Consider the following 144,179-nt stretch of genomic DNA (forward strand, 5'->3'; position numbering starts at 1 on the left):
TATAACATAGAATTATGGAGGATCTTATCAAGAATATTTAGGCTAACATACAAAGGAGGAACACCCCTTCCTGTTGTTTTCCTTCAACTTTTGGACCAAATAAGATTTTTGGCTGGTCATCATTCCAATTAATAGAATCTGTGTTGTCCCATATGTTTAGAGCTTTCATCACTTGGGGACTATACACTTGAAGTAGACAAGAAAGTGTAAAAGTGGAAGATATCCATCAACTGAGCCCTAGTTAAGGGATTCACCTATAAATGGTTGTTAAACATATTTGAACAATTGAAGAGAATAATGTTTTAAATCTATCCTTGGAGATAAGAAAAATATTAACAAATAACCCAAATAATTCTTCATTGAAACATAAAATAAATTGTTAAGGGGTATCCATGTCACATGGCTACATGAGGGGAATAGAGATAAGACATTATTAACAATAGAAATGTCAGTGCATTAACGAAGAGGGTGTTCCATGGACCAAAATCAAAATTAATCAACATCTTTTAAATGAAAGACCAATCAATTTAATATTAACCCTTATCAAGATCTATCTTCAGGAAAAGTGATCGTTGGCTAGTCTATCGGCCCACTTGAAATGTTCCCATGTAGAAAACATAGTGCTCAGAATAGGTCCATGTTAAAAAAACCCTATTTTCTCTTTTCACGCTACATACCACGTAAAACGCGACCAATTAGAAATATAGGGAGATCCACTTGACACTCTTTTTTTATAGCGAGCAACTTCTAATAATTCAAAATAGGTTGAATTTAGGTTTAATGTATTGCAAGTAGAACATGAACAAACATATTAACTTTGCACATTTTCAGGTCCTAAAAATATTCCATATGCTCATCGTCCAAATTTGAATTGGTCCTATTCAGTTTGGATGTTTGATTAGTCTAGGATAGTGGAGCATGTTCTTTGATCTTTGTCTCTTTTGACTCTTGACAACTGCTTGTAGGTACATAATCAAGATCAAGGGAATCAATATGGTGTATTTCAGATCAAGGTAATACTCACTACAATTCTTATTATTTTCATGTTGGTATATCTTTATTTTAAGCATGTAAGATAACTTTATGACTGACGAAGCATGGTAGCATCACTAACGTGGTATAATGGTCAAGGTGGTCTTTTAGAGAGTTTAACGAACTAAGCCATCCTTTCAACACAAGTTGATTGCTAACATCAACATGCTATTTGTTATGGCAAGTAGTTTTTCCTCTAATTTTATCTATGACAACGAAGTCCATTTCATTTTGATGGGTTGTTTTGTAGCCATGCTTATCATTATTTCTTTCTTGGATAAAAATATTCTTGAGTCACATCAAATTGGCCACAATTTTTTATTTGAAATCACAAAAACAATCATTATAAAAGTTTTCATAATCGCAATAATTTAGTCAGGAATTATTTTGACAGCTAAGCAATATGATATCTTTAAACTAAACAAGATTGGACCTCGGTCTACTAAGAAGGAAAACTATAAAGTAAACACGGTCCCTGAAAAACATATGGAGCAGGAAGTTGTGCAGGAGAAATCTATAAATGCTCATCTATGCCCTTGTAGCCCAGGGATTTCCATGGTAACTACAATCAGTCCCTCAATGACTATGTTGCGGCCTGTGATACATATAATTTGTTAACTTAAGGGTTTGACTACAACATGTAGGATTTTTTTAGTATATATATATATATATATATATATATATATATATATATATATATATATATATATCAAGCTATTTGTCATAGCATTAGGCAAGGATCCAATTATGCAAACATCTACAATCAAATCAATAGCCTAAGTATAATCATAACATGAGCAATTCCAATTCCATGAGAAGGCATCTTTTACACAATGAATATAACACATAAACCATTCCAACAATATAAACATGAAACTCATTGATCACTTCAATTATGATAGATGCTTATCATAAAATAAGACAGGGAAATTGAGTCAACGATTGCAACTCTCTTCCCAACTATAGATTTGGTTGCACTGTTGTTTTTCTTGCAGCCCCATAACCCCTAAGCCAGATTCCAGAATTGAAGAGGTATGCTCAATGGATGAGACCAACATTTCCAGTTGAATATATTTTAGTCAATCTTCAGTTGAGGAATCTAGAGGTCTACCACCTCCACCCTCAATAAATATAAGGGAATCTAGATACTTATGTCTCCACCCTCAATTAGGCATAAGAGACTCTAGAGACCTCGGTCTCCACCATCAACCAAACACAAGGGAGTCTAGAGGATTCACCTCTACCCTTTCATCATATAGACCTAGTAGTTCCACCCAATGAAGGGAGTCCAAAACTCATTTTAGAAACCCAAAAAATAAGCAAGGAGACTTCATGATTTTCATTATCGTGAATTCAAGGAACAATCTCCACCTTGGTTGTGAAGGGAATCTAGAGAAGGCCATCTCCAACCTCCAACCCACAAGGAATCTAAATATTATGGTCCTCACATGAAGGAAATTCTTTCAATACTCCTATTGCTAAACCATATTATTTTTCTACTATGTGTGTTATAGATGTTACGGTTCTATAATTTATAGGATCTCAAGGTGATTGAGTATTTTATCTAAGGAATCCTATATTGTAAACAATTGTCAATCTGCAAATTATTTCCAAGTTAAAGAAAAAATAGAATAAAAAATGAAAAGATAGTATAAATAAAAAAAAGAGAGAAAAAACAAAAATATTGAAAAAGAAGAAAAGATTGAACCCCACCAAAAGAAAGAAAAATAAAAAAGAAATAAAACTTAAAGTTTTGCAAGTCTAAATGCCACTACTGATAGATAGTTTTCTTCATCATTGATAAATAAAGATTGTGTGCAACTTGTTTAAAATGCCACAATGACTAGTTAGTTGTTTAATCATACAGTACAATCATGGTTAAACTTGTTTAAATTTACGTAAATTAGGTTAGAGAATAAAGATTTGCCAAACAGTATAATCTTGGTAAATCAGTGCTTAGGTAGAAAATGACATTGATTCAATTGTTTAATTTGAATCAATAGGAGAATAAGGGATATGTTAGATAGTTTTTTATAAAAGAAAATAATGTGGGTTTCGCTAGTCTAAGTGCACCCCTTAGAAAAATAAAATGTTAGCTTAGTTAAGGGTATGTAAATTAGATGGTTTTATAAATATTTGCCTATGCCATTTTATCCTAAGTTTAAAGACATTGTAAAAAAGGAAAAATATGCATGATACGATAAAGTGTTTTTTGTTTATCTTTCACCTTCCACCTTTATCCTAAGTCAAAAAGGAAAAATCATAAGGCGTATATGGACAAATCTCTTTGTCGTATTCGATTAAAGGATAACGTCGTCAGAGCATTAGGGTCCTCTCCCCCTCGTGATGCACGATCCGTATTGTTCTTCACCCTCCCTCTCCATCCTGCCTTTATCATCGGGAGGGGGGTCCGAAAATGCGGTTTCTTCCGCGAGGCCCCATCCTAACATGGCACCCTTTCCCAATTTCGCACCCCCCCATTACAGTCCAATTTACCACCCGCTACCCCCTCCGAAACCACTTTCCCCTCGCCTACTTCACCGTGTCCCCACCACGATACCCGCGCCTCTCACCTTCCGCCACGTCACCTAACCGTTAACCAATTGAATGCTCTCCCGGTGAAAATGATTGTTCCACATTAAATTCACACTTCCTAGGTAACCATTCAAACTTAACGGTCCTACACAACCTCCAACGGATTTCACCATGCTCTGCCTTTTAAAAGCTTTCAGGAACCATCAATTTCCTCCTTTTACTGCTCATCCTCTCACTTTCCTCATTTTTACTATTAATTCTCTGTTATTCACAACTTGACACAACGATCACTTTCAAAGCATTCTCTCGATTTGAACCTCATCTGAATTGTTAGTATTTTGTTTAACAATTCATTCAACTTGAGCTATTTCCCTGTAAGCCATCTTTTCTCTTACTGTTACTTTCATTAATACAGTCATGCCTCCCAAGAGAAAAACCTGAGAGAAGACTGTTAATCCATTAATCCCTTGCTCCATAGATTTAGATCACATCCCTTTAACTGACATGGATTATCGGATTAGTGAAACCCAATGCGACTCTGATTTTTTAGAGTTGTATTGTTGGCTGGAAGACAAGCATGCAGACCAAACTGATGAAATTGGACTCTCGCAATCAAAACTTCCTAATTATATCTTCCCTCTCACCTTCTAAGCCCCTGAATTCACCAAAAAATGTCAGGCTTGTTATGTCCTTGCCCAAAGAGCTATCATGGCCCCATCTAGTGACATTCTCTTTATCATTATTGCTCATTATATAAATCAAATCATCCTAGCTTCCTATTTGGAAAATAGTGCCCCTTTCTCCTTAGAATCCCTCACTTAGCTCTATTAGAAGCTATATTTTGCTACCAGAGCCAAAATTTTCGAGATATTCTTGCCTGAAAATGCCTAGCTACCTAAGAAGAATCCTCCATACCCTTCCTCCATCTTCCCTGATCAAGCTAAAGAAATTGTATCTATAATTTCCTATATTTTGGGTTATTATTCTGATTAGTGGGTAGATGAGCCCATTTTAGGATTCCTCTCCATATTTTCCACAGATAGTAAACCATCCATTGTATTTAATTTCAGTCAATTCTTGGTTAATAAAATTCATGAATAATTTATAAAATTCCTCAGAGAGTAGATGTTTAATTACACTTCCATTTTAATCTACATGTTCCTTTATTATCAAGTAGATAAGTTCAATTTTTCAATGCAGAAGCTTGATGATGTAGGAAACTAGCAGCCCATGATTTTTTGGACCTCATTGGTCATGAAAGAGCAGCAGGAATTTTCTTACAAGCAGTTTATTGAGAAGTTTTTTCACCGAGTCATGAACATTCTTAAAAACTCAATACAACCCATTATTAGTGAAGGTATTAAAAGAATTCTACATCTAACAGATCAAGCTAAGACTAGGGATTGGTATTTATACCCAAACTATACAGAAATTAGGGTTTATGGTTGCGAATTGGCACCATACAAACTCCCTAAATACCTCCCCATGAGGATTTTTTTCCCTAGAATACATCACACAGATGTTAAATTCTGATGATATTCATTTTGTGGTGGCTAAAAAGAAATCACAGTTTCGTATAAAGACATAGGTGGGCTCATTTGTATGCAATTCCAGGACAACATGTGAAGAAGAAGAAAAAATTCTTAAAGAAATGAAGTCCAGCCTAAGTTTTACATGGTCTTATGACCCTTGTGGTATTATTTCAAAGCTCAGAGTAGAAAATAAAAGTACTCTCTACATCCATACCTCAAGGCCAGAGATAGAAAGGTATGCTAATCAGTTAGAATCGATGGAGAACATCTTGTAGGAAGCTGAAGAACAAGTCTTTTCTACTTCCAGTTTGCAGACTTCCACTCCTCAGGAGAAAACAAGTAAGAGACAAAGGGAGGAGGGATCTTCATCAACAATAGGTAGTGAAGCTAAGTATTTTAGGATAAGCTACAGGGAAAGACCAAAATTGACTCCTAGGATAGAAATAGACAAAGAGATAGAAGAACATGCTGCAATCATATTTACAAACTCACCACCTACATGCATCAAAATTGTAACATCCTCTACTGCACCTTCATCCTTACAGGGTCAAAAGGAATCAGAGTTGGATTCTCAGAATGTCCAAGGAGAGAAGGAAAAGAATTCTTTTGATAGGTACAGATAAATTAAGCTGAAGAATGAGATTCTTAAAAACAATACTTATAATCAGTTTTGGAAGTAGACCTCCACCTCACAGAGTAGATTGTTATCAATGTTTGACACGGAGCATGTAAAGATGAAAATGGCCTTCCTTGAGGCCCAAATTCCACAGCCAAAACAAAAGAAGACTACAAGAGCACTACATTTGAGTTTAACACCAAAGACATTCATCCCATTGATCAAATGGAGATGCATAAGCAAACTGGTGAAATCATATCTTCTACATTGACTAATACTGCTATGTGATTGTCCAAGTTGCAAGTTTCATTTGCCAATGTTCAGTCACAGTTAAAAATGGAAAATGTATACTCCTTAGCAAATGATACTAGGATCAAGTCTTTGGATGATTTTGTGGTAAATATAGGATATGATCCTAAAGATGTTAATGCTATAGAAGAGATTATCAAGAAGAAGAATTTGGATATTGCAACATTAAGAAAGCAGCTTAAGCTCACAGCCACAAAGGATCCATTAACCAAGGACACTGAAGAAAATGAGGCACATAAGGCTAACATGATGAAGCTGATTATAGAGCAAAACATACAGATTAGACAGATGGAGGCAGAGATGGAGAAGATGATAAAGGAGAAAGAAGTAATCAAAAGATGGCCATTGTTCCCTTGGATGCCATAGCCATTTCCCAAATTCCAGTAACAGGGACAACCACTCCAGATACTTCTTCCACTCAAACCGTAAGTGTTGAACATGTCACAAAGACACTGGAGAACATGTCCATCCAATCAAAAGAGAACAAGACTTTGTAGGGGCAGCTCAAAGCCCTAGAAGCACAGAAAGCCAAAGCTGAAGCTTCGCATCTTGCTGAAGTACAAAAATTATCATAGAGATTATTGGAGAAATTGTAGAAGGTAGAAAAGGATACCTCCATTGGTCAGACCTTGGCCCAAGCCAAGGAAACCATTTGGATGGGTATTTTGCACTCTATGAATGATATTTGGCCATCTATCCAAATCATCTTTGAACAAAAGGAGTTAATGGAAAAAGTCACAGAAACCATTGTTCAAGAGAAAAGCTTGGAGAGATGCCCACAGAAGCTTCCAACATTATCAGATTTCTAAATTCCAAATCAAAATATGAGCTTGAAGAATTATGAGTTAGTGACAGGACTGCCACTATTTTAGAAGTCAAGAAAGTATTGACTAAAATGAACCTCATTGATCAATTAGAGGAAAGATGTGAAACGTTAGAGATGCAAGTAAACATGTTTTCTAACAGAATTGAAGCATTAATCTAGAAAGGGCTGCCTAACATTGATGTAATTGATGATAAATTGATCACTCAAGAAGAATATGTCTTGAAAATGAAAGAAATGGCTAGAAGCAGTGCCAAGTTGAGTGGGATAAAGGGCAATATGAAAGCAAAAAGCATTTTTAGAAATCATGGAAAATGATTTCTACATCCAGAATGAGGTAAAAGATGTTTTTACAGCGAAGCCAACTTTTGCAAAATAGGCAGAGGTTGATGAGATTTACCGGAGAGTGATTAAATTAACCATGCCCGATGAAAAGATATGGGAAGAACTTTGTGATTTACTGGACTAAAAAAGTAATTTGGTTGCAGTAAGAAAACGACCAGCACATCAGCCAACACAACAATTAGCACATCAACGCAACACAGTTTCAAGTTAACTCAGCAACCAAATCCACCAAAACAAAGCCACCTTTCCTTCTAGCTATCTACATGGCCTATTTTTCTACCAGAGATAAATATTATTGTTTTTAATTAGGCTAATAATACATTGTCTATTGAGACAACGATTTTGTAATTATTAGTATAAATACTTCACAGTTTGAAGTATTAAGGGTTGATTTCTAAATGTAATTTCCTCTGCATATTGTAATTTTTAAAAGTACTGGAGCATCAATAATACAGAGACCTTTCACAAGATTCATGTGGTGTGCCAAATGGTGATGTGTTTCTACTGTTTATTTGTTTAAACATTGATTTTCTTTCTTTGTTATTGTAAAAATCTCAATTATTTAACATAAACTGTGAGGAATAGGATTTTTTATTTAGAGCACCCTATTCTTGCTGTTGGTGATTTTAATGTTTTCTACTGAAGTCAAATTAAGGAATTCTTAATTGCTCCTTAATTTTTACTGAACCTTACATTATCTTCTATTTCACAATCCATCTAATATTCTGAAAGATCCAAATAGGACAACCTAGCTTGCCTTGTGAAACTCCTCTAAAATTTGATGCCAAATCTAGTTTAATCTATAGACTCCATAGCCCAATGGAATCATGATAGTTTAATCAACCAAACAATTCAAATCAAAACAATGAGTACAGTCATAACTAGCCTAAAATTTACACTAAAAAAAAAGCTAAATTTTACAGAGAGATCCCTCTTTGAAGCTGGCAGGGCTAGATCCCAACTTCCAAAGTGGTTTTGATGTTGTCCTATGTGTTTACTCCCTCAACCTCAAAAATATAGAACGACAACAATAGAAAGTAGGATTCCTTCTTAAATGTTGTTGCCTTCAGCTTTCTTCAGTCCAAGGATGTGCACAAAAATTCCTCTCTATAATTTTCCAAGCTTTCCCTCAACGACTTTACTATTGACACATGTCAATTGTCCAGTGTAGCTTTATAAGAGGTTTCGTGACTGCTTCTTCCCAGAACTTGAGCAAGTGCATGTGAAAAAATCCTCAGTTGTGAATTATAGTGTCACATCCAAAAAGAAAATATCCCCAACAACAATATGATGATCACCTTCTGGGAAGTTATCACAACCTCTTTAGCATTTGCATGAAGGATCCTCAATGTAATATGATGATCACCTTCTGTGTAGATTCCCACGTCTCTTGTGTGACAATGTGATGGGTCCTCAACAACAATGTGATTATCACCTTCAGCTTAAATGTCCCTGTCTTGTCTACTCCAATTTCTTTCTTCTCCAGTGTTTTTCCTCTATGTACTTTATTAGTTCATTCTCTACCTATGTATCCTCGTAATTGTTCATTCCCCCCTTTATTTTTACCTATTATGCCTCCCTTATAGTTGCTCGAATCCCATCTCCAGGTTGTTATTTTCTAGTTTGGCCATAACTTTTCATTTTGTTTGTGTTTTTCTGGCTAGGTTATTGCCGGCCAATCACATTGGTGTCATGTAATTCTATGTCCCCCCATATTTTTTGTCTATTAGTGTCTTTTTTGTTGTTGCAGTGGGTGGCCAACTCACTCCTGCATGTATCCAGTCACCAATGGATGCCCTATGATTGGTGATGTGGCCATTGAACCTCTTTTGTGCACCTGCCATCCTCACTGGTTGAGAAAAAACTATAAAAATTAGGAATAGTCCCCATCAACTCTGGAATTTGTGTCCCTAAACTTGGCCCCATTTTTTTTAATCAAATAATTACATTATTTACAATGGTGGAGAAATGACTAGGGCTATCATAGTCAATAATTTCCCCTTGAACATATCACATGAAAATTGTTGAGGAGTATGCCATACATGACCTTCGTAGATATGTTGAGAAAGAAATGGGAATGAGGTTCCCATTAGAGTAAACTATTGGACTCATATAAGTGAAATGGATGGTAAATTCCAATAAACATCAATACATAAAAATCATCAATAAACTTCTTTAATAATACATCTCACATTATTGAAATTTAAAAAATAATAAAAAAAACTAAATTACAACATTATTTTAAATTATTATTTTTATAAAAAGAATTAATATATAAGTTAAACGTGTATACATTTGAAAATACATGGAACAAGAAAATACATGGAACAAAATTCTTATCCATTAAGGTTTACCTCCGGTTTGCAATGAAGATTCTTCATCTCTAAATAGGATTTGTTACAATACCATGACCTATCAATACCACATGTCACAAAAACTATAACTCATTTCATATGACATTTACTACTATTAATATTTTAGAATATTCCAAGAAGGTTAAATCTCTACCATCCACCTAATAATTATTGATAATTAAATTAAAATCTTAAGAGCATCATTCCAAAATAAAAATACTTATATGGATGATTAAGATTAACCAAAAATAATGAAAATGGGGTAGCAAGCTAAGTGGGCTTGATTGTGGAGAAAACTCTTTGAGCCAAAGGTGATCTGGGATGGGTGACCTCCCGAAAAGTCATAGTTAAGAAGGGCAAGCCCCGGAAGTGATGAATCCCAAAATGATATCTATTAAAATCCGATATTATTCATTCACAAAAATAAAATAAAATAAATTATTTGTTCACTAAAAAACAAGAGCAAAAATTTATTTTCAACTTATTTTAAATTAATCATTTGCTGAGTTTTATTTGTCTTCTATTTAATTATACAAATTTCTAAATGGAGGTTGCAGTATCGAGCCATAAATCTCTTTCCTAAAGCAGATGCATTGAAACAATGTCAGGGGAGATCAACTTTGAAAGAAGCAAAGCCATTAAAAGATAATTTCGATCGGATTTATTTGTAAGAAATAAGGTCTTGTTTAAGGCCGATTTTATGTGGATGGCAGATTTCAAGAGAAAAAGAGATTCTGAACGGTTAAATAATCGACTTTCTTTCTTGACCATCATATTTTAGGATATCCCTGAATCTGTAATAGATGTAAGTTTAATAATTATCTAAACATTATACATTTTGGAATTTTTTTTTTTTGGAATTTGATTTGGTTAGTGAAATCTTAATTTTGGTCGTTCAAAATTAATTTTTAAATACCAAGTTAAAATAGAATAATCATTTGTTATCTTCTCTTTAATTATTCAAATTTCTAAATGGAGGTTGCAGTATTGAGCATAAATCTCTTTCCTAAAGCAGGTGCATTGAAACAATATGAGGAGAGATCAACTCTTTAATTATACAAATTTCTAAATGAAGGTTGCAGTATTGAGCCATAAATCTCTTTCCTAAAGCAGGTGCATTGAAACAATATTAGGAGAAATCAACTTTGAAAGAAGCAATGCCACTAAAAGATAATTTTGATGAGATGTATTTTTAAGAATTAAAGCTTTGTTTAAGGGTATTTTTATGTGGATGATAGGATTAAATTATTGTTTTTTCTCTTGATTATCAAATTTCAAGATATTTCTGAATTTGTAATGGATAGAAATTCAATAGTGTTCTAAACATTATACCTATTGGATATTTTTTTTTTTGGAAATTTGAGTTTTTGAGTGAAATCTTTATTTTTTTTCAAAAATTAATTTTTTGACTCTATATGAATTCAGTACCTAAAAAAGCTTTGAAACGAATTGGGAAGATTTCACCACTTCAACTTGTGATTTCAACGGTATACTACCGACAATTAAACCTGAAAACCTCCCCAATATATAACAAATAACGTGCAGTGAGAATTAGACCAGGACATGTGGGGCGTATGAGGACCAAAGAAGAGAGCGGCCACAGGTGAAGGTGAATCGTTCTACTTTCGTCTGAATCTCTCTATATGTAGTAATGTGAATGGCAGCAACAGCGTCTGCCACGGCTTCCTCCGACTCCTTCCCCTGCGGTATTCAAACTCTTTCTTTCCAAATGCATTCCCACCGGCTCGCAAAATCAAATCTAAATCCATGGAGCGTTGACGAAATTCAAAGTTGAAACTCAATTCAGAAAAGATCCATGGGTTCTACAAGCCAGTGAGCATTTATAATTGGCATGCGCAGAGTGACAGACTCATCAACCGACTACATAGTCCATACCATCCGAAGTTTGACTGCCTGCCAATAGCGGAAGGTTTGTTCAGGTGAATCACTCTGGCGTGTCGTGTGACGAAATGGGGTTTGGGAGCTGTGGGACCAAGTGTATAATCCCAAAGACCTAGTGTATAAGTCCAGAGTCCCCGAGATAAAGTTTTGGAGTTGTAGGACCTAGTGTATAAGTCCAGAGTCCCCGAGATAAAGTTTTGGAGTTGTGGCACCAAGTGTATAAGAACTAGTTTTGAACCTGTGGGACCAAGTGTATAAGTCCAAAGCCCAGTTGTAAGTTTTGAACATGTGGGGCGAGTGTATAAGGTTGAAGCTCGAGAAATTTTTTTGGAGCAGTGGGACCATGTCTATAAGCCCAAAGCCCGAGATAAAGTTTTGGAGCTGTGGAGAGATGATAAGCTTCGTTTCTCTGAACAATTTTTTCAAACGATCCATTTTCAGAATGCTATTAAACTGATTACGAATATCTTCATAAGTCCGATAACTTAGGGTTCAGTGCCATTCTTTTTCAACCTCTCATTTCCTATCAAAGATGCAGATTTTTTCTTTTCATTTTTTTTTTGAGTTTCTCATTTTTTTTACATTTGAAATGATGAGACCCGGTCCTCAACTCACTCTTCTTTTGGAGTTGTCCATCTCCTTTTTCACATCTGAGATGATTAGACATGGTCTTCAACTGTGCTATTAATAGTCTAGCATTTCTGGTAATTTTGGCACCAAAATATATCTTCTCATCAAATGTCATGTTGAAATCTTTGACATTTCTGGTAATTTTGGCACCAAAATATATCTTCTCATCACATGTCCTGTTGAAATCTTTGACATATAGAGATTTTTTTGAACCAATCTATTTTTTTCATTCATGCTTTCAACTTTTTTTAAGTAACTTAACAAGCTAGCCACAACCTCCATCAGAAACAAACCAGTCTCAGCCAACAAAATCTCATAAAAAATAATTAATATGATTTTGAAATTATTAATAATTAAATATTTTTAAATTCTTCCTAATTTTCTCTACTTGTAATCTGACATAATACACCCCACATACTACTCCCCAAACTTCACATCTATAATTCACAACGGTCGTAACAGCCATAAAAAAAATTCCTAGTCTTCTCGTCCCATAATCCCATAATTCTGCTTTAAGACCAACGTGAGATCAGGATTCTCAGATTCATGTAACATCAATAAAGTCGTAGGAACAAAAACCTTTGGAGATGTAGGCCAAGGTGTAAGACCAGGATCCTCATCTCCGGTTGTGAAACCACTGAAGTAGTAGCACCATGCGTACCCAGGCTGTAGGACCAAGTGCATGCATCCAAAAGTCAAAAGCAAAGCTTTTGGATTTGTGGGCCAAATGTAACACTAGGATTCTTAGCTCCAGCTGTGAGACCAGTAAAGTCGTCGCGGAGGATATCAGAAGATGAAACTTTATAAATCGAGAAACTCTACGCATTTTGTTGGCATAGATATTGCTTTCCTTCATTAATCTGAAACAGTCATGTTCGGTGAGGGCGTGCTTATTCCCTCTTTCACCCCACTTTCCATCCCCTCCTTTGCCGCTTCAATTGTGATTGCAGTGACCGCCATTCATCTCCTCCTTTACTGCTTCAATTCTAATGGCGGAAGAGAGAGGACGACCTACAGAGGATACGACGTATTTCTCAGCTTCAGAGGCCGTGATGTGAGAAAAGGCTTCGTTGACCATCTGTACTACGCCCTCGACAGCGCAGGTTTCCGAGTATTCCTTGACACATATGATCTCCAGAGGGGGAATGACATCTCCATAGGTTTACACCACGCAATTGAGAACAGCCGCATTCTGATTCCCATATTCTCTACCAATTACGCACAATCTGCATGCTGCCTCAGAGAAGTCTCTCTTATCGCACGCCAAGTACAGGAAAAGGGGAAGAAGGGGTCGGCCATAGCCGTCCCTCTGTTTTACAATGTCAGTCCTTCTCAAGTTCGGCATCCAGATCAATCTCATGGCAGCCCGTTTGCTGAGGCATTCCAGGGGCATGAGAGCCGTGGTGAATACGGCTCGCAAGAAATCCATGAGTGGAAGGCTGTTCTCTTCGCAGTGTCCAATCTCTCTGGGTGGTCACTTCAAGATGACACCAACGGGTTAGTAACTAATTACTCTTCCCTGCTCAGCTTTATTTTTGTTCTTATTTATTTATCGGTTTCTACATCGATTATACGCTTAATATTTCTTCAATTTTAGGTTTGTACATCAATTCTTAATATTCCCAAACTCTCCGCAGGTATGAAGAAGCATGGTTAAACGTGTAGTTGAATACGTGGCTAAAGCATTGAAGAGATAGTCAGCCAGACAGTCATTTTAATACTGCTCGTCCATCGCCGTGCATATAAAGAGGGTGGATCTGATGGGCGTGTGTTTTGTGTTCTCTGTTCTCTCCGTTGCTCAGCAGTGTGAATAATGTCATATCGCTAGTTCAGCTTACTTAGATAAAGAAATGTGATTCACAGTACATGGGTATTAGGTCTATTGATCAGTATGGCATTTAATCGACGTTGTGCATGAGTTACAGATTCAAAATGCATATAAATTCTTTTGGAACGTGTCAACTTCTCAGACTTGTCATTTTGTGAAAAAAGGGAAACATTGGTAAAGGAACGTATTACTTTGCAGATTCAAAATGCATATAAATTCTTTTGGAACATATCAACTTCTCAGACTTGTCATTTTGTGAAAAAGGGGAAACGTTGGTAACGGAACGTATTACTTTGCTAGAATGAATCTATTACTATATTTATAATATATAATTATTATTATGTGGGTTGAATCATAGTAATTTTGCTTAATTTAAGGGAAACATTGGTAAAGGAACGTATTACTTTGCTAGAATGAATCTATTACTATATTTATAACATATAATTATTATTATGTGGGTTGAATCATAGTAATTTTCTTATATTATAAGTGTGGTACATTTTATTGAGTTTTGTATTTTTTATTAATATATTTATGTTAGATAGGAGATTTTTGTAATTTTATATAGTAGAGAAATGTTTTTCAAATTATCACATTTTTATGATTCGGTCAATGAACCAACTAATATGGTTCATCTTTAGGACAAACCAACTAATGTGGGATGAACCAACTAATGTGATTCATCCTGTTCATCTAATATGGTTCATGCTCCGCACGAATCATATTAGTTGGTTCGAAATGTCGACCAAATATATTTATGTTAATTATTTCTGAAAAGTGTTTTTATAATTTTCTTAATTATTAAAAGAACGGTAGGAATTTAAATTTTATTAAATATTCTAAAATTTTTTTAAAAGTGGTAGTAAATCTAAAGTATGTTATGTATTTTGTAATTTTTTATTTAAATTAATTAGTTAAAAAAGATCACAAAATGAGTTGTGATGTTTTTAAACTTGTGGTATTGATAAGTCATATTTTTTTTACAAGTAATACTCCATACATTGATAAGCTATGTTATTGTCACAAAATCTATTTACCATTTAAAAATTCCTATGACTAAAAATCTGGTTACATGTTTCTCTAAATACATTTATGTTTAACTCATATTAAATTTCTTTTATAATAATAATAATTTTATAATTTAATTATTATTTGTAATATTTTAATTTTTATCAATATAATAATTTGATATTTTTAATAATTATAATTTATTATCGATTTAATTTAGAATTATCACTCATTATAATTTATTTGATTTAACTATCACAAATAACTTATATCAAAACCTCAGTTCTGCATTTTACATAAACATATAAATATTTCAATTAAAAACTAATTTAAACCGTCAAATTTGTATTTTATAGCCTTCTCTGAACCGTGACCTCAACCAAGACTGCTTTCTGAACCGTCACCTCATAAGTGCCATTTTGCTCCTGATTAACGTACACTGGTAAATGTCATATTTACATGTTTTGCAATGTATCTTGTTTTCGTGGGCATGATAACGTTCATAATAATCAGTTAACAGTAAGCGATGTTGGTTGAAAGAACAAATTATCTCTTTTTCAAAAATAAGTTGGGAATTAGATTTAAATAACTCATAGGCATTTCTTTTATTGAAAGTTGACATATTAATTTTTTAAATTGATAATGTCAGCTTCATAAAATTTTCACAAATAACTTTGCCGGGCAGGCCCAAGGGCTCTTGCAGGATTCAATAAGCTTTTGTTCTAACAATTGTTTTTCCAGTTTCGAGCTGCTCAGTTATTTAGATTTACATCTGTGAATGTTCCTATTTCCACTAGCCAGTCTGCATTTTAAAATAAATGTTTAAATTCTTTTGCATTTAATCCAATATAATGAGCAGCGGAGGAAGGGTTAAAATACGTGTGATGTTTTAGTATAGTGTTCAAGAGGCCTACGTCAGAGAAGTGCGCAGCAAAATTCACCAACTTTTCACAAATAACTTCATTGCATTTTTAAATACATGGTTAAGTTTTTTTTGCATTTAAACCAATATAATGAGAGGCGGAACCGTTAAAATACGTGTGATGTTTTATTCCGTGTTTAAAATGGATTCGTGGCGAAGGAATTGTTTGTTAAAAGTGGTTGGAATTTGGGTAAAAGATATTTACTTTTTTTTTGTTGACAGTGTTTAAATCATATTTTTGATGGTGGAAATAGATTCAGCATCATCAAAAATTTATGTAACATCTAAAATTTTGAAGTTTGACAATGTTAACTTAGATTTACAAAAATCCCTGCTAGTTTTTTCAAAATATAACTGAAATTTCCATAACTTTCAAACCAGAAAAGCAAACTAAGACTTTCAAAATTTTACACGTCAATGTTTTTCCAGAAGCCTAGTGCTCAACAAAATTCACCAGCAAAAAAAATATAAGGTTTGATTTCTGCACATTCTTTAAAAATTTAAATAATATTATAAAATGTCGTGTGAAACCTTTCTGAAAAATTTAGGTTATATCTGAAAATTTTGGTTATCTATTACTACAACTTGGAGTTATCAACATTAATTTAGCTTGTATGAGAAGTCAAACATGGACAACCCTCAGATGCCACGGCTTGATCAACGGGAGGGAAATTTTCTGTATCATTTGGTGTAACTATCCTCCCAAAATGCTGCCTCGCGAACCTCGTTTTCTCTTTCCCTTCTGGAATGAACCATGTCAGTTTTTAGGCTTCTATTCATGAATATTCTCATTGTAATGGCTTTTTCGTTCGCGGAAGAGATATTGCAACCTATATGGCTATGATGAGAACAATGGTTGGTGTTCTGTTAGTGTATACGTGTCTAAGTTAGGGTTTCTGTTGGTGTACATGTACTTAGACTAGCTATGTTGGTGTACATGCACCTAGATTAGCTCCAGTTAACTTATTGCTTGCATGTGGCACATGTACACATTAACATAAGATAAAACACACTTAGCTTTAGTTAGCTTTAGTTATTGCATGTACAACTAAGCTTAACTTAGTTGCTTTTATGTATTTATTCTAAAACTAATATTGTAGAATTAATTTTTCATTCTTTTCTCAATTCTTGCTCGCTTCCTTCCTTCTCTTGCAAGCTTGTTTATTGTTTTGCAAATCTAGATCTGTGTATCTCAAAAATCTTACATGGTATCAGAGCACAGGGATTTGTAATCAGTGCACAAGCAATTTTATTTGCAAGTTCAGAAGATTGAAGCAACAACGAAGAATGGAGTATAAATTGGAGTTTTCATAATCGGCAATTCTCACTCCATATAATTATTTCGAATGGAAGCCAAAGATTCAACTTCATCTCAGAAGTAGAGGCTTATTTCGAATAACCATGGAAACGGAAGTTGAACCAACATCGGCAATGGAGAAAACAAGATATTTCAATCGCATGGACGAGGCCTTCGGCATCCTATGTTTATCTATTTCTCCGGAACTGTTATTTCATGTTGAATCATGTTCAACTCCAAATGAAGTATGGAAAATTTTGGAAGGATTGTTTGGAAAACATGATGAAATGCAAGGTCACATTCTCGAAAATGAGTTAAACTCATTAGATCCGAGAAACTTTGAGAACATTCAAGATTTTTTCACAAGGTATAAAGCCTTGTTGGTTCAGCTGAAAGGATGCGGGATCGACAAATCCAAGCAAGAAAATCAGTTGATTCTTTCCATTTTATCAAAACTTGGTCCAGAGTATGCAGTATTTGTCTCTACATTCCACACAGTCAGATCTGCAACTGGTGCAGCTTGGAAGATGCCCTCACTGGATTCTTTTATTCAGTCTTTGATGCATGAGCAAGATAAGCTCATCAAAATGGGCACAATTAAAAATTCCAAAGCACATGCACTTACTGTGCATGCAAAAGGAAAGGCAAATTCCAAAGACCATCAGAAAGGAAAAGGGAAGAAGGATCCTGATCCAAGAAAGGGAGGACATCCCAAACCCCCTGATGGATCATCTGGCTCAAAGGAAAGGAAAGGAACGAAAGGGCAATCAATGTGCAATTATTGCCACCGTGATTTTCATCCTGAATCTGCATGCATGAAAAAGACTATAGATCTTATGGCGCAGACACTCCAGTAACACAATCTTGGAGACCACATTCCTGAGAATGTTAAGAAGAAGTCTGGAGAAAAAGCACCAGATCCAAGAGGTAACGGGCATGCTTTGATTGCTCTTCATTCTGCACCACAAGAATGGATCATCGATTCAGGAGCTTCACATCATATGGCTTCTTCAAAGGAATCCTTTTCTTCTCTACATGCATACGCAGGTCTTCCCATTCTCATGGGGGATAATTCTGCAGTTGCAGCAACTGGACAAGGAAGAGTGCAATTCGAAGATGGAAGTTTTGAAAATGTCTTGCATATTCCAAGGCTTTCTGTGAATCTTCTCTCAGTGTATCAGATGACACACACAGGCAGTGGAAGGAAAGTGGAATTTACCCCAGATTCCGTGAGCATTTATGACATGCAAACCAATTTGAAGATTGCATCTGGCAAGGTAAATGATCAATCTCGTCTGTATACATTTTCTGATTTTGTTCCTCAATCAGATTCTATTTTACTACTTACGCATGCAAATGAAGAAAGTAGGATTTGGCACGAGAGATTTGGGCACTTGAATTTCAGATATATGCAACAGCTTAGTAAGCAAGGGATGGTCAAAGGATTGCCAACCATTGAATTTTTAGATGGTGTTTGTAATGGATGTGCTCTTGGAAAGCATCCACAAGAAAAATTCGAGAAGGGGCATGCATGGAGAGCCTCTTCACCTTTGGAACTTGTACACAGTGATCTCATGGGTCCATTTCCGGTGCTTTCAATGAGCAAAGAAAGATATGTGTTGTCATTTATAGATGATTACACGAGATTCACTTGGGTTTACTTCTTGAAACTCAAGTCTAAAGTTTTTCAACATCTAAAGATTTTCAAAGCGCATGCGGAAAATCAGTCTGGAAAATGCATCAAAATACTCTGCACAAATAATGGGACGGAATATGTCAACAAAGATATCAAGAATCTTTGTGATGAAGCAGGCATACAGTTCCTTACACTCCACAGCAAAATGGCGTGGCTGAAAGGAAAAATCGATCTTTGAAAGAGATGGCTAATTGCATGTTGCATGCAAGATCTCTTCCGTCGAAATTGTGGGCCGAAGCTATTAATTGTGCCTCATACATCCAGAATAGATCTCCTCATAAATCTGTTACTGGAAAAACACCTTTTGAGGCTTGGACTGGCATGCAACCTGAAGTTAGTCATTTCCGCATTTTTGGATCTCGAGCATGGGCCCGCATTCCTCTAGAGAAGAGAAAGGCTTTGGAGCCTCAAAGCAAAGCATGCATGTTTGTTGGATATTCTGATGAAGTCAAAGGGTACAGATTGCTTGATATCGACACTGAAGAGCTCTTTATTGAAAGGAGTGTAAAGTTTGACGAAGATATTTCGCATGCACGAGTAGATGAACTTGTTACCAAATTTTCATCACCACTCATTGATGAGTATGCAGATGAAACTTCAGACCAGCATTCTGATGAAGATGAGTCTTTTCCTGTGACCCCTATTAGACCACCAGTTGTTGAACATCGAGATCATACTTCTGCATGTAGTTCGGAAGATTCTCGACCACCTTCAACACAAAAATGGCGCAGCATGAGTGATATCCTTGATGATCCTGCCTCTATCCCTCTGTTTGAGGAAGATCTGCAAGCACTCTTAGCTATGGAGCCATCCATGCCCATGCATGCTTATATGATGCATGGATCTGATCGACAAACTTATGCAGAAGCAAATGGGCATCTTGAATGGGAAGCCGCCATGGATGAGGAATATAACTCTCTCATTGAGAACCAGACTTGGGATTTGGTTCCGCTACCTTCAAATCGCAAACTTGTGAGATGCAAGTGGGTTTACCGGACCAAGAAAGCATCAAATGGCCAAGTTAGTCGATATAAGGCACGATTGGTAGCAAAAGGTTTTCAGCAAGTACATGGTATTGACTATGATGAGACTTTTGCTCCAGTGGCAAAAATGGATTCCATTCGGCTAGCTCTCTCCATTGCAGCAGCAAGAGGATGGGAGGTGCATCATATGGATGTGAAGAATGCCTTTCTTCATGGTGATCTCGAGGAGGAAATCTACATGGAGCAGCCACCGGGATACATGCAGAATTCATCTCTGGTATGCAAACTAAAGAAGTCTCTCTATGGCCTCAAGCAGGCACCTAGAGCATGGTATGCAAAGATGGATTCTTATTTGTTATCTCAAAATTTTGTACGCTGCAAATCTGATTCCAATGTTTATTTTCTGAAGAAAATTGACTCCTTGTTGATCATAGTACTCTACGTAGATGATCTTTTGATAACGGGTAGTTCAGCTTCTGTCATTACTAACATCAAAACTGCATTGCATAAGCGGTTTTCTATGACAGACATGGGCTTGTTAAATTTCTTCCTTGGACTAGAGATCCATCAGCGTGATTCTGGCATTACCATTTTTCAACCAAAATATGCCAGAGATCTTTTGGCACGATTTCACATGAGTGACTGCAAGCCAGCAGTCACACCTTTCTTATCAGGGATAAAGCTTGAGAATGGCAAAGACACACCATTGGTTGATTGCACATTGTATCACCAGCTTGTGGGAAGTCTTCTTTATCTCACTCACTCCCGTCCTAATCTCTCCTATGCTGTCGGAGCAGTTTCCAGATACATGCAGGAGCCACATGAGTTACACTGGAATGCTGCAAAGCGCATCCTTCGATATGTCCAGGGGACAATCACCTATGGGATTCATTATGCAGCCAATTGTTCTTTGAATCTCATCGGGTTCACAGATTCAGACTGGGCTGGCGACACCATTGATCGCAAGTCTACTTCCGGTTATGTACTTAGTTTGGGATCCGGCCCAATTTGTTGGTCAAGTAAGAAGCAGGCTGCCATTGCTTTATCATCAGCAGAGGCTGAGTATAGAGGAGCAGTCAATGCCACTATTCAGGCAATTTGGCTACAACATTTCCTATCTGAGCTTGGGATTAGTTTCCATCATCCAATTGTCATCTGGTGCGATAATCAAAGTACGCTAAAGTTTTGCAGAGATCCAGTGCAGCGGCATCGTACCAAACACATCGAGATCCACATGCACTTCATTAGAGAACTCATTCATGATGCGATCATCGATCTTCAGTACTGTCCTAGTTCCGAGTAGATTGCTGACATCTTCACCAAGACTTTCACTGAGCAGAAGTTTCGATTCCTGCGAGATCGTCTCGGGGTGAAGGACACGACTACCTAGCAGTTGTTTTTTCTCTACTTTTGCATTATATTTTGAGGGGGGGTTTTCTTTCCACTGGGTTTTCCCTCTTTCCTCCTTTTTATGCATTGTATATGGGTACCTAAAATGGCCGTGTTGTCGAGACTCATTCATTTTGCATCACACTCACCTAAGTTATGCTTAAGGGGAGGTGTTGGTGTACATGCACTTAGACTAGCTGTGTTGGTGTACATGCACTTAGACTAGCTGTGTTGGTGTACATGCACCTAGATTAGCTCCAGTTAACTTATTGCTTGCATGTGGCACATGTACACATTAACATAAGATAAAGCACACTTAGCTTTAGTTAGCTTTAGTTATTGCATGTACAACTAAGCTTAACTTAGTTGTTTTTATGTATTTATACTAAAACTAATATTGTAGAATTAATTTTTCATTCTTTTCTCAATTCTTGCTCGCTTCCTTCCTACTCTTGCAAGCTTGTTTATTGTTTTGCAGATCTAGATCTGTGTATCTCAAAAATCTTATAGTTTCCTTTTTTATTTGTTGCAAAACTTTTAATATCGATTCTAAAGATAACTTTAGAATAGCCACGATTTATGTTCATATATATAGAAAGGGTTCAATATGTTATTTTTCCTTTTTCCTCCCTCTTACATTTGTGATAACCTCCCTGGGTATTCCTCACCACGGTTTTTACATAGTACTTTAAGAGATTATTAGATCTAAGTTCCTCCAAACTCGTAGGAACTACATCAATTCACAAATTGTATAAGTTTTTCCGTTACAAGGATTACAGTATCTTTGCATATTTCTAATTAAAGTAAATAAAGCTTGTTCTCGTTTTCTCAATCACGCGACATGCTAACGGCTACAGGTAAAAAAAATAAAATGGCATCACAGGATTTCTATAACCCAAGCAGGGTTTCTCCCGCACATAACCATATTTGACTGTTTCTAGGTTACATTTTTTATAACCATATTTGACTGTTTCTAGGTTACATATTTTTTTTTTCCCTTTGCATCTTGACGGAAGTGTTTCTAACCCTTCTCTTCGTCGACACGCAGGTATTATACCAGTCTGGAGCAATGTTATCGAAGTACCCATTTGGACGTTCTTACCTATGTTTTCTTTTGCTTCCAGGTTCTACAACCACGAGGTCGAATCCCATTAAAATCATTTGTTGTTGGCATAGTTTTTAGTGTACTAAGACCCTAGGAAAGGAAGTTTATTTCCAAATTTAAATTCTTCTGGAATTTTTCGTTTGTATTTCATGTTCATATATAAATAAAATATAATTCTAGCAGTGGCAAGTCTGCAACCATTACCGTCGTGAGAGTTGTAGCGTAAAAGAGAGACGGCTATTATTTATACAGTTTATTCTTCTTCTCCTTTTCCTCGTGTTGCTTAATACTGTTAAAGTTTGTATGTTACTTTTTGCAGTGAAGATATTTCGATTATTTATGTTAAAACTCCACTATGATTGTACAAAGTATGGTATTGGGGTTTTAAGGGTTTCTTTCTGTATTAGAGCTCTATATACAAATGCCTCCACTTTTTTCCTTTCATAGGCTGTAATAAAAAAAATCATGGGTATTAATCCAATACCTAGGCTATTTATTTTTATAATGAAACCTGGAATATATTTATTCAAGCTGCCCCAGGGTTCTTTATAGTTTTCTTTGACATTGAAGGTCATGAAGTTGTACTTCGAATGTCAGTGAACAAGTAGAGCTCTAAAACTCTAGTCTTCTGGAGTTTTGGTGTTTGGAATCGATTTGCAGTATGGGTGTTCTAGAAAAATTTATGCTATATGTAATAGCCTTTTATTAACACAAAGATGGTTGGTTTTTTCTTTGTGAAAATAAAATGTAGAGATAATATACAGTTGTCAATTGAAACACATTCTTTTTTAAGTTGTTCATTATTGAAATTAAGACTTTCACTTCAAATTTGATCGTTGCTCCTCCACACACGTTTCATAATAGAAAGTAAGTATTGAATAAGTAGGTCTAACATAAAATTAATTAGAGGCTTATAATTAAAAAATTATGTTACATGTTTTTTTAAATGTGTATTTTTAATTCACATATTAATTAATTTTATGATTATATTAGTCATAATAATTTAAAATGAAAATTATAATTCAATTATTGCATAAGATAAGCTCTCCAACCCAATATGGAAGAGATGTTATAATGTCCTGTCTTGTCATGTCTTAAACATTTTGACCCATTTACATTACATATTAAAAAAAAGAAGTAAAAGTAATAATCAAAATAAAATTGAGGTAAAATAGTCAATTTACCATTGATAGTTTTGGGGCTGAAAGTTTTTACAATGATGATTTTTCCAATAGTAATTTTGTTTAAAATTTTATAAGCAAGATTTCCTTAGATTATTGAGCAATTACATAGAGTACAAGCATGTAGAATGGTCGACATACCTTGTTTGGATTAAACATGTTCAAGAAACCAAAAACCATGTCTAATGTGAAACTATCTTCCCATAGATGGGAAACGAGATGGTCTCTGTGAGCACCTTGAAGCAAGATTTTAACAACAAAAACAAAGTTAATATATAAAAAAATAGAAGAGGCTGAAAAATAAGTATTACTTTATTCCAGATAACCCTCCTATACATGCTGAGAATTAATTGAAGGGATCATCCTAGCCTTCAACCATGATGGTCTTTCCCACTTCGCTAGTGTTCCTCCAAAGTATCTCTTCCTTTTGCTTGTCCTCTATTACTGCCTTCGCTACTAGTGGCCTACTCCTTCCCATCACTACCCATTAGTATTTATTATTTAGATATATTCTCCTCCCTTCTTGTAAGCACCATCTTCTCAGGACTTGCGATTTTTCACCTTGAGATACCAATTCGAAGGACTTGAAGAAGAGGATTCCTAGCTATCTGAGGGATTAGAAGGCACAGGAAATGGGGGTGGTGGAGGGAACTGAATTCCCAAAGCTCTAGCCAAGACACAAAATGTAGGCCTGCCTGGATAAGAGCAATTTGGCATTCACAAATTTGGTGCTCATAAATTTGACACTCAAAAATTTTTTGTTCACAAATTTGGCGTTCTGAAAGCTAAGACTAGATCTGTTCAAGGGAGATATTTGACAATTGAGTAGGTTCTCCAAAGGCTTGGTGCTCTTCTCCTGATTGAGTTGATTGTCCTTCTCTTCCGGCTGCTTCCTCATTGTGACAATTTTAGCCTCAAGGTTTTCAATTCGGCCCTCCTTCTCTTTTTGTTGGCTTCTGATAGCCTCTTCAATCCTTCTCATCACATGCAACTGGATCTTTAGACTGAGGAATTCTTCTCTCATCACATTCTCCTCCTCATCGGAAACCTTAAAAATATTTTCTTGATATTTGCATGTAGTTGTTAGCCTAGTAACCTCAATAAATAATTTCTCCATTATATCCATAGTTCAGTGATATTCAGCTTGAAGAATCATCAATTTATCACATTCATCAACCTGATTGTTTGATTCAACAAGGCTAACATCAGATCTATCTAAATCATAACTCAAAAATAATTCATCTGTATTTATACCTTCGGATATGTTGCAATAGAGCACACAAGGTTTTGTTAAAGATTCATTTGCACCATTCACACTAAGGGGATGAGGCTATGGCTCAGATACTTTGTTCTATGAGGCCTTCTTCTTATTTCTCTTTCTGATCTTCTTGTCTTTCTCTTCAGTGTTTCTACTGTTTTTGCCTCCATACAACACTTGCAATCTATCCCAAATGTCTTTTGCAGATTTCAAATCTGGTATCTTCTCCATATTTGCATTATAGATATTGTCATTGATAACACACTTTGCTTGTGTATTTTGCTGCATCACCTTTAGTGGGGAAGAATCTATGTGATATCCTTCACAAACTAACTTCCAAACATCATATCCATAATTCAAAATTTCTCATTCAACTTTTTCTATCCATACATTTTAATTTGTAACACTGAGAAGAGGGACTCCTTGATGATCTATCTGGAAAAAACAAAACAAAACAAAACAAAACAAAATAAAATAATTTAAAAATTTCACTCGGATATGCTTTCCAACAGTTAAGCTACTATAAGAATGCCCCTCACCCTCGGGGATGTGATCAATCTGATAACCCAACTTCCCTAGTACAACTAGAGAAATGGAGTAATAATAATATTTTTTTGTCTTTCTTCCGAGTTTCGAAAACCCAAATAGGACACTATTGCAGTAAATTGTACACACAAAGAGTCATTGGTTTGTAATCCTATGCCCTATTAGGATCACTAGATAAAAAAAAGATATGGCTAACCCAAGACAACAAAAATTACCAAGTCAAATGATCATGTAAGCAGTCTCCATGCAGTTCCTAATTCCATAGGGTTTAAGTAAGTACCTTGCCTCCTCGCAGGTTGGTGAAGGGTTTTGGGCTTGACGAAAAATTCCCTTTCTCCAACCCAGAGGACTCTTCCATTCGCTATGGATCCCAATCCTACACATAAACACAAACAAATAGAGACAAAAAATATTTTTCTACAGAAGAACCTTAGCTCAAAACGTCAAGAAATACATGAATATAATTCATTGCAAATATTTATATAAAGGAAGGGAACATGAATCTTAATTAACCATATAACCAAGAATACATCAATACCTTCATCTTTGGTGTTCCTTTCCCAACTCCGATAGAGTCTCCCCACTATAATGAACAACTACTCAAAGAATCATGAAGCTCTCAAAACTGAATCACAGTAGTAGCATATGACTCTCTAGCTCAAGCTCTCTCCCACAAATTCTAACTCCAGAATTCTGACTACAAAATTCTCACTCCATAATTCTAACTAGCCTGACCCTCTAGGATAGCCCAGTATAAATAAGAAGTGTAAGAGTCCCAGGAGGATGAATGTAGATGCCTAGGACTAAGAGAAGTTAGAGAAACTTCTCAATAATGTGTCCTAGCCAGCTTGAACGGATGAGATAAGATCATGAGTCAAACTCATCTCCTATGAATCACAAGTCTCTAGAACAAGTCCCCAAATTGCATGGAAAAAACTATGAAATTTTAGTCATAACCACGCAGAATAAGTATCCTCTGTGAAGTTGGAAGTTTCCAACCAAACTCACAAGTTAGTCTGCATGCAGTTGGGGAGAAAAGCTAGGAAAAAGAGAAGTCAAGTCCACGGAAAAATGGCAACAACATAGTGACTCAAGAGGACTAACCCTAGGGAGAAAAATAGGCTGATAATAGATTCCCCCTAATGCATGAGGTCAAAAGAGTAAATGATGGCCAAAATTCGTTATGATAAAGCTCAAAGGTCAAAATAGCAAGGAGGAGACAAAGCCAAGAACTAGGATCGGAAGGTACCAAATGTTGAAGTTTCATATGTGTTGATAACATCCCTGAGGCGGATATATCCGTGCTCTATCATAAAAGATACTGAACATGGCCACCAAAACATATGGTGAGCCCTGGTGTTGCACCAAGAATGTTGCAACTCCCAAGGGCTCCTCAACTCAAATTATCAACCCGGGGTTCGTACAAACATCAAGGTGACAATGTTAGATGCATAACAAATAGGATTCCACTCATGCCACCCTCAGTTATCACATTATATCAAAAGTTCTCACAGACACTTCCTCCTACGGAATTGGAATGAAATCTTACTGATAAGGGTACATTTGGAAATTGCTTCTAGCTATGAAAATAGAAATACCATTGATTCAACTTGTAAATGCTAACTAATCAATTCATGAAATGAAAAAGGCTAATCTAATTACAGAAAGAAACCTATGTTATCTTGCAAAATTCATTAAATTACCACATCTTCTTGCAGAAAGGAATCTAATTTATCTTGCATAATTCATCAAACTACCAATCAAAATTGCATGTACCATTAACCTAGTTCACACTTGCTTATAAATCAGTAACCTACTTGCATGATAAATAAACTAACTCTACTTTACTTTTGCAGTGAAGAAAAGGAAGGGTTGGAGTGGCCTAGGAGCTTTCCCTGATCATAAAATCACAATTGGGGGTTATTATGCACCTAAACTAAGTCAAAGTTGTAGTGGGGATCAAAAATGTTGAAGGAAAATGATGCTATAGGTTTGCTACAAGTGATTGCTATAGGAGGTTTGTAATGCTATAGGAAGGCCTGTGATGTTACAGGAGGGCATATGAGTGGTTTTTGAAGGTGAATATGATGTCTTGAGAGTATGAAGAGGTGAAAGGAAGTTGAAGAAAATTGAGGGAGGTTGGTTTAGCCCCTAACCAAGCTCAGGACCTCTTGGAGGCATGTCTTGCACTAGGATGGGTGCTCTCAGTGTACTAGGCATAATGACTTATAAAACAGGGTTTTGGGGCAAAATTTGGAAGTGGAAGGAGAAGATGAAGGATCTTAAGATGGAAGTGGTGAAGGTTCTCTTCCCTGCAAATCAACTAGCCATGCAATCAGTCACATAGATGCACCCATTTATCATTGACAAAATGAAAAAACTTATGATGGAAAAGATGAGTTGAATTTAAATAACATATAATTTATGCAATACCACTAACCTAATCACTAAATTAACTTCTAAGCTACATAAAGAAAATGTAAAACAAGACAACTAACACTAATATATTTCCAAGAAATCATAAACATAATCTTTTTGGACTGTGGTTGTGAATCCTTCCACTGATTCTCCCACAAGAGAGGTGATATAGAGGCTGCAACCACAAGATTTTATAGATTAATCTTTACTCAAATGAAAGAAACTATGAACTACTTAGATTTAAGAAGAAACATTACTACAAGAAGATAGACCAAAACCTATGGGTTGGGCCCAAACCTAAGGGTCTCAACCCTCTGAAACTAACTTAGATGAAGCTTAAAATCCAACTTCTCATTATCAAAAAGTGCAGGTCTGATACATCACATAAAAGTTGAAAATAACAATGTCAAGCTTGAAGCTCAATAGCTACACCTAACTGAACAAAAAATTTGAATCCCAATGAGATCTTCTTCTATTTTATTTATATAAAAGGAAAGCTGAAGCAGCTCCCTTGAAAGTAGGATTGGTTCCCTCCTTGATATCGAAAATGGTGGATCTTGTCCGTCTTGATCTTCACTTAGACTAGGAGTCACTTGGCTGCCATTGAACTCGAACTAGTGAGAGAGGATATTTTGATCCCAAGCCAAGTTTAGGGAGTTAAGGAGGTGGAAAAACACCCTAGATTCTCTCCTAGTTATCTCCATGTTGATAGTCCTGGACCCACCAACATTCAAGGGATCTCCCTAATATGAAGTCCCAAGTAGACCTCATACCATTTGTTGTAGGAGTCCCATCCGGTAAAATGGCCCGGTTGCCATTATCTTAAAGATATGCCTTATCTCTTGCTTTTTAGCACGTGAAAGTGGTATGATTTGTCTTCGAAAAGCGAGGTTCGCGTTCCTGGTGAGTGATTGGTGTTACTTGTTTCAAAGTTCTTTCACAATAGAGGGAGAGGGTGGAAGTAGGTCTTAGGTTGAAATGGAATAGTACAAACTCCGCTAGAGACACATAACACAATAGGACATGCGCAACTGCTGGTGGAGTAGTCCACATGGATGCGGCAGTCACAAACACAAGGTGAATAGATAGCACGTACAACACCAAATGGAATAGTCCACATGAGTGTGATGGACATTATAACAAGTTTACATGAATGAATTTGTCGAGTGTTCGGCGGGATAGCCCACATGACCGAGACAACGTTAGCAACTAATACAACACATTTCCAACAACATTTGTACTAAAACACCCAAAATAGTTCAATTGTCTTAATACAAGTTAAAGCAACATGCATTACAAGCACCCAAAGAATATTATTATAAATGAATACAATACATGTGTGAAAACATGCTGGCCTGTTAACAAGATTTTGAATTAAGTGAAAGTTCCAAGACACATCCGTACACCATTACATCAATAACCCCGATAGTGGGGCATTGGAGCCACTGCTCGCTCCTCAAAGAAAATATTACAGACTCTCAAGGCTACATGGGAGCAGCCAAGGTGAAAAGTCTTTTACATGTACAAATAAGGGGTATTTATAGCCAAGGGTAAAACTGGCCCTTGTGACTGCTCGACTTCCATCATGACTGTTTGACTTACATGACTCTTCAACTTTACATGACTCTTCAGATTTACATGTGGGTCTCTTGGACTTCCACGTTACATTAAATTGATTACAACAGTGTGGCCTGCAGTATTGATGTGGCCAAGATGAATCATGACATGAATCGACATGACAGATTTGGTATTTTCATGTTGCTGGTGGTGTGCATGTCGAGCTATAGTGTTGTTGAGTTATGAATGTCCTCTTGGTGTATCATAGCTTCACCTTCGCATGGAAAGGTGTGCGGAGTCTTCGATGGTCTTGGTGTTCTCTTGATGTTGTATGTGCACGTTGCTCCTTCGCTTGTACTCTAGCATGCTTCATGTATTCGTCCATTCGCAAAAAAATATCCTCGCATGCATTCCTCGTTCGTCTATTTGTGAAAAAATCTCCTTTCATGCATTCTTGGTTCATCCGTTCGCGAAACAATATCCTCGCATGCATTCCTCGTTTGTCTGTTTGTAAACGAATCTCCTTGTATGCTCTCCTTGTTCATCCCATTTGTCGTCACGTCATGTCTCATCTATGTACCTGTATCTGCAATAACTCATGACGAGACAACATCAAATATAGAAATCTCCTAGTCTACCATGATGCATTTTCGTTCCCTTTCAAATGCAGGTGACTGGGAGAGAGGACAAGGCTCTGAAATTGCGCAAGGAAGATTTCAGTCCAGGATGCAGGCTTTGGGCACTGCCAATGAAAAATGCGTAGAGGCCACTGGGAGGCTAAGGTGGAAAATCCAGATCAACGGTGACTATCTGTGGGGTTTGGTTCACCTGGAGGGCAGATTTGCACAATTTTTTCAGGGAGGCAATAGAGGAAGTAGAGGGGAACTGGCAGAAAAAACTATGCAATTTCTCCGGGGAGCTAGCAGCGGGCTGTAGGAGTTCTTATGGCACAAGCTGCACAATTTTTCTAGGGAGATGGTAGCGGGATGCGGGAGTGTTGTTGGAAAAAACTATGGAATGATGGGAGGCTAGCTTGATGGACATCCTTGCGAAGTTTCTGAGCTGATGGGGATGCTGGGCAACTGGGGAACTGCTCATGAAAACTACACAAGTTTCTAGGTGACCAACAGACCAACTGATTGGGTGATTGGTTGGAAAAAAATGCGTAATTTTTTTAGGGAGAGAGTGGCAGACATAAGGCATCTCTCCATCATGTCTGCGCATTTTATTCAATCAGTGGAGTGAGCATGCTTTGCAACTTTTGTGCAAATTTTTGGGGGAGTGAGTCCCGGCGTCACTACTTAGTCAAACTCTCTAGTTAACCAGTTGGAGGCTCATTTGATGTGCTTGCGCGCATCACAGATTGAAATGTCTCGATGAGAAACTTCTACACTGTTCTTAGTGACAGTCAGTCGAGTCGATTCCAGGGTTGCGCAGTGCAGACTGCCTGGGAGTCAGCCTCAAGCTCTGTGTAATTTTGGGTAGCAGCACATAATCACTGAGAGCTGAAACTGCAAAATGTAACTCAGCGGATGTCTGGCTGTTAGAGGATGGTCCGGTCGAAAAATCTTCAAAAAAATGATCAAGTGTGTGAATGAGTGACTTTGTACATGCATGACCTCGCAAACACACACTTGACATGACTTGATGACTAGACACATCGAACTAACAAGACAACATACAGTCAGTGTGACTAACCAATGGTGTGAGCGAAAAGCGTGACACTTGTGATAGATCGTTGAGCGACTGCAATGATGCTTGCACGTCAGTTCATACAACTTCGTGTGTGAGTGTGATGGATGTCTGCATAGTGGACACAACCTGTACACATGAAGGCGGACCTTGTGCATGGCCCAAACATGACTGCAAGCATGACATTGTGACCAACATGCAAAAGATGTCTATTGAATGGTCAAGTGAGGAGGGAGAAAAGACTCAACACGAGATTGTAGGGTGAGCCTGAGTGCTTGAAAACATGAAGGAAAAACCCAAGGAAGGCTTTGAAATTAGGTGCAGGCCAAAATTTTGGAGGGTGTTGCAGTCGCTACAACACTTGGAAACACACTGGTCAAACTCCAGCTACTCTGTTTTGGTTTATTGATAGCAGAGGGCCTTTGTCTTTCAAGGAGTATTGAATAGCTATGTGGGTTACTTCGGCTTCCCCACTTACCCCATGGATAGACATGGTTCACCTTTTTCTAGCTCAGTTAAACACAACAACAAGATTTAGCTTGATCACATTGTTTCGAAATCAGGAAGGGTTGTTTTCCTTGTGAGTTAAAATTTTTCAGAGTATAAGTTTTCATCTTTGGTGTTTCTCCACTACCAGAAGGCCTGGACATTACCCCGATAGAGTCACATAGGAACACACACATTTCTCCACTACCAACAATCCTAGTCAGTACCTCGGTGGAGTTGCATGGTTCACCTCTCTATGTAGGAAGCCTTTCTCTTCTTAAACCTTTGTATTTTTTAATAGGAATGTGCATAGGAACTTATTTATTTTTGGGTGGAAGAGGGATCCTGATGTATTGAGAGAAGAAAATCTTGTTACTTCAGAGAAGCATTTAAGATCTCTGACATAGGTTTGATCGTTTAGATTTTCCCCTTCTCCATTTCTACTAGTTGGATGATCTTGATCATGATTTGATGAATCATACAGAGGGGTAGATGAGAGGCAAGAATGAAATACAAATATAAACATAAAAACAGAGATGCAACATAAATAAATCTTCATTTAATTAATATCAAAGAACTAAAATATTCTTACATACAAAATGGAAATAAAATAGCTCGGACGATGGTAGCTTGTCTCTGAGAAGAGATGTGGAAGCTACATGCCTATGAACTATGTTACAATGAGGCTCAGGGGTTTTTTTATTATTTAACAACAAAAAGAAACCCTAAATAACAAAAAACCTAGCCCTAGAAGATGGAACGCCAAGGGTTTGAGGGCCCCGTTTGGGTTAGTTGGACAACCAGCTTCCTGGGGTTGTAACTTGATCATATGATCTTTGTTTGGCGCATACGATACCCTGTTAGAAAGGTCTCCCTGAGTACTACAATATTTGTGGTAGGGCCCTACTTGTGGCTATGGGTCTGCTGCAGACTTCAAAGAAACGTTGTTTAGGGGGTCAAAATAGCTCTTGAAGTTCAGGATGCAAAAAACTGTTAAAAATATTAAATTGTGCTATAATCAAGGAAACTAATGAAACCAACTAGAAGTCCAAGTGGAATCGGCGAGTGGCAACCAATATCCACCTGGATCATTTCTCCCCCTTAGGAAGCAATGGTCCCCATTATGTGCAGAGCCTTCATGAGGTGAAGACATTTCTTTTGAACTTGGTCCCAAGTGAGCCACTTGCCCTGGTGAAGGAGTTGGCTTGCTTTGACAACTCAATATAACTAGATCCTTTGTTGGCGAGCGTTCTTGATCTATGTGTCCATGATCCTATTAGTCGTGTCATATTTGATATAGCTTGGGTTGAGCTCTATTGGTTTCACCCACTCAACAATAGGGGAATGTATGTTCGCAACCAGTCCATATTGAATATTGGGTGCAGGCCAAGGAATGGTGGAATGTTGAGCTTGAAAGAATTCTCTCATATAACCTTAGTGATGGTGTAAGGCCCATATCAGAGCGGGTGAAGCTTGCGGTGGGCCCCAGTGAGGAGCTCCTTCTACAAATGAAAGCAAACTTTGCCGCCCACCTAGAACTTGTGTGGCACTCGATCTTGATCATGGCGCTATTTGTACTTAGCATTTGCTTTGTCCAATATGTCATGGAATTGCTAGAAAATGTGTTAAATGCGTTCAGTGAATCTAGTAGATTTGTCAGCTTTGGATTAGACATGAGTTGAATCTACCTGAGTAGCTACAAGTAGTATGGCAACATCAATGGGACATAGTGGCTTGAATCTCAATCCCACCTGAAAGCGCATGTGGCCAGTTGAGCTATGGAGACCTCTGTTGTAGTTGTGCTTGACATATGGGAGTCTTTCATTCCATGTGTGTGGATGCTTCGAGTTGTCGACATCCTCATGATTTGATGAATCATATAGAGGGGTAGATGAGAGGCAAGAATGTTCACCCTTAGCGCTTCCGGAAAAATTAGATGAAACGTTAAGTGGATTCTCAATGAAAGACTTGTCCTCTCCGCTATCAAATGATGGACTCACATCAGGTGTTTTCTGCGAATGATCCGAAGTAGATGCATTCGTGGATGGATTTATACAAGGACAATCAGAGATAACATAATCACCAACGATGTCAAGAAAAAGCGGAGGAGGCATGGACATAAGGAGGTCATCCTTCACTGCGGGTTCATGCTTAGATGCTCGGTCATAATCTTCGTGAATGACAGCGCAGGTTGGTTTTGTCACATCAACTCCATTGATGGGTTGATCCTTGTTCACAACAGGTGTAGATTTTGGAAGGGAAGAACATAATATAGCGCAATCAAGAGGATTAGTAGAACGTCCAGATGAAGGTTGAGGTAACAAGTGTGTATGACAACCCATGGGCTTCCCAACCAAATCTGCATAGAAATTGAGAGTAGTGAGGGTGGGAGGATGTGACAATTGAACAATTGTGTGTGCATGTTCTCCCACATTACTTTGCAGGGGTGGAGCTGTCTGATGAGGGGAAGGCGGATAGTCACTTGTGACAACGATGACGTCTGCTTGTGATTAAGCATCTCCATCACCGAAGTATGTTGAGCAGGGTTTGAACTTTAGCTTCATCTTGGGACAGAGTGATTTGGTGAGGCAATATTCAAATCTATCCATGAGATATTGGAATTTCATTTGACTTTTCAGAGCTTCAAACATGAATAGACATAAGCACTTCGAAAAATCCATAGGTGATTCATGCGGTGCCTTCCATTGTTTTAACAGTTTTTTATCAAGTGCCTCAGGATCAAAATGGTAAAAAAAAGATTCAATTAGATCACTGAACTACTTGAATGGGTGCACATAGTTATGAGGCAGTATGGTACACCATCGCAATGGGTGGTCGCGAAGTGTGTGTGTGAGTAGTGAAAGGACCTCTGTTTCATTAAAACCTTCCACATTCTCCATGAGTGCATGGAAGTCATCTAAATGCTTAGGCCAGGCCACTACACCTTCCCCATCATACGTGATTTCTGACAAGTCATCCCAGAACTCCATCTCGAAGTGAAAGATGTGTTCGTTGGACAAACATTTCATAGGGTGCATTATAATAAAATCCATGACAAATGTGTGGAGATTCAAAACAGATTGTGAGGGCTTAGCTTGTCATCTAACCCTCCTTCTAGCGCCAGAAATGTTGACGGTGCTAGACTTGCCAACATTCAGGGGATCTCCATGATATGAAGTCCCAACTAGACCTCACATTGTTTGGTGTAGGAGTACCATCCGGTATGATGGCACGGTTTCCATTATCTTAAATATATGCCTTATCTCTTGCTTGTCAACACGTGAGAGTGGTCTTCTTTGTCTTCGAACAATGAGGTTTGTGTGCTTGGTGAGTGCTTGGTGTTACATGTGTCAAAGTTCTTTCACTATAGAGGGTGAGGGTGGAAGTGAGTCTCAGGTTGAAAGGGAATAGTCCCAACTTTGCTAGAGACACACGATAACAGGACATGCACAACTTCCGGTGGAGTACTCCACACTGATGCAGCAGTCACAAACGTAAGGTGAACAAATAGAACATACAACACCTAGCGAAATACTCCACACTAGTTTGACGGACATTATAAAAATTTTACATGAATGAATCTGTTGAGTTTCCGGTAGGATAGCCCACACGACCGAGACAACATTAGCAACTGATACAGCACATTTCCAACAACATATGCACTAAAACACCCTAAATATTTCAACTGTCTTAATATAGGTTAAAGCAACATGCATTACAAGCATCCAAAGAATAGTCTTACAAATGAATACAATACATGTTCGAAAATGTGCTGGCCGATTAGCAGGCTTCTGAATTAAGCGAAAGTTTCAAGACACATAAGTACACCATTACATCATTAACCCTAACAGTAGGGCATTGGAGCCACTGCTCTCTCCTCAAAGAAAAGATTACAAATTCTCAAGGCTATGTGGGAGGAGCCAACGTGAAAAGTCTTTTGCATGTACAAATGAAGGGCATTTATATCCAAGGGTAAAACTTGCCCTTGTGACTGTTTGACTTCCCTCATGACTGATTGACTTACATGACTCTTGACATTTACATGTGGGTCTCTTAGACTTCCACGTTACGTTACATTGATTACAACTGTATGGTCCACTGTAGTGATGTGGCTGAGATGACTCGTGACATGAATCGACATGACAGAGCTGGTATGTTCATGCTGCTGGTGGTGTGCATGTCGAGCTACAATGTTTTTTATTTATGGATGTCCTCTTGGTGTATCATAGCTTCACCTTTGCACGGAAAGGTGTGCAGATTCTTTGATGGTATTTGTGTTCTCTTGATGTTGAATGTGCACGTCGCTCCACTTTTACTTTGGCATGCTTCATGTGTTCATCCGTTCGTGAACAAATCTCCTTGCATGAATTCCTATTTCATTTGTTCATGAAACAATCTCCTCGCATGCATTCCTAGTTCATTTGTTTGTGAACAAATCTCCTCACATGCTCTCCTTGTTCATCATGTTCATCATCGCATCATGTCTCATCCATGTACCTGCATTTGCAATCACTCATGACGAGACGACATCAAATATAGAAATCTCCTAGTCTACCATGATGCATTGTCATTTTCTTTCGAATGTAGGTGACTGGGAGAGAGGACATGGCTCTGAAACTACGCAAGGAATATTTCAAGCCAGGATGTAGGCTCTAGTCATTGCTAGTGAAAGTTGCACATAGGTCACTAGGAGGCTGAGATGGACAATTTAGATCAGTAGTGACTATTCGTGGGATCTAGCTTGGCTGAAAGGCAGATATGCGTAATTTTTTCAGGGAGGCAGTGCAGGTAGCAGAGGGGGACTGATAGCAAAACTTGCGTAATTTATTTAGCGAGCTGGCAGTGGCTGCAGGAGTGCTACTGGGAAAAAATACACAATTTTTCTAGGGATCTCGCATCGGGCTACAGGAGTTCTGCTGGCACAAATTGCGCAATTTTTCTGGGGAGATGCCAACGGGCTATGGGAGTGCTACTGGAAAAAACTGTGCAATGCTGGGAGGCTGGCCTGATGGACATCTTTTCACAATTTCTGGGCTAAGTGGGATGATGGGTAGCTAGGGAACTTCTCATGAAAACTGCGTATATTTCCGGGCAAGCAACTGGCCAGCTAACTACGTGATTTGTTGGAAAAACTATGTAATTGTTTTAGGCAGATAGTGACTGACATAATGTGTCTATCCGGCATGTCTGCGTAGTTTCTTTAGTTAATGGAGCGAGAATGCTTTCCAGGTTTTGTGAAATTCTTTGGGGTAGCTAGTCCTGGGGTTGTTGTTCAGTTCAACTCTCTCGTTAACCAGTTGGAGGCTCGGTTGATGTGCTTGCGGGTAGCGTAGATTGAAATGTCTTGCTGGGAAACTTTTGCGTTATTCTAGGTGACAGTCGGTTGAGTAAATTCTAGGGTTGTGTTATCACAAAATCAAGCACTGAAGGGCTGATGATCAGGTAGACTCTGTGTAACTGTTTCAGACCAATCTTTTGACTAAGGATTAGCCTCCCTAGCCTGAGAGGGCTCTCTCAAAAGGTTATTGATTTTGACTATTGATAAGATGGCTAACTCTTGTAAGGTGAATTTAACAAACATGCTGGCTGGACAGACATTACAAAGACTTCCATTGGGCTTATGGAGTTAATCATACTTCAATAAACTATAACACTACTCATACATAGAAGTCAGGGCATGTGATCTTTAAAAACTCAAAATACATCTCATAGAAAACCTCAGTTTACAAATACACACAGGAAATCAGAGCAGCATAAGTGAATTCTGAGTGATTGTGTATTTATACAACTCTAAAAACATTAAGGATAAAGAAAAACCACATATCTTGAGCATTGAAACACTGTATGAATCCTGAGAAGAAAAGCAGCAAATTATATTACTGAAACTGAGTTTTTACACAAGCCCTAACAATACTCTGTTTTCTCAAATATCCAACCCTCATTACATAGATGATTCAGCTATATATAGAAACATAATTCTAACTACTTGGAGCTTCCTCCTCCAGCATGAGGGGAGCTCGATGACTGCCACTAATGACACCTATCTACTTTGTAACAAACTATTAAATACAATAACTGATAATTGAAATTCTAAAGAGTTCTAATCTGATTATGACTCTAACTCTATCTCCTTCGTAGAATGATTCCTCCTTGCAGCTTTGACACCTGGTTTCCTTTTCGTTTGGCTGAGATGGCTGAGATGAGCAGTTAATGCTCCATGTTGGCTTTGGATACTGAAGGCTTTAACTGCTCAGCGATGTTAGGGAATATCCCTTTCTTTCCGGTTCTGGTCTCCCATCACTTCGAATATGCAGCAGGATGTCCCTTTAGTCCCTTTAACAACCCAAAAATATAGAACACCACCATGTTTCCAGATGAGTCGGATGCTCCATCGATAGCCAAGTGTGCAAGCCAAAATTCCATGTATGCAATTCATTCAATACCCTATGACCGGTAATAAAGTGGCTTTATAACCGAAAATTTTTAAACCTGAGTTAAACATTTCATCTTTTTGAAGGCACACCTGTCTTGATCAGAATGGCTGGGATGTCTTCATTTGATCTTTACATATCCTTTAGGTGTTCCCTTTTGGAAAAAATCCCGCACATATTACCAAACTATTTGTTTGCTTTAAAAACACCACCTACAGCAGTTTCGTAGCGCGCTACGAAACTGCTGAATTTGTTAAAACAGCTTGTATTTGCCCTGAGGTATTTACTGCTTAGACCTTTAATTGCTAAAACACCTTTACATATGGCAGGGATCTACATGTCCTCAAAACAAGAAAACTAAGCAAAATTTAACAAAATTTGGAACAACACCTTTCTTTGAACAGCAACTTCATTTAGCAGCTAACTGACCTAGCTGTGCCTTTAAGTCTGCAACTTTCTTCCTCATGGCTTTATTTTCAGCTCTAAGATGCATATTTATCTTTCTGATGAATTTGGCCTCTTTGAGAGCTGGAACTGTCCATGTGTAAACATCAGCTACTGAATCCACCTGGTTTACTAGGTTTTCACTTCCTTTCAATACAGCTTTACGATAATTTGCATACCTGACTGCAGACTCCCTAGTGGCATTCTTCACCTTAACAATTTCATTTTTAGCTGCTTCTAACTGATTTCTTATAGCTATAATATTACCTCCTTGGGAAATGATGACTGTTCTATTTGTGTCTTTTTGCTTGATTTTCTCTGCCTCCTCTGTTCTGGACAATTCCTCAGCTACCTCTGTTCTAGGCAATTTCTCAGCTTCCTCTGTTCTAGGCAGTTTCTCGGCTTCCCTTACTTGCTTTCTTGTAATAGGTCTTCTTGGTTTGAAGATGAATTCATCACCTGGTTCATCAAACCTCAGTCTTTTTGAAGCCCTAGACTTCTTGGTGCTTTCTGGTGATGACTGTGTCAAATCAATGTGCACTGGTTCAATGTGCACCGGTTCAATTTGCTCAAACTCAATGGCCTCCAACAAATCACTCAGGCTTGCCTTAGATACCGGACTTTCTTCAACAGCTAAGGCTTTCCCCTTTTCTTTACTTATTTGGCTCCTTGTCCTCACCCTTGACACTGTTTCAGATCCACTTGGTCCGGGTACAGTCTTCTTATGCTGAGCTTCTTCTTTTGCTGATGGCTGAGGTGGTTCTTTAATGATCAGTGGCTTCACTGATTTTCTCAACTGTGACTTGGCTTGCTTTTTATCCTTTGCCTCCTTTTGAAGCTCAGCTATCGTGAGTTCTTTGACTGATTGTTCTTTTTCTTTAACTGGTTGTGGAGTAAGACCTGTTTTACTTTAGAAACCAGCCATGAAAATGAACGAGTTCCAGTCTCTACCTATTTTCTGGAGACCATCCAAAACTAACAATTTAACCAAACCATGGTGAAACAAAGATGTTTCACAGTCTTCCTTTCTTAATTGCACTTTGTCACACATTTTGCTCAGACTGCGAAACAAGTAAAAGGGAATGTCTATGGATGCTTTACCAGTAAAATGTAACATCAACTTGAAGTGATAAGAGTAGACCTTATTGTATCTTCCCTCACAGGTCAAGTACTTCTGAATACAGGTGAGAAGAAGGGAATAATGCTCCTTGACATAGTTTCTAGGCACTGCTTTTGTTAGGTCTTCATTCACATATGCCTCTTTTAAAAACTCTTTGCATGGATTCATATTGAACTTAAAATTCTTAAACCATTCTTGCCCCCCTCTTGGGATCTCAGTTACAGCAGCTATTGCCTCCGGAGACACTTGAACTTCCAACATAGCTATTTTAGAATTTAAACCGGTGAAGTTTAAAGCAAAATCTTTTGTTACCTGAGCATGGCCACCTTGCAGCTTCTTACAGAAATTCCAACACCCGACATCTTTGAATGCTTTCTTCACGCCTTCATCTCTTAATGCGAGGTCTAAACCTTCAGGTTCTGTTCTCTGACATCTTCCAGATCTATGTTCTTTCCTCTCCATTTTGCTTTTGAAATCTTCGCACAGACAATGACCAACAACTTCAGTTAAAATGGTGATTCAATTCTCTTTAACTCGGCCTCGCTTGTAATCAGGCTCGCTTGAAAACTCAAATACATCATCACACAAGCTGGTCACTTATGCATCGTTTACGATCATCATAAAGATCCATGCACGGTAAAATCCATTTGAATGATATTTCTGTGCATGTCTACAAATCTATTGGTGGAATTGTGGTTAACGACTGACATGAGAGGACGGAATTGGTGACTCATCAACAGACTTGACACCTTGGGAAAAATTCACTGCAAAACGCACGAATCTACGATTTCGCAGCGCGGTTAGTTTTGAATTCTCATAATGCGCTGCGAAACAGCTTAATGATGACGCGCTGCGGAATGGCTGAACAATGATTACGCTGCGAAACTGACCAATGAGAGACTGAGCTGCGAAATTACGGAAATAACCGGTGACTAGGATATGACAAGACATGGCTTATGAAACTATGATGGTGGAGAACGACCAATAGGATTAGAGTATAATTCAAATTAAACACCTTTAAAACTCCAACCCTAAGTAAGAAACATAGAACAAAAACAATTTGACACCAACTTTTGACATTGAACTTAGGACAAAGGATTACATGCAAATCTTTATAGTTCTAAGTGATAACAGGTTGCACAGTGCAGACTACCTGGAAAGTAGCCTCAAGCTTTGCACAATTCTGGGCAGTAGTACATAATCACTGAGAGCTGAAACTGGGTGATGAAGCTCAGCGGATGTCTGGCTGTTGGAGGATGGTCTGTTTGACAAAGCTTCAAAAAAATGACCAAGTGTGTGAATGAGTGACTTGATACATGCATTACCTCATGAACACACACTCAACATGACTTGGTGACTAAACACGTCGAACTAACAAGAGAACATACACTCAGTGTGACTAACCAATGGTATGAGCGACAAGTGCGAAACTTGTGATAGATTGTTGAATGACAACGATGACGCTTGCCCGACAGTGCATACAACTTCGTGTGTGAGTGCGATGGATGTTTACATAGTAGACACAACTTGTACACACGAAGGTGGACCTTGTGCATGGCCTGAACATGACTGCAAGCATGATATTGTGACCAACATGTAAAATATATTCGTTGAACAGTCAATTGAGGAGGGAGAAAGACTCAACACGAGCGCACGAGATGAGCCTGAGTGCTTGCAAACATCAAGGAAAAACCCAAGGAAGGCTCTGAAATTGGGTGTGGGCCAAAATTTTGGAGGGTGTTGCAGCCACTACAACACTTGGTGACACACTAGTTGAACTCCAACTTCTCTATTTTGGTCTATTGACAGAATAGGGCCTTCGTCTTTCAGGGAATATTGAATCATTGTGCAGGTTACTTTGGCTTTCCCACTTACCCCATGGACAGACATGGTTCAACTTTTTCCAACTCAGTCAAACACAACAACAAGTTTCAGCTTGATCACATTGTTTCGAAATCGGAAAGGGTAGTTTGCTTCGCAAGTTAAAAAATTTTAGAGTATAAGTTTTCATCTTTGTTGTTGCTCTGCTACGAGAAGGCCTGGATAGTACCCCAACGGAGTCATGCAGGAACACATGCATTTCTCCACTACCAGTGAGCCTGGTCAGTACCTTGGTGGAGTTGCATGCTTCACCTCTCTGTGTAGGAATACTTTCTCTTCTTTTACCTTTGTATTTTTTAAGAGGACTGTGCATAGGCACTTATTTATTTTTGGGGTTGTTGGGATGGGGTCCCGTGGGTTAGTTTTGGGGTTAAAAACCCAAGTATCGATGTAAATTTTGGTAAAAGATGTAAAGTATTTGTAATTTGTGGATGCGAAGAGCGTAGATAGTTAGGAGTCAAAAGGGGTTTTAGCCTCTTGTCTATGTAAAGTTGAGTCAGTTTTGAGATCCACCCATTGTCCACGGACCATGGGATTGTATGTAAAAAGTTATAAATAGGTGTGTCTTAGAGAGTCTAAGGCATGTTGATGTCTGAGAGAGAGAAAAGAGCAAGTAAGCAGTGGGTTGATAGAAGGGAAAAGGCTCCATAGTTGAGTGCACGAAGGCCTAGAGTAGTGTCCGTAGCTGAGTGCACGGACCCCTGCAGCTAAGTGCACAGGGCTGTTTTGAGTCTGTAATACCATATTGAAGATCAATAAAGAAGAATATGGAAGAATCTCTATGTTTATCTGTTTACTTTTGTTATTTATGTTTGCGATATATGCTGTGATGGAATAATGTATTTATGAAATATTAAGCTATTGATGCATGACTCTATGGGATAAGTATTATTGACTATACGTAATGCATGTTAAGTACTTTCACGATGATTATAATATGTTTTGTTATGTTTATTAAATTCTTATGTAGATCCGCATGAGCTCAGATCTAGGGTTATTTTGTGATGTGTGTAAGTGGATTATTCATCTATTAAGGGTCCCAAAGACCTATCGTAGACCTTTGCGAAGGTCTAGAGGCTATTAAAGGAGGTTGCAGTACTGAGCTCTAGGGGCTTACAGATCTGTATGAAGGCAGATCTAGGGAAATCAAATACATCACACTAATATATGGATGCAGAAACTTGGTTCCAACATGCCCACATACTGCTTCGGATGAGAATTAAGCCTGTGCTACGTAGGTTGATGCCGAAAGGGCCAGTAGTGTAGGGTTTTGTTTGGTGCAATTAACTTTGAACCTAGGTCAGGACCCACTAAGCCAACAAATGGTTCCATTGCTAGGACTGGGATCTACTTGAAGGAGATGTGTGATGTCGCATCATTGGAATCTGAACAAGAAGGAAATTGAGAAGTGGTTGGATAGGAAGATTCACGAATTCATGGCGCAAGAAAATAGGAATCCACACGTATCGAAGGAATAGTGTTTGGACATAAACTTGTATACAGAAATACACGAAATTTTCTTATGCACCTTCCCAATTGAACTATACGAGTGGATAGCTAAGTTGGAAGATGACTAAGGAAGGTGGAAGCTTGACAGTCCAATAGTGTGGAATCTAGAATGGGTACGACGATTATAGGAGGATTTATTACAGATTTTTCTTTTGATACCTCAGTCAGTTACAACGAAGCAGAGAAACGCTTCTTCAAGGGACTGTGAGGTAAGTATCTGAGATCTCTGAATACCTGGATTAATATTCTCTTGTGTGAGAAACGAGTTATGTCATTGCCTTGATGTTTGGAGCTACGTGAAGTGGAAAACTCTTTAGAAATTGAGAGAAAGCAGGTCTTGAATATAACCCGTTGATTGGACCTCCTTCGAGCGATAATGAGGAAACAGTACATGCCTCACCATGGAGTGATGTCCAGTTGATAAGATAGAGTTTTCTATGGATACATCATCCATCCACTCCACCTCAACCTTCACCTCCATAGCATACACCTTTGCCCACACCTTCACCACCACCACACTGTTCAACATGTCGAACTCAATAAAACTGCCAATTTTCATAAGGTATAGGGAGCGAAGATACAGATCAGTTCTGGTTTGTTTTGAATGCTGTGTGGACCGTGCAATAGATCACTGATGAGAACATAAAGAAGGCGTAGTTAGTTACTACTCTGTAGGATCGCATGCTGACATGGTATATTAAGTACTGTGCAGATCATCCTGTAGCAACGTTAAGAGAGACTAAAGATGCTTGAAACAAATAGTTTAGTAAGTCTCACTTGCAGTCAGTGGTTGGATTTAAGGAAGTCATGATGAAGGTTGATGAAACACCTTGGGAGTTGGATCAAAGGTTGAAATGTGTGATCCATGAAGCTACTATGCAGCTCACAGATGGTCAGTACCACGAGTGGTCTATAGCCTCGCTTCTGCCCCACCTAAAGATTGCTTTGTCACAACAGAATATAGGAACTTAGGTAGGAGCCCTCGAAATTGTCATGAGATTGCATGCGACACATATCTAGGACGCGACTTTGGGAGTCCAACAAATTCACTTGTAGTTGCAGAAAATCTACTTGAAATTGCAGAGCTTGAGAAAAGAGAAGGAGGCTAGGCCAGAGGTGCACGAGGAAGTTTAGTGCCTCAAGTGTAAAATCCAAGGGCATGTTAAAGACCACTTCCTTGTCTTCATAAATTATATTACATGAGGAGGACCAATTCCCTTGAGGCCAGAAGCTCCAGCAGGATTGAGTGCGGGTTCTACGCTACGGTGCGCTATTTTGCTAGGTGGTTGGAAAAAATGTAATAGATAATTTTCATTTGCTAAAAAAGTTAATTCAGACACCACAATAGTTGTTCTATGATTTCTGGAAATCAGTGGGCCACGTTGAGTGCCACTGTTGCAGCTACGAGTTAATGATGGAAAGAATGCCTACCTACCGAATGTAAGCAAAAACTCGGCTTCTGGGTCAGGGTGTTAGAGGAGCGCGCAGAGGATATCAAGGATGAGGACGGGGCTGAGGAGGAGGAGGACCTGGTAGAGGTCATGGAAATGTTAATTTCTATAACTGTGGGACACCAAGGAACTAGGGTTTTGGGTCAACACCCTAGCAGAGCGAGGGGTTATCTACAGTAAAAGACAAGCATTCCACGCAGACATGATACTTAAATGAGAAAACTATGTAAAGAGAGGTGCACCTGGGGGTCCTTCGTTTGGGTAGATCAAGCCAGTTTCTAAACCCTCTAGGAGTTCCTCTCGATCCTTGAACCTGAAAAACAGCCAATTCAAAGAAGCATAGCAATATATGGACAAAGTATCATATAGAAATCAACCTCATAACTTATTGAAAGATGGTTAATTATACATTGAAACAATTATTCATATGTAAACCATAACAATAACATCATATGCATAAAGAATATTGATTTCGGGAACAAGACAAATGTTTCTTTATTATAGATAACTAAAACAAAGGACTGATATCACTTGAATCCTCCTCTTGCTGGCTCCAAGTGGAATCATCCTTCGGGTCCGTCCAATCCCAAGTCTTCAAAAGGCTCCTACCATGACTCACACAAGGATATCTCAACTTGTGAAATGACATCAAAACTCAAGGAAACAAGGGTTTCCTGTGATGGGGGAAGTGCTAGAAGCATAGGGATCTTCAGACTTGATTAGGGATAATCTCAGCAGAGTAATTCTCTCTCTTCTGTTCTCCCTAAGGCCTTTCCATTGAAGCCTTTTTATACTTCTCCCAAAGTAGTTTTTTAGTTGGGAATTCATTGGGAATAGTTGGGGCCATGGGCACTAATAGGTAATCAATAGGTAAAACCCATGATCTCCGCTTGAAATTAAGGAGATTTAATTTTTTAAAGTGTTTTAAGACATATACACAGGTTGGGTATACACTGACCCGTGTACACACGCATTTAGCTCAGGGCAATGTCGCGTACAGGGAATAAAACACTATTTTTTAAGTATTTAGACCAAGTCTAGAAGGAGGGGTTGCCCTAGGCCATAAATGTAGCATCACAAATATCAAGAGTGAGATTTGGAGATATAAAAGGAGTGTCAGAATAAGACATGACCATCCTGTCAATATTGTAGTTAATTTGACCATACTATAGAAGAATTCCTTGTGTTGATAGATAAGATGTAGGAGAAAAAGGCGCAACCTCACCAACCTACACAGAATTTACAAATGATGAGGGATGAGCCATTCGAGAAAGACTCGAATGTGAATAGTGTACTAAGAAGTGGGATAACAACTGGGGACGATAAGGGAAAACAACTTGAAGAGAATGGATTGGTCTGTAAGACCCCAGAAAAGGAAGTTGGGTTTGATCTGGAGCGCGTGAAGGAAACGTTTATGGAAGCAAAGAAAATCTTCACTGAGGCATCTTCCTCAGGAAGTTAGAACAAAGTACCTGAAACCAACGTGCCTACAGAGGTTGATTCCTCTGTACTTACCAAGTTCTTGGAAACCTACATGAAACTACTGTGCGATAGTAAAGCTATGGAGGGCCTGTAGGAGTTAATAAACAAATGAGCTAGCAAAGAAAACTCTCCTAATGGACATCATGTAGTAAGAAATATTGGCAAGCATAAGGCAAGAACAGGGCGCGAGATGTGGCTCACCGCATAGATAGGAGATTATGAGATGGACCAAGTCATTCTGGATCTGGGGTCTGACGCGAATGTTTTGCCTAAATAGACATGGGAGAGAATGGGGAGACCTGTGCTGTAGTGGTCTATGATCTATCTTAGAATGGAAAACCTATAGAATATCATTCCTATGGGATGACTACATGGAGTAACAATGTATATAGAAGTTACAAGTGCGCTGAGTGATTTTGAAGTAATAGAGATCGTCGACGATAACAATCCATACCGCACACTCCTTGGAATTGACTGGGCCATAGATATGAATGGAGTCATCAACTTGAAGAAGAGGAGGATGTCGTTCGAGAGGAAATCACTTCGGGTTGTAGTACCTGTTGGACCCTACAGAATGACCGTTCTATACTTAACCGGTTCGTGACTATGAAGAAAGTGATGATGACTTCGTTCATATCTACAAAATAACTACGCGAGATCAAGATTGGATTAATCCAACAGCTGATGGATGGATTGCATGGGATCGGGAAAGTTCATGTACCTCAGATTTAGATGAAGAGTTAGAGCACTGGAAGAATAGGTTGCATGAAGTATCTACGCTGCACTGCAACATGATGAATAAATCGTTGCATTGTGTGTCATCAGAGGTAAGAAATTTACCCTATTTTGATGGTATAACTGACGTAGATAAGTTTTTGGATGTCTTTGAATGAGAAATCCCCAAGGATCATCGATTCCAAGCACTAGATTTGGCGTTGTGCACTACACCCGCATGATGGTGGGGTATGAACAAGGACAACTTTGATGAATGGAGAGATTACAGAAGGATGATGAGGTTGTGATTTGGTCATCTGAAAGTTCGACTGACTGAGAAATATGATGGGAGAAATGATCTACACGACCATTTAGAAAAGTGAACTAAAGCTTATGGAAAAGAGCCGCAACCGAAGTGGGTGCACTTATTCTGTCATACTTTGGATACAATTCCTATGAATTGGTATCTAGAAACGAAGCTTCGCCATGTTACCGTAGAGTGGGATATATTAAGGGAAGGATTCTTAATGAAATTCAGTTTTGAAGATGGGTTTGAGAGCATTGATGAAGCTATACAGGAGATTAAGGGAGCGATCCTCAGAATTCCACAGGATCCTTTAGAGTTAGTTCAACCAGATTGGAGCACCCAGCAACACCATGCGCTGGAATGCTATAATGTGACCACTGAGAGGGAGGATCAAGATCCAAGGAATATTAATATTCCATAGGTAGAAGGCCATTGCGAAGTTGAAGGTCCACAAATGGAGAACCCGGACATCACCGCGCCATTGAAAACCATGTAAGTGAACATTGGTACTGAAGCAAAGCCAAAATTTGTGAAGATTGGGGATTACTAGGATGATGCCATAGTGGATAAAGTTGCTGAGTTACTTCGCGAATGCCAAAATCTTTTTCCAATCAAGTTTTCAGACTTGAAGGGCATCATAGGCGACTTGGGTGTGATGAAAATCACTTTGAAACCAGACGTGAAGCCTATCAAGTAGAGGCCGGATCGCCTTAATCCCAAATATAAGGAAAAGGTCTGCTTGGAGTTGGATAAGATGTTAGAAGTAGGCATCATCAAACCTGTGGAAGAATATGATTGACTGAGCCCGATGGTGGTTCAGAAGAAGAAATAAAAGGGAGAAATAAGGATTTATGTAGATCTAAGAAAGCTTAATGATGCTTGTTTCCATGATCCTTTTCTGACACTGTTTACTAATGAGGTATTGGACAACGTTGGAGGGCAGGAGGTCTACTCATTCACTGATGGATTTTGGGGGTACCATCAGATCAAGATCGCGCTAGAAGATAGGAGAAAAACAACCTTCATGACAGAATGGGGTTGTTTCCAGTATACTATAATGCCGTTTGGACTCAAGAATGCGCCTGCGATATTCTCTTGCGTAGTGATAACAACATTTAAGGAGTTCATTCATAAGCTCATGAAGGTGTATTTTGATGACTGGACATGTTCGGCCTAGTGAAGCACCATGTAGCCAATCTACGCCTGATGCTGGATACATGCCGTAGATACCATATTGTGCTGAATCTGAAGAAGTGTCTATTATGTGTCCCCTTTGGGATCTTACTGGGTCATGTGGTATGCAAGCAAGGGTTGATAGTGGACCCTTCCAAGATCGTGGTGATAGTGAATTTGGAGGCCCCAAGAAGTTTCAAACAGCTGCATGCAACGCTGAGACATACAGGATATTACATTTTAATTTCATCAAGGCTTATGCTCAGATTATCACGCCAATGGAGAAACTATAGAAAAAGGACACTACATTCTGCTATGATGAAGAATGTCAGCACATTCTACATGTTTTGAAGGAAAATATGGTCACCACGTTGATTTTGGTCTTCCCCAATTGGAATAAGGAATTCCATGTACCTGTTGATGCCTCTTGCATTGCGTTGGGAGCAGTGCTAACACAGGCTAGTGAAGGATAGATGGACTAGCTTATAGCCTTCACGAGAAAGAAATTTATTATAGCACCATTTACCACTCTTGGTAGATCTGATGCTCTAGTTATGGCCTAGGGTAACCCTTCCTTTCCAGACTTTGTCCAAATTCTAAAAAATAGTGTTTTATTTCCCATACGCTACTTTTCCCTATCTTAAAATCATGTACACGTGGGTCATTATATATGCAACCCATGTATATGTGTTAAAACACTTAAAAATAATAAATCTCCTTAAATTCAGGTGGAGTTTACGGGTTTTACCTATTACTCACCTACTACAGCCGGTGGCCCAACTGTTTCCCAACTGAAAAAAACTAATTTGGAGAAGTATAAATAAACCTCCATGGGAAGGCCTAAAAGGAGAAGATATGATATATTGACATTATGGTTGATTGAACCCTGATCGAGTCTGAAGAAATCCCTATGCCTTTTGCACTCCCCAAAGCTTTAGGAAACCCTTGTTTCCTCTTTTGAGATACCCTTCATCCCTCTTGATATATCCTTGTGTATGATGATGGAGGAAGATTGTTGAGGCCTGGAAAGGATGGATCCGAAGGATGGTTCCGCTTGGAGCTGGAGGAAGACTCAGGTTGTAGTTTTCCACCTTTCTTGTAGCTTACATCAATAAAGAAATGTTGTCCTGTTCCTCATATTAATCGTGTTTATGCATTGATCTATATTTTGATTTGTTTATAAATCTTATATTAATGTGTTTAATTGTTCATTTCTTTATATGATCTAACGTATATATCATGAATATGCTTTCTATTTCTACATCTCTATATGCTTTTCTTGAATAATTTATAGGTTTCAAAGACATCAGAGGAAACAAAGGGTTTGCACCTTGCCGGATCTACCCAAACGTAGGACCTCCGGGTAAGGACACTTCTTCCCAGTTCAATACAATAAGCATTTAGATTGTTTGTCTGCACATTTCTTGCTACTATTTTCCCTCCTCTCTGTTGGGTTTTCAACCCAAGACCCTAGGGTGTTCCCACCCACAACATAATTGGCGACTCCACTGGGGATAACATTCTTGTTATTCCTAGTTTGGGTTGTTTGTTTTCAATCAGGGTTTTTTTCTTGATTTCTTGCTTTTACAATGTTATTTGACTTATTAACTTCCCAAGCATCAAGTCTGATCTTTTGGATCAGGCCTTGATTTTTGTTTTTCTTTATTAAATCTTTTATATGATTTTTTCTTGGAATACAGTCACATACACACGCTAGTTTCCTCAAGCAGACTCACGTATACTCAAGTTCCCTGTGCTTGAAACACGTGTGCATGCCTTTGTGGATTTATAGAGTTGCGTATACATTTTTTGAATTGTTTTTTCAAATTTTTTTGCCCAGTTAGGTTTGTTGCCTGGTGAATTCTATTTTTTTCTGGTCATCCATTGTCTGAGGAACTTTGTTCTCTTGCAAGTTTTCTTTTTCAAATCTCCTTCTCAGTGAAAAGTCTAGTTGGCCTAGGATTGATTTTTGAGCAAGATTTTGGCTTGTGTCTTGGGTTCAAGGTTTGTGTTTGAAGTTCTTGGATGTTCCAGTCTTCTAGAACAAGAAATTGATTTTGATTTTGTTTGTAACCTAGATTTCAAGTTGCCTTTCTTTGCTTTCCCTTTTGATTGGTCTTGTTGCTTTTCATGCTTTTTGAGTGTCTCTTTAGCAATTTTGAAAGTTTTTCTTTCTTGAAATTTTTTTGGTTTGCTAAAGTCTTTTACTGCTGTTCGGATCAGTTTGTGTGAGTTTGTAGTCCTTCTTGTTTCAAGTTTCATTTATTAATGAGTTTTATAACTTGCAAGGTATAAGGACTCCTTGTGCTTCTTTTTTGATCTTTCGAATTTAGTAGTGCTTTTTCTGACCTCAAAAGTTTCTTTAGTTTCCTTAAAAGAAAAAAAGACAAAAAGATAGATTTTGCCTTTCTTTTTCTTCTCAAGCTTTTTGTTTTTTGGTTTCTTTTGTTTTGTTTATGAGGAATTGTGATCATTTTCAATTTGTTTTGCTTGGTTTTGAGGGAAATTTGTTATTAAAGTTTTGCCCTCTTTATTATCAAGTTGGCTTATTGATCTTATAAAGAAACACTTTTTCTTCTTATATGAGCATCCATGCATAATCATTATGGTTTTCATTAAGATAGTTTGCATTGCAAATATTTTAGTCTTTTTGTTAGATTTTGAGTGTGTTTTCTGGAAAAGAAAAAAATTTCTTGTACAAGTTTATTCTTAGAACTCTATAGAAATCCCTTTTCATTGAAGAAAATAATTGCATTTGCATGTAGCTAAGTTTCTATTGATTTATTTTGCGTCGAAAACATCATTAGTTTCACTCTCGTTATACCCTTGACTTAAAGAACAACCCTCTAAAATCAAGCGCTTTAATAAAAAGAACTAGAACTTTTTAATTTGTCATTAACAAACACCAGCAAGTTTAAGTTATTTAGGGCCTTGGAATAGATGAGTGGAGAGTTAACTCTCCAAGGCCACTCAAATCGTCAAACATAGTGTAGGTTTTAACCTCGTACAGAAATTACCTGCATACGAATTCTAAAACACAGAAAATAAACAATGCAAGAGAATAACACATAAAACAAACATATACAGATATTTTCCCCTGGATCCAAAAACTGGGACTACCAGCTTGATTTTTCATTATGTTCCTTTCAATGTTACAATACATATTTATACATGCCAAAGCATCCAATACCATGGACCGAAAACCATCGTGTCCAAAACCATGTGCGAAAAATCATGCACATAACCATAGGTAGGTCCGCCCAACCTAATATAGGGTCCAAAAGCAAAAATTTCCAGGGTGGTTCCGCAGACCCCATAGAGTGGGGTTACCTGCACCCCTCAAACCCCCTGTGACTCCCCCCGCTACGCAATTGGCGCAACGAAGGGGGGGCTCCACCCCTCGGTTAACTACGTGGGCTAGTTGTGGAAAGAATATAACACAACCCAACATTCTCCCACATGTTGTTTTCTTTCCACAAGGGGGCCACAAGAGAGCTTAGTCATTTATCTTGCCTTGCAATGTCCATTGTTTCTCTACACCAAGAGAACTTCTTAGAGCTCACAGATTTTATCAATGCATCTGCAGTATTCTTCGAAGTGTCCACCTTTACTAGCAACACCTTTTTGTCTTCTATCATATCCCTCACAAAGTGATACTGAACATTAGTGTGCTTTGTCTTTGAATGATATGCATTGTTCTTTGCCAAGAAAATTGCACTTTGGCTTTCACAGTCTATCCTTATAGCTCCCTGTACTAACCCCATACTTGAAGGCAATCTCTACAACCAAAATGCTTCCTTGCTTGCATGAGTGGCTGCCATGTATTCTGCCTTTGTAGTTGATAGTGCCACTATAGATTGTTTCTTACTCATCAAACTGACTGCACCTCCAAATAGGTTAAACACATACCTGCTTGTAGATCTTCTCTAATCTAGATCTCCATCCCAGTATACATCAACAAAGCCACGAATATCCAACACTCTGTCCAATCCTAGTCTTCCTTGGTAGCACAAACCATAATCACTAGTGCCACGCAAATACCTGAAAACCTGCTTCACCGCTGTCCAGGGCTCCTTCCCTGGTTTTGACATAAACCTGCTCAATACTCCCACTGCATGTGCAATGTCTAGTCTAGTATAGACCATCAAATACACTAGGCTACTGACTGCACTTACATATGGAACACGAGACATGTCCTCTTCCTCTTCTTGTGTCTTGCGACACTGTTCAACAGATAACTTTACACCTACAGGAATAGAAACCTTCACCGGTTTACTATCTGCATATTACACCTCTGCAATATTGTCTCTACATACTTCCTCTGGTTTAAACAGAGCTTCCTCTTTGTCTGGCCTCTTTTAATTTTCATGCCCAAAATATAGTTTGCAGCACCAATATCTTTCATGTCGAATTTGGAGGACAAATGGGTCTTCAAATCCTGGATAATTTCTTTGTCATTTCCAACCAGCAACATATCATCCACATACAAGACTAGATAAATAACACGGTCACCAATTAATTTAAAATACACACAGTGATCTGCTTTGCTTCTAGTGAAGCCAAGTCCCCGTATAAATGTATCAAATTTCTGATACCACATCCTTGGTGACTGTTTTAACCCATATAGAGACTTCTTTAACTTGCATACCATTTCTTTCTTACCCTTCACCACAAAACCTTCAAGTTGCTTCATGTAGATCTCCTCTTCCAGATCCCCGTGAAGAAATGTTGTCTTCACATCCATCTGTTCTACCTCAAAATCAAAAGCAACAACAATAGATAAAAATAATCTAATAGAAGCTACCTTGGCAACAGGAGAAAAAAATATCACCAAAATAAATTCCTGGCACCTGGGAATAACCTTTTGCTACCAACGGAGCTTTGTATTTCTCCACCTTTCCTTCTACATTTGTCTTCTTCTTAAACACCCATTTGCTGCAAATGGGTTTCTTCTAGCCGGCAACTCCACCAGATCCCAAGCCTCATTTTTATGCAAAGATGCCATTTCATCAACTATGGCCTCTTTCTAGAGTTTTCCATCCTTTGAATCTACTACTTCCTTCACAGTTTTGGGATCATCATCAGTAACAGATAAAGAAAAATTTGAACAAAAAGCATATGGGCTATACCTTTCTGGCTGCCTTCTTTCTCGAACTAATCTTCTCACACCCGGATTTTGTGGCTCTTCATCTTCTGATTCCTCCTATGTTGTAGAGTCTGATTCTTCCTTCTTAAGCTTAAACTTTATCTTCTCAGGTTACTTTGGTTGGACTTCATGTTTAATAACATCTTTAACCTCTCTAAACACCACATCTCGGCTATACACAACCTTTCTTGTTACTAGGTTCCAAAGCTTATAACCCTTTAAACCATCCTTATACCCAATAAAGATGTACTTTTCAGATTTACTATCCAACTTGGTTCTTTTCTCCTTTGGAACATGTACATATGCATCACATCCAAATACCTTCAGATGTGAAAGAGAGGGTTTCTTATTAGTCCATACCTCTTGTGGAGTCTTATCCTCCAATGCTGATGAAGGTGATCTGTTGACCAGGTAACATGCTGTCTCCACTACCTCTGCCCAGAATTCTTGTCCTAACCCGACACCATTGAGCATGCCCCTTGCCCTTTCCATCAATGTCTTATTCATTCTTTCTACAACTCCATTTTGCTGAGGTGTGTATGGAATAGTCTTTTGCCGTGCTATACCACACTTCTTACAGAATTCTTCAAATTCCTTGCTGAAAAACTCTCCACCGTTATTTGTCCTCAACACCTTTATCTTATTCTCTGTCTAGTTTTACACCGGAGCCTTAAATTCTTTAAACCTGTCAAAGACTTCAGATCTATTCTTAAGGAAATATATCCATGTATTCCTTGAGAAGTCATCTATAAATGATACATAGTACACAGACTTACCCAGAGATGGAACCTTCACGGGTCCAAGCACATCACTGTGCACAAGCTCTAATATCTGTTTCTCCCTCTTACCACCAGAGGGGAAACTCACCCGATTATGCTTCCCATATACACATTTTTCACACAAATCAAAATACAGAGAGCTATTACTCATACCTTCTACCATACCTTTACCATGAAGTATTCGAAGTCCCTTCTCTACAGTATGTCCAAGCCTTTGATGCCACAGCATGGTCTTCTCTCTAGAGACCACTAGATTTTCTGCTCCACTTTCAGGAATCACAAAATTGTTGTACCCATCAACAACAGTGCTACCTTGCAGCTTGTATATAGTTCCAATTCGAACTCCCCGCACCAATAACAGTGCCCCCGAACCATCTTGAAGGTATTCTTCTGGAACACTATTTTTACACCTGCATCATCCAACTTGCTTACAGAAATCAGATTTATGGCTAATGCAGGAATATGTAGAACAACCGAAAGTGTTCTAACCCTTCCATCTTGCAACTTCAGCTTTACTTTTCCATGACCAACAATTCTAGCCTTCCTGTCATCCCCCAAGAAGGCATCACCACCATCATATTTCTCATACTCGCAGAACCACTCTCTATGGGGAGTGAAGTGAAAGGATGAACTTGACTCAATCAACCATGCGTCATGATCTACATGTGTACTTGAAGAAGCCAAGTACACATCCCCACCTTCATCTAAGGTGGTTTTTTCCTCTGCAGAAGGATCATCATCAAATCCCTTTCCTTTATCAGGAGCTTTAGATTTACAGTCCCTTTTGTAGTGCCCTTCCTTTCCACATTTCCAGCACACCACCTTTAAAGGTTTTCCTGGAGATTTAGATCTCCCTCTAGATTTAGACCTCCCACTCGGTGACTTATTTTCGTTTATGTTATGGGACCATCCTCATACAGACAAGGCATCACCATTCTAGCTCTCCATATTTTTCTGTCTCATTTCCTCCGTCAGCGGGAATGAGACTATTTCATCAAATAGCAAGGCAGTTGCATTGCTACCTATTGCAATAACCAGACTATCCCACGAATCTGGTAGAGAACACAACAAACTGATGCACTTATCTTCATATGAAATTTTAATATCAATAGATAATAACTAACTTATCACAATATTAAATGCGTTCAGATGCTCTATCACCAAGTCTCCATCTTTCATCCTCAGGTTATATAGCTTTTTCCTTAGGAATAGTTTATTCACCAGAGACTTAGATTGGTACAAAGTCCCTAATTTGTCCCATAAAGCCTTTACCATAGCTTCCCCTGATACATTCAACAATACTGAATCTGAGACACACAATTGTATTGTTCTCTTTGCCTTCCGATCTAACTTCTTCCATTCTTCATTGGACACTCCCATTGGTTTAGTACCCGGATCTACCGTGATCAACTGATCTTTATCCACCAGCAGATCCTCCATCTTGAGTTTCAACAACTCAAAACTTTGACCATTATATTTTTCAATCTCTATCTTTCCACTGCTCGCCATCTTCTTTCACCACCAGAATCGATCCCGTAGATCTCACGCTGAACAGGGTCTACCATAGGCCTGAGCGAAACCCCTCAGCAACAAAGGCGTCCCCTTGAATCCAAAACAACTCTGATACCAAATGTAGGTTTTAACCCTGTACAAAAATTACCTGCATATGAATTCTAAAACACAAAAAATAAACAATGCGAGAGCATAACACATAAAACACATATACATAGATATTTTCCACTAGATCCCAAAACTGGGACTACCAGCTTGATTTTTCATTATGTTCCTTTCAATGTCACAATACATATTTATACATGTCGAAGCATCCAATACCATGGACCAAAACCCATCGCGTCCAAAACCATGGATCGAAAACCATCGCGTCCAAAACCATGTGCGAAAATCATGCACAAAACCATAGGTAGGTCTACCCAACCTAATATAGGGTCCAAAATAAAAATTTTCCTGTGCCCCAGACCCCATAGAGTGGGGTTACATGCACCCCTCAAACCCCCTATGATTCCCCCCGCTACGCAATCAGCGCAACGAAGGGGGGACTCCGCCCCCCGGTTAACAATGTGGGCTAGTCGTGGAAAGAATATAACACAACCCAACACATAGAAGTTGAATAACGAGTGAAGTCCAATATCATTAGAAAGACAGGGAAAGCTCTTTGACTTGGAGTCAAGCACGAGGGAGAGTGAAGATAAGGAAGAGAGATACCCCCTCTCCTACTTGTTGGATCCCACCTCACGACTGTTCCGCCTGACTTTTGATATGAACTGGTGCCCATAGTTTCCTTTCCTAAGGATCACATAGGTGGCTGCGTAGGGGAATCCTGTGGCACCTGAAGCAGACGTTGCATCACATTCATTAGTACTTCTGGAGGGCACCCTTGCGAAACTTTAGTGCTTTCACTGGCAAAGGATTTTGTGTAGAGGTTAGTGTAGCTATTTCTGTTACCTTTGCTGGTAGGTTTGGGTCGTTATTATCTCAATCTATCTTTGGAAGGTCCTGTACTTCGATTTACTGTATTTTGGTGTCCGGTCCTCATCACCCAGAGTGGAAATACTTGGAAGTTGCTTGATTTGTTGCATATTTAGGGACTTTATAGTCGAGTTGTCTTTGCTCTTTGTATTTAGTTGGCTTTAGGTGGATTTTTCTTGTCACTTTGGGACCTTAGATTCTGAGTGACTAACCTACCACTCTACTGATATTGAAAGGCTTTTGATCTTTCTTTTGAAATTTGTGGAGTTTCCTCCTTAAGGGCAAAGGTTTTGACTATGCATCTCTCTTCCTTGGAAAGTCATTTGTAAATTCCTACAAGGGAAGGATCTGTGAATAAGTTTGGCATGGCCATTATTCCTATGGAGACCAACCAAGGTACCCTTCCAAAAGGGGATCCTTGTGCTTTTACTTTATTTGGAAATGTTTGTACCCCCTTGATGGCCACTTTGAATATTCCTAGATTGAATATTGGACTACCAGTTTGACTGTGGTCAAATCCGAATATTCCTGATGTTCTTGAAGCTTCTCAGATGAATGCTTTATTTCAAGGGCATCAAATTGGTGTTAATTTTTCATCTTCTTTCAAAGAGAAATATGGGATTCCTCTTTCTCCTCCCTCTTGTAACAAGATATATAAAAAGAGGAGAAAGATGAAGACGAAGAAGAAGAATAATTCTATCCATTCATCATCAACCTTTGTAAGTCATGTTGGAGATGAGCTTTTAACCATTGCAAGTAATGCTGGGGGCATAAGTCTAGTCACTGCAAGTCATACTAGCAATGAATCATCATCAACCTCTTCTAGTCATGTTGGAGATGAGCTTTCAGCAATATCAAGTCATGTTGGGGGCATAAGTCTAGTCACTTCAAATCATACTAGCAATGGGTCGCCTACCTCTATGAGTTGTATTTTTGTCGACTCACCTACTTTTGTAAGTAGGGATAGGGGCACAAGTCCTATCTCTTTTGGGAAAGAGTCACTGACCTCTGCAAGTCATGTTAGGGACTCTCCGAAAACCACTGTTAGTCATGTTATCAGAATGGATGTTGACTAGCAACCTAAGCTTAGAAGTGTTAAACCTAAGTTTCCTTGAAAGATATGCAAGGGAGACCATCTTACTCATTTATGCCCTGGTATTCCAGAGGTACAAAGAATATGGTCCGAGTCTGAAGGTTCTTCTACTCCTGAATCTGATATGGTTTCTAAACAGTCTCATCAACCATTGGTTGATAATGTTGTTGAACTAGTGCAATCTCTGGCCGATTACACTCCTCTTTTGGGGGGTGAAGTGCCTAACAACAGAGTCTGTTTGATTTCTAGTATAGAGTGTTCTAGTATAGGGGGCATTCCAATTTTTTTGAATGTTCCCCCTCCAAGGTCGAGGAGTGTCTCCTTTGATTGGGATAATCTTGTTAAGCCACATCTTCCTTTGGCTGCACCTTTCCAAGTAAAGTTTAGAGTTAATTCCACAAATGTCTATTGATGTATGGTGGATGAAGGATCCTCTGCAAGTATTATATGCTCCTTGACTTGGAAAGCTTCAGGTTCTCCAAAGTTGTTGACAGTTGATAGTCAGTTGTTAGCCTATGATAGAAGACCTGGTGAATCTATGGGTGTTATTCCTCAATTGCCTATTACTTTAGGTGGGAACATTGTTTTTATCTATATGGTGGTGGTTGATTTCTCTTTAGAGTTTAATATTCTACTTGGGCATGATTTTGTCTATAATATGAATGTTGTTGTGTCTTCACTCTTTCGAGTGATGTGTTTTCCTCATAACAGGGATATTGGCACTATTGATTAACTTGTATCTAATAATCACCATCCTAATTCAAATTTACTACAGAATACCCCCTGGTTTGTTCCAAGTGTTCAAGTAGACTCTACCCCGCCACGGGTGAATTATGTGGCGTTGAATCCTCAATGTTCAATTTCTTCTGAGAAGGATCCTTTGAACTATTATTTTCCTTCTTGGGACTTGGTCTCGGTAGTTGACCGAGTGATTCCTCCTATGGGGACATGGGACCCCTCAATTCCCTCTTTTGATCTTTGTAGTTCTCATGATTTCTTGGAGTTTGATTTTCCTTCACAGGAGGAACTTTTTGAAGCCATGAGTTTTAACTACCAAACGAGCCCTTGGCCTAAGCCCTGCAAGAGGTTTTCCCAGAAGACCTATTATGCGTAAGCCACAAGGCTGCATGGTTCCCTGTACCATATTGTATATATAAGGTACGCATTTTCAAGTTTTTGATTCTATAACACAATATTTTATCTGAAGTTTATATATGGGATGTGTTAACGTCTTGTCTAGTGTTCCTATTTATATCTATATAACTTGGAAGATTTCTCCTTTAGACATTTTTATGATTGATCCACTCTGATAGGTATTGGTTCTCGAAACTGGCATATAGGTTAGGTTTTTCACCTGCATTATGCATTTATCAGTTTCCTTCCACATTTTAGCCTTAGGATCGACCCCACCAAGATATGATGCGGAACCTTCTCATTGTTTAGAAGTGTCATGACTTGATCATGGGTGCCTTAGATAGTACCTTGTTTTCACGTGGCAGCCATGCTGAATTTTTTTTCTTAGGCTTGGGAGTTCTCTTTAGTCCCACCATGACTTGTGCATTGAAGATTCATTCTCTTTCTTCTCTGCTATTTTCTGGCTTTATTCCCTAGAGTCTCCTTTGTGTTAAGTTGTATTGCTGCATTGCATGTTGACCATTTGTACCTTTTGACGTTGAGTCAGCTTCACTTGGACTTGTGTTTAAGCAACCCTTTGACCATCTCTTCTGCGAAATCAACCATGCAATCACTTAGCCTCTACAACTTGACACACCTTTATACGCATGGAAAGAACATTCCTTTGAGTGTCACTGACCAGGTTCGTCACCTTGCATTCACCAAAGGAATGTTCCCCTCCCAGGAACTAGAGCATTTTCTTTTTCAACACTCATTCTTTCCATTATACAATATCATTCTTTTATTCTTTTTCAAGCTTAATAAATATGAAAAAAGACAAAAAAAAATTATATATCCTAAAAAAGAGCGGGAATGGGACATTATTTCCATATTTGATGGCAACGAGAGTCAGTTGTGTCACCCTTGAACAAAGAACTAAAAAAAAAATTAAGTCTTTCCTCCATTGGGATGGGCCTTAGTTTGAATTAGGAGAGCCTTAACCTTGTTATTGAGTTAGTACTCCTCTGATTGGTTATCTCTTCCAATCATATGGATAGTTTGATTATGCCTCCTGCATGACAAACTTATACAAAGTTATCATATGTTGCCATGTAGTCACAGTTGAGTGTGCTTTTGTTCAATGGAAGTAAACCTTTGTCGGCCTCTCTGTGGTGTCTCTTGACCTATTTTTTAGTCGACCATCCCTAGTTGTCAGAGTCATGTTCATTATCACATCAACTATTTGGTCCTTTTCTCGTGCTGGTTTGAGAAGGTCATCATTGAATTCTTACTAGGGGGTCTTCCTCTTATTGACTACAACAAATTGCTCTCAGAGTGTATCTAGAGTTGCACCTGGTCATATTTTCATTATTGATAGGTCACCTTGTGCTTAGCATCGATTAGTATCATGGGTCTTTGACTGAGTGGTTTACCTTGTGTTTAGCATCAACTTTCACTATCACACATTGGGATTCATGCAGTACCTTGGTTTCCATTTGATCCTATTGGTGGATTCCTCGCCTCTGTGTCAGCTTTCATTATTGGTTGGTTTAGAGGGTTTTTATCGTGCGCTAGATACATCTTGTGTACGCCAGAAATGTGCTTCGGTTGGGTTACTATATATTTATTTCATCTGATTCCTTCCAAATTATTGGCCTATGGGTTACACTCACGCTAGATTGATGAAGGATGCCTTAATGCCTTCCTTCTAGTGGATCTTTTCCACTTCAGCTCATTGCTCTAGGAATAAGATCTAGAGTCCATTTGGTAGTACCTTAGGGTTTGCAGTCATCCGTGGTAGACTCCTTCACTATCAGCAGTGGGAAAACATCATTGTCTCCTGATTGATAGATTCTTCCAAGTGTTCGACTACAGCTCATTTATTCGCACTTGTTAGATTGTACTGGGTACCTTGGCTCTCATCATCATTATCGGTGAGTAGTCTCATGTTTATTAACAGTATACATCAATGACTAGTAATCAAATGATTTCTCACATGGTTGAATTCAAATCATTTATTCCCATTGTGTAGAAATGTACCACGGCGGTCGGTGAAGACCTCGGGTTTGCATCAGCATTTCTTGGTTCACTTGTCAGTTGCTTCTATTTCTACTAGTTGACACCATCCACCTTATATGTTGCATTTCCTTACAACGACATCCTATATATTGGCACCCGAGTTGCAGTGTAGTACCATTTGTTCCCCCATTTGACTTGGTACTTTTTAGACTAGCTTATGACTTCAGTGATCAGCTTCATACTTCAGCATCATTGATCAGTTCTTTATATGTTATATTAAGACATGTACTTACTCGATATGATCAGACGATCCATTATGTATAATCAGTTCCTTTATACTTTTTTGCATATTAGATCCACTTTTGTACTTGACATGTGGACATGCTTTACTATCTCTGAGCATGGGTATGCCCACCTTAGACAACATTTTCTTTCTGATCTCTTTCACTCGCTTGGCAGGCTGCATTCTGGTGAACTCCTCCCCAGTCTCGGCATGATTCCTTCTATACACTTAATACATTTCAGCCATCATGTACCCCTTCTGACCTCATATATTAAGGGGCATCTTTTATAACACCATTTACCACTATTGGTAGATCTGATGCTTTGGTTATGGCCTAGAGCAATCCTTCCTTTCCAGACTTGGTCCAAATTCTAAAAAATAGTGTTTTATTTCCCTTACGATACTTTTCCTTGTGTTACAAGCATGTACACGTGGGTAAGTATATACCCAACCCATGTATATGTGTTAAAACACTTAAAAATAATAAATATCCTTAAATTTGGGCAGATTTTACAGGTTTTATCTGTTACTCACCTACTGCAGCCCGTGGCCCAACTTTTTTCCAATTGAAAAAACTAATTTGGAGAAGTATACATAAACCTCCATGGGAAGGCCTAAAATGAGAAGATATGAGATATTGATATTATAGTTGATTGATCCCTGATCGAGTCTGAGGAAATCCCTGTCCCTCATTCACTCGCCAAAGCTTTAGGAAACCCTTGTTTCCTCTTTTGAGATATCCTTCATCCCTCTTGAGATATCCTTGTGTATGATGATGGAGGAAGATTGTTGAGGCCGGGAAAGGACAAATCCGGAGGACGGTTTCGCTTGGGCCTGGAGGAAGACTCAGGTTGTAGTTTTCCACCTTTCTTGTAGCTTATATCAATAAAGAAATGTTGTTATGTTCCTCATATTAATCATGTTTATGCATTGATATATATTTTGATTTGTTTATAAAATGTATATTAATGCGTAATTTTTCATTTCTTTATATGATCTAACATATATATCAATAATATTCTTTCCTTTTCTACTATTGTATATGCTTTTATTGAATAATTTATGGGTTTCAAGGGCATTCGAGGAAGCAGAGGGTTTGAACCCTGCAGGATCTACCCAAACGTAGGACCTCGGGGTAAGGGCACTTCTTCCTAGTTCAGTAGAATAAGCATTTAGATTGTTTGTCTGAGCATTTCTTGCTGCTATTTTCCCTCCACTCTGTTGGGGTTTTTAACCCAAGACCCTAGGGTGTTCCCACCCGCAACAAAATTATCGAAGGCTGAGAAGAATTACTCAATGATAGAATGCAAAGGATTGGATATGGTGTACACACTTCAAAATTTCAGGCACTATTTGTTGGGCGGACATTTCAAAATGTACACAGATCATTCTACCTTGAAATACCTGGTCAATAAGCCTGTGTTGGTGGGGAAGATCCACTGATGGTTGTTGCTATTCCAGGAGTATGATTTTGAGGTGATTGTGAATCGAGGAAGGTTGAAGCAGGACCTGACAATATGTCGCAGATTAAAATAGGAGGGGAGGCTACTAATTTTGAGGAAGGCTTTCCCGATGCCCAGCTCTTCGCAGTGCACGTAGTAGATAACTATTTTGCATATATTATTCAATTTTTGACTAAAGGAATGACACCGGAAGGGTATAGAAGCCAACAAAAGAATGAAATCGTAGTGCACATGATGGATTTCTCAGTAATTGCAGGGAATTTTTATAAGATGGGCGCAGACAAGATATTGCGATGATATGTGCTAGATTTTGAGTGGGACAACATCCTCGCTGAAGCTCATGGAGGGGCTATGGGAGGAAATTATGTAGGAAAGTTGATAGCACAAAAGATTTTGTGCATAGGTTTATGGTGGCCTATGCTGCATAAAGATTCTAAATCATATTGTAGGGCATGCACTGCATGTCAATGAACGGGCAGACCATCGCGGAGGGACGAGTTGCCACTGAATCGTCAAGTATCGTTGCAACCATTTGAAAAATGGGCAATTGATTTCATTGGGCCAATTTAGCCCCCTGGAAAGAAGGTAGGTGCACTCTATATCATCACCGTGACGGAGTATCTAACTAGATGGGAAGAGGTACAACTGGTTATAGATTTCATAGGGGCTACGACAGCAAATTTTTGTTTGAATATGTCCTAACTAGATTTGGCTAGCCAAAAATGTTGATGAGTGATCGAGGTATGTACTTCCTAAATGAGACAATCAGCGTCTTGAATGAGGAGTTCCACGTCTATCATCAGAAGAGCACACCATATCATCCTTAGGCTAATGGAACATGTTATCACTCAGGTTGTTCCCAAAAGTTGTAAGAAAGGGAATACAGCCGGGGTAACCACAGACCAATCTTTTAGATACAGATTCTAGCCAATATGTATCCAGAGAGGGCTCTCTCTTTATGATTTAGCTTTGTTTTTAAAGGTATTAGGCTAGTTATGAAATTCAATAGAATAGTGAGGTAAGACAACACAATTCAGTCCATTGGGCATGATGGAGTCAAAGAAGGATGGCTTTCTGGATTTGATTTCTTAACAGAGGATGGCATCATAGAACAAGGTAGTCAAACATGGAACAATTTAAAGGCTGGAATCAGATGGAATGGACTCAAATGGGTGAAGGGCAGTTAAGAATCCTTCAACATATTGAAAGAGGGAAAGCGAATGATTACTGATAAGGAGCAGTTAAGAATTCCTTAGAAACTAATCAACATGAAAGAATCAGGGGAAACAGGAGCAATTAAAAATTCACTGTTTACACTAATTCTGAAGAAAACACAAAGAATAATAAAGACTGAAAACAGAGTGCAGTCAAGCAAATTCTGAATTAATCTTTTTCTTTATCATTCAGATTATGGAACACAGATGACATAATAGACAAGAAAACTGTAAAACATAAGATATAAGGATACTTATTGATCCATAGGTTGATTCAAGAATTCTGTGACAAGTCTTCTGCATCAATCCTTCATCCAGTAGGCCAGACAATAGTTTGATTCCAACAGCTTTTATTCCAAAGTATCTGAGTTACAACAAATTCTAGGAAATCTACACATACCCAACCTCTTCAAAAATCTAATGGAATGGGTATTTATACAACAAAATATGTACAATAGGTATCTCATCAAAGTTCTGAGATCACATCTAGATTTTAACCTAGAGTAATTTATAAGCAAAGTAGAAACAACTAACTTATGCTGTGTTGGAGGCTAGCTCTTTAGGGTTTGGCTTGCAGGTGTCCTTTGTATCTCTGCGCCAACTGTTTGTATTAACTGCTCTTTAAAGTTTTGATCTTCTTCTCCTTGTCGGCTCCGATATTCATTAATTCTGACTTGATTTGCCTTTAATTCTGCATTGATACACTTTGACTTATGATTTGTTACACTTTAATTCTTGAACTGATACTCTTTATCATTGATCTGACCCCTTCTCATCGCTTTTCTGGCAAAAATAAGACTTTACCATGTCTTCTCACTGCCTTTCCTCTGGTAAATCATGTCTCTGACGGCCTACTGGCTGGGGTAGCAAATATCCTTGTAAATCTTTGGTTTTTCTTCTGTGGGCTAGGAAGTCCTTTTGTTTGCTTTAAACTATGCTTGAATAGGAGGAAACTGCAAACAGGAAGTTGGTTGAGGCCGCGAGCTCATTGCTGGAGCTTTTCTAATGAAGAGGCGGTCGCGAAACGGGAGCTGTGAACTCAAAAGATTGTATGCCTGGAGCACTGTTTGCAGTGAAAACATAATAAAAATGACTTTTTTACCTTTTATTGAACAAAAATGAATATTGGTGGGAAATTTTGGTTCGAAGGAGTGATGACGTAAGCGTGACGTCAGCGGGGGGTACGGGACAAATGACATGGCAGTGACGTGGCGGTGACGTCAGCGAAGGGTGATGTAGTAGGATGACGTCAGCGAGGGTCAGCAGGAGGGTGGTAAGTTGTTTTGCCCACACAGCTTTCAGGCTTAGGCGGTTCAGGCAGTGGGCGAGCGATCACAGTGACAGAGTGATGCGTGGCAAGAGTACGGGGGCAATACCGTCAGTTACCTGGGAGTTAAAGTTCGACAGCGGAGGGGGCAGCGAAATGGATAGGGACCGTCGGATGTGAGGGCACCGATCGGACGATAGGCACTCTACAAAGATGATGGAGGTTAAACGCTGCGAGCCCGATCATTTATTTAAAGTTTTTAGTGGTTTTGGGGTGATTTTCATTGGTCGGGGGAATGTTATTAATCAACCCAAATGGTTGATTAATCCATTAATCATGCGGGGACAGGTTCTTAATAAATTCCAAATGAATCTATTAATCCCAGATTAATCAGTGCTATGGTCGTAATTGACTGGGGGCGGGAAATATATTAACAATCGGGGTTTTTTATGTTATATATACATAATATGGGTAGGGCAACATTTACAAGGGAGTGATATAATATAAAGTTAGCTTGTTAATATGAAAGAAATATAAATGAATGCACTAAGTGATAAACTTAGGCTTAGGATGAAAAGGGGCTTTGAGGTGAGAGAATGTATTTTTCCTAAGTAAAAATGGGAATTCACTTAGGCAAATGATGAAATGAAATGAGTGGCTTAGTGATATTAAGCAGATCTTAATATCATTGGGGAAGTTAGTAAATGTTTTGGGGAAAAACATGAAGGAAAGTTAGTCATGCATTGCTTGAGCTGCTCCAAGAATAATGTTTGTCATAACACTTTGTGATAGAAGTGTAAGTTTACACATTTTTAAGAGACAAAACCTATCACAAGTCCCATTCTGCAACACCAATCTGCTTACCCAACCTACTTTGCCTAACATTTTTTCCTTCTTTCTTTGGGTGCATTTAGACTGGGAAAACCTTATCAACTTTTCTTTTCTTTGCATGGTAAGCCTACCTAAGTCTGCACTTATTTCTTCCAAGGGCTCAGATTAAACTGTTGAGCTCCTTTGCTTCTCTACCTATATACTTATCTGCCAAGATGAAACAATTTTGACAGATTTTTTTCTCTATCTCTAAAACATGAAATTCAAACATGAACTGGCCAAGATTGAGTTGTTTGGCCATTCATCAATTGTGGCATAAAGTTCAACAAGCTGTACATGATGCTTTATTTATAGAAAATAAAATAGTAGTGGCATTTGGACTTGCACACTTTCCTGGTCTTTTTTATTGGGGTTCATTTCTTTTCATTTTTTCTTTTGACCATTTATTTTTTTTCACCCTTTGATTTTTCTTTTAGGGTATACCCTCTTTACATTTTTTTTTTTTTTTTTTTTTTGATAATATGGAAACCTTTACAGCAAGAAAGGAAGAACATATTACAGAGCTCAACTAGTCAATCATGAAATATGACATCTATTGCTATAGGAGTATAACACTGGCTCCACTTGGGGATGGCTTTCCCTGGTGGAAAGTCAAGAACAACAGGTCAGATGGCCTTATGAATACCTTTTACTTTGCTATGAAATCTTCCTTTGCTGAATCTAGGAACTGTTACAAAAAGGATTATGTAAAATATATACACTACTCTTGAGCTAATTCAAACAACTGTACATCTGTTTTGGATAGCTTTTACTTGGCTTACTTGATCTTATGTTTTCTACTCCCAAGTCTTTTTCCACAATCTTTGATAAACTGAAAATGAGGCAAAACAAAATGGTAAAGTTCATTCACTGATTTCAAAATTTTCTGCACTTTCCTTCCCATTCTTATTGCTGAAATGAACAAGCTGATCACTCTTTTCACGCTGTTGAACCTAAATTTCCTTATGTACATGTTAGAGTTAGAATATATCAAAAAATTGGATCAAAGTAATGTTTCAACATTCGACCATTCACTGGTCCTTCTTCTGTTTCTGTACCATCCAGGCTTTTCAGAAAGTAAGTATTGTTCCCTTGCAATGCCTGGATGATGAATGGTCTTTTCCACAGGAAGTCAAACTTTCCATGTTTTCATTTGTCTTCTCTCCTGGAATCCCACCTTAGAACTTTGTCTCCAATGTAGAAATCTTCAGCTTTGGTCCTTTTATCAAATATTTTCCTGAGTTTTTCTTGTAACACTTGGGATCTTTGGTGCACATCTTCTCTGGTCTGCTGCAAATGGATGGTCTAATTAATTCTCCTTTGAATAGCATTGGGTTCCACCTGAGCTTCTTGCAGGAATTTTATTACAGGAACTCCTAAAGATGAAGGAAAAACAACCTCCATGCCATATAGTAGCTCATAAGGGCTGGTTCCAATTGATCTTTTTGTTGTACGTCTGTCTGCCCATAATGCATTTGTAAGCTTCTTGTGCCAGTTTTTCTTGTTCTCTTCCAACAATTTCTTAATAATGTTGATCAGGCTTTTATTGGAAGATTCAGCTAGACCATTACCCTAGGGTAATAGGCTATGGATTGGCCTAAAGTGATATGGTATTTGTTGCAGAAATTTATCAGTTTCTTGGATTTGAAGGCAGCAACATTATCGGTTATGATCTTTTTGGGATAGCCAAATCTAGACAATATGTTGGTTTCTAAGAATCTTATAATCACTGTATCATTGGCTTGTCTAGCAGGAATGGCTTCTATCCATTTCATGAAATAGTCTGTGGTAGTAAGGATCCATTTATGTTGGCTAGAAGAGGGAGGATGGATTTCTCCAATGAAGTCCAAACCCCATTATTGAAATGGTTTTTTAGTGGAACTTGGTCTCAGGGGTAAGGGTAACGGTTTCCTTTTGCTTTCAAAAATTTGGCATTTGTGGCAAGCAGTAACGAACTTCTTTACATCAGCGAACAAGGTTGGCGAGCAAAATTGAGCCCTTAGGATTTTAACAAACTTCTTTACATCACCGAACAAGGTTGGCCAGTAAAATTGAGTCCTTTTTTTTGCTTTAAACTATGCTTGAATAGGAGAAAACTGCAAACGGGAAGCTGGTTGAGGTCGCGAGCTCATTGCTGGAGCTTTTCTAATGAAGAGGCGGTCGCGAAACTGGAGCTGTGAACTCGAAAGATTGTATGCCCAGAGCACTGTTTGCAACGAAAACATAATAAAAATGACTTTTTTACCTTTTATTGAACAAAAATGAATATTGGTGGGAAATTTTGGTTCGAAGGACGGATGACGTAAGCATGACGTCAGCGGGGGGGTACGGGACAAATGACGTGGCAGTGATGTGGCGGTGACGTCAGCGAAGGGTGATGTAGTAGGATGACGTCAGCGAGGGTCAGCAGGAGGGTGGTAAGTTGTTTTGCCCACACAGCTTTCAGGCTTAGGCGGTTCAGGCAGTGGGCGAGCGATCACAGTGACAGAGTGATGCGTGGCATGAGTACGGGGGCAATACCGTCAGTTACCTGGGAGTTAAATTTCGACAGCGGAGGGGGCAGCGAAATGGATAGGGACCGTCGGATGTGAGGGCGCCGATCGGACGATAGGCGCTCTACAAAGATGATGGAGGTTAAACGCTGCGGGCCCGATCATTTATTTAAAGTTTTTAGTGGTTTTGGGGTGATTTTCATTGGTCGGGGGAATGTTATTAATCAACCCAAATGGTTGATTAATCCATTAATCACGCGGGGACAGGTTCTTAATAAATTCCAAATGAATCTATTAATCCCAGATTAATCAGTGCTATGGTCGTAATTGACTGGGGGTGGGAAATATATTAACAATCGGGGTTTTTTATGTTATATATACATAATATGGGTAGGGCAACATTTACAAGGGAGTTATATAATATAAAGTTAGCTTGTTAATATGAAAGAAATATAAATGAATGCACTAAGTGATAAACTTAGGCTTAGGATGAAAAGGGGTTTTGAGGTGAGAGAATGTATTTTTCCTAAGTAAAAATGGGAATTCACTTAGGCAAATGATGAAATGAAATCAGTGGCTTAGTGATATTAAGCAGATCTTAATATCATTGGGGAAGTTAGTAAATGTTTTGGGGAAAAACATGAAGGAAAGTTAGTCATGCCTTGCTTGAGGGCTCCAAGAATAATGTCTGTCATAGCACTTTGTGATAGAAGTGTAAGTTTACACATTTTTAAGAGACAAAACCTATCACAAGTCTCATTCTACAACACCAATCTGCTTACCCAGCCTACTTTGCCTAACATTTTTTCCTTCTTTCTTTGGGTGCATTTAGACTGGCAAAACCTTATCAACTTTTCTTTTCTTTGCATGGTAAGCCTCCCTAAGTCTGCACTTATTTCTTCCAAGGGCTCAGATTAAACTGTTGAGCTCCTTTGCTTCTCTACCTATCTACTTATCTGCCAAGATGAAACAGTTTGGACAGATATTTTTCTCTATCTCTAAAACATGAAATTCAAACATGAACTGGCCAAGATTGAGCTGTTTGGCCATTCATCAATTGTGGCATAAAGTTCAACAAGTTGTACATGATGCTTTATTTATAGAAAATAAAATAGTAGTGGCATTTGGACTTGCACACTTTCCTGGTCTTTTTTATTGGGGTTCATTTCTTTTCATTTTTTCTTTTGACCATTTATTTTTTTTCACCCTTTGATTTTTCTTTTAGGGTATACCCTCTTTACATTTTTTTTATTTTTTTTTATTTTTTGATAATATGGAAACCTTTACAGCAAGAAAGGAAGAACATATTACAGAGCTCAACCAGTCAATCATGAAATATGACATCTATTGTTATAGGAGTATAACACTGGCTCCACTTGGGGATGGCTTTCCCTGGTGGAAAGTCAAGAACAACAGGTCAGATGGCCTTATGAATACCTTTTACTTTGCTATGAAATCTTCCTTTGCTGAATCTAGGAACTGTTACAAAAAGGATTATGTAAAATATATACACTACTCTTGAGCTAATTCAAACAACTGTACATCTGTTTTGGATAGCTTTTACTTGGCTTACTTGATCTTATGTTTTCTACTCCCAAGTCTTTTTCCACAATCTTTGATAAACTGAAAATGAGGCAAAACAAAATGGTAAAGTTCCTTCACTGATTTCAAAATTTTCTGCACTTTCCTTCCCATTCTTATTGCTGAAATGAACAAGCTGATCACTCTTTTCACGCTGTTGAACCTAAATTTCCTTATGTACATGTTAGAGTTAGAATATATCAAAAAATTGGATCAAAGTAATGTTTCAGCATTCGACCATTCACTGGTCCTTCTTCTGTTTTTGTACCATCCAGGCTTTTTAGAAAGTAAGTATTGTTCCCTTGTAATGCCTGGATGATGAATGGTCCTTTCCACAGGAAGTCAAACTTTCCATGTTTTCATTTGTCTTCTCTCCTGGAATCCCACCTTAGAACTTTGTCTCCAATGTAGAAATCTTCAGCTTTGGTCCTTTTATCAAATATTTTCCTGAGTTTTTCTTGTAACACTTGGGATCTTTGGTGCACATCTTCTCTGGTCTACTGCAAATGGATGGTCTAATTAATTCTCCTTTGAATAGCATTGGGTTCCACCTGAGCTTCTTGCAGGAATTTTATTACAGGAACTCCTAAAGATGAAGGAAACACAGCCTCCATACCATATAGTAGCTCATAAGGGCTGGTTCCAATTGATCTTTTTGTAGTACGTCTGTCTGCCCATAGTGCATTTGTAAGCTTCTTGTGCCAGTTTTTCTTGTTCTCTTCCAACAATTTCTTAATAATGTTGATCAGGCTTTTATTGGAAGATTCAGCTAGACCATTACCTTGAGGGTAATAGGCTATGGATTGGCCTAAAGTGATATGGTATTTGTTGCAGAAATTTATCAGTTTCTTGGATTTGAAGGCAGCAACATTATCGGTTATGATCTTTTTGGGATAGCCAAATCTAGACAATATGTTGGTTTCTAAGAATCTTATAATCACTGTATCATTGGCTTGTCTAGCAGGAATGGCTTCTATCCATTTCATGAAATAGTCTGTGGTAGTAAGGATCCATTTATGTTGGCTAGAAGAGGGAGGATGGATTTCTCCAATGAAGTCCAAACCCCATTATTGAAATGGTTTTTTAGTGGAACTTGGTCTCAGGGGTAAGGGTAACGGTTTCCTTTTGCCTTCAAAAATTTGGCATTTGTGGCAAGCAGTAACAAACTTCTTTACATCAGCGAACAAGGTTGGCCAGTAAAATTGAGCCCTTAGGATTTTAACAAACTTCTTTACATCAGCGAACAAGGTTGGCCAGTAAAATTGAGTCCTTTTGTTTGCTTTAAACTATGCTTGAATAGGAGGAAACTGAAAACGGGAAGTTGGTTGAGGCCGCGAGCTCATTGCTGGAGCTTTTCTAATGAAGAGGCGGTCGCGAAACTGGAGCTGTGAACTCGAAAGATTGTATGCCCGGAGCACTATTTGCAGCGAAAACATAATAAAAATGACTTTTTTACCTTTTATTGAATAAAAATGAATATTGGTGGGAAATTTTAGTTCGAAGGACGGATGACATAAGCATGACGTCAGCGGGGGGTACGGGACAAATGACGTGGCAGTGACGTGGCGGTGATGTCAGCGAAGGGTGATGTAGTAGGATGACGTCAGCGAGGGTTAGCGGGAGGGTGGTAAGTTGTTTTGCCCTCACAGCTTTCAGGCTTAGGCGGTTCAGGCAGTGGGCGAGCGATCACAGTGACAGAGTGATGCGTGGCATGAGTACGGGGGCAATACCATCAGTTACCTAGGAGTTAAAGTTCGACAGCGGAGGGGCAGCGAAATGGATAGGGACCGTCGGATGTGAGGGCACTGATCGGACGATAGGCGCTCTACAAAGATGATGGAGGTTAAACGCTGCGGGCCCGATCATTTATTTAAAGTTTTTAGTGGTTTTGGGGTGATTTTCATTGGTCGGGGGAATGTTATTAATCAACCAAAATGGTTGATTAATCCATTAATCACACGGGGACAGGTTCTTAATAAATTCCAAATGAATCTATTAATCCCAGATTAATCAGTGCTATGGTCATAATTGACTGGGGGCGGGAAATATATTAACAATCGGGGTTTTTTATGTTATATATACATAATATGGGTAGGGAAACATTTACAAGGGAGTTATATAATATAAAGTTAGCTTGTTGATATGAAAGAAATATAAATGAATGCACTAAGTGATAAACTTAGGCTTAGGATGAAAAGGGGCTTTGAGGTTAGAGAATGTATTTTTCCTAAGTAAAAATGAGAATTCACTTAGGCAAATGATGAAATGAAATGAGTGGCTTAGTGATATTAAGCAGATCTTAATAGCATTGGGGAAGTTAGTAAATGTTTTGGGGAAAAACATGAAGGAAAGTTAGTCATGCCTTGCTTGAGCTGCTCTAAGAATAATGTCTGTCATAGCACTTTGTGATAGAAGTGTAAGTTTACACATTTTTAAGAGACAAAACCTATCACAAGTCTCATTCTGCAACACCAATTTGCTTACCCAACCTACTTTGCCTAACATTTTTTCCTTCTTTCTTTGGGTGCATTTAGACTGGAAAAACCTTATCAACTTTTCTTTTCTTTGCATGGTAAGCCTACCTAAGTCTGCACTTATTTCTTCCAAGGGCTCAGATTAAACTGTTGAGCTCCTTTGCTTCTCTACCTATCTATTATCTGCCAAGATGAAACAGTTTGGACAGATTTTTTTCTCTATCTCTAAAACATGAAATTCAAACATGAACTGGCCAAGATTGAGCTGTTTGGCCATTCATCAATTGTGGCATAAAGTTCAACAAGCTATACATGATGCTTTATTTACAGAAAATAAAATAGTAGTGGCATTTGGACTTGCACACTTTCCTGGTCTTTTTTATTGGGGTTCATTTCTTTTCATTTTTTCTTTTGACCATTTTTTTTTTTCACCCTTTGATTTTTCTTTTAGGGTATACCCTCTTTACATTTTTTTTTTTTTTTTTATTTTTTGATAATATGGAAACCTTTACAGCAAGAAACGAAGAACATATTACAGAGCTCAACCAGTCAATCATGAAATATGACATCTATTGCTATAGGAGTATAACACTGGCTCCACTTGGGGATGGCTTTCCCTGGTGGAAAGTCAAGAACAACAGGTCAGATGGCCTTATGAATACCTTTTACTTTGCTATGAAATCTTCCTTTGCTGAATCTAGGAACTGTTACAAAAAGGATTATGTAAAATATATACACTACTCTTGAGCTAATTCAAACAACTGTACATCTGTTTTGGATAGCTTTTACTTGGCTTACTTGATCTTATGTTTTCTACTCCCAAGTCTTTTTCCACAATCTTTGATAAACTGAAAATGAGGCAAAACAAAATGGTAAAGTTCCTTCACTGATTTCAAAATTTTCTGCACTTTCCTTCCCATTCTTATTGCTGAAATGAACAAGCTGATCACTCTTTTCACGCTGTTGAACCTAAATTTCCTTATGTACATGTTAGAGTCAGAATATATCAAAAAATTGGATCAAAGTAATGTTTCAACATTCGACCATTCACTGGTCCTTCTTCTGTTTCTGTACCATCCAGGCTTTTTAGAAAGTAAGTATTGTTCCCTTGCAATTCCTGGATGATGAATGGTCCTTTTCACAGGAAGTCAAACTTTCCATGTTTTCATTTGTCTTCTCTCCTGGAATCCCACCTTAGAACTTTGTCTCCAATGTAGAAATCTTCAGCTTTGGTCCTTTTATCAAATATTTTCCTGAGTTTTTCTTGTAACACTTGGGATCTTTGGTGCACATCTTCTCTGGTCTGCTGCAAATGGATGGTCTAATTAATTCTCCTTTGAATAGCATTGGGTTCCACCTGAGCTTCTTGCAGGAATTTTATTATAGGAACTCCTAAAGATGAAGGAAACACAGCCTCCATGCCATATAGTAGCTCATAAGGGCTGGTTCCAATTGATCTTTTTGTAGTACGTCTGTCTGCCCATAGTGCATTTGTAAGCTTCTTGTGCCAGTTTTTCTTGTTCTCTTCCAACAATTTCTTAATAATGTTGATCAGACTTTTATTGGAAGATTCAGCTAGACCATTACCTTGAGGGTAATAGGCTATGGATTGGCCTAAAGTGATATGGTATTTGTTGCAGAAATTTATCAGTTTCTTGGATTTGAAGGCATAACATTATCGGTTATGATCTTTTCGGGATAGCCAAATCTAGACAATATGTTGGTTTCTAAGAATCTTATAATCACTGTATCATTGGCTTGTCTAGCAGGAATGGCTTCTATCCATTTCATGAAATAGTCTGTGGTAGTAAGGATCCATTTATGTTGGCTAGAAGAGGGAGGATGGATTTCTCCAATGAAGTCCAAACCCCATTATTGAAATGGTTTTTCAGTGGAACTTGGTCTCAGGGGTAAGGGTAACGGTTTCCTTTTGCCTTCAAAAATTTGGCATTTGTGGCAAGCAGTAACAAACTTCTTTACATCAGCGAACAAGGTTGGCCAGTAAAATTGAGCCCTTAGGATTTTGTCTGCAGTTGATTTCTAGTATAGGTGTCCACCGCAGTCCCCTGCATGAAATTCTTTGAGAACTTTGTCAGCTTCTTCTTTTATTAAACAATTCAATAAAATACATTCATGATTTTTCCAAAAAATAGCATTATCTAAAATACAGAATTTTGAAGCTTTCATCTTTTAAAAATCTTTTCTTTGTTTTGGATAACCCTATAGGAGCCTGCAGGTTTAATAATACATGAAGTATATCAGCATACCAAGGTGATTATAAGAAGGCCTGGCTGATTTGTGGAGTCGCCATCTCCTGTTCATTATCCAGTTCATTAATGTCTAGGGCTTGAAAATTTGTTTCAGTCATGAGTTTAGCTAATCCTTGTCCTTTTATCAGCTTTGTAGGTTTTATTTCAATGTCATATTCCAATATTCTAGCTATCCATTTACCTCATTTGCTTTCAATTCCTTCCTGAGTCAGGATGTCTTTAATAACAACATTTGGCACATAAGCTATTACATGTGAGTACAGTATATAGACTCTGAAGTCTTGAATGGCTTTCACAAGTGCAAAGGCTTGTTTTTCCATGATTTTGTATTTCACGGGTTCAGCTCTAAGTGCTTTACTGAAAAAGGCTATGGGTTTTTCAGATCCTTGATCATCTTTTTTGAAGTAAAACAACTGCTATGGTGTGTTCTGATACAAATGAGAAAATTATGAAGTTTCTGTCAAACTTTGGACCCGTGAGGACTGGTGTTTTGGTCAAAGCCATTTTGATTTCTTCAAATGCTTGTTTGGCTTCTATTGTCCATTTAACTTTTGAATCCTTTTTCAACATGTTGTTCGGCAATCTAATCAATTCAACCAAATTAGGTATGAATCTTCTCAAAAAGTTAATCTTTCCTAAGAAAGCTTGAAGTTCTTTGATATTTCTAGGGTGGTGTATTTACAGAATAGCTTCTATTCTAGCAGGGTCAATTCTGATGCCATCTTTGGAGATGATATGGCCTAAGAGTTTGCCTTCTTCTAGACCAAACAAAGATTTTTTGGGATTTAATGAAATACCATATTTTCTACATTTTAAAAACACTTGTCTCAAGTGATCTAAATGTTGTTGGTCTAATTTGGAAAACACCGTGAGGACATCAAGATATACAACTAGAAAATCGTGAATTTCTTTTGCAAAAGCTATGTTCATTGCTCGTTGAAAGGTTGCCCCTGCGTTCTTAAGTCCGAATGGCATTTTAACATATTTGAATTTACCCCATGGTGTTATAAATGCAGTTTTTTCTTGGTCATCAGGATGAACTAGAATCTCATTGAAACCACAAAACCCATCCAAAAGTGAAATCCTAGAAGCACCTACCACCCTTTGTAAAATATGATCCATTTTAGGTAAAGGGTAGTTGTCATTCAAAGAAACCTTGTTTACATTTCTTAAGTCAACACATAATCTGATTTCTCCTATTTTCTTCCTGGTAGGCACTAAATTAGATACCCATTCTGAAAATATGATTGGGGCAATTATCCTTGTGTCATGCATTTGTCTAATTTCCTTTTTCAATTAAAGGAAGTAGTACAGGATTGATTCTTCTAAGCTTTTGCTCAAGAATGGTTTTTGATTTTCCTTGAGGGATATTGTATGTTGAATAACAGAGGTGTCAGAAGATTTCAGGTCTTCATAGCTCCAGGCAAAAACATCTTGGAATTCTTTAATCAGTTCAACATACTTCAGCTTTTGATCAGGGGGAAAATATTTGGACAATTTTACCATTTTTGGATTCTGTTTAGTTCCTATGTTGTAGTCTTCAATGTCTATTTTTAGAGGTTCCATCTGGGGTTTCTTTGGAATATCATTGAAATCAAATAGATCTTCTAAAGGATTCAATCCTTTGGGCAAATGATTGTCTTTTAGATCTATAATTTCAGATTCTCCTTCAATGATCTCATCAACATCTGTTTCTTTTAGAACCTGCATTTCCTCTTTGCTGAATTTCGTTGGATGAAGCAATTGAGTTGTGTTTTCTACTGAAATGTCTATTTGTATCTGATTGGCTTGGTCAAACTTACTAATTGCGTCTTCATCTGCGTTAGTGCTGGAAAATTCCTCTTCTAGGGTCAAAAAACTGTTGATCTGTTTATCACTTTCAAACACTTGCCAGTTTTTCAAATTATTAGGTATGGCTGGCATGTGTCTAATTTCTGCTGTGAATTGATGATTTGGTTCAAATGGTAATTTACAAGTGCTGGCAAACATTGCTATGCTATGAGCTTGGAAGTTATGTTTTCTTAGGAGTTTGGCAAGCTTAGTTTCCAAAAATGTGTTGAGGATTTCTATGGATGTTCTTCTATATTCTTTCAATCTGGGATCATTTTTCAAGAACTTCCCTTTTACCTGTTGGATGATTAAATCAGAATCTCCAAGGACTGACACTCTAGTTGCTACCAATTTCTTCAGCAGTTTAAGACCTAGCAGCAGAGCTTCATATTCAACCATATTATTGGTGCATCTAAAGTTTAACCTGTAGGCATGACCTTCAGCTTGATTGTTTTGAAGATTGTGCACCTAGACTCCTGCTCCTACTCCTAACTTGTTGACAGAACCATCAAATTCTAAGTACCACAGGATTCCATGTTTATGATTTGTCTTTGGTTTTGAAGGGATCTGTTCAACAGGGAGATCTGGTTTTTCAGTTTCTTCTGGTTTCTCTGATTTTTCATGATTTTCAGAAATTTCTTCATGGATTCGGACTCTAGAACTTTGATATGCAATTTTTTCTGTTTTATCTTTTATTGTATGTGAGGAGTCAATTTCAGCATTGTAAAGGATAAAAGAATCCATATCTGAATGTACTGAGTAGATAGGGAAATTTTGAGGTTTCTCTTGACTACTTACTACATACTTCATTAAGGTTTCTCTGTATAGTCTCTTTGGTTGACCAAATACTAAAATAGTAGCATAAGACATGTCTGACTATAGAGAACCTTGAAGTTTAGCACCCCAAGATCTAGATAATAACATACTATACTTTGGAGGAATATCAGCTACTATTATGTCCATTAAGATGGTTTTGGCAGGATATTGGACTAGTGACACACATAAATCTTTGATTAAACTCAAACATTTGACCTGAATTGAATCAAAAGAGAAAAAGATCTTTATATGGCCTGGTGATGTCAAGGTAAAGTTTCTTCATTACAGATTTAGGCATTAAGTTATGGGAAGCACCAGAATTGAACATGGCATTGTGAAGTACCTTATCATGTATTTTTAAAGCTACGTAGAAAGGAGGAATTTGTCCTTCTGCTGTTTTTCCATTTACTTCAGGGTTAAATATCAATTCTGGCTGGTTATTTAAAATGTTTACTGAATCTTTGTTGATAGAAATTTTGAGTGATCTGATGATTTGACTTCTGTAGACATCATGTTTAGCTAATTCTGATAATGGAACAATTATCTTTAGTTTGCCTACTTCTGTCTCAAGATTGAAAGATTTCTCAGTCTGAGTTTTTGTAATTCGGACAGCTGAATTTTCTGCATTTTTCTCCTCTTCAGGCGTAGGATTATGGGCTGAATTTGCTTCTAAATCAAGTTCTAGAGGCTTTTCTCATTTTTCTTCAGAAAGAATAGCAGAGGAAGGTTTTCTGTTAGGTGGCTGATTGTTTGATACATCTTCAACGATTGGATTATTTGGGTAAGGATATGTTTTAGAAAGAATATGTATAGGGGTGTTATTGATCTTACCTTTGTTAGGCTGCTTGGTATATTTCTGTTTGCTGGTTTCAGGGACATCTATCCTTCTACTCCTCAGATTGTATTGTTTGTGGACTTCATAAATGGTTGTGTCATATCCCTCCCTAAAGTCAAATGATTCACCTGACTGAGTTTGGAATTGTTTCACAATGTGAGCTTCTTGGTCCTCTTGGTTTAAGAAAACTTGTTGTTCATTGTTGAGTTCCATCAAATTAATTTGAGTGTCTTCTGTTGGTTCATCAGAAGTTGAGGCTTCAGCATAATTTTCTTGAAATGGGGGCTTGATATTTTGGTCAAGCCCTGTCTTTCCAGTGTTAGGATTTTGGTTCTTCCTGAAATTTGGATTTCTCCCCATGTTGTTTGGTTGACCATCCCATGGGGATTTTCTCTCAATTGGTTCTTCCCTATCTCCAAACATGTCCATCCCTTTGATGATTGTATCTAATTTTTGTTCAAAGGCAGAAGGTTCTTCTTTGAAAGGTGTCCTCATTTCAGCTCTGGCTCTAGATCGTTTAGATATCAGGTTAGCCTCAACGCTTACAACTATGCTCTGCATTTCTTCTAAGTTTCTAGGAGCTCTTTCCCTAAGTTGGTATGCCATATCAGAGTCAAATGCATCAGGGAATTTGATCAAGGCCAAATCTAGAGGAGGTCTAAGATTCTGAGGAATAGCGTTGTAAATATTGTTGAATCTGGTACAGTAATCTTGGACAGTTTCTTGTGTGCCTCTTCTTAGGTTCTCATACTCTGATAGAATGTGCAGAGGATATTTCTTATTTTCCCATATGTTCAAGAAGATCTGATAAAGAGCTTATGGGTCATTGATACTGTTTGCAGGAGGATTCTAAACCAGGTTCTAACATCTCCAGTTAAACTTTGAACAAATACTTTCATTCTGACATCATCGTCATCAATCTCATAGTTTTCAAAATAGTCAATCATTTTCTTGGTATGCTATTGAGCTGTGTATGCACCAGTACCGTGAAAATAGGTGATTTTACTTTGATAGTCTTGGGGCATGGCCCCTGGATTTGCAGGTAAGCTTAGGGGAGTATATCGGTTTGCCATGGTTGCTACAATAGATGTGATAACTAGAGGAGTAGGGATAACAATGGGAATGTGTGTTGCAGATGGAGGAGTGAAAAGGGTGGTTGGAGGTGCTGATGGTGAACTTGGAGAAGCTGTGGTAATGACAGAAAGGTTTGGTATTCTTTTAGAGGTAAGGTCAGGTTGAATGGGGTTCTGCAAATTTTTGTCAAGGTGTGAACTAGCAGAATTTTCTCGGCTCTTTTGGCTTCTAAGGATCCTAGGAATCAGATTAGGATTTTCAAATATAGGAGGGGGATTAGGATCAGGATTTGATCTGGTGTAACGAATCTTTTCTGAAGCCAGTTTCTAGGTGTTTTTGGTTTTTTCTTGAAGTAGACTTTGTCAATAAAACTTTTAACAGATTCTTCTAGGAAGTTTTAGATGTGGGATCTTTGAACTTTCCTAAAGATTTATTGAAACAAGGAACTGATCAAATATTTGGAACCAATTGTTCAAAACATAAACTAGACCGGAGATAGACTGAAGCAGCATTTATTTACTTCTGCAATTGCAAAGCAAAAGTAGTTTCAAAGGCTACCTGGCTAAATTCAGGCTCCATCTATAGCTTATGAAATAAATAATAGTAACAAACAATTGTTCAGGTCCCCAGTGGAGTCGCCAATGATGTTATCACTCAGGTTGTTCCCAAGAGTTGTAAGAAAGGGAATACAGTCGAGGTAACCACAGACCAATATTTTAGATACATATTTTAGCTAATCTATATCCAGAGAGGGCTCTCTCTTTATGATTTAGCTTTGTTTTTAAAGGTCTTAGGCTAGTTATGAAATTCAAGGGTTTTGTTTTGAGTTTGGGTGGTGAAATTCAATAGAACAGTGAGGTAAAACAACACAGTTCAGTCCATTGGGCATGATGGAGTCAAAGAAGGATGGATTTCTGGATTTGGTTTCTTAACAGAGGATGGCATCACAGAGCAAGGTAGTCAAACATGGAACAACTTAAAGGCTGGAATCAGATGGAATGGACTAAAATGGGTGAAGGGCAGTTAAGAATCCTTCAACATATTGAAAGAGGGAAAGTGAATGATTACTGATAAGGAGCAGTTAAGAATTCTTTAGCAACTAATCAACATGAAAGAATCAAGGGAAACATGAGCAATTAAGAATTCACTGTTTATACTAATTCTAAAGAAAATACAGAGAATAATAAAGACTGAAAACAGAGTGTAGTCAAGTAAATTCTGAATTAATCTTTTTCTTTATCATTCAGATTATGGAACACAGATGACATAATAGAGAAGAAAAATGTAAAACACAAGATATAAGGGTACTTATTGATCCATAGGTTGATTCAAGAATTCCGTGACAAGTCTTCTGCATCAATCCTTCATCTAGTAGGCCAGACAATTGTTTGATTCCAACAGCTTTTATTCCAAAGTATCTGAGTTACAACAAAGTCTAGGAAATCTACACATACCCAACCTCTTTAAAAATCTAATGGAAGGGGTATTTATATAACAAAATATGTACAACAGGTATTTCATCAAAGTTCTGAGATCATATCTTGATTTTAACCTAGAGTAATTTATAAGCAAAGTAGAAACAGCTAACTTATGCTGTGCTAGAGGCTGGCTCTTTATGGTTTGGCTTGCAGGTGTCCTTTGTAGCTCTATGCTGACTGTATGTATTAACTGCTCTTTAAACTTCTGATTTGCTTCTCCTTGTCGGCTCTGATATTCATTAATTCTGACTTGGTTTGCCTTTAATTATGCATTGATACACTTTGACTTGTGATTTGATACACTTTAATGCTTGAACTGATACTCTTTATTGTTGATCTAACCCCTGCTCACTGCTTTTCTGGCAAAAATAAGACTGCACCATGTCTTCTCACCACCTTTCCTCTGGTAAATTATGTCTCTGACAGCCTACTGGCTGGGGTAGCAAATATCCCTGTAAATCTCTATTTTTTCTTCTATGGGCTAGGAAGTCCTTTTGTTTGCTTTAAACTATGCTTGAAGAGGAGGAAACTGCAAACGGGAAGTTGGTTGAGGTTGCGAGCTCATTGCTGGAGCTTTTGTAATGAAGAGGCGGTCGTGAAACTGGAGCTGTGAACTCAAAATATGTCCGGAGTGCTGTTTGCAGCGAAAACATAACAAAAATGACTTTTTTACCTTTTATTGAACAAAAATGAATTTTGGCGGGAAATTTTGGTTCGAAGGATGGATGACATAAGCATGACGTCAGCAGGGGGTATGGGACAAATGACGTGGTAGTGACGTGGCAGTGACATCAGCGAAGGGTGATGTGGCAGGATGATGTCAGCGAGGGTCAGCGGGAGGGTGGTAAGCTGTTTTGCCTGCACAGCTTTCGGGCTTGGGCAATTTCGGGCAACGGCCGAGCGATCATAGCGACGGAGTGACGCATGGCATGAGTACGGGGGTAATACCACCAGTTCCCCGGGAGTTAAAATCAGCAGCGGAGGGGGCAGCGAAATGGACAGGGACCGTCAGATGCGAGGGCGCCAATCAGACGGTAGGCGCTCTATGAAGATGGCAGAGGTTAAACGCTGCAAGCCTGATCATTTATTTAAAGTTTTTAATGGTTTCGGGGTGATTTTCATTGGTCTGGGGAATGTTATTAATCAACCCAAATGGTTGATTAATCCATTAATCGCGTAGGGGTAGGTTCTTAATAAATTCCAAACGAATCTATTAATCGCAGATTAATCAGTGCTATGGTCGTAATCGACCGAGGGCGGGAAATATATTAACAATCGGGGTTTTTTATGTTATATATAAATAATATGGGTAGGGCAACATTTACAAGGGAGTTATATAATATAAAGTTAGCTTGTTAATATGAAAGAAATATAAATGAATGTGCTAAGTGATAAACTTAGGCTTGGGGTGAAAAGGGGTTTTGGGGTGAGAGAATGTATTTTCCCTAAGTAAAAATGGGAATTCACTTAGGCAAATGATGAAATGAAATGAGTGGCTTAGTGATATTAAGCAAATCTTAATATCATTGGGGAAGTTAGTAAATGTTTTGGGGAAAAACATGAAGGGAAGTTAGTCATGCCTCGCTTGATCTGCTCCAAGAGTAATGTCTATCATAACACTTTGTGATAGAACTATAAGTTTTCACATTTTTAAGAGACAAAACCGATCACAAGTCTCATTCTGCAACACCAATCTGCTTACCCAGCTTACTTTGCCTAACATTTTTTCCTTCTTTCTTTGGGTGCATTTAGACTGGCAAATCCTTATCAACTTTTCTTTTCTTTGCATGGTAAGCCTACCTAAGTCTGCACTTATTTCTTCCAAGGGCTCAGATTAAACTGTTGAGCTCCTTTGCTTCTTTACCTATCTACTTATCTTCCAAGATTAAACAGTTTGGAAAGATTTTTTTTCTCTATCTCTAAAACATGAAATTCAAACATGAACTGGCCAAGGTTGAGCTGTTTGGCCATTCATCAATTGTGGCATAAAGTTCAACAAGCTGTACATGATGCTTTATTTACATAAAATAAAATAGTAGTGGCATTTGGACTTGCACGCTTTTCTGGTCTTTTTATTGGGGTTCATTTCTTTTCATTTTTTCTTTTGACCATTTATTTTTTTTCACCCTTTGATTTTTCTTTTAGGGTATACCCTCTTTACATTTTTTAATTTTTATTTTTATTTTTTGATAATATGGAAACCTTTACAACAAGGAAAGGAAGAACATATTACAAAGCTCAATTAGTCAATCATGAAATATGACACCTATTGCTATAGGAGTATGACAGAACAGTAGAGGCCTTTAATAAGATTTTGGAGAACACACTGACAAATATTTGTAATGCACAACGGAATGATTGGGATGTGTGCGTACCTGCAGTTCTATGGGTGTATAGGACTACTTGTAAAAATCTCACAAGACATACATCTTTTAGATTGGTCTATGGCGTAGAAGCTGTGATGCCTATGGAATATATCGTGCCTATTCTATGCATAGTAGCTTTCACAGGTATGGCTGACCGCGAAGCCTTTGAAGAATGGCTTGTGCAATTGATGGAGCTTGAAGAAGATAGATTATTGGCTGGATTCCATCAACAGGTATAGAAGGAACATGAAAAAGCATGGCATGTTCGACACATCAAGCTATGCACGGTCAAGGTAAATGATTTGGCATTGTTATACGATAGCAAGTTCACAAAGTTTCTGGAGAAATTTCAGATGCACTAGCTGGGGCCATCTGTTATCAAAGAGATTACAGATGGAGGTGGAGTTCAGCTCATGAAGCTGAATGGAGAACCTTTTTTGGGAAGGGTGAATGGAAGCCGATTGAAGCCATATACAGGGGATCTGACTCAATGACTATATGACGGCTAAACATTCTTAGTGCTCCAGGTAGTTGCAAGGGAGCACGGGACTATAAACTACATTGCCAGGATTGGGGGACTACGCGATAGGTAGACTGTGTGGAAAATGGTGATGTTGCAGTGTAAGAAGCTACGCACAGGAAGATGCACTATGGAGCGAGGTGCCGTGCACCACAGTAAGAAAGTGACTGTTGGGGTCACTGTTCATGATTTGACAGCTAGTAGAGGTTAAGAGGAGTGGGTTAGCGGCATTTAAGGCCACAATATTTGAAGATATACCGCCAAAACAACATTAATGACCAAATTTTGGGGGGACGAGTCGGATTTGAATTTAAAAACCTCTATAAATTATGAGTGCCGATCCAACAGAGAACACTTTGCACCCTTAGAGTTTTTGAGTTGTGCTGTCTGTTGCTTATGAACCGCTCAATTTTTGAGGATTTGGTCATGAGCCTAGTATTTGCCAATTTACCAAAGTTGAATCAGAAATTCATCGTTGAAACCATGTTAGGACCAATCCCTGCTGAGACTGTGAGAACTCGCGGAGATGTCGCTTCCGAAGGAGCTGCTCCAGAGGTAGTGAGGATGGAAGCTCCGACTCCTGTGCCTATGATGCTGAGGTCACCTAGGCTAAAGCCTGCACCTGTTAGAGAAACCAAGAAGCCAAAGAAGGATAAGCAGAAGAAGTCGGTGCCAGTCCGTGAATCCCCCAGTAAACATTCTGCAACTCAAAAATAGAAGAAAGACAAGTAGCTTGAGAATGTTGTTGATTTGGAGGCCGAGGAAGGATAGGGAATCAAGGACATAGACACTAAGGGAGTGGAGCCCTTTACCAAGTTGCCTGAGTATATCCCTTTGTGAAAGGGGAAGGCGAAGGTCACCAAGGACCGAGACCGGGAAAATTTGTCATTTCCACGCCCCTGCTATCAGAACAGGTTCCCTTTGAAGGTCCCCACCTTGTGTGGATCCCCCTATCGAAAATGGAAGATTGGAACCCGATTGATCATGAGCGGTTCCCTCACCTAGCGACCACCGATTATATGAAGTGCGTCTATTACCCGGACTCATGTTTCACTGAGTTAGAATCGGTGGAATGGATCGTGGAGTGGAGAATTTTGGGTTGTTGGACCTACTGTGGGTGACCCATTTTCACCGCACCACTATTAACACAACTTGTGTGGGTCAATTACTTACATTGGTACACGATGGGTGCTTATGGCTTGGAGGGAATATACCCATCACTAACATGCTCATCCATAGGATCACACACCTGCCACATGAGGGTTTGAATCTGGCCAAGGGGTTTGGCAGAAAGGTAGGTGAAAGGGATTTTGCAGACAAGATGAAGAAGGAATTTTCCCTTGTGAAAAATCCACGTGGATACGCTATCACTTCTATTAATGACCCCATAGTGCAGATTTCCACACAAATCCTGGCAGGGAAGGTAATCAAGAAGTGCCACGCAGATGAAGTTTTGGCACTTGTGGTTTCTCTAGCTACACAATGCGCGAAGGTTATGCAGTTCAACTGGTCAAGGTCCCTATGTAGTTGATCCATATTTAAACAGTAACAAACAAATTTCATAAATAACCATAAATACAGAGATGCAACAAAAATAATACTTCATTAATGTGAAATACTGAAATATGCTTACAAACAGAAATGGAAGTAAACTAGCTAGGGCGATAGTAGCTTATCTCTTAGAAGAGATGTGGCAGCTACATTCCTCTGAACTATTTTACAATGAGGCTCGAAGGCCTATTTATTGTTGAGAAACAATGGAAAACCCTAAACATCCAAAACCCTAACCCTAGGAGATGAAGCGCCAAACTATGGGCCCCGTTTTGGGTAAATTGGTACATCAAATTCTCGGGGTCATAACTTTGGCATACGATCTCTGTTTGATGTGCACAATACCTCGTTAGAAAGATATATCCGAGGAATACAACTTTGGGATGAGAAACATTGGTACATGGAACCATGTTTCTCCTAGTTTTCCCAAAAAACGTCGTTTAGGGCCTCAAAAGAACTCCGAAAGTTCAGGACCCGAAAAACTGCTAAAAATAGTAAACTGTGCTACAGTTAAGGAAAATGAAAAACTGAAAGAGACAATTGTGGGGGTCCAAGTGGGATAGGTGGGTAGCCACCAACATCCACTTGGATCATTCCTCCCCCATTAGGAAGCAATGGTCCCCATTGCGTTGAGTTCCTTCATGAGACGAGGAAACTTCTGCTGAACTTGGTCCCTGGTGAGTTGTTCTGCAACCTCTGATGTGTCCAGTAATGGTGGGAAGCATGGTCGAGTTCTGTCCACATTGAACACTTGGTGCAAGTGAAGGAATGGGGGAATGCTATGCTCCAAAGTATTGTTTCCCACAACCTTGGTAATGGTGTGTGTACCATATCGGAGTGGGTTGAGTTTCTGATGGGCTCTTGTAAGGCGTTCTTTCTGCAAATGCAACCTGACTTTTTCACCCACTTGAAACTTGTGTGGTACCTGATGCTGATCGTGTCGCTACTTGTACTTAGAATTTTCCAGAATGGAGTGGTGATAGATCGGCCTGTTGGGTAGAGGTGCTTCAGAAGTCAGATCAGATGAATGCTTGACCTGACAGTGCAACGGTACCCGTATGGGTGAAGAGAAGATGTTCCTATCTTCTTTCATGACCATATCCACCTACTTCTGCTATGTGGAGGAACCTTCCTAGGGGCCATGGACGTGGCTACGATCTTCCCCTTACTTTGAGGGTGAACTAGACAAAATAAATTTCCTAGTCTAGGAGATGATCTTACCACCTTTCTTAGCAGAGATTAAAGAAGTGGCGGTAGGTGGGGCTACCTCCAGTATCCTGTATAATGCATTACATAAAGAAATAATAACAATGGGAGGCCTTGACTCATACACAGCATGTCACCTCCACAAGTATGGTTGGCCTAATAATACATCACAAACATCAAGCGGTGAAACATCACACAATACCTCATCTATGAAGGCCTTGATGCTGTAGGGAAGGTGACACTGCTGGTGGACTCGGAGATCTCGTCCTTCGTGAATCCACCTGATGTTGTACGGTTGCAGGTGTGGTATGGTTGGTAGTCCCAGCCACTTCACGACCACTGCTGAAATGAGGTTCTTTTGGCTGCCACTGTCGACAATGAATTGCAGCAGCAAACCCTTCACCCACATTTGTGTGTGGAAAAGACACTTCCCCTCTTCTAGATCTTATGGAAATCACACCACTTTCCTGTGTCCTTCTTTGACTTCGTGGTGTTGTTCTTTTCTTGCGGCTTCTTTTGTTTAAACTTCTGCTCGATCTTGATAGCGTATCAGTATGTCATGCTCAGCGAGGAGATGTTCAGGAACCCTATCTTGTCCTCGATGTATCTATGTAGGAAGTCGCGGTATTTGAGTACCAAATGCAGGTTAGAATCCTTGATACCCAACTTTGTGTGAAGGGTATGAAAAATATTTGTGAACTCTGGCACATCTTGGGCCCTTCCCTACTGTAGCGTGGTCCACTTTATGTATTTTTCCTCATATCTCTTGATAGGGTAGTACTATTCCTTAATGGCATCCCGGAATGAATTCCAAGTGGGTGTGGCTAAAAATAGTGAGCCCGTACTTTCATGCTTCTGCTCGCAGTAGGTTTCCCACTAGTCTTTGGCGTTGGGGGTTGCTTTGAGAAGTGCAAAAGTGATATTTTCCCAACAGGAAAAGTCACGAATAGAAAAATAACCATCTAGCAGATTTAACCATTTATCTACAACATATGCGTCTATCTGACCCTCAAATATGGGGATTTCAAAGTTAACTTGTACCTTAAAGAGTGTGGCGTTTCCACCGTAGTTGTTGGAAGCAGATGCGTTGCCCTTGGGTAGCCGCTGAAGGATCTAGGCAAAGTTTTCCATCATCGCATTCCTTTGTCGCTCGAGGGCTTCTTCAAGCAAGATTTTGATAGGATCTCCTACCCCCTCATCTTTCTTTTCATTCGCCATGGGAGGTCATCGGGATTTGTGAGGCTAGTCTTGCAAAGGTTCAACCAGTTCAAGCGCTAACTCCTTATATCCCGACCTCGTTGGGGACATGCAAAGAAAACGAGAGAAAGAGCAGACCACTCTAATACCACTGATCCAGATTTAAACAGGAATGCAAAAAATTACATAAATAACCATAAATACATAGATTCATTCAAAATAATACTCCATTAATGTAAAATACTGAAATATGCTTACAAACAGAAATGGAAATAAACCAGCTGGGGCGATGGTAGCTTATCTCTGAGAAGAGATGTGGTGGCTACATGCCTCTGAAATGTCTTACAATGAGGCTCGAGTGCCTATTTATTGTTGAGAAACAATGGAAAACCCTAAACATCCAAAACCCTAACCCTAGGAAATGAAGCACCAAACTATGGGCCTCGTTTTGGGTAAATTGGTACATCAACTTCCCAGGGTTGTAAATTTGTCATATGATCTCCGTTTGATGTGCATAATACCTCGTTAGAAAAATCTATCCAAGGACTATAATGTTGGTTTTAGTTTTCCCAAGAAACGTCGTTTAGGGCCTCAAAACGACTCTGGAAGTTCAGGACTCGAAAAATTGCTAAAAATAGTAAACAGTGCTACAATTAAGGAAACTGAAAAAATGAAAGAGATAGTTGTGGGGGTCCAAGTGCGATAGGTGGGTGGCCACCAACATCCACCTGGATCAACAGTGAATTCCTCGTGAATTTCCGCGAGGTCCAGGATGAGACCAAGCCATTTCATTATGCTTGGTTGCTGCTCTCCATTGCGTTGGTCGCATGGGAGCTGCTGGAGGATAGCCAATTTCCTTCGCTGAAAGAAGGATTGCTAGAGGCCACATAGTTTGCATCCCTATGGGCCACAAAGGACCGCTTGCAGGTCACAGAAACAAAAATAGTCTAGCTTTTGATGGAAGCAAGCCTCTGCATGGCCATCAATCACCACCCAAGGTTGTCCCGGACCTTGTACAAGCAGTTGTCAGCTTATGCCGCGTTCAAGGCTAACTTCCACTGGGTCTAAAAAAAATGTAAAGAGGGTATACCCTAAAAGAAAAATCAAAGGGTAAAAAGAATAAAATGGTAAAAAAAGTGAAAGAAATGAGCCCCAAAAAAAAATAGACCAGGAAAGTGTGCAAGTCCAAAATGCCACTACTTTTTCGTTTTCTGTAATAAGCATTGTGTGCAGCTTGTTAATTTATGCCACAATTGATGAATGGCCAAACAGCTTAATCTTGGCTAGTTCATATTTGAATTTCCTATTTTAGAGATAGAGAATAAAATCTGACCAAACTGTTTAATATTGGCAGATAAATAGATAGGTAGAGTAAATAAAAAGGAGCTCAATAGTTAAATCTGAGCCCTTGGATGTAATAAGTGCAAACTCGGGTAGGCTTACCATGAAAAGAAAAGAAGATTGATAAGGGTTTGCCAATCTAAGTGCACCCGAACAAAGAAGAAAAAATGCTAGGCCAAAGTAGGCAGGGTAGGTAGATGGTGTTGCAGAGTGATACTTGTGATAGATTATGTCTCTAAATGTGTTAATCTCTATCTCTATCACAAGTGCCAGGCAAACATTATACTTGGTGCAACTCAAGTGAGGCAAGGTTAAATAACTAACTCCCCTTCATACTTTTCCATAGTCATTCACTAATTCCCCCTAAAATATTAAGATCTGTTCTTAATACTCATTAAACCACTTATTCAATTTCATAAAGATTGTTTAAGTAAATCCCTATTTTACTTAGGAAATGCATAATATCACTTGAAAAACCCCTTTTCCCACTTTAGCCTAAGTTTTTTAACACTATAACTTAACGCTTTCCACTTAAAAATTCATATTAACTTTTAACAATTATTAAGTAAATCCCATATAAATATTACCCATCCCGTATTATATAAATATATTAAAAAACCCCCAAATTTTATATATCCCTGCCCCGGTCGAAATACGACCATAGCACTGTTTAACAAAAAATTAACGGATTTATTATGAATTCGTTAATAAAATTTCCCCACTGCGCGATAATGGGATTAATTAACCATTCGAGTTAATTAGTAACCAAGCCCCACCGAATTAGAAATACGCCCAAAAACTATTAAAATCATTTAATAAATACATCGGGCCTACCGCATAAACCCCTGCCATCTCCGACGCCCGTTCGCCGTCCGATCGTCCTCCGATCATCCAACAGTCTATATCAATATCGCGACCCCCCTTACCACCGAACATTAATTCGTGGTGGACCTGCGGTTTTCTGTTGTACCTCTTCCATGCGTCGCCCATCCAACGTGCTCGCTCGCCCTCCACTCAATACCACTCAGCCCCAAAAGCGGAGCGGGCAAAATCGCTTACCGCCCTCCGCTGACGTCATCTGTCCTTTGCTGATGTCACCTGCCACGTCATCCGCCCTCCGCTGACATCATCTGCAATGTCACCCACCACATCTTCCGCTAACGTCATCTGTACCGCTTACGTCATCTGCCCAATCAAATAAAAAAAGTCCCGCCAAACCTTCATTTTTTCAAATAAAACCGAAAAATTGCCATTTTTGCTATTCGCTGCGTCCATTATTTCTCATACAGAACAAAGACCAAGGCTTGCAGTCCAGTATCAAACCAGTGCCCGACCAGAAGAACTGCGGAACGAGCTCGCATCCGGCCATTCAACCCGCCATTATACAATTTCCTCCTCAATTACAGGTGCCTTTTCAGCTATCTCAAAGACCAGAAATTTGTGCACCAATTAACACAATCTCCACAAAGAGATCTGAATGTTATGAATTAGAAGGCGCAAAACAACCTCTAATGTCCCAAAAATAGGTATTCATCCTATTGCGTGGTTACCGTGGGTAAAAGGAGAAATTTGGGCAATTAACCACAGTAAGGTAAATAAAGGTGAATAGGGTTCTAAATGGGTTGAAGTGTATCAGATCACAGTCAAAGAGTATCAGGTTAGGTTTAAAGAGTATCAGTAAGAAAAGGGTAGCCAGCATAGAGTTACTGAAGAAAGCAGCCGCAAGCCAACTCATAGAGCCTGCCTCCAGCACATTCAACAAAAACCAGACCAGCACAACATCAACTATCTTTTTCTATTTTCAAGACTAGATTTTTCTATTTACTTGTAAACTATTATTAGTCATCCTAGATATTACCTCACTGAGATATTGTAGGTTTTAACCCTGTACAGAAATTACCTGCATACGAATTCTTAAACAAAGAAAATAAACAATGCGAGAGCATAACCCATAAAACACATATGCACAGAGATTTTTCCCTGGATCCCAAAACCGGGACTACCAGCTTGATTTTTCATTATGTTCCTTTCAATGTTACAATACATATTTATACATGCCGAAGCATCCAATACCATGGACCGAAAACCATCGCGTCCAAAAAACATGTGCGAAAATCATGCACAAAACCATAGGTGGGTCCGCCCAACCTAACATATGGTCCAAAACCCCCTATTAACTACATGGAAAGAATATAACACAACCCAACAATCTCCCACTTGTTGTTTTCTTTCCACAGGGGGCCACAGGAGAGCTTAGTCATTTTTTCAGCCCTGAGATTCCCATTGCTTCTCTACACCAAGAGAACTTCTCAGAGCTCATAGATTTTGTCAATGCATCTGCAATATTCTTCAAAGTGTCCACCTTTACCAGCAACACCTTTCTGTCTTCTATCATATCCCTCACAAAGTGATATTGAACATCAATGTGCTTTGTCTTTGAATGATAAGCAGGGTTCTTTGCCAAGAAAATTGCACTTTGGCTGTCACAGTCTATTCTTATAGCTCCATGTACTAACCCCATACTTGAACACAATCTCTGCAACCAAACTGCTTCCTTGCTTGCATGAGTGGCTGCCATGTATTCTGACTCTGTAGTTTATAGTGCCACTATAGATTGTTTCTTACTCATCCAACTGACTGCACCTCCAAATAGGTTAAACACATACCCACTTGTAGATCTTCTCTGATCCAGATCTCCAGCCCAGTCTGCATCAACAAAGCCATGAATATCCAACACTCTGTCCAATCCTGGTCTTCCTTGGTAGCACAAACCATAATCACTAGTGCCACGCAAATACCTGAAAACCCGCTTCACTGCTGTCCAGTGCTCCTTCCTAGGTTTTGACATAAACCTGCTCAATACTCCCACTGCATGTGCAATGTCTAGTCTAGTACAGACCATTGCATACATCAGGCTACCCACTGCACTTGCATATGGAACACAGGACATGTCCTCTTCCTCTTCTTGTGTCTTGGGACACTGTTCAGCAGATAACCTCACACCTACAGGAATAGGAACCTTTACCGATTTACTATCCTGCATATTAAACCTCTGGAGTATTGTCTCGACATACTTCCTCTGGTTTAACCGGAGCTTCCTCTTTGACCGATCTCTTTTAATTTCCATGCCCAAAATATAGTTTGCAGCACCAAGATCTTTCATGTCGAATTTGGAGGACAATTGGGTCTTCAAATCCTGGATAATTTCTTTGTCATTTCCAACCAGCAACATATCATCCACATACAAGACCAGATAAATAATACGGTCACCAATTAATTTAAAATACACACAATGATCTACTTTGCTTCTGGTGAAGCCAAGTCCCCGTATAAATGTATCAAATTTCTGATACCACATCCTTGGTGACTGTTTTAACCCATACAGAGACTTCTTTAACTTGCATACCAGTTCTTTCTTACCCTTCACCGCAAAGCCTTCAGGTTGCTTCATGTAGATTTCCTCTTCCAAATCCCCGTGAAGAAATGTTGTCTTTGCATCCTTCTGTTCTACCTCAAAATCAAAAGCAGCAGCAACAGATAAAAGTAATTTAATAGAAGTTACCTTGGCAACAGGAGAAAAAATATCACCAAAATCAATTCCCGGCACCTGGGAATAACCTTTTTCTACCAAGCGAGCTTTGTATTTCTCCACCTTTCCTTCTGCATTTGTCTTCTTCTTGAACACCCATTTGCTGCCAATGGGTTTCCTTCCAGCCGGCAACTCCACCAGATCCCAAGCCTCATTTTTGTGCAAAGATGCCATTTCATCGACCATGGCCTCTTTCCAGAGTTTTCCATCCTCTGAATCCACTGCTTCCTTCACAGTTCTGGATCATTATCAGTAACAGGCAAAGCAAAATTTGAACTGAAAGCAGATGGACTATACCTTTCTGGCTGCCTTCTTTCTCGAACTGATCTTCTCACAGCCGGAGTTTGTGGCTCTTCATCTTCTGATTCCTCCTCTGCTGCAGAGTCTGATTCTTCCTCCTTTGGCTCAAACTCTATCTTCTCAGGTTCCTTTGGTTGGACTTCATGTTGAATAACATCTTTTACCTCTCTGAACAACACATCTCGACTGTACACAACCTTCCGTGTGACTGGATTCCAAAGCTTATAACCCTTTAAACCATCCTTATACCCAATAAAGATGCACCTTTCAGATTTACTATCCAACTTGGTTCGTTTCTCCTTTGGAACATGTACATATGCATCACATCCAAATACCCTTAGATGTGAAAGAGAGGGTTTCTTACCAGTCCATACTTCTTGTGGAGTCTTATCCTCCAACGCTGATGAAGGTGATCTATTGATCATGTAACATGCAGTATCCACCGCCTCTGCCCAGAATTCCTGTCCTAAACCGACACCACTGAGCATGCTTCTTTCCCTTTCCATCAACTTCTTGTTCATTCTTTCTGCGACTCCATTTTTCTGAGGTGTATATGGAGTAGTCTTCTGCCGTGCTATACCACACTTCTTACAAAATTTTTCAAATTCCTTGCTGCAAAATTCTCCACCATTATCTGTCCTCAGCACCTTTATCTTCTTCTCTGTCTGATTTTCCACCAGAGCCTTAAATTCTTTAAACCTGTCAAAGACTTCAGATTTCTTCTTAAGAAAATATATCCATGTATTCCTTGAGAAGTCATCTATGAATGATACATAGTACACAGACTTACCCAGTGACGGAACCTTCACAGGTCCAAACACATCACTGTGCACAAGCTCTAATATCTGTTTCGTCCTCTTACCACCAGAGGGGAAACTCACCCGATTCTGCTTTCCATATACACAATTTTCACAGAAATAAAAATCCAGAGAGCTATTATTCATACCTTTACCATGAAGTATTCGAAGGCCCTTCTCTCCAATATGTCCAAGCCTTTGATGCCACAACATGGTCTTCTCTCCAGAGACCACTAGATTCTCTACTCCATTTTCAGGAACCATAGAACTATTGCACCCATCAACAACAGTGCTACCTTGCAGCTTGTACAGAGTTCCAATCCGAACTCCCCACATTAATATCAGTGCTCCTCGAACCATCTTGCAGGTATCTTTCTCGAACACCGTCTTTACACCTGCATCATCCAACTTTCTTACAGAAATTAGATTTCTGGCCAATGCAGGAATATGTAGAACACCCGGAAGTGTTCTAACCCTTCCACCTTGCAACTTCAACTTTACTTTTCCCTGACCAATGATTCTAGCCATCCTATCATCTCCTAAGAAGACATCACCACCATCGTATTTCTCATACTCGCAGAACCACTCTCTATGGGGAGTGAAGTGAAAGGATGCACCTGAGTCAATCAACCATGCCTCATGATCTACATGTGTACTTGAAGAATCCAAGTACACATCCCCACCTTCATCTGAAGTGGTTTTCGCCTCTGCAGAAGGAGCATCATCAGATCCCTTTCCTTTATCAGGAGCTTTAGATTTACAATCCCTTCTGAAGTGCCCTTCCTTTCCGCATTTCCAGCACACCACCTTTGTAGGTTTTCCTGGAGATTTAGATCTCCCTCTAGATTTAGATCTCCCACTCGATGACTTATTTTTGTTTCTGTTCTGGGACCATCCTCGTACAGACAAGGCATCACCATTCTGGTTGTCCATATTTTTCCGTCTCATCTCCTCCGTCAGCAAGGCTGAGACTATTTCATCAAACTACAAAGCAGTTGCATTGCTACCTATTGCAATAACCAGACTATCCCACGAATCTGGTAGAGAACACAACAGACTGATGCACTTATCTTCATCTGAAATTTTAATATCAACAGATAATAACTGAATTACCACAGTATTAAACGCATTCAGATGCTCTGTCACCGAGTCTCCATCTTTCATCCTCAGGTTATACAGCTTTTTCCGCAGGAATAGTTTATTCACCAGAGACTTAGATTGGTACAAAGTCCCTAACTTGACCCACAAAGCCTTTGCCATAGCTTCCCCTGATACATTCAGCAATACTGAATCCGAGACACACAATCGTATTGTGCTCTTTGCCTTCCGATCCAACTTCTTCCATTCTTCATCGGTCACTCCCGACGGTTTAGTACCCGGATCTACCGCGATCCACTGATCTTTATCCACCAACAGATCCTCCATCTTGAGTTTCCACAACTCAAAATTCTGACCATTGAACTTCTCAATCTCTATCTTTCCACTGCTCACCATCTTCTTTCACCACCAGAATCGATCTCGCAGATCTCCCACGAACAGGGTCTACGACAGGCCCGAGCGAAACCCCTCAGCAACAAAGGCGTCCCCTTGAAGCCAAAACAGCTCTGATACCAAATGTAGGTTTTAACCCTGTACAGAAATTACCTGCATACGAATTCTTAAACAAAGAAAATAAACAATGCGAGAGCATAACCCATAAAACACATATGCACAGAGATTTTTCCCTGCATCCCAAAACCGGGACTACCAGCTTGATTTTTCATTATGTTCCTTTCAATGTTACAATACATATTTATACATGCCGAAGCATCCAATACCATGGACCGAAAACCATCGTGTCCAATACCATGGACCAAAAACCATCGCGTCCAAAAAACATGTGCGAAAATCATGCACAAAACCATAGGTGGGTCCGCCCAACCTAACATATGGTCCAAAACCAAAATTTTCCGGGGCGTTGCCCCGGACCCCATAAAGTGGGGTTACGGGTGCCCTTCAAACCCCCTATTAACTACGTGGAAAGAATATAACACAACCCAACAGATATTTGTTGTATAATTTGTTGCATAAATACCCCCTCCATTAGAGTATTGAGGGTGGATTCCTAGACTCTGCTGTAATATTGAATTTTTGGAATAAAGAGCTGTTGGAATCAACTGTTGCATGGCCTATTGGATGAAGAATTGAAGTAGAGGACTTGCCACAGACTTCTTAAATCAACCACTGGATCAATAAGTCATCTATATCTTGTGTCTTAAAGTTTTCTTAGTTTATTATATCATCTGTGTTTCATAATCTGAATGATAAAGAAAAGATTTAATTTCAGAATATGCTTGATTGCACTCTGTTTTCAGTGATTATTGTTCTCTATCTTTTCTTCAGAATTAGGATAATCAGTGAAATCTTAATTGCTCCTGTTTCCTAATTCTTTCATGTTGATTATTTGCTAAATAATACTTAACTGCTCCTTATCAGTAATCATCCAATTTCCCTCTTTAAATAGGTTGAAGGATTCTCAACTGCCCTTCACCCCATTTGAGCCCATTCCATCTGTTTCAAGTCTTTATTTGTTCCCTGTTTGACTACCTTGCTCTGTGAAACCATCCTCTGTTAAGAAACCAAATCTAGAAAGCCATCTTCTTTGACTCCATTAACCCAATGGACTGAACTACTCTGTTTTACCTCTCTGTTCTATTGAATCTCACCACCCAAACTCAAACAAAACTCTAGAACTTCATAACAAGCCTAATACCTTTAAAAACAATGCTAAATCATAAAGAGAGAGCCGTCTCTCGATACAGATTGGCTAGATTATGTATCTAAAAGATTGGTTAGTGGTTACCTCGGCCTCCTTTCCCTTTCTTACAACTTTTGGGAAAACCTGAGTGATAACACCAATGGCGACTCCACTGCGGACCTGAATAATTGTTTGTTACTATTGTTTATTTCATAAGCTACAGACAGAGCCTGAAGTTAGTCAGGTAGCCTTTGAAATGCTTTTTCTTTGCAATTGCAGAAGTAAATGAATGTTGCTTCAGTCTATCTCCGGTCTAGCTTATGGACTGAACATCTGGTTTCAAATACTTGATCAGTTCCTCTTGTCAAATAAGTCTTTAAGAATGTTTAAATCTCATATCTAAAGCCTCTTAAAGAAATCATAAAAGTTGTTTAGAAAATTTATAAAAAAGTAAAATAATCATAAAATACTCAAAATTTAGTTTCCTGGAGAAACTAACTTTTTCTTCAGAATCGTCTTACAGGTTTAGATCTGATCTATGATGGTGGACAGTGATCAGACATACAAAGGTTAAAATCATCCACCTGGAAACTCCACATCAATTTCACAACTAAGACCCCACTGGAGGAACGAACCTGAAAGAACAAAATAAAAAGATCAGGCTTTTAACTTGGATTGTTATCCAAGACATTATGTTCTTTCTCAATTGATAGAGTTTTCCAATGTATATTGTAGTTTGGAGAAGATCTTAGAGTAGTTTTTAATTTATCTCATTTAAAAATTGTAAATATAAAATCTCCATGCACATTTGAGCATCATTCTTCTGACTCTTTTGATAGTCATTTTCCAATCAAAACATTGTTGTTCAAAGATCCAGAGCTTCAAGTTTCAGAGCATTTCCACAACCAAATAATCCATATTCCAAAGCATTAATAGTGAGACAGGATGACCGGGTTTGTGGAAAATCTTTCATTTGATGAAGCTTTAAATGAATTCAGGGAGGTGTTATCAAAATTTTAGCTTGATGAAGATTTTTTAAGAGTGGTGTTTATAACGGTCAAATCAAGCAAATACCCTCATAAAATTAAAATGTGTTTTCTTAATTTAGTTGTTGAAAAATATGAAAATGAAATTAAACTTTGCATTCTCAAATTCAGTCATATAATTTCTGCGATCCTAAAGAATTCTTACAAAACCTTCCTTCTCCAAACCATGAATAAATTCTACTACCTTTTGATTTGCAAATTGAAGATGATTATGATTTCAAGAGAAAGACTGAAGAATTAGTTGCAGGGTTTAGTATTGGTGATATAGTTGATCAATTAGACAATGAAGGCCCAAAAGAAACTATCATAGTGTATGATTTTTTTGATCCTATAGTAGATTATATGGAGGTTCTTCTCAACTCAAATTCTTTAACATGTTTTCTCTATGAAGACCAAATACATCAGCGGTGGCCTTTATATATCACAATTTCAATTATGTGGGTACATGATCAAATTATGCTTCTGATTTCACTGACAATCAGTTAAGCAGTTCATTTGTTTCTGCAGTTGCTTGATTGGCTTCATTAGCACTTTTGTATTATTTAATTCAACCTGATTTTCAATAATATAGAGTAGGTAGGATTTCAGTTTGATTTAATTCATTTTTTAGTAGATTATGAAATAAATCCTAAAAGATTTGAATCCAATCAAAAGGCCTTAAGATCTTGATGATTTACTAATTTGGTTTGAAGGTTGCAGCACCTTTTAGTTTCAGGTCAGATCTCAAGTTGTGCAGGAAAAGGTTAAAAATATTTTTGATGAAAAGACCAAGACTGAAGATTCCTACCTAAGTTACAAGGTGCTCAAGCAGGATTCAAGTAGGAATAATAAAGGTTTGGTGTTGATTGGATAGTGACTTGTTGGAGTTGAAGCTCGAAGAGAGGGCCCTAAGCTTCACAAATGTACTGTCATACATATAATAAAGCAACCAGGAGAAGGAGACTTCAGAGCACAGTCCAAGTTATGCAGAAGGCCATCTGACCTGTTGTTCTTGACTTTCCACCAGGGAAATCCATCCCCAAGTGGAGCCACTGTTATTGCTCCTATATCAATAGGTGTCATATTTCATGATTAACATGCTGAGCTCTGTAATATGTTCATTCCTTGTTGTAAAGGTTTCCATATTATCAAAAATTTCAAAAAATGTAAAAAATGTAAAGAGGGTATACCCTAAAAGAAAAATCAAAGGGTAAAAATAATAAAATGGTCAAAAAAGTGAAAGAAATGAACCCAAAAAAAAAAATAGACCAGGAAAGTGTGCAAGTCCAAAATGCCACTACTTTTTCTTTTTCTGTAATAAGCATTATGTGCAGCTTGTTAATTTATGCCACAATTGATGAATGGCCAAACAGCTTAATCTTGGCTAGTTCATATTTGAATTTTCTATTTTAGAGATAGAGAATAAAATTTGACCAAACTGTTTAATCTTGGCAGATAATAGATAGGTAGAGTAAATAAAAATGAGGTTAACAATTAAATCTGAGCCCTTGGATGTAATAAGTGCAGACTCAGGTAGGCTTACCATGAAAAAAAAGAAGATTGATAAGGGTTTGCCAGTCTAAGTGCATCCAAACAAAGAAGAAAAAATGATAGGCCAAAGTAGGCAGGGTAGGTAGATGGTGTTGCAAAATGATACTTGTGATAGATTATGTCTCTAAATGTGTTAATCTCTATCTCTATCACAAGTGCCAAGCAAACATTATACTTGGTGCAGCTCAAGTGAGGCAAGGTTAAATAACTAACTCCCCTTCATACTTTTCCCTAGTCATTCACTAATTCCCCCTAAAATATTAAGATCTGTTCTTAATATCACTCATTAAACCACTTATTCCATTTCATAAAGATCGCTTAAGTAAATCTGTATTTTACTTAGGAAATGCATAATATCGCTTGAAAAACCCCTTTTCCCACTTTAGCCTAAGTTTTTTAACACTATAACTTAGTGCTTTCCACTTCAAAATTCATATTAACTTTTAACAATTATTAAGTAAATCCCATATAAATATTACCCATCCCGTATTATATAAATATATTAAAAAAGCCCCAAATTTTATATATTCCCGCCCCAGTCAAAATACGACCATAGCACTGTTTAACAGGAATTAACGGATTTATTATGAATTCGTTAATAAACTTTCCCTGCCGCGTGATAATGGGTTTAATTAACCATCTAGGTTAATTAATAACCAAGCCCTGCCCAAATAGAAATATGCTTGAAAACTATTAAAATAGTTTAATAAATACATCGGGCCCACCACATAAACCCTCGCCATCTCCGACACCCGTCCACCGTCCAATCGTCCCCCGATCATCCAACGGTCTATATCGATATCACGACCCCCCTTACCACCGAGCGTTAACTTGCGGGGGACCGACGGTTTTCTGTCGTACCTTTGCCTTGCATCGGCCATCTAATGTGCTTGCTCACCCTCCACTCAATACCACTCAGCCCCAAAAGCGGTGCGGGCAAAACGGCTTACATCATCTGCTGATGTCATCTATCCTTTGTTGATGTCACCCGCCACATCATCGACCCTCAACTGACGTCATATGCCATGTCACCCACCACATCTTCCACTAACGTCATCCGTACTGCTTACGTCATCCGTCCAATCAAATCAAAAAGTCCCGCCAAACCTTCATTTTTTCAAATAAAACCAAAAAATTGCCATTTTTGCTGTTCACTGCATCCAATATTTCTCATACAAAACAAAGACCAAGGCAAGCAGTCCAGTGTCAAACCGACGCCCGACCAGAAGAACTGCGGAATGAGCTCGTAGCCAGCCATTCAACCCGCCATTATATAGTTTCCTCCTCAATTACAGGTGCTTTTTCAGCTATCTCAGAGACCAGAAATTTGTGCACCAATTAACACAATCTCCACAGAAATATCTGAATGTTATGAATTAGAAGGCGCAAAAAAACCTACAATGTCCAAACAACAGTTGTTCATCCTACTACACAGTTACAGTGGGTAAAAGGAGAAATTTGGGCAATTAACCATAATAAGATAAATAAAGGTGAACAGGGTTCTAAACAGGTTGAAGTGTATCAGATCACAGTCAAAGAGTATCATGTCAGGGTTAAAGAGTATCAGTAAGAAAAGGGCAGCCGACACAGAGTTACTGAAGAAAGCAGCTGCAAGCCAACTCATAGAGCCTGCCTCCAGCACATTCAACAAAAACCGGACCAGCACAACATCATTTATCTTTTTCTATTTTCAAGACTAGTTGTTTCTATTTACTTGTAAATTATTATTAGTCATCCTAGATCTTGTCTCACTGAGATATTTGTTGTATAATTTGTTGCATAAATACCCCCTCCATTAGAGTATTGAGGGTGGATTCCTAGACTCTACTGTAATATTGATTTTTTGGAATAAAGAGCTGTTGGCATCAACTGTTGCATGGCCTACTGGATGAAGAATGGAAGCAGAGGACTTGTCACAGACTTCTTGAATCAACCACTGGATCAATAATTCCTCTATATCTTGTGTCTTAAACTTTTCTAGTTTATTATATCATTTGTGTTTCATAATCTGAATGATAAAGAAAAGATTTAATTTCAGAATATGCTTGATTGCACTCTGTTTTCAGTGATTATTGTTCTCTATGTTTTCTTTAGAAATAGGATAAGCAGTGAAATCTTAATTGCTCATGTTTCCTAATTCTTTCATGTTGATTATTTGCTAAAGAATAATTAACTACTTCTTATCAGTAATCATCCAATTTCCCTCTTTAAATAGGTTGAAGGATTCTCAACTGCCCTTCACCCCATTTGAGCCCATTCCATCTGTTTCAAGTCTTTATTTTTTCCCTGTTTGACTACCTTGCTCTATGAAACCATCCTCTATTAAGAAACCAAATCCAGAAAGCCATCTTCTTTGACTCCATTAGCCTAATGGACTGAAATACTCTGTTTTACCTCTCTGTTCTATTGAATCTCACCACCCAAACTCAAACAAAACTCCAGAACTTCATAACTAGCCTAATACCTTTAAAAACAAAGCTAAATCATAAAGAGAGAACCCTCTCTGGATACAGATTGGCTAGATTCTGTATCTAAAAGATTGGTTAGTGGTTACCTTGACCTCCTTTCCCTTTCTTACAACTTTTGGGAAAACCTGAGTGATAACAGAGTCTACATTTAAGCACGGAAAGACCCGCAACAGAAATGGTATCATTTACCATATTTGGTCACAGATCATGACATACAGGAGGTAATCAAGTGTTGGCCAATAGAATGGCACACCCCATTAGACTTGGATGTTGGAACCAGTAAGGGGACGGGAAGCTCGGCAGAAAAGAAAATGAAGAATTTAGCCAACACACAAAAATTGGTTGCGCAATGGAAGAAGGAAGCTCCAAAAAAGGCCAGGATGGAGAAGGAGTGCGCTGCTAAGGAGCAGGCTGAGCAAGAGCAACGCGAATCAAGGTGAAGTGGCAAATCCCCTTCACCTGAGACCAGGGAGGAAGAGCAGTTCGAACAGGGCAGAGGAGGAGATGAGGGGAAGAGTGCGTCATTCCATCTAAGGAAGCACAGATAGGAGTAGTAGGAAGGTCCCTAGAAAAAGCAGAAAGCAGACAAGTTGCAGGTTGATCCCATGGTGTTGACGGAGGGCGATCTCGATGAGATCGGTGACAAAGTCTGGGATACTACAACTAAACTGCTACAATAGTTCGAGAAACAGTACATGCAGATGCTAGGGAGCATCTAGAAGGATCTGTGCGAGCTACAAATCCAAATTAGCAGGATACAAGTAGGTGTAGTTCAAGAGAGCCTAGCACAAGTGAGCCTAACACCGGGTGAGTCAGGCTGAGGAATTGGCAAGGACCCTGGACCTTCGCACAGTTTCTTTACTAGAAGGGTCCCTATGCACAGAGTCAACTGATGACCTCATAATCTTGAGTACCCTTAAGAACATCAGGTTGGACATTGCAATGCTCCCTAATGAGATTCTTCGTGCATTGCAGGTAGGGGTGATAGAGGAATTGAGAGCTCGAGAGCAGTGCACTCTTAATTTGATAACTTAATACAGGGTGAACAATGAACTATGTTCGCTGAGAAAATGCAGGCCTTGAAGGAAAAAGATACAATGCAGGCACAAAGTTCCAAGCTAGAGGCCGCGGTAGAAGAGGTGTGCAGAACAGTGTCAGAGCTGCACATTCTAGAGGATGCACAAGCGGAAGCCAAGATCTGTAAATTAGTTGCAGGAGTGCGTGAGGTGAAGGCAAAAGTTGCACGAGTTCAATTCAAACTTAATATGAAAATAACGGAGCTACAGCTCAAATTGTAGCCTACGACTCCACCTGAGGTCAAAGAGTAGTGTAGAGCTGCCATCAAGGAAGGGATGGACACTTTGGATGCCATAGTCGCTGACTTCGTGGCCTTATTTGAATAGGCGATGGAGTTGGTAACGACTCTGCAAGAAGACCCAAACCTGTAGATTATAAATACAGAGGTTTGTGAGCTCTAGAAGTAGTATGATGAGATCAGGGTGACGACGTGCACAAATGCTCCAGTGTAGTGCCTCACCAAGTTGCAGGAGGGGAAACAACTCCTCACCCAGGTATAAGAAACTCAGAAGAAGGAGGCCGTTCTTAAGGTTAGGTTGGGACCTTGGTTAGAAGAGGCTTACCAAGAAATAATCAACATTCAAGAGAATTTAATGGGCTTGCAGCAAACACAACAAATGATGAAGCTAGCCATGGAAGGACCAACTACAAAGAAGCTTGTAGAAGAGGTCAAGCAGGAAGTTACACAGAGTGCTACCGAGGTTGCATTTGTGTAAGTGGAGCTGGGATATCTTTGCAGCAAGATCGTCGCACCAGCCGAGTGAGGTGAGGGCGAGTCATGACCTTTGTTTTGGGGGCCTATTGGGATGGGGTCCCCTGGATTAGTTTTGGGGTTAAAAACCCAAGTATCAATGTAAATCTTGGTAAAAGATGTAAAGTATCTGCAATTTGTGGATGCAGAGCGCATAGATAGTTAGGAGTCAAAAGGGGTTTTAGCCCATTGTCTATGTAAAGTAGAGTTGGTTTTGAGATCCACCCACGGTCTGCGGACCAAGGGATTGTATGTAAAAAGCTATAAATAGTTGTGTCTTAGAGATCCTAAGGCATGTCGATGTCCGAGAGAGAAAAAAAGGCAAGTAAGCAGTGGGTAGATAGAAGGGAAAACCTCTGTAGCTGAGTGCGCGGAGGCCTAGAGTAATGTCCATAGCTGAGTGCGCAGACCCCTGCAGCTCAGTGCACAGGGAAATTTTGAGTCTGTAATACCATATTGAAGATCAATAAAGAAGGCTATGGAAGAATCTTTGTGTTTATTTGTTTACTTCTGTTATTTATGTTTGCAATATATGCAGTGATGGAATAATGTCTTTATGAAATATTGATCTATTGATGCACGACTCTATGGGATAAGTCTTATTGACTGTATGCAATGCATGTTAAGTGCTTTCACGAAGATTATAATACATTATGTTATGTTTATTAAATGCTTAAGTATATATGTGAGAGCTCAAATCTAGGGTTACTTTCTCATGCACGTGAGTGGATTATTCATGCACGAGCTCAAATCTAGGGTTACTTTCTCATGCACGTAAGTGGATTATTCATTTGTTAAGGGTCCACAAAGACCTATCGTAGACCTTCGTGAAGGTCTAGAGGCCATTAAAGGAGGTTGTAGTACCAAGCCCTAGGGGCTTACGGATCTGCGCGAAGGTAGATATAGGGCAATAAAAGACATCACCTTGATATCTAGATGCGGAAACTTGGTTCCAACATCCCCCCATACTACTTCGGGTGAGACTTCAGTCTACTCTACGCGGTTTGATGCCGAAAGGGTCAGTAGTGTATGGTTTTGTTTGGTGCAATTAACTCTAAACATGGATCAGGATCGACTAAGCCAACAACAGTGGAAGAGGGATCCCGACTTATTGAGAGCACAAGAGGTTGTTCCTTAAGAGAAGCATGTAATACCTCTGACATAGGTTTTCTCGTTTAGATTTTCCCCTTCTCCGTTTCTACTAGTTGGATGAGATTGATCACACAGAGCATAAGGATGAGTGGTGGCATGGGGTTTCCCAGTGTGGACATAGGTTCATGGTTGGACCCAAGCTTCCCTTGCAGATGGTTCGTATTTTTCGTCAAGACCTTATCAGCCGAAGGTTTAACCAAGCACAGATAAGACAGACATAGGAACGACCAAGTGCTGCAGTGTCACAAGACTCTTGGATCTCAACCACATACTCATTCAAAATCCAGAACTTAGTAGAGGGCAACACTTATTGGAAAAACCAAAAATAACATGATATTAAGAAAACATAACAAAGCTAAACAAAAATGACAAAGTAAAGTGAAAAGAAAAAAAGAAAGCAAGTAAACCAAACCAACTCAGCAAGTAAACAATAATGCAAGCAAGGAAGAAAACATTACTCCTAATCCTACGCTAAAAAATGCATGGGCCTACTCACGTGAAGTGATATTTCCAATGCAGCCACTAGCACATTGGCTGGCCCATGTTGGTGAAGGCATGGTTCACAAGAAGCATAGTCAAGTGAACCAGTAAACATTAAAGATATAACAATGAACCCCAACACACTCTGAATTTAAAGCGTCCACAGAAAAGAAAAGACCAAAAGTGCAAGACAAACACTCTATGTACTTACCATGGTGTTCTCACACATTGTGTACAGATGATAAGCATATGCACTCTCTTGACTGTAGAAGGCTAGAAAACATGAGAAAATGAGAAAACTTATGCCTTGCAAGTGTGCTTACTGTGAATTATTCCTCCAGGGCACAAGCGATGGGATCATGTGATTCTGGTGGAGGAAGTAAAATATGTGTGTTGGATTGATCTTCAGTGCATACACATGACTGGCGAGGAGCCTTGGGTGTTTTGAAAATTTTCTGATCGGAAGTGGAACTAACCTCACGACAGCGAAGGCCTAACATAACCATTAGCTTATGCTAAAGTGCCTCGACAACTCGTGGGGTTTCCACTTCATCAATAGATAGATCATTGGAGACTAGTGGCTTAGACCGATTAACAATGAGTGAATCAACAACATGAACAAATGGATAAGTATAGAGATCACGACAACCATGGCCATAAAATTTAGGATGTTTGTCAACATCCTCATGATTTGATGAATCATATAGAGGGGTAGATGAGAAGCAACAATGTTCAACCTCTACGCCTCTAGAAAAATTAGATTAAATGTTAAAGGGATTCTCAATGAAAGATTTGTCCTCTCCACTATCAAATGATGGTCTGACATCAGGTGTGTTCTGCGAATGATTAGAAGTAAATGCATCTGTGGATGGATTTACACAAGGAAAATCAGAGATTACATAATCACCAACGATGTCAAGAAAAAGTGGAGGATGCGCGGACGTAAAAAAGGTCATCCTTCATCACGGGTTCATGCTCAGATGCTCAGTCATACTCTTCGTGAGTGACATCGTAGGTTGGTTGTGAAACATCAACTCCGTCGATGGCTTGATCCTCATTCACAACGGGGCTAGAGTCCAGAACAAAAGAACACAAGATAGTGTAATCAAGAGGATCAGTAGAATGTGGAGGCAAAGGTTGAGGTAACAAGTGTGTATGACAACCCATGGGCTTCCCAACCAAAAATGCTTAGAAATTGAGAGTAGTGAGGGTGGGAGGATGTGATAGCTGAAAAGTTGTGGGTGCATGTTCTCCCACATCACTCTATGGGGGTGGAGTTGTCTGATGAGGGGAAGGTAGAAAATCACTTGTGACAGCCATGACATCCACTTGTGATTGCGTAGCTCCATCACCGAACTATGTTGAGTGGGGTCTGAACTTTAGGTTCATCTTGGGATAGAGTGATTTGGTGAGGTAATATTCAAATCTATCCATGAGATATTGGAATTTCATCTGAATTTTTGAAGCTTCAAACATGAATAGATGGAAACACTGCGAAAAATCCATAGGCGATTCATGTGGGGCCTTCTGTTGTTTTAATGCTTCAGGATCAAAATGGTAAGAAGTAGATTCAATTAGATCATTGAACTTCTTGAATGAGTGCACAAAGTTATGCGGCAGTATGGTACACCATCGTAATGGGTGGTCGCGAAGTGTGTGTGCGAGTAGTGAGTACATCTCTGTTTCATTAAAACCTTCCACATTCTCCATGAGTGCATGGAAGTCATCTAAATGCTCAAGCTAGGCCACTACGCCTTCACCATCATACGTGATTTCTGACAAGTCATCCAAAAACTCCCTCTTGACATGAGAGTTGTGTCCATTGGACAAACATTTTAGAGGGTGCACTATAAAAAATTCATGTTAGATGTGCGGAAATTCAAAATAGATTGTGAGGGCTCAACTTGTCATTTGGCCATCTTTCTAGCACCAGAAATGTTGATGGTGCTAGACTCGCCAACATTTAAGGGATCTGCCTGATATGAAGTTCCAACTAGACCTCACACCAGTTGGTGTAGGAGTCCCATCTGATACGATGGTCCAGTTGCCATTATCTTAAAGATATGCCTTAGCTCTTGCTCATTAGCACGTGAGAGTGGTATGCTTTGTCTTCAAACAATGATGTTCGCGTGCCTAGTGAGTGTTTGATGTTACTTGTGTCAATGTTATTTCACTGTAGAGGGAGAGGGTGGAAGTGAGTCTCAGGTTGAAAGGGAATAGTCCCAACTCTGCTAGAGACACAAAACATAACAGGACATGCGTAGCTTCTGGTGTAGTAGTCCACATGGACGTGGCAGTCATAAACACAAGGTGAATAGATATCACATACAACACCCAGCGGAATAGTCCACACAAGTGCGATGAACGTTAGAATAAGTTTACACGAATGAATCTGTCGAGTGTCCGGTGGGATAGCCCACATGGCAAAGACATCATTAACAATTGATACAACACATTTCCAACAACATATGTACTAAAACACCCAAAATAGTTCAACTTTCTTAATACAACTTAAAGCAACATGCATTACAAGCGTCCAAAGGATAGTCTTACAAAGGAATACAATACATGTGTGAAAACATGTTGGCCTCTTAAAAGGCTTATGAATTGAGCGAAAGTTCCAAGACACATATGTACACCATTACATCACTGACCCCGATAGCGGGGTGTTGGAGCCACTACTCGCTCCTCAAAGAAAAGATTACAAACTCTCAAGGCTATGTGGGAGGAGACAAGGTGAAAAGTCTTTTGCATGTACAAATGAAGGGTATTTATAGCCAAGGGTAAAAATGGCCCTTGTGACAGTTCGAATTCCCTCATGACTATTTGACTTACATGACTCTTCAAATTTACATGACTCTTTAGATTTACATGTGGGTCTCTTGGACTTCCACCTTACATTACATTGATTACAACAATGTGGCCCATAGTAGTGATGTGACAGAGATGACTCATGACATGACTCGACATGAAAAAGCTGGTATGTTCATGCTACTAGTGGCGTGCCTGTCGAGCTATAGTGCTGCTAAGTTATGGACATCCTGTTGGTGTATCATAGCTTCACCTCCGCATGGAAATGTGTGCGGAGTCTTCGATGGTCTTTGTGTTTGCTTGATGTTGCATGTACACATCGCTCCTTCACTTTTACTCTGGCATGCTTTACGTGTTCCTATGTTGTCGAACAAATCACCTTGCTTTTCCGTTCGTGAAACAATCTCCTTACATGCATTCTTGGTTCATATGTGCATGAAACAATTTCCTCACATGCATTCGTCATTTGTCCATTTCCGAACGAATCTCCTCTTATGCTCTCCTTGTTCACCCTGTTTGTCATTGCGTCATGTCCCATGCATGTACCTATGTCTGCAATCACTCATGATGAGATGACATAAATCTATAAATCTCCTAGTCTACCATGATGTATTGTCGTTCGCTTTTAGATGCAGGTGACTAGAAGAGAGGACAAGGTTCTGAAACTACGAAAGGAATATTTCAAGCCGGATACAGGCTCTGAGTACTGCCATGAAAATTGAGAAGTGGTCATTGGGAGGCTGAGATGGACAATCCAGATGAGCAGTGACCGACTGTGATATCTTGCTCAGCTGGACGGCAGATCTACGCAATTTTTTTGAGGGAGGCAATGCAGGAAACAAAGGGGGAGTGGAAGCAAAAACTGCATAATTTCTCAAGGGAGCTGGCAGTGGGCTGCAAGAATTCTGCTGGAAAAAACTGCGCAACTTTTCTGGGGAGCTAGCAGTGAGATGGAGTGTTGTTGACACAAATTTCGCAATTTTTCTAGGGAGATGGAAGCGAGCTATGGGAGTGCTACTGGAAAAAACTGCACAATGCTGGTAGGCTGGCCTGCTAGACATCATTGCGTAGATTCTAGTTTGAGTGGGATGCTGGGCAACGAGGGAACTGCTCATGAAAACTGTGCAATTTTTCGGTTGAGTAGCAATCCAAATGACTGGGTGACTGGTTGGAAAAACTGCATAATTTTTTTAGGGAGACAGTGACAGACACAAGGTCTCTATTCGACATGTCTTCGCAGTTTCTTCAATCGGTAGAGTGGGCATGCTTTGTAGCTTTTGTGCAATTTTTTAGGGGAGTGAGTCCGAGGGTCTCTGCCCCGTCAAACTCTTCGGTTAACCAACAGGGGGCTATGTTGATGTGCTTGCGGGAAACAAAAATTGAAATTTCTTGCTATGAAACTTCTGTGTTGTTCTGGGTGACAATCGGTCGAGTCAATTCCATGGTTGCATGGTGGAGACTACTTGGGAGGCAACCTCAAGCTCTGTGCATTTCTGGGCAGCAGTACATAATCACTGAGAGCTTAAACTGCACAATGCAGCTCAAAAGATGTCTGAGAGGATGAGGATGGTTCGGTCGACAAAGCCTCAACAAAATTACCAAGCATGTGAATGAGTGATTTCATACATGCATGACCTCCTGAACACACACTCAGCATGACTTGATGACTAGACACATTGAACTAACAAGACAACATACACTCAATGTGACAAACCGACGGTGTGAGAGACAAGCGCGACACTTGTGATAGATCGTTGAATGACCACAATGACGCTTGCATGATAGTGCATACAACTTCGTGTGTGAGTGCGATGGATGTTTACATAGTAGACACAACTTGTACACACAAAGGAAAACCTTGTGCATGGCTCGAACATGACTGTAAGCATGACATTGTGACCAACATGCAAAAGATGTCCGTTGAATGGTCAAGCAAGGAGGGAGAAACCATTCAACATGAGCTCACTGGATGAGATTGAGTGCTTGAAAACATCAAGGAAAAACCCAAGGAAGGTTCTGAAATTGAGTGTAGGCCAAAATTTTGGAGGGTGTTGCAGCTGCTACAACACTTGGTACACACTAGTTGAACTCCAGCTTCTGTGTTTTGGTATATTGATAGCACAGGGCCTTGTTCTTTCAGGGAGTATTGAATCATTTTGGGGCTTACTTTGGCTTCCCCACATACCCCATGGATAGACATGGTTCACCTTCTGCCAACTTAGTCAAACAAAACAACAATTTTCGGCTTGATCACATTGTTTCAAAATCAGGAAGGGTAGTTTTCCTCGTGAGTTAAAAAATTTCAGAGTATAAGTTTTCATCTTTGGTGTTGCTCTGCTGCTAGAAGGCTTGGACAGTACCCCGATGGAGTCACGCAGGAATACATGCATTTCTCTACTGCTAGTGAGCCTGGTCAGTACCCTAGTGGAGTTGCATGTGTTAGAGTCGGTCTGGTCAGTCCTCCATCAGAGATCAAAACTCTTTATGCATTTCATTTTTAGGTGTTCCGCTCCATTCACTCAGTTGCATTCCACTAGGGGCATGCCATAATTTGACGGAGAAGGTCATGCTAGTTATTTCTCTCTTGTCTGGTTCCTGCTGGCTTAAGTCTTTGTGTCAAATAATCAAAAAATCCATAACAGTCAAAGTCTGGTCCTTCAACGGACAAAAGTCATTTTTGGTCATTATGGTCTGGGAATTGATTAGTTTGGTCTTGAAATATGTCCAGTAAAGCCATGCAGGCCAGAATGATGCTCTTTCAAAGTAATGATCTACAGCTTTCCATCATCTTATTGATAAAAATCGACGGTTCTTCAAAACTCTGTTTTGAAGAAAAGTCCAACAGTGCTATTAGTGACAAAATTTTCAAACAAGGGGTTGACAATCGATTTCTTTAGGTGCAGTGATGGTTTCCGTGGCCAAATTTCTCTGTCATGCAATCCCTACGAAAAGTGTCGAAAATTTCATCATTTGAGCCCAAAAATTCAATGAAAAAGTGAAAATCAGGGTGTATTAAAGTGAGTGAAAAAAGTGTTGAAACAAGACATTAGAAAGGTTGGTTTTTGAAAAAAGTTAATTTAAAAATGACCTCCAAGCCTATATACACAAATATCACCATAAAAAAAGCTCATTGTGCAAGCAAGGTGTTGGAAGAAGGGTGCAAGGTCGTGAGTTGAAGAATTAGAGTGATTTGGAGCAACTTTGGGTGATCTCAGAGCACGCAGTGCACACCGACATGAGCGCAGCGCACATAGAGTCTGCCCACCGTTGAAAATTACCACAGGTGCGGTGCATACCTAGTGCGTGACGCACTGGGTTTTGCGCGCGGCGCACATAGACCAAGGGCCGAAAACACTGCCAAATCACTCCAAATTTTTGTGGAGCTCTGCTATTTGCAAGGTAGGCAACCTACATCCACTTGTGGATCAAATTTGGTAGAAATACGATGGTTTTATGCCTATAATCAAATGCATATTTTTTTTTATAAAACAAACACAAGAAGACATCAAGAAAACCATGATGCTAGGGTTTGTGCTACAGTGATATTGCTGCCAAGGTGTTTTTCCTACCCTACCCCTATTACTCATTCCCCTATGCCATTTTCCCCATAATCACTACCCTAACACTACTAAAATCATACTCCCTTTCCCCCTCCTCCTATTGCTAAAAAAACACGAACCCTACCTTGCCAAGAACACAAACACTACCCTATCAAAATACCCCAAAACCTCTTGTATATCCCTAAATAAAATTTTCCTATAAACCCCTATTCCCATTATATTATCCCCCATCCTAATGCTCCCTTTTCAATTGTCCCCTTGGTGGTAGATTGTCAAAGCAAATTCCAGCTTCACTATAATAAAAGGGTAGCCTGAATTCAGTTTACAATATAGAAGTTATGGCATCCGAGGTTTCATCAAAATATGAGGAGGAGACCCACAGTGACATGGCTTCAGGAGAACAAGCCCCTATGAGACATCACCGGAGTGGCAAACATGTTAGAGATGAGCCAAAAACCCTCACCGAGTCAGAGGGTGGCAAATGTCAGAGTTCATCATGAGTTGGCCCGTCTTTTTGCACTTCACCTACATGGAGGATAGTCTATCTTGGCTGGGGTCACTTTCACATTGACACCCGAAACCATATCAGTGGAAACAGGCATACCAAACATTGGAGAACGGTGGCATAAGAAGAAGAAGGTGGAGAGGCATCATTATGAGGCTTACATTAAGGCCAGCTGTTTGAGCCAGCTCACGAGAGTTTTTCCATTCAGATTTTTGAGAGATGAGTATGCTCCACTCATGAAATTGATCATGAAGTACTTCAGTTGTGAGGGGAGGTTTTCTCACCTTTATGCCTATCACATTAGGTTGCTCATGCACTTTACCAGGGTGCGGATGATGAACCTCCCATTTTTCATTTGCGGGAACATAGAGAGGATGGAAAATTTCATGCAGCACAAGACCCCTCGACAGCAGCTCAACAATGTTTATCACTTTCCTCTTATCCAGATTTTGGTGGAACATCAGTTGGGATTGCAGGGTATTGCTTGGGAGGACTTCATCTCCCGTGACTTCTTCAGCGCTCCACAGGTAGTATCAAAGGCAGAGCATGAGATAGGTGGCCCATCTCATCAGTATGAGCGACATGAGACTGCTACTATGCCAGTATACATCACCTATCAAAGAGGCAGTAGACCCTTATTTGCAGCGGCAAAGCGAGTGTTATCTCCACTCGGGGTGGAAGGGGCCTCGCTTCCGACATCAGCACCACAGGAGCAGGGCAAGGGTAAGAAGCCAGTGCAATAGGAAGGGCCATCAGGTTAACGAGAGACCGAATTTGTTCTCCTCCACGATGATGAGACATATGCAGAACCAACAAATGCAGAGCTTACAGAGATCATCCAGGAGCAGCAATCAGTGATTGAGTCCTTATCCCTTGACTTGGAGAGGGCCAAGTGGAACATGAAGTACCTGTAGTAGAGAAACAAGCAGCTTGAGGATCATCAGGCGATTATGGAGCTGCAAAACATTCGTGAGCATCGCCAAGCTGCTCAAAGAAGAAGGGTTGAGCTCACATCTTTGGAGCAAGAAATCAATGAGGATCGGGAGGCCAATCTTGAGAGGGTCAACATGCATTTGGAGAGGCTGATGGACAAGGCCAACCAGGACCTTGCTCTACTGAGACACATGGCTTTCCGTTACAGGGTGAGAAACATGAGTGCACAGGCCCGAATAAGGAGTTTGAAAGCGAAATTGAGGAAAGCAACAAGAAAGGAAAAAGAGGCAAAAGAGCAAGATCAGCTTTGAATCTTGGCTTAGGCTTCCTTGGTCCGTCATAAGACCCCATAGGGAACCTCTAGCCCAAATTTTATAAAATTTGGGGAATTTTTGGTCACATGGTAATTTTTTGGGCAAAAAACAAGGATTTTCTCCCAGTGGCGCGACGCTAAAATTCTAGAGCTCCAAATGAGGAATGGCTTGAATTTTTGGATTCAGCATGGAAAATCACGACTACTGGTGTCCGGACAAGAAATTTTGACAAGGTATGAGTCTCCAAAAGGTCAAAAAACACCCAAAAATGGCCTCTCTGCCACTTTTTTGACACACAGGAAGGAGTCTTGGGAGAATGAAGATTTAGAGGGGCAAATGAGCACCAAATTCAAAAATTCTAGTGGGGTTAGAAAACAGACAGGACAGGTTTTCCAGCAAGCCCACTTGGGCACATTTTTGACACCTGAAAGTGCCCCAAAATAGGCCCCAAAGTAGCACGGCACACAGATAAAATGGCGCGGCGCACAGAGGAAAAATTTCCCAATTTGTTTCTGTTTCGCGAAATTTTGGTTCGCGACTTCTCCCAGTGGGCCCGCTCATCTACACTTCGGTTTTTTGGCACCAAAGGCGGCATTTAAAGTGTTTTTTCTCCAGATTGGCTTCTATCCAAGTGGCGAAGGAAGGCAAATGGTCACCCAAGCCAAATGTCATGTTTGTAGCGCTGCACCTATAGCTGATGGTGGGCTCTCCATCTCCATTTTGCAATGATTCGAGTAACTCCCCAACCCTTGGGCATTCTATCTCTTCCTTACAAATTCTATATATTGTATGCAAGTTATTTGCAAAGGGTTGGTTGGCTTGTAACTTCTGGGAGACTGTGGGAAAGAAACTTTGTTTCTTCACTGTGTATTTTTGACAGAGAATTAATGAAAGGCAGCGGCTCTGTTTCATGAGATTCTTGTGGTTGTGAGTGTAGCAAATGTGTCTCTTATGTTTTCATATGTATTTCGTTATGTTTCATAATTCAATTCATGTTCATTTCCAGTGAAATTTTCTGAGTGAGATTAGGTAGAATTCAATTTTATTGCTCTGCCTGTGGGAAAATTTCATGTTCAGTGTTATTCTTCTGTTGAAAAGGATTCATGTCACTATGCCCTTTTCACTTTCTTCAGCAATCTATTCATGCCATGGTACCTCAAACTAAATTGTTACATTTTTCGCCTACCTTGCCTCACGAAATAATCTGTGCCTTTGTATTAAATTCTCTATTCTTTGCTGACCGTTGGTCCCATACCATCCCAGAAGCTCGGTCATTCATGAAAATTGTTTCCCGAATCCCTATTCACTTACTAACCTAAGGTAAATATTTCATTGCAAGTCATCTCAGACTGTTTTCGATTATCTATTCACTGAGCGTGACTCGGAGAGAGCCCTCTCCTGCTCTGGTAGGGCTAGCTACCAGACTGAGCGTGGTTTGTGGTTACCCTAATTTTTGCCTTCCTTCAGCCTAATGCAGATTTAGGTGCTAACATAGTGGCGAATCCACTAGGGACAAACTGAAATCAAATCCCCTTGTTTCATAATAATTCTAAGCTTCCGGATGATGAGCTTAGGATTGGAAAGGCTGAGTAAGTTGGTTGTGTCCTGTGATTTTTCTCAATAGCACGCTGGCTTCGAGATGATATACCAGAGCCAATCCAGACTTGATTCCTCCTCATATTTACGAAAACCCCAATTTGATCTCGAGACTCCTTCGTCAAGAAAGCACCATAACTCCCGTGTTCAAATCCCATTCATGTCCCGACATTTTTGAGTATCTTGAAGAGCTTGAGTTTGACGAATGATTTGAGATATCATTGTTTGAGTCTAAATCTGAAAGGGCTGTTGATTATACTGTCCCCAATCCGCAATTTCTTGTAGACTTGGAAACAGAAAGAGCTAACCGATCAATCGATAATTATATTGCAACACAACCCCAAACTCCAATTGCTAGCCCCTTACAAACTGTTCACACTCCTCCAACACCTCCAAGGCCAAATCCACCGAGAATGATGGCTGCCCGTTTTGCACCCCTTGTTCTGCCCCAAGTTCTAGATGATATGCCAACAGATTATCAAAGTAAAATCCCATTTTTTGATGGCACTCCTAACAGCATTACTGCTCAGCAACATGTGGACAAAATGGCAGATTTCTATGAACTCCATGAGATCGATGCGGAGAACGTGGCAATGAGACTCTTTGTACAGACATTTGCAGGTGATGTAAGGAAATGGTTCAGAGGTTTGCCGACAGCAAGTATCACTACCTTGGATGAACTACAAAGACAATTTTTAAACCGTCGGGAAGTGAAAAAGAATCCCCTTCAAATTCTGGCCGAATATGAACAAATCAAACGAAACGCTGGTGAGTCGGTCCAAGATTATTGTGTTAGATTTAATGCAGTCTATAACGAAATTCCAGATCATCTAAAGCCACCTGTGGGACTAGCTATGATGAAGTTTCCAGATGGCTTTGATGCTGACATGACCTACCAATTAAGAGAGAGAGAACCGGCCACAATGGAAGACATGCAGAAAATTGCTGTCAGCGTTGAAGCAAATCAGCTGTCCAAAAGAGCTAGAGCGAAAGCAGAAAAGAAAATCACTGTGAAAGAAGAGTCTTCTTCAATGGATCAACTACTCAAAAAGGTATAGCAGATGCTTGAAAGGGTGAAGCTCAACAAGCCTGAGCCACAAGTTAGGAATCCTAACTTCCGTGGCCAGTAGTAGCCACAATATAGAATAAGACAGAGGGGTCAGCGAACCCAAGAGCAGACATCACAACAGCCGGTACGAACACCTTTGCAGCAAAATTTTGTGCATGGACCGGAGTTAGATGAGGATGGGAATGTAATAGGTGAAGAAAACCACCTCTTTACTCCAGATGAGCTGCCTACTTACATTACCGAAGAAGAAGAGTGTGTGGTGAGTTCAGCTGCACACCAAGACACGGATTTCATTCTAGCTAGCGACACTGTTTTAGAAGAGGAATCAGAGGAGTATCAAAGGGGGTATATGAATGCTCTATCTGCACAACAATAGCGATATTCACTTAGAAACAGAGATGTGCTGACCAAACAAATTCAGAAGAAGAAGGAGGTTGAAACAACAAAGAATGATTCGTTAGCTACACAAAGAAAAGGAAAAGAGGCGGTTGGTCTGGAGAGTAGCAAATCAAAATCAGCAGAACTATCACAGCAGCAAGCTACATCAAAAGAAAAAGAAAGGAAAGAGATCCCAGTCAAAGAGGTAGAAAAGACTCCTGCTTTTAGCTTAGAGAATGAGATTTCTAAGTTAAAGGTATCCATCCCCTTGACTAAAATAATAAAGAACAGTAGTTATAGAGGACAAATATCTAAGATGTTGAATTTGGACCCAATGTCCGACATTGTAAATGTAGAAGATGATTAGCCTGAAATGATTTTTGGACCAACATCGAATGGTGAGTCTCTTGATAGCGATGTGCCACCCTTCTATATCAATTTAAGATTGCATGATTTTGTGTTACACAATGCCATGTTCGATTCTGGAGCTTCTCACAATCTCATGCCCAAGGCTATCATGGATAAGCTTGGTCTGGACATCACCTGGAAATATCATGATCTCTATTCATTTGATTCTAGTAGAGTAAGATGTATATGACTCATCAAAGACTTGGTTGTGAGTTTGGATCAGCTTCCCATGAAAAATGTTTTGATGGATGTGGTGGTAGCAGATATTCCTCCAAGGTTTGGCATGCTTCTTTCTAGGTCTTGGGTAGCAAAATTGAAAGGGACACTACCTCTAGATTTCTCCTATGCAACGATACCAGTGTTTGGACAAATGAAGAAATTATATCGGGAACAAAAAATGAAATATATGATCACAAGCAAGCAGAAACCTATAAATCATCCTATTAACTATGTACATACAGATTTAGAGTCTTTTGTTTTGTTTTCAGATAGTTTAAATGATATAGATAGTCAGATAGTAGAAGCAGATGATATTCCGAAGATAACAGAAAATTTCAGAGAAATTTTGAAGAAAGAAGGACAAGAAAAGCAGAAAAATGTTGGGCAATCAGCTGAAAGTAATGGACAGCAAGTAGACAAGGCACAACAAATAGATTTCCAACACTTACAAGAGGAGGAAGAAGGCTTGTGGACCATGGATTTTGATGGAGCAGTAGGAAATGATGGTGCTTGAATTGGAATTTGGGTACATAGTCCTTTCTCCGCCCCAAACAAAGTGCCTAGCAGTGTGAGGGTTTGCTCTTACAAGCTGTCCTTTGAGTGTTCAAACAATGAAGCTGAGTATGAAGCTCTGATTGCTGGCCTGAAGATTCTTAGAAAGCTGATTGCAAAAAGGATTTCGGTATATGGCGACTCCGAATTGGTAATAAAGCAGGTCAGAGGTGAGTATCAAGCAAAACATCCTAGGATGTGGGCCTATTGTAATGCAGTTTTAGACATCTTAAAGTTATTTTCAGAATACACCTTGACATGTGTGCCTCGTATACAAAATAGTATTGTTGATGCTCTTGCCAAGACAGCAAGCAGTTTGAAGATCCCCATGAACTCCAGCAATAAATTTGAAATCCATGTCAAGCATCATCCAACCATTCCAGACAATCAGTGATATTGGCAAGTGTTTCAAGATGATGAGGAGATTAAGGATTTTCTGCTAAACAAAGGCAAGTTCAACGAAACCTCAATTGATGTAGAAAACGATGATGGCAAAGGGAATGGTACAGATGAAGTGCAGATCAATGAAATGGACGTGTTGCAGCTGAAGAATAATGCTATTCCTAAAGGCTTGATACCTCTAGAAGAACTTTTTGATCAGGATGATGTAGCCCGCAAGCCAACATTACAGCCAACAGAGAAGGGTGTAGAAGAGGTCAACATCGAAACAGCTGCCAATCCTAAGTTGGTAAAATTGTCTAAAGCATTACCGCCAAAGATCAAGGACAAATATATCAGTTTGATGGCCTCATTTGCAGATGTGTTTGCTTGGGACTATTCTGATTTAAAGACCTATGATACCAATATTATTCAGCACACAATACCCATCAAGCCCAATCAAAAACCATTTAGACAGAAGCTGAGAAGGATAAATCCAAAATTGCTGCCATCTATTGAAAAGGAGGTAAACAGGTTGTACAAGTTAGGTATCATTGTGCCCATCAGGTTTTCAGATTGGATCTCTAACTTAGTGCCCATACGAAAGAAGACCGGTGAGATCCGCCTATGCATTGATTTTAGAAATCTAAATAAAGTCTCATTGAAGGAAAACTATCCACTGCTCAAGATGGACCATATACTTCAGCGAGTAGTGAGGGCATCTTGTGTGTCATTGCTTGATGGTTATTCCAGATATAACCAAATTTCTGTCCATGAGGATGACCGAGACAAGACAACATTCACCACTCCATGGGGAACCTTTCATTATGCTAAAATGCCTTTCGGTTTAAAGAATGCAGGAGCCACATTTCAGCGTGCAATGGACTTGGCTTTTGCGAATGAGAAGGATGTGTTTTTGGTGGTGTACCTGGATGATTTGACGGTATTTTCCAAATCTGATGAAGAGCACATGCATCATCTAAAAACTGTCTTTCAAAAGTGCAGAAAATATGGTCTATCGCTGAATCCTAAGAAGAGATTGTTCGCCATGGAGGAAGGAAAATTACTTGGGCACATCATTTCAAAGGATGGCATTCATATTGACCCAGCACGTGTGCAAGCAATTCAACAAATCGATCTGTCCCGGAATAAAAAGGAGATACAATCGTTCAATGGTAAGATGAATTTTCTGCGTCACTTTGTGCCTAATCTTGTTGAACACTTAAGAGAGATGACCAACATGCTCAAGAAGGACAGCCAAGTGAAATGGACAGAGGAGGCTGTAAAATCTTTCAACTTGGTCAAATTGTCCCTTTACTCAGCTCCAGTTCTAGTCAGCGCGGACTACACTCAAGATTTCATATTGTTTTCATTTGCTTTTGAGCACACTATGGCAGCGGTATTATTGCAGAAAAGAGATGATCATGAAAGACCCATTTCATTCTTCAACAGAGCTAGAAGAGATGAAACGTTAAAGTACAACATAATTGAGAAGCAAGCCCTAGCACTGGTGAAGTCATTGAAGGATTTCTGGGTATATATCCTACATTCTCACATTCTGGCCTATGTTCCTAATGCTGCTGTAAAAAATGTTTTAGTGCAGACCAATCCGGAAGGGAGAAGAGGCAAATGGCTTGCAGCTTTGCTAGAATATGATGTGGAAATAAAGCCCACAAAGCTGGTCAAAGGACAGGGATTGGCGAAGTTAATGGCCAAATCAAATTTACATGCCTTAGACATAAATCTGATCGCTGCCATGTCCGATGAGAATGAAGAAGGAACGTCAATTCAGGTATCTGAAATGTTTGCTTTGTCCCCATGGTATTCAGATATAATATATGTGCTGAAAAATCTATCACCACCACCCAGTATAACTAGAAACAATGCGAGAACACTTTGGAAAGATCCAGGTGGGATTTTGTTAAATTGTTTGGTGGAAGAGGAGGCAAAGAAAGTCATGGAGGACTTCCACGGAGGAGAGTGTGGTGGTCACCTTTTTTGGAAGTCAACAGCGAACAAAATTTTGAGAGCAGGGTATTATTGGCCTACACTGTTTGCTGATGTGTACAAGATAGTCAAGTGCTGTCATAAATGTCAGATTCTCGAAGGAAAACAGAAATTACAACATTTGCCACTTAAGCCTATTGAGGTGAGCGCTCATTTCCAGCAGTGGGGGTTGGATTTCATTGGGGAAATTCATCCCTCTTCTTCCAGATAGCATAGATGGATCCTTACAGCGACAGATTATTTCACAAAATGGATTGAGGCAGCTCCCACCAGAAAAGCTACATATACGGTAATCATTTCATTTCTCAAAAATAACATCTTGTCTCGCTTTGGTTGTCCAAATAAGTTAATCACCGATAATGCAACAGCTTTCAAATCAAAGAGGATGGTAGAATTTTGTCATAAGTATCACATCATTTTAGGTCATTTAACTACCTATCATCTGCAAGGCAATGGATTGGCAAAATCTTCGAATAAATCATTGGTCAACATCATCAAGAAGCTACTGGAAATAAATAAAAAGAGTTGGAATAATAGGTTGGTCCATGCGCTTTAGGCAGATCGGATCAGTCAGAAAAAATCCATTGGTATGTCACCATTTGAACTTGTTTATGGAGTTGACACAATATTCCCCACCTCTCTTGCTGCCCTGGTAGTCAAACTTCTTCAGGAGGCAGGAAGTGAAGAAGATCCCATGTAGAGAAGGTTGAATCAAATGATCCACTTGCAGCAAACAAGAGAAGAAGTTTTCAAGAACACATCCAAATTGCAGGAGAAAATAAAGAAAATCTATGACAGAAAAGAAAAGGCAGATAGATTTCAGTTGGATGATGTGGTACTGAAGTGGGATGCAAGGAATGAAGAGAAAGGTAAGCACAGAAAGTTCGAAAATCTTTGGAAAGGTCCTTTCAAAATTGCAGCATATAGGGGTCAGAATGCCTTTCTTCTGAAGGAAATGAACGGGGAAGATTTTCCGGGAGGGTCGATCAATGGTCGACTGCTCAAGTGGTATCACTGCTGATTTATTAACGCTACTTCCACTGTCATTGTAAATACCATTTTTATTTCAGTTTGGTTTCAGTCTGTCAAGTTAGTTTTTGAGTCATTTCAATGTCAAGATTGAGTCAATTTCTTGGTCATTTCAGTTTCATAAATAAGTCAGAGTCCTGTGTTGTTTGTCGAAATGACGACTCCATAGCCCAATGGACAAAAGGCACTGTCTAGCTCCTCTAGAGATCTGTTGTTCTTGGCACCTCCAAGGAGCTACCATCCCCCATTGGAGCCAATGTTAGAGTCGGTTTGGTCAGTCCTCCGTCAGAGATCAAAACTCTTTATGAATTTCATTTTTAGGTGTCCCGCTCCATTCACTCAACTGCATTCCGCTAGGGGCATGCCATAATCTGATAGAGAAGGTCATGCTAGTTATTTCCATCTTGTCTCGTTCCTGCTGGCTTAAGTCTTTGTGTCAAATAATCAAAAAATCCATAACAGTCAAAGTCTGGTCCTTCAATGGACAAAAGTCATTTCTGGTCATTATGGTCTAGGAATTGATCAGTTTGGTCTTGAAATATGTCCAATAAAGCCATGCAGGCCAGAATGATGCTCTTGCAAAGTAATGATCTGCAGCTTTCCATCATCTTATTGATAAAAATCGACGGTTCTTCGAAACTCTGTTTTGAAGAAAAGTCCAACAGTGCTATTAGTGACAAAATTTTCAAACAAGGGGTCGACAATCGATTTCTTCAGGTGCAGTCATGGTTTCCGTGGCCAAAGTTCTCTGTCATGCAATCCCTGCGAAAAGTGTCGAAAATTTCATCATTTGAGCCCAAAAATCAAAGAAAAAGTGAAAATCAGGGTGTATTAAAGTCAGTGAAAAAAGTGTTGAAACAAGACATTAGAAAGGTGGGTTTTTGAAAAAGTTAATTTAAAAATGACCTCCAAGCCTATATACACAAATATCACCATAAAACAAGCTCATTGTGCAAGCAAGGCGTTGGAAGAAGGGTGCAAGGTCGTGAGTTGAAGAATTAGAGCGATTTGGAGCAACTTTGGGTGATCTTAGAGCGCGTGGCGCACACCGACAGGAGCGCGGCGCACTCACCGGGCGCGGCGCACACAGAGCCTACCCACCATTGAAAATTACCACAGGCGCGGCGCATACCCAGCGCGTGGCACATTGGGTTTTGCGCGCGGCGCACACAGACCAAGGGCCAAAAACACTGCCAAATCACTCCAAATTTTTGTGGAGCTCTGCTATTTGCAAGGTAGGCAACCTACATCCACTTGTGCATCAAATTTGGTAGAAATACGATGGTTTTATGCCTATAATCAAATGCAAATTTTTTTTTATAAAACAAACACAAGAAGACATCAAGAAAACCATGATGCTAGGGTTTGTGCTACAGTGATATTGCTGCCAAGGTGTTTTCCTACCCTACCCCTATTACTCATTCGCCTATGCCATTTTCCCCATAATCACTACCCTAACACTACTAAAATCATACTCCCTTTCCCCCTCCTCCTATTGCTCAAAAAACCCAAACCCTACCTTGCCAACAACACAAACACTACCCTATCAAAATACCCCAAAACCCCTTGTATATCCCTAAATAAAATTTTCCTATAAACCCCTATTCCCATTATATTATCCCCCATCCTAATGCTCCCTTTTTAATTGTCCCCTTGGTGGCAGATTGTCAAAGCAAATTCCAGCTTCACTATAATCAAAGGGTAGCCTAAATTTAGTTTACAAAATAGCAGTTATGGCATCCGAGGTTTCATCAGAATATGAGGAGGAGACCCACAGTGACACAGCTTCAGGAGAACAGGCCCCCAGGAGACATCACCGGAGTGGCAAACATGTTAGAGATGAGCCAAACACCCTCACCAAGTTGCAGGCATGCCCTCTTTCTATGTCATGTTTTCAGCAGTTAGCATGTTTTGAATTTTGTCAGAGGGTGGCAAATGTCAGAGTTCATCATGAGTTGGCCTGTCTTTTTGCACTTCACCTACATGGAGGACAGTCTATCTTGGCTGGGGTCACTTTCACATTGACACCCAAAACCATATCAGTGGCAACAGGCATACCAAACATTGGAGAACGGTGGCATAAGAAGAAGAGGGTGGAGAGGCATCATTATGAGCCTTACATTAAGGTCAGCTGTTTGAGCCAAATCACGAGAGTTTTTCCATTCAGATTTTTGAGAGATGAGTATGCTCCGCTCATGAAATTGATCATGAAGTACTTCAGTTGTGAGGGGAGGTTTTCTCGCCTTTATGCCTATCACATTAGGTTTCTCATGCACTTTACCAGGGTGCGGATGATGAACCTCCCATTTTTCATTTGTGGAAACATAGAGAGGATGAAAAATTTCATGCAGCACAAGACCCCTCGATAGCAGCTCAACAATGTTTATCACTTTTCTCTTATCCGGATTTTGGTGGACCATCAGTTGGGATTGCAGGGTATTGCTTGGGAGGACTTCATCTCCCGTGACTTCTTTAGCGCTCCACAGGTAGTATCAGAGGTAGAGCATGAGATAGGTGGCCCATCTCATCAGTATGAGCGACATGAGACTTCTACTATGCTAGTATACATCACCTATCAAAGAGGCAGTAGACCCTTATTTGCAGCAGCAAAGCGAGTGTTATCTCCACCCGTGGTGGAAGGGGCCTTGCTTCCGACATCAGCATCACAGGACCAGGGCAAGGGTAAGAAGCCAGTGTAGGAGGAAGGGCCATCAGGTGAACGAGAGACCAAATTTGTTCTCCTCCACGATGATGAGACAGATGCAGAACCAACAAATGCAGAGCTTACAGAGATCATCCAGGAGCAGCAATCAGTGATTGAGTCCTTATCCCTTGACTTGGAGAGGGCCAAGTGGAACATGAAGTACCTGGAGCAGAGAAACAAGCAGCTTGAGGATCAGCAGGCGATTATGGAGCTGCAAAACATTCGTGAGCATCGCCAAGCTGCTCAAAGAAGAAGGGTTGAGCTCACATCTTTGGAGCAAGAAATCAATGAGGATCAGGAGGAAAACCTTGAGAGGGTCAACATGCATTTGGAGAGGCTACTGGACAAGGCCGACCAAGACCTTGCTCTACGGAGACACATGGCTTTCCGTTACGGGGTGCGAAACATGAGTGCACAGGCCCGAATAAGGAGTTTGAAAGCGAAATTGAGGAAAGCAACAAGAAAGGCAAAAGAGGAAAAAGAGTAAGATCGGCTTTGAAGCTTGGCTAAGGTTTCCTTGTCCCATCATAAGACCCCATAGGGAACCTCCAGCCCAAATTTTAAGAAATTTGGGGAATTTTTGGTCACATGGTAATTTTTTGGGCAAAAAACAGGGATTTTCTCCCAGTGGCACGGCGCTAAAATTATAGAGCTCCAAATAAGGAATGGCTTACTTTTTTGGATTCAGCATGGAAAATCACGACTACTGGTGTCCGGACAAGAAATTTTGACAAGGTATGAGTCTCCAAAAGGTCAAAAAACACCCAAAAATGGCTTCTCTGCCACTTTTTTGACACACAGGAAGCAGTCTTGGGAGAATGAAGATTTGGAGGAGCAAATGAGCACCAAATTCAAAAATTCTAGTGGGGTTAGAAAGTAGACAAGACAAGATTTCCAACAAGCCCACTTGGGCACATTTTTGACACTAGAAAGTGCCCCAAAACAGGCCCCAAAGTAGCATGGCGCAAAGAGAAAATGGCGCGGTGCACAGAGGAAAAATTGCCTAATTTGTTTCCGTTTCGCAAAATTTCGGTTCGCGACTTCTCCAAGTGGGCCCGCTCATCTACACTTATGTTTTTTGGTACCAAAGGCATCATTTAAAGTGTTTTTTCTCCAGATTGGCTTCTATTCAAGTGGCGAAGGAATGCAAACGGTCACCCAAGCCAAATGTCATGTTTGTAGTGCTGCACCTGTAGCTGATGGTTGGCTCTCCATCTCCATTTTGCAATGATTCGAGTAACTCCCCAACCCTTGGTCGTTCTACCTCTTCCTTACACATGCTATATATTGTATGCAAGTTATTTGCAAAGGGTTGGTTGGCTTGTAACTTCTGGGAGACTGTGGGAAAGAAACTTTGTTTCTTCACTGTGTATTTTTGACAGAGAATTAATGAAAGGCAGCGGCTCTGTTTCATGAGATTCTTGTGGTTGTGAGTGTATCAAATGTGTCTCTTATGTTTTCATATGTATTTCTTTATGTTTCATAATTCAATTCATGTTCATTTCCAGTGAAATTTTCTGAGTGAGATTAGGTAGAATTCAATTTTATTGCTCTACCTGTGAGAAAATTTCATGTTCAGTGTTATTCTTTTGTTGAAAAGGATTAATGTCACTATGCCCTTTTCACTTTCTTCAGCAATATATTCATGCCGCGGTGCCTCAAACTAAATTGTTACATTTTTCGCCTTCCTTGCCTCACGGAATAATCTATGCCTTTGTATTAAATTCTTTGTTCTTTGCTCACCGTTGGTCCCATACCATTCCAGAAGCTCGGTCATTCATGAAAATTGTTTCCCGAATCCATATTCGCTTACTAGCCTAAGGTAAATATTTCATTGTAAGTCATCTCAAACAGTTTTCGATTATCTATTCACTGAGCGTGACTTGGAGAGAGCCCTCTCCTGCTTTGGTAGGGCTAGCTACCGGACTAAGCGTGGTTTGTGGTTACCCTAAATTTTGCCTTCCTTCAGCCTAAGGTGGATTTAGGTGCTAACGGCATGCTTCACCTCTCTGCGCAGGAAGCCTTTCTCTTCTTTTGCCTTTGTATTTTTTAAGAGGACTGTGCATAGTCAGTTATTTATTTTTGGGGCAGAAGAGGGATCCCGAATTATTGAGAGTAGAAGAGGTTGTTCCTTCAGATAAGCATGTTAGACCTCTGATGTATGTTTGCTATTTTAGATTTCCCCTTCTTCATTTCTACTATTTGAATGAGCTTGATCACATAGAGGAGAAGGTTGAGTGCAGCCATGGGGTGTCCCAGTGTGGACACAGATTCATGGTTGGACCCAAGCATCCCTTGCAGATGGTTCGTATTTTCTATCAGGACCTCATTGGTTGATGGTTTAACCAAGCACAAAGAAGGCATACACAGGATTGGCTAAGTGTTGCAGTGTCACAAGACTCTCAGATCTCAGCCACATACTCGTTCAAAATCCAAAAACTAGTAGAGGGAAACACTTATTGGCAAAACAAAAAATAGCATGATATTAAGCAAACATAACAAAGCGAAACAAAAATACCAAAGTAAAGGGAAAATAAAACAAGAAAGAAAAATGAGAAAGCAAAAAAACCAAACCAATTCAGCAAGCAAACAAACATGCAAGTGAGAAACTAAATACTACTCCTACTCCTACGCTAAACAGTGCATGGGCCTACTCACGTGAAATGATCTTTCTAATGCAGCCACTGGTGCATTGGCTTGCCCATGTTGCTAAAGGCATGGTTTGATAGAAGCATAGTCAAGCATACCCGCAAACATAAAAGATATAACAATGAAGACCAACACACTCTGATTTTAAACGTGTCCATAGAAAAGAAAAGAGTGAAAGCAAAAGACAAACACTCGGTGGACTTACCATGGTGTTTTGACACACTGCATACAAATGATAAGCATATGTACTCTCTTGACTATGGGAGACAAGGAAACATGAGAAAATGAGACAACTTATGCCTTGCAAGTCTTCTCGCTGTGAATGATTCCTCTAGTGCGCAAGCGATGGGATCATGTGATTCCGGTGGATTAAGTGAAATTTGTGTGTTGGATTGATCTTCAGTGCATACACATAAGTGATGAGGAGCCATGAGTTTTTTGCAAATTTTCTTATCGGAAGTGGAACTAACCTAAGGACAGTGAGGGCCTGACATAACCATCACCTTAGGTTGAAGAGCCTTGACAACCCGCGGGGTTTCCACTTCATCAATATATAGATCATTGGAGACCAGTGGCTTAGACAGATTAATAATGACTGAATCAACATCATAATTAAATGAATAAGTACGGAGATCATGACAACCATTATCAGAAAATTCAAGATGTTTTTTGACAACCTCATGATTTGGTGAATCATACAGAGGGGTATATGAGAAGCAAGAATGTTCACTCTCTGCACTTTCGGAAAATTAGATGAAATGTTCAGTGGATTCTCAATGAAAGATTTTTCCTCTCCGCTATCAAATGATGGACTGAAATCAGGTGTGTTCTACAAATGATCAAAAGTAAATGCATCCGTGGATGGATTTATTCAAGGATAATCAGAGATAACATAATCACCAATGATGTCAAGAAAAAGCGAAGGAGGTGAGGACAGAAGGAGGTCATCCTTCACTGTGGATTCATGCTTAGATGCTCGGTCATACTGTTATAGACATTTTGGGCACTACAAACCCAATCATAAATGTCCATAAACCAAGGGCTCTTAAGTCCCTAAAAGTGTTGTTCCAACCCCTAAAAGAACAAGGTCAGCTGATTACATCATCTCCCAGAAGTTCTCCATGAAAAACTACTCAGAACTGGTCAAAACTGGACCATCTCACCTGCTCCATGGTCAAAGTGCGCTGCATCCCACCTAAATGCACACGAGAGGTGTGACACATACTGAAAATCCCTTCTATGGGGTGTGATGGGTGAGGGTGGACAAATTGCAGGGTCAATCTGCAAGGTGGAGGATCATGGAATCTTCTAGAAACTTCTCCTGTGACACTTGCTTCTCTGCATTTGCCTAGGGATGAGTAAGAGATCATCAATCTCCAAGTGGAATCAAGAACTATCAGAGAGAGGACACTAATCAAATCTCAAAAGCTGATTCACCCCCCTTGCAAACATCTATATATGGATCCCTCATCCCAGAGATCCAGAGGCTGGAATTTTGTATCTTGTAAGGAAGTGCTGCTGGTTTCTTAGTGTAACGTCATAGTGTTGGGTGATCTAAGCGTTTCATGAGATCAAGAAGGGCTTTCTTGCTGAGAGGATGACGCTGGGTCAGAACAATTGGTTGTAATCCTCTTTGCTATTCTTGATTATTAATAAAGCTATTCAAGTTTTCCTCCACATTCTTGTATGATTGATGATATATGCATTTGTGTGGTCAATATATATATGGTCCCATATTGTTTATGATAGTAGATCTCTGTTTTTGGATAGTGTTATGCTGCTTTGATTCTACAGGTACTCTTTAAAGCTGGGTAAACGAGGAAGCAAGTGGCAAAGATCTATCAGAAGGGAGAAGAATCAAGAAAGGAACCAAGCGCAAGACAGAGGTTGGTCTCCTTCTTTCCCCTCTTATTTACTTCTCATAAAGGAAAACGAAAATGGTTTTAGTTTGTTTGTTTCTAAGGTAGCTACTAGCCTTAGTGGGACTAGCAGCTCTGCATAGACACTAGATTTCCCGATAACAAAATGGCGACTCCACTGGGGAGTGAATATATTGTTTGTTTGTCTATATTTGTTTACTTTATAAACTTACAGACGGAGCCTGAAGTCAATCCAGCTAGCCTTCGAACTGCATTTGCTATGCAAGTGCAAAGTAGATCAATGCTGCTTCAGTCTATCTCCAGGTTTTGTTTATGAACTGAACAATTGATTTACAAACTCTCTAATTGCCCTTGTGGTGGCTCTAGTAACCTCCTTAGATCTACCCCTGTCATTTATTTACTGATTACCACTTGCTCGGCCTAAATCCCTAAACTGAGCTGCAAACTGTGATTTGGAACCCAGTTGAAGTCTCGTCCTTGGACCATCGCACTGTCTCTTCTTTGGAATTTGGATGCATCGCACTTCCCGTGTGTAGTAGGTGCGCTGCATCTCACTTTCCCTGTGTTACAGGTGCGCTGATTAGACAAGACCTCTTCTGCTCTTAGATTTTGGTTTCTGTGTTCACTCTTTTCGGCTCTATTCAGGAGTTTTGCTGTCTGTAGTCAGTATACCTCTGTTGGAACCCCCTTCCTTACCATTATTCCACCTCCATTGTGCAAAGAACTGTAATTTTTTTTATGTATTGTGATCCATTTTTAGTTCTCTTTTACAAAGAAGTAGCGTAATTGAACTATCGTTTCTTGATTTGAAAGTGTCGCAAGTGTCGTTTTCAGTAATAGAAAAGAATCCGATTGTTCTTGATAGTCAATTACACTGTTACTCTTGTATTTTATTTGAATTAGTACTTTTTCAAGTGTCGAAAGAAAGATTTCAATTCTAAATCGCAAAGTGTCGTACTTGTCTTCATTTTGTCTTGAAAAGAAACTTGTTAGTAAAGTCGCTTTGAAAATAATTCAGATTTGCGCGTAGCTTTCTTTTTATCATTCACACATTAAGAAGGCTGAAAACAAATACATGCATGTGCATTTGCATTTAGACTGTTTGTTGGTTTGATTTAGGATAGTGCATATGGTGTGTGCTCTCTGCTCTATGTTGAAAGAATATCATCTCTCTTTCCTTAGTAGCTAGGATTTTCATTGCAAAAAGAAGACTAAACGATTGTTTATCATCTTAGATTGCATTTTAGGAATTTTACATCTACATCACGTGGTGAACCTGAAAGGAAAATTTCTTAAGCAAGATCAACTGTAAAATAAATTTAATGAATCTAAAAACGCTTTGGAACCTAACGCGCAACATTTAGAAGTCTAGGCTAGAGACGTATTCCGGCGTCGTAAAGCCTGGTAACTGTTGTTTTCATCGCTGGTTGGGTGATTCCTCCACTTTGAGACGATAAGTGCCAGTACGGACTTGTGCTTCCACGTACCGTCGAGTATATATTGGGAGACCACAATAGGCTTTATCCTTTATCCATAGGAAGCTGTGTCTGCTGCCCTATCGATCGCTATGCACTGAACACAGCATTCGGGAAGATAGACTGTCGTACCCTAAAAAGTATTCTGCAGTTTTGCGATTGGTTTGGTAATCCCTCTGTCTAGATTTCCAGAGTAGTCTCTTTTGTTCCTTTTCAGACTCCTTAAAGGAAAAGGTCCATCTGAGCACTTGTCGCTTCAAGCTCATTAAAAATCGAAGGCGACTAGAGTCATCTTTTGTTTTTTCACGACTCTTAAAAATTGAAAAAGCAAGTTGTTTCAAAGCATCTAAAATTAATTTAATTCGGAAACATATTTCCCCTTGATTTTTAGTCGATCGAGTAATCCGCAATCGTGGAAGAAAGTCAATTGAAACCCCGTCGTTCGCGGAGGCTTACAAGTCAACCGTCTTTGTCTCCAAAATCAAAATTGTTACGAATGAAGCGAACTCGTTTAACCAGTTCCAAATCCCCCGGTAAAGTTAGAACAAGTGTTCCAACACCATCGGAAACTCTGGTTACTCCAACCATTTCTGGTATCCTTGCCTTTACAGAAGAAGTTTCGCAGCCACCAAAGGACAGTAGAACTGATCCTAGTGTGAAGGTAAACACTTGTATTATTGAACCAGCTCCATCTACAGCGGATTTGGAAGGTGTTATTCCCCAAACATTTGTCGCTACAGATTCTCTACCTTCTTCGGCACCAGAAATATTTTATGGACCTGACGGTCTACCTCTTCCACCTGGTTTGATTGCTATAGAAGAGATTGTGGAGGATCCTCCATCTAGTACTCCATCGCAATTTGGAGTCGGGATCACTCTATATCCTTCTTCATCAGAAATTAGTCTACCATTATCAGAAGCTCCTGTAAAATCGCTAGGAAATCTTTTGGATAGACTAGAAATGTCTGAACAAGCGTCGACATCTAGGACTATGTCATCCGACATAGCAACGACAGAACTTCCTGCTGTCACTCCAACAATGTTCACCGACATACCATCTGTCCCATCTAGCTCTCAATCGCTAGATGGGACCCACTCAGGGGCTATTTCGACAGTATGGTATGTTCCCGTTTGTTCATCTGGAATAATATCCTAGAACTCTTATGTTGAGTCTCAGCAAATTGATCCTTCACGGTGTCAATTTGGGCAGTCCGTCCTCAAGAACAAATAATTCTTTTGAGTACCGGATTACCGCCGTATGGGGGGCAATATACCCTTTCATTCTCTCCTCCAGGAGGACAACCATACGAGAGTTCACAACAAAATTCAAGTTATGCTGGAATTACATCTAGCGGTTGGGTGCCAATACTGCCTCAACAACCAAGAGTTGTATATTCGATGCAACAATGTTTACCTATGTCAAATATACCAACTACGCTGGCTATTGTAATGGTGTCTCAAATACAAGTGTTGCCTGTTGTATGCCAACCTCAGGTTTCTCAGGTTGTAATGCAATAGCCTCTTGTCCCTACTACTCAACCACAATCGCCAACTAGTGGAATGACACAGGCCCAAACGGGTACAATTACCCCTCATCTTGGTCAAACGGCCAGTAGTGGACAACAACACATGGCTTCACAACCATGGCTGGTGCAATACCAACAACCACAATTCCAACAAGTATACCAAGGATCTGAGCAACAAATCTTTGCGAATAATGGGCAACCCTATATTCAAAACGGTTAAAATCAACCATTCTACAATGGTTATGCCCATCAACCTTACCAAAGTTACCAGCATCAAATGCATTATGCTGGTATGCAAAGACCAACTACTCAGGCAATTCCATCTTATCCTGGGTATGCTTCGCCAAACCTGAATCAATAGTTACCCTTCGTGGCAACTTTAGAGTTACCGGATCTAAATCGGCTAACGAACGATCCGATTGCTTATGCCCCTTGGTGGCCAGCGATTCCACATAAACTTCCGTCAGATATTCCTAAATTTAATGGAAATCTGGGTGAAGACCCGTCGAATCATGTGATGACCTTTCATCTGTGGTGTTCATCAAACACCCTAAATGATGATTTGATTAGGCTTCGCCTTTTTCAGAGAACGTTAACTGGTTCGGCAGTGAAATGGTATATCGAATTACCCAGAGCTTCGTTTGATAACTTCAGTGCTCTAGCCACAACCTTTTTAACCCATTTTCAGCTACCCATAAGGTACGAAACGGGAACATAACTTCTTACCAATTTCAAGCAAACGACGACCACTCACATATCCGATCATATTCATGAGTGGCAATGTCGTCGTAGAATGGTAAAAACGTATGTTCCTGATCAGATTTTAGTTGAATGGTTTATTAAGTCATTATTACCTTCCATTACAGAAGATGTGGCAAAAGAAGGAGTCGTCACTGAAGAGCAAGTTATTGCTCATGCGAAATATTTAGACTTGATTTATACTTAGTTTGGCATGCTCTACGATAAAATCCCTGACGCTCCCAGGCCTTAATTTTCCGTTCCTCCTCCTCCTAAATCAAACAATGACTCTCATGCCGGTGATGGCGTGATTGGTACGACAAACACGAAATCGACAAAGGCTACATCTAAAAAGACCCATAAGATTTCTAGTCAAAATGCAAAAGAAGAACTTCTCGCCTCGGAAGTAAATGTCGTCTCAACTAATAAAGGCAAAGAAACCAAGCAACCAGGAGGCAAGAAGAAAAACAAAGGGAAGAAGAAGAAACAGGAGGAATCATCACCTGAAAAATCTTCTGCAAACCCTTCTGGAGATAAGAAACCAAATCGTCCATGTCTTATATGTGATGAGGATCATTGGACAAGAGATTGTCCATATAACGCCGAGCTTAGAAAATTCTTCAAGAATCCAAAAACCTCGGCGGTATTGACTGATCCATTTCCAAATCCAGGAACAAATATGGTTGCTAGTGACAATGCTTCCCCGTCCCAAGTGCTGATGTTCTCAGTTTCGAAACAGTAGAATGATGTTTTGATAACGATAAGGAATAAAGATTACGGGAATCCACAATTGTCAAACAACAAGGATAACGATCAACCTAGTAGTTCGACAAAAGTTGCGTCGCCCATCATTCTAGAGCTAACAATAAAACCACCAAAAGGGAGTAGTACACAAGTCGAAATTTAATCCTCATGCCAGAGCAGCACAACATTATAATATAGTGGAAGTTCTGAACCAATCGCCATCCGCTATGTCGACACTTGAGGTACTGCAAAATTGCCCCTCCCAAAAGCAGGCTTTATTATCAGCAATAGGTGGGATTAACCCAAAGGATTCTAATCTTGGGTCCTTTAATCACAAAGGATATGATCCTCAGTTACCAACTCAACTAGCTTTCCTCATTGAAGTGAGTTGCTGGAAAACTTTAGGATCTCCAACCTTGTTGCAATCTTCGACGACATTAAAAGCATTTGATGGACGAACATATAACCCATATGGGATTCTAACTAACTTGCAAGTTGAACTGGGAGGGAAAACAATAGAAATAGATGTTGAAGTAATCGACGGAAACCTCAATTACAACATCCTACTGGGAAGGCCCTGGATATATGCTATGGCTGCGGTTGTGTCGACCTACTTTAGGAAGATTGCATTTACTTTTCAAGGAGGAATTACAATCATCGACCAACAAACATTTCTCCCCAATAGTTTCCAAGTTACGGGAAGCATTCCGATGATCCATGGAAGCCCCCATTCGCTTCAAAATATCGGATTAGGCCTACTAAAAGACCCTATATTAATGGGAACTTTTGCTCTCCTGCCTCCAATCAATCTGGCGGAAGTGGCGATGGTAGGAACCTGCAATATGATATCTTCCATTCAAAAAATCTCAGAAAACGACATTAACATGGATCATCTGCAGGTATTGCCTCCAAGTTCAATAGAAATATTGTAGCAATCAATGTTTTTGGCATGTGAGGTAGTGCCAAAAATATGTTTTTAAAAAACAGAGGGAAGAAACCAAGATACGAATAGCTATGGAGTAGAACCCAACCTTTAAAATTGAGTTCCACTTTACTCCCCATAACAACGTAAAAAATCTTTGAGGAGTGAAACTATTGTTATGAAAGATATTTTTTAATTGAATGTTATAAGAAGGTGTTTATTAAGTTTGAAATTATTTTTTTGGTAATTTATTTGTAATTTTTGAAATAAAAATTTTAAATTTGAGTGAATGGATTATTATTTTTAAGATATATAATTAATTAGATTTGTTTTGAATGATTAGAAAAAATAATTACAATTTTTTTCATTTAAATTTGATCTTCAAAATAAAATTTATATCAAATTTATTTTTTTATTAATTTTAGGTTTTATCATTAAACAACACTATACTATAAGTATTTATTTGACTTAACTTTCAATATAAAAGAAATTATGTTGTCGGCATTTTTTTGGTTGGGCGTTGGTTGGCCACTTGCTACGATGGACTATTGTATAGAAATTATAAAACTATTATAAATGAACGGAATATTTTTAAAACAGCTTGATTAACGAATAGTTTATTAATATAAACTTGAGCTTTAAGGAGCTGAAGATTTCAAATCAATCCTAATCATTTAAAAACTCAACTTTTGCAAACGTGTAATAGTAGTATTTCCACCGCCAATCCTAATCATTTAAAAACTCAACTTTTGCAAACGTGTAAAATTAATTAGTAGTAGTATTTCCACTGCTTTTTCTTCGTTTATTGATTTGTAACTCAAATCAAACCAAAAAATCTTTCTAAGATTTTTAAACCCATTACAATTAACTCGAATATTTTATAAAGTGAAAAATATATATTTATTTATTTACGTTCCAAAGAAAAAAAACAACCACAATAATAAATTAGTAATACGCCTGTTCATACAAGTATAAGCTAATAATTACAAAGATTTTCCTTGAGCACATTTATTATATTTGTTTAACAAGTTTCTGTATATTCTTTAGGAGTTGTTTATAATGTGATTTTTTGGAGATTTTGGTGACGGAATTCGGCGGAAGAAATTGAGGTTAAATCTTGATTTGTTGGAGTTAAAATGGTTTTTTAACTGCATATTTAGATTCAGCACCCTCGAAAACCCCTAGGACGCTTTCATTGTGCAGAAACTAGTTATCAAACTTGCGATTCCAATAAATTCCTGCCAGATTTCGACCGAAAAAAACCACCAAAAAAACTTTCAAAAAATCGCGTTATAAACAACTGCTATTCTTTACATCACTATATTTTATTAAAACTATTATATGTTCATATTGTGGGTTGTCTATGCATAAGAGAGGACAGGCTACGTGCTCTGTATTCTCGTCTCCCGGTGCCTTGAAACTTGAAAAGCATAAGTAAATGAATGCAGATAAAGCTGAATCTACGACAATGTAGTGGATATTTCATAGCTTAAAGAGATTGAGCTCAAAGGTCATTACAGTTTCCCATAAATTTCCGAAAAGTGGAGTTTCGATATAAGAAAAAGCTCTCCACATATTCCAACTATCGTTGACAATGTGCGGATTAAAATGGCGCCTATAGAAGCAGGTGCAGCGAATTTGAGATATTAATTTGAAATAGGAGTAAATCAATTAGGCGTATTGTGCGATCAAGAGTTTGGGTAGGTGTACACAGCGTTTTTTAATGTTCCAAACTCCTGCAGGCTCACATCAATCAACTCGATGCCAAGCCAACATTCACCACTATTTATATGGGGTTTAACGGTAAGTTTCTCTGAGTGAAATCCACGAGATGAGGGTTCAAATCTCATTGAGTATATATATGATCTGTTGTGTAGGTTTCTTCACTAGAAAAGTAGGCAACTCCATAGCGGACTTCTCGGTTCTTGTTGAGGCATAAGTTTCCTGCTATTGTGCAACTTAATGTTAACTTTGTTTAAACTGATTTAATTTTTTAGTCAACTAGTAACTATTTAAAGGTCAAAAGAAATATCGAATATATCGAATACGTTATATCTGCCTGGGCAGGAAGAATACTTCAAATGTAATTCGATTGTTGTTTTAGGTCATCTGTCATGAAGGCCTCAAATCTGCTGAATAACTCAAGGAGTGACAATATTATTTTCAAGTGATCTGTAAAATAACGGTGTTAAATGTTTCTTCATCATTCTTAACCGAATGATTGTTTGTTGGGAAGAGATTTGAGATGTACTGAGTAATTTCACAAATTGTAACATCACAGGGTTTACACATTAAAATACTTAAATTTATTGTTTCAACCAGGGATTCCATTGAATATTTATATTCTATTTTCTGGGCTGGCATATAATGGAAGGATGTCTGAAAATAAGCAGCATCGATTTTTTCAATGTATAAATTGGGCACTGTTTTGTTATTATAATCATCCTCCTATAATTCCTCGTCCATGTTACTGTCACACAATGATGGTTTTGAGGACAAATAGCTTTTACACAATACTGTTAATTGAAAATAATCAATACTGATATAATACTTCGTGCAAGTGGCATCCAATTGAGTCTGTTTGATATTTTGGGCAATGTCTTTACTTATGGTTTAAGGGTTTTATTATTTTATGGTTATTATAACAAATTAAATTAATTAAATGGAAACTATTCAAAATAATTATATTAATTTAATAAAAAAAATTAAAATATAAAAATAAATATAAAATAAATAAATATATATATAGTAATTTAATAAAAATTATTAAAATATAATAAATAAATATATTATTTCTAATGTTTAAATTAATTAATAATTAAAAATATCAATAAAATATTTCAATTTCATAAAATTATATAAAATTAAAAATAAAAATAAAACTGAATAAAATATAAAATAAAAATTTTACAACTATAATTAATATTTAAATTAGCTCAAATTCATTTTAATTCTAAATCTACTAAGCATTTGGAGTGAAAAAAGTTTAATCATTCTGGATAGATACCAAGTAATATGGATTTAAATTCATTATAAACTTTTGATTCCAAGACATGAACAAACAAAAACTTTAAAATTAAAAAAAAAATTCAATTCTATTAGCAACATAGTCTCTACCACACATTTGTGCAAATAGTGATTACTTTATTATTAACCTAAACCAAGGGTTTACAAAAATATTTAATTCAAGAGTAGACTAAATTCAAAAGTCAAAATTTGCTCTACTATAATTGTAATAATGTAATCCAACAATCTTATAAAAAGTAGTTTTGTTTTATTATATAGCGTAAAAGTATAAACAACCATTTATATAAAACACAAGAGTTATATTTAAGCATCTTATGCGTTGTTTAACTCATATAAAATATTTAATTAAATTAAAATATAAAGATATTATAAATATTTATAATAAAAAAAATTAGAAATATATAATTATGAATATTATTAATTAATTTTAGATTGAATATTAAATAATATATAGTTTTTATATTCAATAAAAAATATTGAGAGTTATATATATTTTATTTATACATAGGTTGGTTTGATTTGAATCTTGAATCTTATTGTCACGCCCCTACACCTGTGGTAGTCTTCCAACCGCTTATAGCGAGGTCCGGCACCACCGAACGCTTTCTTTTCACCAATACTAACATTCGTGGACTACGCCTACTTTCACATTAACGTTACTTAGCTTGTGTTTCGCAACCAAGTAAACATACAATTATCCTTTATACTTAATGAAGCCCATACTCATTCATTATCATCATGCAATTATACCAAGAACAACAACAATTGCAAACAAGTATAAAGAGGAGGGGCAACTCCTTGTAACGTGAGTCTGCCCGACAATTTTATTAAAATATCAGATTTATAATGTACAAGTGTTCCTTGCCAAACCAAGTCTACACTTAGCCAAATAATACAACCGAGAGGCAATCCTGCCTTTACAACATCTTGTGCATCTCTTGCACAAAGGACGGTGCTCACCCGAGCCACCAAGATCCTTGCCAAGTCTTACACCAAGAACCGTACACTAGAATTCACCCAACATACCGCACTCCTTACTAACCACCGACCAAGAAGTATCTTTGCGCAATCTCCAAACTATGCGCATGAGTTATGCGCATTTTCCAACCAAGACTACACACTTTTTACCTCTTGTCTTGTGCGTACTCTTTAAGTGTGAAGTTGTGTGTTCAAAATGGCTCAACGCAATACACGTTTATACCCTTCTTTGTGCGTGGGTGGGCTGCCCAACCGACGCCCATACATCCTACGCACACACCCGTTCAAGACTTATTTCAAGTCAGCCTGCCCACCATGGTGTGTCGGCCAACCCCTCATAACAATCCTCCAAACGTGAGTATAAACCATCGCAACACTTAGCCGCATTCCAAGTGTTGTTCGTTGTTTCCTGTTTTCGTTGCATATGGTTCGCATGATCGTCACATTCCTTCCGCACTCCTTCGCACCGCCGTAGGTCGCGCTCGTCGTGTGCGCGCGCTCGTTCACCCGGTGCTCAACCGTGCACAACTCGGGGACCTTACATCCTCCTCCACCTGAAATCGTTGTCGTCCTCGACAACATATCATCTCGGTAGCTCCCCACCAAGATCATCATCATTCAGGATGTCGACCTTTCTACACAAGGCAAACATCCTTGTAACATATGTAGAGACTCTTTCTCCACTATGTCTCGGCCTAGTGACCACTGCCACCAAGCTCCCCATACCAAAGTATGTATCTCCATAATCCATGCTGAGGTCCATGGAAACTCCATCCATCTCATCTGCAACATGTTGTCCATGTGTGTGTCTCCTCCATATGAAGAGATCATCTCATCAAATCAACTCTCGATGTGCCCCATTCAGGTCCATGAAGCCTCTTCATCATCTGCAATGTGCCATCCTCAAGTCTCCATAGAAACAAGTATGCACTTGTCTCACCTATCCATGTGCTGCCCATGATCCTCGATCAAATCAGCTCCCATGTGTAGAAAGTAGTTGAGTCTCGGCTCAACCCATGCTCAAGTGTATCACCAAAGCATCATCATCATCATCGTTGTAACTCCATCACCTCAAAGTGCCTCATATCGATCCTCCACATCAAGTCACCCTTCCAAGCCATGCCCATACATGTACTTTGGAAGTATGCATCACATACTGCATCAAAGTCTCCTCACCTCGGCTCCTCAATGCATTAGATCCTCCAAGTTCACCATATGAAGTCCCTAAAAGTCACAACAATCTCATGTCCTCATGAGCTCCATAAACCATCCCCAACCAACACCTCAGCAAGCATACAAGATGCCTCAGCTCCCCATGTAGTAGGAATGCTCCATAGCTATCCACAAGTCCATCCAAGTCCATGGTCTTGTTGTACCAAGGCGCACAACCTCTCCATCGACTCATAAGTAGTAAGTCTCCATGTCACATCAGCAAGCCCATCTGCACAACATTCTTGCCTTGGCACTCCTCCTTGGATGTCCATAATGACACCTCTACAAGTGCTTCCACACAATGTCCCTGCATAGGTCTGCCATGCTTCATGTCTTCATGCCTCCAACCTGATGTCCATGACTAAGTTGCCCATGTAGTCCAACCAAGTAGACTCATCACAACAATTGGTCACCTTCATCCAAGTCTTCAATCTTCGGTTTAGTGAACTCGGTCACTCAACCATCTCATCATCATCATGTCATGAGTCTCTTCATCACAGCTCCTCCACCAAAGTGTCCATCAAGACTATCTCTTGGTCTCGGCCATGAGAAGTCCACCCAAGCATCATCAACCCCAAGAGTGTGCCCTCTAATCTGTCCATGAGTCATGCCGGGCACTTAGCCAATTCTCCATGTGGCTAAAGCATGACCCAATCCTTCACAACGATCATCAAGTTCCACCCTTGTCACGGGTCCTTGCACCTTTCATCATAAGGTCACAAGTAACCCCAACAAGTCCTGCAACAAACGACAATCCTTGCTTCTCCATACAAGGTTCCATCATAGTCATCCATGGTAAGATGTCCTCTTGCCTTGGCAAACTGGCCTTGCCCTTCCCTGCACACGGTCCATCTCCCAAATGCCCAAATGAAACACAAGTATCGTCACTTACTTTATCATCATGAGGCTCCTCCATGTGAGTGACCTCATTCATACATGTTGACAAACTGCACGATCCTGGCTCAACTTGATCAGCCTCAAGTTCATCCTCCATCGTAGTCATGTCTTCAACATCTTTGATCATCATGGCTTCCTCTTCCTTGTTAGCACAGTCTGCAGCTTCATCTTGCTTCATTGTCCAACCAAGTTGAAGAAGCTCATTTTCAGCTTCAGCGTTCCTCTTCAAGGCCAGGAGGTGCCTCTCAAGAGCTAGGAAATCCCACTTCTTTTGGTTCAATTTCCGTCTTATCTTGAGCTCCTTGAGTTCTGCTTCAATCAAGTCTGCTTCCTCTGCAAGTCGAAGAGCTTCCTCTCTATTCTCATCAGAAATCCATTCCTTAACCAAGGCACGAAGAGCATCCCTTGTTTCAAACAACCTTTTGCCACATTCTACAAATCCTTGTTTTACTCCTTCTGACTCTTCAAGTAGACTCCCTTCGAATTCTTCGAAGGATGCATAACCCAATTTCTGCAAGATAGACATCTTTACCAAGTCACCTGCAACCTGAACCGGCCCTTGTTCCACTTCGTGTGAAACGGTCTCCTTCACCTGCAAGTACCTTTGTCACTGTCACGAGCAACCTTGCTCACCAGCTCCAACCGAGCTCTGATACCAACTGTCACGCCCCTACACCTGTGGTAGTCTTCCAACTGCTTATAGCGAGGTGCGGCACCACCGAACGCTTTCTTTTCACCAATACTAACATTCGTGGACTACGCCTACTTTCACATTAACGTTACTTAGCTTGTGTTTCGCAACCAAGTAAACATACAATTATCCTTTATACTTAATGAAGCCCATACTCATTCATTATCATCATGCAATTATACCAAGAACAACAACAATTGCAAACAAGTATAAAGAGGAGGGGCAACTCCCCGTAACGTGAGTCTGCCCGACAATTTTATTAAAATATCAGATTTATAATGTACAATTGTTCCTTGCCAAACCAAGTCTACACTTAGCCAAATAATACAACCGAGAGGCAATCCTGCCTTTACAACATCTTGTGCATCTCTTGCACAAAGGACGGTGCTCACCCGAGCCACCAAGATCCTTGCCAAGTCTTACACCAAGAACCGTACACTAGAATTCACCCAACATACCGCACTCCTTACTAACCACCGACCAAGAAGTATCTTTGCGCAATCTCCAAACTATGCGCATGAGTTATGCGCATTTTCCAACCAAGATTGCGCACTTTTTACCTCTTGTCTTGTGCGTACTCTTTAAGTGCGAAGTTGTGTGTTCAAAATGGCTCAACGCAATACACGTTTATACCCTTCTTTGTGCGTGGGTGGGCTACGCAACCGACGCCCATACATCCTACGCACACACCCGTTCAAGACTTATTTCAAGTCGGCCTGCCCACCATGATGTGTCGGCCAACCCCTCATAACAATCCTCCAAACGTGAGTATAAACCATCGTAACACTTAGCCGCATTCCAAGTGTTGTTTGTTGTTTCCTGTTTTCATTGCATATGGTTCGCACGATCGTCACATTGCTTCCGCACTCCGTCGCACCGCTGTAGGTCGCGCTCGTCGTGTGCGCGCGCTCGTTCACCCGGTGCTCAACCGTGCACAACTCGGGGACCTTACACTTATGGTTTACATAGTTTGCTCAATTACATATAATTATAATTATCAATATCGCATATATAGTTTTTATTATAATTTACAATTTACATAGACATAAAAATCAACTTTAAAAAATAAGTATTAACTTTAAATTTAATATTAGATATTTGAATATAATATTTGCTAATAAATTTAATAGGGTTATTGAAAAGAAAACAAAGCTCACTAGTAAATATATATCACTGTTGCTATAATTTTTACTAACTACTAAAACAAATATTATTTTTAGAATTGATCTTAGTGATTGGAATACAATCTTTGTTATAAAAAAAAATTAAACAATTTTATAAAAAAAATACTTGTTAATAATTTTATGCAATTAATGTTTAAGTTTAAAAAAACCCATATACTTTTCTAATAAATTTAATAATAAAATATCAATATCAATATTCTAGAGATATATATGAAATTAATTTTAAAAACACTTATATTTTTAAAATTATTTGAAATATTAAAATACAATCCATGGTAACAAATTTAACAAAGAGAAAATTAGCTAATAAATTGATACAACGGGTTTGTTTCATGCCAGCGAAAAAGTTCATATGACCGAGAGTAATGCAGTGAAAAGGAGTTCATATACATCCCAAAATAAATATTGTAAATAAAAAGATTCAATATCAATCGGTTGTCCATATTTTCGATTAGTGGTGTTTCTGGAAATAGCATACAAACAACAATTTTGAGAGTTGATTGAATTCTTTCTAGGCTTGTAGTTTGGAGATATGTTTACCATTTATTGGATTTTTAACGAAATTTAATTGGCTTCAGAGCGTTAATTGCTTCCATTTTCACTTCCTACATCCATTTCATTTTAGACTTACATTATTTGAAAAACTCTTCGCTATTCTATTTCCATTTTCAATTTTTATTGTTCATTAACTTTCAATTTTTTTATGCTTATATGTCTTCCCCTCTCCTATTATAATTATTAAATCAAGTTATTTAACAATTCTTATTTTGATTTCCCAATTATCATTGCTCTTTATTTTCCGATTTGTAATAATATAAAATAACCTTATACAATTGGGAAAGCCCTTGTAGACAAAAATATCCCAGGAAAGGCTGTCATCTAGTTTTGAACAGGGTAATTATTATGAAAATTGATACAACTTGTTCACAACTTCACCTTATTCTAATTTATTTGCTCCAAAAATATTTACTTGAAGACTCTGGCGTGTGCAAAGAGTCCTAAATTCATGTAGTGAAAAGTGAATGTTGTCATGGATGGGCGAGGGTTCAATCCTGGTTGAACATACCGTACAGACGGAATGCTTCTGTAAAGTCCCAGACAAAATTTTAATTTCAACCATTTTTATTTTCCATCAATCTAGATAAAGGTACAGATAATGAATCTAACATCATAGGATAGTGTAAATATGGGTTTTTATACAATTTTCATTTGTCACTTGTATTAAATCTTTCTCGTTATTGATCCAATAATCCATTCTGAATATTTTTGGGACATGACAACCAATCAAAGCAAAATAAATTAGTAAAACCCAAATCAGCATCAGACTCCAATCCATCGTAATTGCAAAGTAAGTAAATGGTTGAATAACATAAACTTGAGTTGCACCGCGACAGTTAACCCTCCCTCTCCGCCGAAAAAACTCAAGAGATTTGAAGTTGCACTGTAATAGTTAACCCAAAAAGTTAAGAGATTTAAGCCTTTGCTTAGCGTCTATTGCTTTGGCTCCATTTCTAGTTCCATCGAGCTTCGAGTTTGAAAGGTATTTAGAAAGCTCTGATATTGAGCGATTTCTTCGACCATACAATTTGTGGAATTCACAGAATTAATCTCTTAGTATTTAACAAAGTTAATAAAGAGAAAACTGGCTAATAAATTGATTAATTTCTTGGTATTAAAAAAAAAAAAAAAATATTTTAAAGTTTAGCAGCTTTTTCTTCATTCATTAAAAAAAGGCAGATTACATCCACAATCAGATGATAAGGTGGCTTCAATTTACCTAGTAAGAAACCAGATTTGTTGACCACTGTACTACATTCTAAGCCAACAAAAAGCGAAATAGTTTAAGACTTTCATTTAAAGCTAGATATATATGAGTATATGTGTCTAGTCTACTATATAAATATCTACAACATATAATCAAAATTTGCATTTTCTGCAATGTACTTAACAAAAATTGAACAACATAAGAACTAGACATATTACTAATCATCAGAAGAGTCTATAAGAGATGGACCTTTCGAGCTTGAGCCAACTAATTTCGTTTGAGGGAGACACAGAGCATGTTTTTTTATATGGCTAAGGTGGCTATTATGTCGCTGAATTTAAGGCTGAATAAGATGCAATTCTTTATGAATTTATGGAAGAACGGGGTTTGTCTTGGTTGGAGCAACTCCAGGAGTGGACAAAACCCTTGATATAATGTTTTTCATGAGCAAATACAAGTAGACAGTTTTGTATATACTGGGAAGAGAAACCTCCGGTATGACCAAGGTCGGGAGCTAACTCCAACCATTCTTCAACATACAAATTTTCTTGAGTTTCTTGTCTGTTCAGGTCAGCTTCCCACCTAGAATAAGCTGGCACATCTGTGGTTGATTTCCTGTCTGCGCTTTATGAATGAGCCCAGAGGTCATTCTACAGTCGTGGCCTTCAGAAGGGCGTCGTTGGGGCTGACTGCCACCATGTCGAAGCCCCGCTCTTCTATTTCGGCCCTGATTCTCTCTCATCCTAGAGCCTCTTTCAGATGAAGGTCGTGTCATTATATTACTTCACTAGCCGCTTTAATTAAACAAAGAACAAATATGACAACACTAAAACCCTAGCACAGTGCAGATGCCGAGGTGACAAACCTGGAGCTTGTATATGGGAATAACACCTAAAGGTATAACACAGAGGAAATCCACAGAATTGTGAGCATAAAACAAATAAAACCAAAATTTTCCACCGTATATGACATGGTTGTGCTGACAAAGATTGACATCATCAATCCCTGGCTCCTCGAGCCTGCGAAAAACCAAACCCAGAATCCATTCAGACATATAATCATTCAAATAATCTCCTCACATGCCAACCAACAAATAGAACACGAAGCCATGAAATAAAAGCCACTCCCCCATGCATAAAATATAATACGAATGTCATAGAACAAACTCCTGGTGCATACCCATCCGTGGGAGAAGGATACCATAAATAATAGAGACAATCTAACTGAATTGAGGTTGTCCAATGGAAAAACCAGCAATTTCCTTCCTCAAATTCCATAATGCATACATTCTAACCTGAAATATTGTCTCAGAGACTCGTTCGTTGCTAATTATCATAGAGAAATTAAGAAAAGGGCTCGGAAGGGAAGGAATCATATAAG

General features: G+C 39.1%; 1 protein-coding gene across 1 annotated transcript; it reads left to right on the top strand.

Moving 5' to 3' along the window:
• Nucleotides 1–12,949: 12,949 nt before the first annotated feature.
• Nucleotides 12,950–13,743, top strand: LOC149139171 (toll/interleukin-1 receptor-like protein). The gene is made up of 2 exons (XM_089450621.1): nt 12,950–13,575; nt 13,716–13,743. Exons 1-2 carry the CDS (start codon nt 12,950–12,952, stop codon nt 13,741–13,743), a joined length of 654 nt encoding a protein of 217 aa, XP_089306747.1.
• The last annotated feature ends 130,436 nt before the right edge of the window (nt 13,744–144,179 follow it).

Source organism: Pinus tabuliformis, chromosome X, assembly GCF_031772625.1.
Source record: "Pinus tabuliformis cultivar Carrire ecotype Pingquan chromosome X, CPIR1, whole genome shotgun sequence".
In the NCBI taxonomy this organism is placed as follows: domain Eukaryota; kingdom Viridiplantae; phylum Streptophyta; class Pinopsida; order Pinales; family Pinaceae; genus Pinus; species Pinus tabuliformis.

Coding starts and splice junctions, on each gene's coding strand:
- LOC149139171 (XM_089450621.1), top strand. CDS start 12,950: ATGTTCGGTGAGGGCGTGCTTATTCCCTCTTTCACCCCACTTTCCATC. Junction 13,576..13,715: donor CTTCAAGATGACACCAACGG/GTTAGTAACTAA, acceptor AACTCTCCGCAG/GTATGAAGAAGCATGGTTAA.